The sequence below is a fragment of the Puma concolor genome, chromosome C1, assembly GCF_028749965.1.
Source record: "Puma concolor isolate L17-30 chromosome C1, mPumCon1.1.hap2, whole genome shotgun sequence".
Classification (NCBI taxonomy): Eukaryota; Metazoa; Chordata; class Mammalia; order Carnivora; family Felidae; genus Puma; species Puma concolor.
Window position 1 is genome coordinate 77,421,597 of NC_141674.1, and position 121,896 is coordinate 77,543,492.

The window sequence follows — 121,896 nt, forward strand, 5'->3', positions numbered from 1 at the left end:
CAAAATAGTTGTTTTTAGAGGCACCTGGGTGGCTGAATCGGTTAAGTATCTGACTTGATTTTGGCTCAGGTCATGATCTCACAGTTCGTGGGTTTGGGCCCTGCATGGGGCTCTGTGCTGACAGTGCAGAGCCTGCTTGGGATTTTCTCTCTTTCTCTTTCCCTCTGCCTCTCTTCCACTTGTGCTCCCTCTCTCACTCTCTCAAAAATAAACATTAAAAAAATAAAACAAAATCGTTAATTTTACCTCAATTAAAAAAATTTCCATGAAAACAGTAACAAGTCTACCTTGGAAATGAAACAATTACATACAAGTGTTTTACTTTGGTACACCGTGCTTTATGTATTCTTCACACAGACTATAAAAAGATGTGTACTGAAGAATAGAAATTTAATATAATTAATCAAATTTAATAAATATGGAAGCCAAATTTCAGGGGATCGAAAAAATAGGCTGCTGAATGGGAAATAAAACATGCCAAGGTTCTTGTGGTATTGGAGGGAGAGACGCAGATACTGATGATAGTAGATGCTAATTAAAAATTAAGTTAATAATTGTTAAAAGTTTTCAGGGTGAGGAAATTATGGGAATAGGTGTGATTTTTTATTTTTTTATTTTTATTTTATTTTATTTTATTTATTTATTTTTAACGTTTATTTATTTTTGAGACAGAGAGAGACAGAACATGAACAGGGGAGGAGCAGAGAGAGAGGGAGACACAGAATCCGAAACAGGCTCCAGGCTCCGAGCTGTCAGCACAGAGCCCAACGCGGGGCTCGAACTCACGGACCGTGAGATCATGACCTGAGCCGAAGTCGGACGATTAACCGACCAAGCCACCCAGGCGCCCCTAGGTGTGATTTTTTAAAAGTTATGTATGTATGTATGTATGTATGTATGTATGTATGTATGTATTTGTTTATTGGGGGGCTGGGGAGCAGAGAGAGTAGGAGAGAATCCCAAGCAAGACTCCTTGTCAGCACAGAGCCTCATGTGGGGCTGGAACCCACGAACTATGAGATCATGATCTGAGCTGAAACCAAGACTTGGACGCTTAACCAACTGAGCCACTTAGGTGCCCCAAGGAACAGGTGTGACTTTAACAAATTCCTTTCCTCTACTTTCAATACGACTAAGCTTTTAGCTTTTTATAAGCCAAATGACTGCTGAGACTAAGAGGTAACTGGTGTAAATATAAGTGAGGCATGGGGCTCTCTTAGGGTCCTGAGAGAAAAGGGAACTGATATGGAACTTTCTTTTCCAGGTGGTGAAGCTCAGGGGTGAGGACGAGAGGGTGGTGGATCCTAGAAGGAACTTGACAATCAGAGATATCTGGCCCCAACGTAAGCATATTACATCTTTTTTAAGCCCCAAAGGAACGAAATGGGTAGACTGAATCCTCCCTGCCCTACACACTGAGAGATTACAGAGGCCTGAGAGATATCAGGGATGTCCTTCAGGTACCTCAGCAAGGGACTGTCACTTCACTTTTCACTACTTGGAAGACTATTAACATGTAGGATATCCCAATATCTCAACAAACAGATCTGAATCCAACGAGCTGAAAAAGAAAAATAACTCCTTTAAGGCATTTCAGCAACTAGAGAGGAAATCAGCAAAATAATTAAATACATACTCAGTAAAACAGAAATACTAGAGAAGATGAAAACATGAATGAAAATAAATCATATCATTTGAGATTCAACTGCAGTGCACACACACACATTTCTGAAAGCTTAGTAACATTTTTGAAACAAAATTTTATTTTATTATTGAAATAAAATTTTCAATGAATTGAAGAGGAGGTTGGTCACTGTAAGTGCAAGAAATATTTCAAAGTACAAAGCAAACACATAAATGGAAATCATGAGGGAGAAGATTTGAAAAATAGGTCAAGGAAATACAAAATGCAGATAATAGGAATTCTGAAAGGAGGAAAAAAAAATGGAAAAGATAAAACTATTCAACAGAGAATAGTAAAAAATTTTACCTGAGTTATAGAAAGCCTGAATTCTGCTATGTTCCAGGTTGTACCAATGAGAAAAGCACAAATTTGGGTATACTTGGCAAGTTCCTGAACTCTAAGGATAAAGAGACAATATTATAAACAGAAAGAACAAGTTACTTAAAAGGAAAAAACTCAGACTGGCAATGAAATAGCTGGTCTATGCACCCTGAGACAAATAGCACCTACCACCCTGAAAGGAGAGGACTGTCTTCGAGGATCCTTTGCTCAGTAAACTTATTATTCACCTTTCAGAGCAAAAGTAAAAAAACAAACTAGAAAAGAGACCTCAAGATGGAATAAGAGAAACAGAAACACTGGTTAGCCATGTGAAATTAAATATAAATGGATGAGGATAGAGTCCTCAGTGTTGTGAAAACAGAGAATTTTCTGAAACCTAAGAGAAAGGTAGTAAAATCACTCTAAAGATCTTACAGTAAAGAAAGCTAAGTACAGTTTATTCTAAAGAGGGACAGGGAATTTTTCTCTGCCAGTTACCAGAACCTAGCCTTAAAAAAGACACCCTCCCCCACCCCCACCCGCCGACAAAAAGTGAAACAGAACAGAGATTCCAGATGCAGATTGCAGAATACCTGAAATTTGATATATGACAAAAGTAGTATTCAGTTCTGTTGGACAAAGTACAGAATAATAAATTGGTGTTGGTATAACTGGCTATCCACTCTGGAAGAAGAGAGACACAGACTCCTACACTATAACATAAGCAAAAACAAATTTCAAGTGGATTAAAGATTTAATTAAATTGAAGTCTTAGCCCATTCCACAAAAAGTACCGCAGACTGGGTAGCTTATAAACTAACATTTATTGTTCATGGGTCTGGAGGCTAGAAGTCCAAGATCAGGATGCCAACCAACATGGTCAGATTGGAGTGGGGGGGCCTCTCACACGTCACAGATATTTCACGCTGTGGAAGGGGCTAGAGATCTTTTTGCAAAAGCACTAATCCTGTTCACGAGGGCTCCATCCTCATGACCTAATCAGCCCCAAAGGTCTCACCTACTCACACCATCGCCATTGGACGTTAGGATTTCAAAGTAAGAATTTGGTGGCAGGGGAGAGGAGGGGTACACAAAATAGAGACCATAGCAAAGACTTAATTTGAAAAAAATATATATTCCAAGAAAATCTAGAAAACTACCTGTATTAAAGGAAAGAGAGATTTTTCTTTGTCCTATATGACCTCAATACAAATATATATGTATAAAAAAATGAACAAAGTGGGGCGCCTGGGTAGCTTGGGCAGGTAAGCCTCCTCCTCTTGATTTTGGTTCAGGTCATCTCACAGTGGTGAGAATGAGCCCCAAGTTGGGCTTTGAGCTGGCAGCACAGAATGTGTTTCGGATTCTCTCTCTTCCTCTCTCTCTGCCCCTTCTGGACTTATGTGTTCTCTTTCTCTCAAAATAAATAAGTAAACTTAAAAAAATTAACAAAGAAAACTCAATTCAATAAAAGATAGGAAAGGAAAAGAAACATCAAGAAAGCACAATACATAGAAAGCGTAAGATAATATGGCAAGAATAAGTATAAATATATACATAAGCACAAAAATATGAATGGTTATATTCACCTATTCATCTCAAACTAGGTGTATTAGATAAGAAAATCCAGCTATATGTCATTGACGAGAGGAAAATCTAAAATAAAATGACATTAGAAAGGAGGGGGAAAATGCCTATCAGGTAAATAACAGAAATTAAAAATAGGGCTTTTTTCGTGCTTCTATTGAATCCAAGTAGATTCAGTAGTCATCGTGAACCTTCATATACTTAAGAACAATGACTGGAAACACAGGAAGCAAAAACTGAGGGTGAAGAGAAACAGGCACTGTGGCAACCATACTGGGATGCTAACATATCTTTCAGAGAATATGAAAGGTGAAGTACATATGAGTAAGATATAACTTAAATAGCATCATTTAAATCCTGAATATATATTTATATATATAATTTATGTACATAGCATGTTTAATATATGATTTATATCACAAATATATCTATCTATAAAATTCTGTACCCCAAAACTCAGATTACACAATGTTTTTTCACACTTGAGACATTGCCAACAAGTAACCATGTATCTCAGGCCACACAAAATTTCAACAAATTCCCAAAAGGTAGAAATTGGCTAAAAAGGAAATCAAAGTTGGAATGTAAGGTAATAAACAAACAACGATAGCTCTATATATCTAAATCTATGGGAAATGGTCAAATGTGATATACATGTAAAAACATGTAGTCTTATATGTAGTTATTAGAAAACCAAAAGGCTGAAAATAAGCCTTAAGTTGTGGAAGGTAGAAAAGTAGAGTTGATGAAAAAAATACCAAGTGCAAGTTCCTGAAAAGACTAACAAAAACATAAAACCTTCAGTAAGTTTAAGGAAAAAAGCTAATACAAGCTTGAAGTAAACATTAGTAATGAGGAAATAATAACTTGAAGGGAATAGTATGTACAAATTTTTCCAAAATTTTAGAAAATCTAGGAGAAACACGTACTCTTGTAAGAGAATAAACTAAAATTGGTTCAGAGAGGGGGAAAAAAAATCTAACAACCTACGATTATAAAATAAATAGTGAAAGTAGTCAAAAGATGTGTCTCTCCAAGGCAACAGGCTCCTGAGTTTATGGATGAGGACTACCAAATCTTTAAGAAAGCAAAACTGTCCATGTTATGAAAACTCTTTCAGAGCACAGGTAAATTTAAACTTCCCAAATCATTTTATGAGGTTAACATAATTTGGATACCAAATCCAGAGAGATATAGAAGAAAAGTCCATGATCACTAATAGGCATACATGAAAAAATTCTTTAATGAAATAAAAGCAAATTAAGTTCACAGTATGAAGAATCCATCAAGACTAAGGAAAAATTTAAGGATGGTTCAATGTTTAAAAGTCTATTAATGTTTTTTATTAACATCAACAGATTAAATGAGAAAAAGCACATTCAAATCTCAACAGAGGCTGGAGAAATGTGCTAATATTGAGAGTCTATTTTTTATTTAAAAGAAAATAAAGGGGCACCTGGGTGGCTCAGTTGTTAAAGCATCCAACTTCGGCTCAGGTCATGATTTCACAGTTCATGAATTCGAGCCCAGCGTGGAACTCTGTGCTGACAGCTCAGAGCCTGGAGCTTGCTTTGGATTCTGTGTCTCCCTCTTTCTCTGCCCCTCCCCTGCTCATGCTATCTCTCTCAAAAAAAAAAAAACGTTGAAAAAAAATTTTTAAAGAAAATGAAAAACCCTTATCCAATAAGAAACAAACTCTTTTTAATTCAATAAACTGTGTCTGCAAGTAACTCCCAGCAAATTATATTTAATGATGAAACAAAAGTTTCCATTATATGATCAGGAGCAGGAGAGCAATGCAAGCTATCACCATTAATATTCAATACTGTACTGGAGATTCTTGATAATATAAGAACACAAGAAAAAGACTAGGAATAAGTATTGGAGAGCAAGAGACAAATATCACAATTTGCAGAGGATATGACTGGCTACATAAATTTCAAAAAATTAACCAAAAAAAGTATTAAAATAAGAGAGTTCAGCAATGTGACAGGATATAAATGACTGCTACACAGAGAATCCGTAATTTCCCTTTATATCAGTAACGTTCAACTAAAAATTCTGGGAAAAATCTGTTCACAACAGCAGCAAAACTAAAATACAGAGAAATAAATTTTAAATGTGCAATTCTTCATAAAGAAAACTATAAGACTTACCTGTAAGACATGAAGATAAATGGAAAAACATACCATATCCCTAAAAGAGAAGACTCATATTTCCCATTTTCCACAATTTATAAATTCAGTGAAGTTCTAAAAACAAGATCTCAGAGTTCAAAGAGATTTTGACAAAGTAATCCTAAAATAGATCAGGAAGAGCAAAACACAAGAATACCATATGATTTCTCTCCTATGTGGAATTTAAGAAACAAAACAAATGAGGAAAGGGAAAAATAGAGAGGCAAACCAAGAAACAGACTTTTAACTATAGAGAACAAACTGATGGTTACCAGAGAGAAGGTGGGGGGCGGGGGAGGATGGGTTAAGTAGGTGGTGGGGATTAAGGAAGCACTCCGAGTGTTATATGGAAGTGTTGAAGCACTCTACTGTACATCTGAACCTAATATTACACTGTATGTTAACTAACTAGAATTTAAATAGAAACTAAAAAAAAGAACAACCACAATTTATTTTTAAGAAGAAAAACAAGGGGCACATATCCCATAAAGTATTTAAATAAGCTTTAAAATAATAGCTTATTCACTTAATCATTCAGTGAATATTGACTAGATGCATACTATATAACAGAACTCTTATAGGAAAATAGAACTGAACAAAACATATAAAATCCCCTCTCTCGAAAATTTATGTAAGGACTTTGGATTCTGATAATGGTGGACTACATAATCTCAATAATTTCTCTCACTGTGGTCAAATAAAAAGGTTGGGTTAATAAAAACAAAAACATCATATAAGCAGCAAAGAAATAACAAGATAGTAAAGAATTATCTGGTGAAACTCTTAAGAGAAGACAAGAAACCTTATGGGGTCACCCTGTAATAAAACCTTTTACTTTTGCAGAGGACACAGCATATCTGGAAGAAATAGCTATGAAACTAAGTTGCAATTTCAATGGTCGCAGGGAACTTGTAAAAAAAAAACTACATTCACAGGGTAAAACATGAACTAGGGGTGTATGAACCTTCCCATGATGTAGCTTTTATAGCCTGATTTGGGTCATCTGGTAGACCAGGAAAATATAAATCTTGAATTTGGAATTACAGTGTTACTGGTAGAACCCCTACTCATCTGGCAGAAGTAAATACTATGATACTATGATACCCTACTCTCTGGCAGAGAAAGATACTATGATACTATCCTAGGCTTCAAAATAGTTCTATTAACAGCTTCCAAATATAATATCTAGCATATTGTTAGACGTCTAGGCATGTAAGAAAACAAGATACCATGAACAAGATGCAGGGAAAACATCAGTAAGCTCAGACACGTAATTATTTGGAATTATCAGAAGAATATATAAATAACTATACAGACCATATTCAAAGAAATAACAGCCACATAGGCTACTAGAAACAATAAAAAGTGTATCCAAAAAAAGAACCAATGTAAATTCTAGATCTGAAAAATATTACAACCAAAATTAAGACTTCAGTAAATGGGATTTAGTATACTGTAGCTTAGAAAATTAGTAAACTGGAAGATGGGTCAAAAGAAATTATTTGAAATGTAGCAAACACCAACAGAGAAAACTGAGAAGAAATGGTAAAAAACCTAGAGGACACAGTGAGAAGGATTTAAAACAGATTTGATTGGGAGTTACAAAGGAAAGAGAGAATGAGGCAGAAGAAACAGCTGGTAGACAACAGCTAGGAAATTTCCAAAAGCCCATCAGAGATCCCAAACTTGACAATAATAAAAAAGAAATTCCCATCTAGAAATATGATAGTAAAACTTTAGAAAACTAGAGATAAAATTAAATATGTTAAAAAGGAGCCAGAACTACAGAACAGCTTATTTTAAAAGGAGCAACAGCTAAACTTGCAGGAATAATGAGATGAAACGGTGGCTTGGGACCCCTAAATAGCTTCAGGATGGGTACTGGTCACTGGAAAACCCAAAGCATGATTAAAGGATTGGAACTTTCAGCACCCCTTCTGACCCCGACCCCACCCTGGTCCCACCAACTCCTCCAGGGATGGGGAAAAGAGCTGGAGATTGAGCTAATCATCAGCATCCAATGATTAAAACAACCATACCTATGTAATGAAACTTCTATAATAACTTCTAAGCAATGGAGTTCAAAAAGCCTCCAGGTTGGTGAACACATCAAGATGTTGGGAGGCTGGTGCGCTCAGAGAGGACATGGAAGTTCCATGCCACCCTCTTCCATGCATACCTTGCCCTATGCATCCCTTTCCATTTGTCTGTTTCTGAGTTACATCCTTTAAAATGAACTGGCAAAGTCAAGTATTTTCCTGAGTTCTATAAGGTTCTTCTAGCAAATCACTGAACTTGAACAGGATGTTGCAGGAACCCCAATTTATAGCCAGATTGTGAGAAGTACAAGTGAGCTGATACTTGTGACTGGCATCTGAAGTGTGGGTGTTGTGGGACTGAGCCTAAGGAGTCTGATGCTAACTCTAGGTAGTTAATGTTAGAATTGCATCAAATTCTTGGATACCCAGTTGATGTCTCAAGAATCAGAGAACTGGTTGTTTGTACTAGAAAATGCTCCAGATCTAATATTCAAAGGTTAGTCTACACAATGCACCACTCAAATTTAAAACTGAGAAAACATGGGGTGCCTGTGTGGTTCACTCAGTTAAGGGTCTGACTTGATTTCGGCTCAGGTCATGATTTCACTTTTGGGCCCACGTGGGGCTCTGTGCTGACAGCAGGAGTCTGCTCGGGATTCTATCTCTCGCAAAATAAGTAAATAAATAATAAGTAAATAAACATTTGAAAAAATTTGGAAAACAGTATACATTATATAATACATACAATCACAAGCTCACTGAAACAGTAAGAAAGAAATATAACAAGCTGTAAAAGTAAATGTCTTTGAGTGATTATACCAAGGTTATTTCCCCTTTTTACTGTTGCATTTTCATAATATTTCTAAAATGAGCATATATTACACTTTCTTAGTGAGGGGGAAAAAAAATCAAAGCTATTGTTTTTTGTTTTTTTTTTTAAATTTTTTTTCAACATTTATTTATTTTTGAGACAGAGAGAGACAGAGCATGAACAGGGGAGGGGCAGAGACAGAGGGAGACACAGCATCGGAAACAGGCTGCAGGCTCTGAGCGGTCAGCACAGAGCCCAACGCGGGGCTCGAACTCACGGACCGCGAGGTTGTGACCTGGCTGAAGTCGGACGCTTAACCGACCAAGCCACCCAGGCGCCCCCAAAGCTATTGTTTAGACTAATATGTTTTAACTGTATAGTTCCTGAGAGGTTATATGTATGTCCATAAGAAAAGTCTATCTATTAAATCACTACTGATGGGGCATCTGGGCGGCTTAGTTGGTTGAGAGTCTGACTTTGGCTCAGGTCATGATCTCGCAGTTTATGAGTTCGAGCCCCACACTGGGCTTGCTGCTGTCAGTGCAGAGCCGGCTTCAGATCCTCTGTCCCTCTCTCTCTGCCCCTCCCCCACTTTTACTTTCAAAAATAAACAACACATTTAATAAATAAGTAAATTATTACTGAAAAACTATCATCTCCTTAACCCATAATTAAATACATGAAATCCAAAATAGAGATATTAGCTACACCATGGTTCTAATATAGTCTAAAGAAGCATAGTAGAAGGTACTACTTTTAGAGAAGTTAACTTTTTTGTCTTGATGCTGTTAAATAAACACTTTTAACCAGATTTTTAAAAAAAGAAAGTAAAGCTCTAATACTAAAGAAGCTCAAATATTTTAGGTAACAACAACAACAACAAAAAGAGTTAAAAGAAAATAGGCAATACTCAATATTGAATCAGGCTATACTGTGATACCATAATTTGAGACAATATGAATTTTTTTTCTAGTAGAAGCCAAATGAAAATTATGTCTTAATTTCCTAGTTGTCAAATAACGGATAAACTTGGCTTCCTAAAGAATTTTTCAAATTTTGAAACCCAAATATCTTTACCATGAAAAATATTTTTTGTTTAATTTACTTTTTAGGAATCCCTATAGTTTACTGTTTTTAATTTGAATTACTCTACTTAGATTGAATTCTATGTACATTAAGAAAAAGAAATATTTATTTTAAATATAGCTTAACATAAAAATTATAATCCAGGTTTGCTTATAAAATTTGTGGTCAAACTACTTGTATTCTTACATCTTGACAGTTTGCTTAATAAGATAAAATCAGAGAACTATAAAAATGAGAGCTGAAAGGGACTCAACTCTAGTGATGCTAGTCTTCCCTTGAGGAATCCTCATTTTTTTTAATTTGTGAATTCTGCAGGCTGTGTAATATGTCTTCCAATTTAAAAAATATATTCATTTATAACTATCAATGAAACATGCTCAGTAAGAGTTGTCTCTCAGTAAGAGACAACTGGTATACACAGACTTGGTATATTTTGAGTCAGAAGTAAAGGAATCTGAAATTTTAGCTAGCCTCATCTTTACAGAGAAATACACAGTTTCTATCAGGGATTTCAAAAAACAAAAATAACTTGAAAGTACTTTCCCTCTATCTAGTACCCCAGAGATAAGGAGACCCTTGGTTGAAAATGTTCCACCTAATCCCACTTCCTAATTTCACATATAAGGTATGTGAATAAAATAGCCTGCTCAGTATAAACAATTTAAACAACATAAAACACAACCTCAAGTGGACTATTTCCACCAGTGATAAAAATAAGAAATGCTTCACAATATAGACGTTATAATTTTCTTTAAGTCTTTTTTTATTTAGAGATTTTTCTGGTAAGGAGATATACCATAGGAAAGCAATTCACTGGCAGTGAGGTATGTATATACTCTACCAAAATACTCCTTATTTTAACTGTTTTTAACTTTATTTACATACGAAGAAAATTATCAATGCATATCCTCGTTTCAACTATAGTATTAGCCATACTACATGAAATAAAATGAAATGGTGCTTGCATACAAAAACTGTTATTTGTAAAGGAATCTGATTGCAGGTTAAAAGAACTAATTTGTTTTTGGAAAGAGTTTAAAAGAATCACAATTTATCATGACCAAGACATCTGCACCATATTTTCCATTCCTCACAGCACATTTATTTCAGTAATTCCGTTATGTCGGTTCTTAGCATGAGCATAGTGTTACACGATTTTCGTACATATAGTCACATCCAAAACAAGTTCTAAAATTTAAATTGTAAACATTCTCATCATATGTAGAAATATTTCAATTGGTGTATTAAGTTTTGCTAACTGATCAAATTTGGAATATAAATGAGAAAGCCTATTCTAAATTGTGTAGTGAGCATTGTTCATTAATTACATTTCTACAATGTTAAATAAAGTAAGAGGCAAACCTGTCCTGTAAGCATGTCAAAATTTAAGTAAAACATTAAAAAGAAACAAATCTGTTAACAAAAGGGATGTCTTGCAATAAAGAACATTAGATTTTTTAAATCTATTATGATACAAAAATGTAAAGGGTAAATAGCATCTTTGTTGACAAAGTAGGAGGTAGCATGGATGCACCACTTTATTGTCTGAGAAATGCAACTGGAGTAAAGAATATTTCCTTACCACAAATAATTTCCAGGACTATGTACATATTTCTTTTAGAAATACTTGTTTAAACAAATCTCCCTCCACTTTTTAGTATAAAAAAAACCGTTCCATGTGATTTTAAAAAAACACTTACACATCTAGATAGAATAGTACTCTGCCCTATTTGAGTGAACAGTCTCAAACTATGAAGTACATGATATTTAATGCCCTAAGTTGAGTAAATTTAGTTTAGCAGTTCCTGGTATTATACAAAACACTAAATACATACAAACAAAATATAATATCTTATTTTTCAATGCAAGTCTTGTGGGGAATAAACAGAACTTTGATTCTGGTAACACTGCAGAAAATGTAATTTTCCAGTAAGTCTGTCTTTAAGTTATTCATGTGCAACAGTTTATTAATGACTGCTTACATGTACTGATCTTTCATCGAGTGAACACCATTAACTGACAAAACTTAGTAAACCTTAAAAACACAGCTTCCGTCCTATATAAAATATATAGACTACTTACTGTTTGAAGTACTCAGTTTGCTCTGATGTCACTGTAATTCACTTTTCCCCATATTCCTGCTTTAGTATTTATAAACGGATAATTTAACGTGGCTTTAAAAAAAAAAGACAAAGAATTTCAAATGTACATCCAATTTAAATTTGCTATTTAAAAGGTTTCCTTGTTCTATGAAGCTGCTTCTGCCATTAGTAGAGAAAATGAAGTTTCTGTAATGGAGGCAGGCTTTTTAAGTAGTGACGTGACTTCCACCATGCCAGCTCCAGTCCGTGGAAGATTAGCGTTTACAATGTGTCGTTGTAAGTGCTTAATCCAGTCTTCCTGAACAGACAATGGTCCACGAAAGACTAGGCCACAAAACCTATAGAAGAAGTTGATAACAGTTCTCTTAACATGACCAATTCCCTTTATTTAAAACCAAGTCACATAAAATCCATACACATAAGAGGTAGAGTTTACCATAGCCTGGAGATGCTACCATATACTGGAGCACTTGACAACAGTTTTTAAATACATACAAAGTCAAAATGATTTAATACAATATAAAACTGGCAATTCATAGGTTTAACAGCTATATTACCTCTAGTAATATTTGCAGAGGTGGGAACATTACTATTAAATTAAATTAATTAAAAGGTCTTAATGCCTATACATCTCAATACATTTAAAACAACTATAATTCCAAAATGTACCACTGTTTTCAAAAGACCCTTCCCCAATTCAGAACTCCTTAAACTGCATGAGGATGAGTATAGAAGGAGGTGGGAATGAGTTTGTATAGCTATACTTAGTTAGAAGTATGAGTGGAGAGAAAACGCATTCCCAAGAAGCAGAAACTCAAGACAATTAAGGAGAAAAAAAATCAAACCAAATCAAATTAAACCCAACAAAGCAAATAAATACCACAACAAAAAAAGGCTACTTTCATAAATCAACAGTATCACTGAGACTCTGAGATAAATATAAAAAATTTATTCATCAGTTGTTGAAATATAGTGTATTATGAGAAATACAGTGTATTATTAAGCCTGTCTCCAAAAGTTCATTTAGAACTTGATTGTTGAGAATGCACCTTCTGCCACAAATTAAAAATCCCAAATAAGTCAGCTAACATGTCTCAAAGCAAGTCTGAAGAAACTGAGCAGACTTGGCAAAATAGGCATATACCTGCATCGGAGAATGTAAACCTCGTCAGCACCATGAGGTAACGTTAGCATTTTCTTCTTACTTCCAGATCTTGACCTTGATTTCTTTTGCTTACAGTCTAAGGCTAAAAAAGGGAAGAGAAAGACTTAACGTTTCTTATATATTCCAAAACATAAATACATACTTCTAGAAAGGTCAAGACCATGTAAATCAAGTTAGAAAAAGTCTACATTCTTTTGTGTACCCTGAAGCATGCACTAACTTGCAGTGGGGTCTTTAATTACAGTGATATTACCTGCATACATTCTTCTTGTACTATTTTTTCAAATAATGCTTTATCATATCAAACTAGAACTGAGAAAATGTAACTAAACTTAAAATTACTGAATTGGTCAATTATTACAATAGTAATCTTTCCTCTTATGGCCATAAGTCCATTACTTTAATATCTCATTAATCTTCCTTATTTCCAGGAAAATTATAATCTTTTACTTAATTAAGATCATGATATTAAATTTCCATTTGATTATTATTCCATTAAGTAGGTCTCACATGCTTTGAAAACCTAGTAAAAGATCATCACCAACAAATAAAAAGCTCAATGAGAAATCAATTTTAGGGCAAATACACTTTGAATTCTATTAATAGCAAATAGCTCTTAAAATTATATGCTGGCCCTATACATGAAAGGGCAAAAAAAGCTCAACTCTCAAATTTTAACTCAACCTGTATTGTATGTACAATAATATGTTTAATTTTACTAAGAAATATAAATCCAGATTATCTCACAAAAGTTTACAAATGGACCAGAAATGTAATGCTAACTATTCTTCACATGTTTTTTCAATTTACATTATCTCCTATCTATATTTTTAAAATGTGACTAAAATGGGAAAAAAGATTTTTATATTAAAATCGATCAAAATTGTAGTGCTGTTTTAAAAATTTTTCAATTACTTGACTTCTCCTTCAATCACTTATTCTATAAAATCTAACTTAATAAGGGGAAAAAGGTATTTTTTATAGGGGGAATAGACAGAACATAACATTTTATTGGTCTTTGAATACAACTACACCATTCCTTTGGACAAAGGGATGACAGTATTCCAGGGTGCTGCTGGTCAATTAGCAGGAAGAGAAGGTAAGAGTTATCTCTAGGGATCCAAGGGGAAGGGAAATAAATGTAACAGAAGAGTTACACAAATGGCTTTTCTTCTGTTAACCTGCCATGTGAAATCCCCTGGAAAAATTCTAGGTAAGAAAGAATAGGAACTGCCTATCCAATGACTCTGTGAAATGAGTTGTTCAAAGTCCAGATTCCAAAAGAATAGATGCTACTATTACAAAACCAGTAAACACAGTTCCTTACAGTCAAGTAGCAATGCTAACAGAAATGTCATATAGAAAATTAAAATCCATGAGAAGCCTAGACAAATCTCATTCAAGCCACTGGTTTCTGCTTCTTGTCACCTGCCTTTTAAAAAGTAAAATCCTGCTTGGGCCCAGAGTCTTCCTTTGCTTATGCTCAGAAGAAGAATCTAGTAAGTAAAGAACTGTAGGAAATCAAGTTAAGTATTAAAGAATGGCTAATTCAAAGCTAAACAACCAAAATCTGGAATAGAAAAATCTCATTAGTTTTCTCAGTCAAGAGCCTGGCACATAGTAGAAACCCAACAAATACTCAAAGGAAAACCCAATAATTGAACCTTTGACATTTAAGACAGCATATGAATGGAAATTTGTTCTACCATGCCATACAGATAGCATCCGGTAGCACACCTCTGCATCATTTGTTTAAATGAATATGTTGCTAGCAGTCATATTCTTCATTGATCAGTCTAGTTTATATGTTGAAACTAAGTTCTTCACAACCAGCAGAAAGAGTGAGGTATCAAGTGCTTTGCAAGTAGCACCTTTTTCCCCCTAGTTGCATTGGTGAACAATCTGAATTTAAATGGATTTTAAAGCAATTCATACACTAGACAGAAGTAAAGAGTTTAGGGAACTCAAAGGGCTAAGTGTTACTAGATGTCAGCTTTTCTTTCCCTATCTATAAGGTAAACCACACACAATCCCTGTCTTTGTTATGTGCAACAGAGTAAGCATTTGGTTTATCATGAGATTATAGGTAGAATCTTACTTTGATGAGCTTGCTGGTTGTCAAAATTGCCACACTGTATTCAAATTCCTTTTAAAATGTAAATAAATTACTGTAGGATACAAACAGAATGCATTATAACAATCCTTTAAAAATTTGTTCACAGAATGCTAACGTTAAGGGTGTAAAGCAAATTGAGGGATAAGGGCAGAGGGTGATAGGCAAGTATGCAGTACAATGTTTTATTATATATTTAGATGCTGTGGTTCTTTAAAAATGGAACTGGACATGTTTGCTTTGAGGTGTATAAAGAATTTTGACTTTAATACAGGAAAGAGAATTTTTCTGACTTTTGATGTTATGTGGACTCTAGAAACTGAGGTTCAGGCTATTTTATGAATGATCAGATCTAAATTTTAAATGAAAATGCCATAGTTTTTATAGTAATTAATATTTAAAGGAATTATGACTTCAGAAAGGACAACTCTCCCAGCATATGACAGAATCTCCATTACCCAGTGTTCCAAGTAAGTTCAGAGAACACATGCACTGAGCATCCCTTGGAAAACTTGTCCATAAAGTAAGTATATTAAAAAACCTAGGGCCTTTGGTAATTATACCTAAATACCTTGGTGTCTTAATATCTCCATGATCACTTTTACTCTTGTTTTTTAAAAAATTTATATTTGAGAGGGAGACAGCGCGAGTGGGAGAGGGGCAGAGAGAGAGGGAGACACAGAATCCAAAGCAGGCTCCAGGCTCGAGTTGTCAGCACAGAGCTGGACTCAAGGCTCAAACTCACAAACCATGAGATCATGACCTGAGCCAAAATCAGATGCTTAACCAAATGAGCCACCCAGGTGCCCCTCCATGATCACTTTTAAATTTCTTATCCCTTGAAATGTCACTTATTTATCTTAGATGATAAAACATGAATACATTTTACAGGAATAGTTTTTTCTAAACCAACATCCAAACTTCACACCTGCATTACAGCCCAAACATTTTAGAAAAATCTGCAAAAAAAAAAAAAAAAAAATGAGTATTTAACATATTAATATGCACACAAAAGGGACACCCATATGGTATTCTCTACATGAAAAAGATGATTTACACAAAATGTTCCACTAAATGAAATAGATGATGTACAAACATATCTATTACACAAATGTTCTCATTTAACAGTTTTTATTATATCTAGAGGGAAAAGCAGTTTTATTCTGGACTGTACCAGGAGTCACTGGAACATTAAAACACAACACTAACACATTCAGTTTTAGTATAATGGGGCTTATCAATATTTGTGATAGTCAAAAGTTTAACAAAGTTATTTACATTAATAATCTGCCAAATACATAAATTTACACAAAGTTTTTCTTTGTAATAGGATTTAAAAATTTTTTAATGTTTATTTATTATTGAGAGACAGAGAGAGACAGAGTATGAGCATGGGAGGGGCAGAGAGAGGGGAGACACAGAATCTGAAGCAGGCTCCAGGCTCTGAACTGTCTGCACAGAGCCCGACATGGGGCTCGAACCCACAAACCATGAGATTATAACCTGAGTCAAAGTCAGATGCCCAACCGACTGAGCCACCCAGGCACCCCTGTAATAGGATTTTATGTGTGCACTTATTTGTTAGTGTCAAAAAATAAAAACACAAACACTTTTATCTCTTCCAAAGTATTTTAAATCTAACATTGTTTCTGTACTTGAAATGTATTTACACAAAATACTACATTGGTTTTAGAAATTCTTAATTTTCTTCTCTTGAGTAAAACTGCATCTTCAGAAAGGAACAAATTCAGTCATTCAAACCTTCCTAAGGTTCCTATTCAGGGTGGTAAAAAATGTTTAAGTGATTGATTTTAACCAGAAAACTGTTAAAAACACCTTTGCAGTTATCTGATTTATAAAGGATCTAATTTGCTACTGGGAGTATTTAACTTACTTGTAAAGAGAGTGAATTATACTGTAAGGCTGTATACAAAGTTTTAGAATATACCTTTCAGTATATAACAGAACAGCTGTTTGATCAAATAGGAATGAAAGAGAAATACAATAGATTTATGAACCCTCAAAAAGAACACCAAACTGCTATGCTACAAAATATAACAACAACAGCAACAATAGCAACAACAGCAGCAACAACAACAACAGTGTGTCTAAATCACTAAACCAGATCAGTGAGAAACAAATTAATAAATAACACAAGAGATACAAATTCAAATTTGTTTTTTTGAGCATTATTTAGTTTTATACCCAGGAGAAAAAGAATTTACTTTAGGCTCTAACATTAAGGCTCTGACATTATTAAGTAAGTACTTTTGCCCTTTCTACCTTACTGCCCATTAAATACAATTGTTTCAATGAATTTCATGTTCTTTTTAGTTCACTACACAAATGATCTAAAAAAATGAGGATTTATTTCTTAGAAAGATCTGAAGTTCAGTGTGGTAAAGGAGCACATTATAACTAAACTAAATTAACATTCACCTCCAAAATATTTTCATTTGCAATCATCCTCCCCTGCCTTCATTTCATCAGTTTTGCTCCTAACTGGTTGTTGGTATCTCTGGGGTAAAGTGAAACTTAATATAATGACCAGGCTATACCTATCCAAAATAAGAGGTATGGTATAGCCCTACTAGAGGGAAGAAAAATTTCTTCTCCATCTAGTTGGTCTGTATAAGATGGGTAGGCAATAGCAGCTATGAGCTCATTCAGGAAGACAGGAGGGATAAAAAAAGACATAAACAGGTTAAATCATCATTCTACCACCATTAACACACTGGTAGTGGAGGAGGTAGGTAACGGCAGTGGAGAGGTGGGAGGAGAATGCTTATGCCTGTCCCAAGGGATACACAAGTGTGAGCTGATAAACTCAATGCTAGTTGCCGTCATTAATCTTTCACAGTTCGTAAGTCCCAAGCACATAACAGACTGTGCAAAGAACATTTTCTTTCCCTCAGTCCCAACTGAAAAAGGAACATGGCATTTTGGGGGGGGGGGGGGAAGAATCGGGGAAGAAACCTGTTACCTTGGATAAAGTAGGGATGGGGGATAGAGAGAGCCAAATTCTTATTTCTTCAGTGTACACTCTTATCTTTGCATAAAGTACCTACAAAACAGCCTTCATGGGTATATGACTTGAGCAGTCACAAAGCAACCCACACTCAGTTTAACGCTCTTGTCGTACACAGTCTTAAAATTCTTAATTTTTTAACACAAGGCGCTACATCTGCATTTTGCACGGGACCCTACAAATTGTGTAACCAGTTCTGGGTCCTGAGTACCTACCACTCTAAATGAGAAAGGCACCCTCAGCTCCACTTCTTAATCTCTTGGCTCATAAAAAAAAAAAAAGCTATTAAGAGAAGAATTGTTAAATCTTACTCTCTACAACCCGTTAAAATGGAAAAGGACTTCCCTACTCCCAATACCAATTTTTTTGTTTTTAGGTATACTGCCATCATCAAACCAATCATTATTCCCAAGATACATATAAAGCAGTTTAAGTGGTCTATTTTTATGAAAAGCAATGTTCCCCTTCTAATCAGAATTAAGCATATAGATAAGATATACAATTAGCAACCTCTGAAGTGTATTTTCACCATTATTTTCTCCTGACATTTTCCCTCCAAAATTGGATATTTTTTCAGTACTCTAAGTTACTTTCACCAATTTTTAGAGTTTCCATTCTCAATGACTAAAAACAGTAACTAACATAGAATCACAGAACAATCATAGCAAAGTTAATTAGATCCTGCATGATTTAACATTTTGCCTAGAAGAGGATGGAATGCAAAAATACTTGAAAAGCAGATTTCCTTTGCTTTAAGTATGAGGTTTATTGCTTAAAGTATTAGTCTAGAAAAGGCAGGTACCTTGAGTTTGCCCTACAAATTAAGAGTTATATTAAGGGCAGCAACAGCCAGGCATCTATGTTTGGCCTAGAGAATGAGTTCAAGCAAATGGAAGATAGCCTTTATTTAAACTTGGGTCTACTTGGAAGAAAAAAAGTATATTCAACTTGTAGAAGTCTCTGCTATTTCAAAGTAGAGGGGATATTAGTAAAAGAATATTTTGAGTACTATGTCCCTAAAACATAAAGGGAAAAGCTATACCTAAGTATGATACTTTATCACAGATTTCTATAAATAGAGAAACTGGAGGCATACAAGTTTTTCTAGCTTGTCAAAAGTTACACACTAACAATACTCTGGCTACGAGTAGCTTACTAGTCAGTTAGGAGTTAAAGATAGCAAATTTATTATTTCTCTGTGGCAACAGGTAAAGAAAAAAACATTTAAAATTCCTCCTTAACGTGGGTTGAACTTGCATGCTGTTTTACTAAAGCCAAATAGGCACTTACCAATACTGACCACTTTCCTAAGACTAAGACACACCTGAAATTGGAATAGACATTAAAATACATAACTAATCTGCTATAAATCACTTTTGTTTAGAATTATTTGAATATAATCACACTCCCTGACATCTGAAAGTCTCAGTATTTCCAAAATATCATTTCATATTTAGTAGGAGTAATTAACTGCTTCTGACTATAAAGTAAATTAGGTAAGGAATCTACCTTACTTTAATATTGCCATTAAATTATTTTCAACATAATCATGTTCAACTTACATAGGGTGCACAATAATTATAATGGTAAATCTAAAGGTCACAAACGCACAAACCCCAACAGATCTCTGATTCAATTTTCTTACAATTTTCACATGTTTACACATTCCAGCCAAAATCCAAACTAAAATCATACATGGTGCTGACCAGGTATCCTCTACTTTGAGTTAACTTCCAGCTAAGGCCACAATTAAACAGACGCTCTAAACACTGCAGAGCAAGAATTAACCTTGTCCCTTACATCCCAGACACAACAAAGAAATAGTGAGACCTATTTTTTCCAGTTCTTAGACACATGAGTGACCAGCAGAGTCTCCACAAGTCATCCTCTCACCTTAACCTCCAAAAGAGAGAGTCTGTGTATTGTTTTACTATTTCTATAAAGCCATTTAATGCTGATTACCTACATTCAGCTCTGCCTAGAACATGCCCTGTTACTCTAAGGTCTAACTATATCTTAACCCAGATTATAAACAGCATTAAAAAATTCATGTTAGAATGGAAATAATAATGAACACAAAAGATTATAACAAAGTTATGATATAAAGATATTAGACATGTTAAAAAATCCCAAAACATAACAGTCCAGGTTAGTTCAATTGTTAAAAAGATCAAAACAAGATATAAAAAGCAAAACTCAGAAAATTAGTAACAGGGACCAATAGGAATGGTAGGGGACTCGTTAGGATTTTTATGAAAAACAAGTGGCTGGTCAAAAAAGATTATCAATCAAAGAGAATCCCTAAAATTTATAACTAATGACATCTAAAGAGGGCATCGTAAAATGTAAATATTTCGTGCTACAAGGGTACAACATTTTTCGGGGTTCCATTTTCCTAACCACAAACTTAACCGATTCAGTACGTGTGGTTATTTGCTTTATTACAGTGGATAGCTGGATGATTAGGTGTTGCTGGATAAGTAATGAAGCCTAACCTTTTAGGAAACCCCACCGCAGCAGATTCATTAACTGTTTTAGTACAACCATCCTCCTAGTAACAAGATTTAAAACCTAAGCCATTTCTGTCTCTGTCCTCTTCTACTTCTAATTAATCTGCCAAGTTCTGCTTACTTTACTTCCGTAGTATTATCTGTGCATCTATTATCTTTCCTTTACATTCCTATTGTCATTGTCCTGGTTCAAGACTCCTAAAATGACCTCACTTAGAATTTCTCCACCTCCCCACCAAATCCTTTAACGTTTCTCAAATTCTTAAAAAAAAAAAAAAAAAAGAACAAAAACAAAAACAAAAAAATCCTCCCTTGTTCCTCACTACAAAGCTAATTCCATCACCATAAGATTGGCATTCCATGTCCTTTACCTGTTCACCTCTACTCCTGTTATCTCCTACTTCCTAAGTATTTGCAATAAACTTCCACACTGTCCCAAGCTGCTCCCTCCTATAGGTATGCTCCTTCCCTACCCCTAACCCCATTTCCATTTCAATTAGCTATCCTCAGGGTCCAAATCAAATGTGACTTCCTAAAACCTTGCTGAGTCTTGGTCTAGCCAAAAGTACCAATGGCACTTACGATTTGCCTTGTATTAAAGTTATATATTATGTGGTTCTACTCTAAGATGCAATTTATCTCTGCAGTACTTACCACAATGCATAAACCACAGCATGAGCTAAAAGAACTGCTTGTTGAATTACTGAATCAATCAATTTTTCGTATTGTGGGCAAATGGCCAATCAATTTTTCGTATTGTGGGCAAATAGCCCATTTCTTGCTGGCATAATAAAACACTTAGTATCCATAAGGATGACACTTATGTACTCAAATGGTTAAATTATACTCAGTCTACAGTTTCACAAGGCAGAAATAAGAACAACATTTTAGAAACATAACCATCAAAATGGTTAGGGTAAAATCAAGTTTGATACTAGTCTTCAATTACCTGGAATATTTACTCAACTTGAACAATTTATTACTGTGCTAATCCCAAATAATGATACATTACTGTGCACATAAATATGTACAGATATAGACTTTTAATGAAGAATGGTACTACAGAGATAAGTTATAACCAAGAAAACACAGAAACCCATCTGTCTGACCACATTATTCCATTATTTAAAAAAATTCTTCAATGATTTCCTAAATTTTTTAGCAAGCATCCAAAAGTATCAACCTTACCTTTCTGACATTACCATGTTCCCAAACACCCGCAACTGAATCTTTCAGTACCTCTTGAACTCGAAATTTCATCCCTTCGTGCCTAAACTACATTCTTTTCTCTACCGAGAAGGTTCCACTTTGTCTCTTCTTCCTAAAACTACCCATCCTTCAAGCTCAGGATCTAGCTGAAACCTTATAAAGTTTTTCCACCATAATAGTACCTTTGTACCTATCCCACAGGATCCTAAGTATGTTTATGCAGCTGAAGCGCAGTCTTTACAGCCTCTAGCACCATCCTGGTATGATAAAAGAACTAAAAATTTTGTTGAATGAATGAAAATTTTCTTTGACTACTAGGTTTTACTTTCTCTCACTTCAAACATAATGACAAGAAACATATGTGCATGAACTATTCTCATTTTTTCCTTTTTCCTTCTTTTTGAGGCTCTATTTAGTAACGAGACAAATTATAATGGCAGCAGGAAAAAAGGACCCAACTTAATTCCCAGCTCCCCTCAAAAGAAGGTCTAGACTAAAATAAACACCTTTATCTCCTACAGCACTTAATACTTTATTTCCATTTACTTGTATACTATCTCGCATAGGTCTCTAACTTTGATAGTTTTGTATGTGTTGCAATAATGCTTTCCTAAGTTCTTTGATGACAGGGACATGTTTCATGCTTCCCAGGTATCTTCCAGATAGCCTACTCTGGAGTAATTATCAAGGTATTTGCTTTAACTAGAAGCTAGTTTGCTCCTTTAGAGTTTAATCATAATAAGAAGATACAAATGTTCTCTTTGTACTCTTTCAGGCTGAATGCATCACTATAAGAGCATGCAATTTCCTCAAGATGCAACATTACAAAAATGTTTTAAAAGACACTGCAGAGACACTCATGAAAAGACAAGTAATTTAATGCATCTCGAGAAGCTTTCACAATACTATTTTTTTCTTTCCACCGCAGGAGCAAAGTGTTCCTATAGCACATTCCACAATATAAGAATTACTTTTCTGGTGGCTTATACACCCGCTCAGCACCTGGCACTGTGTTACACATTCATTAGCACTTGTTGTTGCAGGCCTCTGTGGCCAATTAGATCATTAAAGCTGAAAACAGGCAAAAGATCCTATTAAGTAACACGCAATCTACTATTCTATTTAAAAGTGGGTGGTATGAAAAATAAAACACTGACTTTACTAAAAAAAGAATGTAGACATATTGCACTGGTAGTATTGACTGAAAGACTCTAGTGCCAAGTTTTTAAGTTCTCTTTTTCTCACTGGAAAAGTTATGCATTAATTATGATGGTGGTGAGTCTGTTGGTGTAGAATAGTAATAATCCTGCTTTACTTCTAAAATGCTTCACGGAAGTGTTCTGAAGATAATGAAATGAAACCCCTTCCCCAAATACATTTGCATATAAAAATGTTTTTCTTGCATTACTTTTTTAAATAACTAGGAATCTCTAATTTACTTTAAATATTACAGGTCATCATTTTATTTAAAAAATATGATCTACCGATAAACACCTGAATACAATGAGTAAAATAATTTTACATGCTGCCACAGAAGTAGTATTATGATTTCTAACATGTTACTATTGTTGATTCTGGTCAATACCAGTCCCTAAGCAAAAGAGTCACTTGAGGGGAGTGTTTCCAATCTGTGGGAAGTAACTTCTTGGTAAGTAGTAAATCAATTTACTGGGTCATGACCAGCATTATTTTTAATGAAAAAGAATAAAATAGAAATTATTAAAGTACATCACAATCACTTCAGGTGCGTAATGAGTGAGACCAAGTGAGTATGTGTATTAATGTGCATTTGTATTACAGGGTCAAGATGTAAAATGGAATTCCAATAAAAATGCTGAACACCACTGTTATTCTTTCTGCTTTTTAAGAGATAACATGGCTCTGCACCACTGTGCACCATTGTGCAAACATGCTTTCCTCTTAACTGATCCATTTCCTTTCACAACAACCTACTCGGACTTTAATTATTTCCCCTTTCTTCACCTGTTGGAATTCACTTGCTTTGACCTCAAAATATTTTTCTTTTTTGGTTCCTAACTGCAGATTAAGTTGATAGAATATACTCTGCCTTAAATAATTTTAAATATTTTAGAAATTTTAATAACCAAGGTACCATATAACTTATCGTCCAATCCAGGACACCTATGAAAGAGGCACTTGTCTATTACTCGGCCGCTACAAAAGGGCTAACCCAGTCAGTACAGTTGCTCTATTAATAACTTAGTGATACTGTGTTTTTAATACTGCCAGTATAAAAAGGGCATCACTTAATTTAAATATTATTAAACACAAAAAAGTCAATAGTAAAATTAGAAGTCCAAAAGCATTTAATACGAACTACATGAAATTTCTGATTTTTAATGAAAATTATGCAATGTTCTTATTATTAGACTATATAAAGAATTACCCAGGAAAAGTCTGTATGACCACATAAAAAGTTAACCTAAAGAGAATAAAGCTTGAAAAAGAAGTCTACCAATAGTGCAGTCTATGTTAACTGTAATAAATTCTTAATAGGTATACCTTAAAAAAAAATAAGTATGCCTTGAATTTACAATACAGAATATAAAGTAAACCCTTTGGCACTAGCCTCTTTAGACAAAAATTCATTTTAAAAAAGGTAAAAAAAAAAAAAGTTTCATAAATGAGCATCTACCATGGAAGGCACACGGAAATTATTAAACAATTATTGGAACCTGCCCAACGGAGGACAAACTGGGTCAGTTCTGGGCAAAATTTTAATCTGTGAAGTTTATTCTTTTTTGTCAACTGAACTCTGTCCCAGGTATGGCTACCCTTCTATGTCTTTAATTCCAAGCTTTCCTACTTTATTATTCATCATTTCCTTTTACTAAAGTTAGGAAGCATGTTGTTTAATTAATTAATTAATTAATTAATTTATGTTTGTGACCATATACATTAGTTTTGGTGTTACACAGTTCTGGCATATTAAGCATTTTCTAACTCTTAGGGCTTAGATTTCTTAGATTTCCTGATTCCCAGCTCTGTCTGCTTCATTTTTATTTTGTCATCTCCCCTTTCTCAGCTTTCTGCTAGAGGAAGCGTCCACAGATGATAACCTTTAGGGGATATACCTAAATACAGAAACATATATATAGAAAACTTTTTATCTGTGGATGAAATAAGTGCATGTTTCTGGGATGGGGTCCACAGCTTTCATAAGACAGCTATTTGGGGAAGTAGAGGAGCATTCTTTTGGGTCTATTCAGGCTAGCTAGACTATTTCTCTCCCTCCAAAGACCACTAGTTCCCACAGAAGAGGCCAGGAGCCGGTGTCTTCTAAGGAAGCTTTGGGGTTTATTTGGGGTTTATCATAACCAAGCCGGCCTTTAGCATACTGTAGGGATACCTACGCTTTTTCTTCAAGAGCAGGCCACATAAATAAAATCCACATGAATGAAGACTACTTGAATTAAGAACATGGGTACCAGACATTCTTATGGAGGCTTTAGTCCTACCTATTTTCCTTTTACATTGCTTCAGTCTTGTGATATACTTAGATTAAGGGAAAGATTTTTTCAGATGATTCTGTACTTTTTTCATGAAAACAACAACTACCTATTTTTGAGAAGTAATGCTTGTTACTCATATGAACTGATGAATCTCTTACAATGACCTGGTGGAACCCTCCAGAAACTACAGGTTGGGACCACTGACTTACACCACTGCAACTGATACGGAGGAAGAAAACAGGCATGTGGACTTTATAAATATAATACAGAATGTTTCATTTGGAAAACAAAAAATAAGAAAGCTTATTAAAAAAAACTTTGTAGTTGGCATGAACAAGCAGCAAAGACATCTTCTGTATAGCTCTACTGGTCAAGAAGCTTTCAAAAACGCGGGGGGACGTTTCAGAATTTCTAAGAAAAGGTGCATGAGTTTTTTATTTTTGTTAAAAGTGGTTATGTGCTGTGGAAAATACCACCCTAAGACTTTCTTCAGCTTTTCATTTCCCTTCTCTTTGCCTTAGGACTGCCAAACACACACCTTTTATTTTCTAACTCTTCTGACATTTTGGTTAGTATTTAATGATATTTAAAAAGTAATGTTCTCTTTTTTTTCTTGATGACCAAAGAAATCTATCCCCATTCATCCTATATTAACTTTTTCTTTAATAATGAAATTGTTTAGACAATAAAGTGTTCATTAGAATGCACCCCTGGTCAGTGGAGGGCTACAATCAGTTATTTATAAAGAATTAATCCTATGTTTTAAAAGATTTTCAGACGAAATAAAAGCATTTTTTAATGGCCTACAAAACCTGTACTGGAGAGATGCGCCTCACTGAATATTTGCAATTATCTGTCTGAATTGTCAGACTGAAATATTTTTTAAAGTCCTCGAAAATCTAATCCAGGCCTGTTTCTTGGGTCCTTGGCTCTTTGTAAGGCTCATTTATTCAGTCTTCACCAGAATGCTCCCCACTTTAAACCTAACCTCTTTTAGGATTTTCAACGGCTTTTGTTCTGTATGTGGCAGACCATCGTGATTGAAAACAAAAGTCTAGGATAAGAAATCCTTGATTTTTCCACTCTGCTATTAATAACTACATAAATCTGGGTACCTTCACCTTAAGTCTTGACTTGTCTAAGACCTAGTGTTCTGTAAAACTGAGAGAATTACTGCACTTACAACTCATATGGCGGTGTGAAGGTTAAATGTTACGCAATTCGGCTGCACAGCACAGAGCCTGACACATAGTAAGTGTACAGTGAAAGTCAGTGACTGTGGTAGCAATAATTATGAAGTTCTGTTTCTACAGTCTTTTATTTTCACTGCCTCCCTGCCTCTAATGTCTGCAATCCCCTTTCAAGCCTGATGAAGGTAGGAGTAATATTATAAAAACTAAAACCTCACCGTAGGAGGTTACTAATCCAGTAAAGTAAAACTCACTCTATTCTTCTTTTAATGCAGTCAACAGTCATCCCTGGTCATTTGTATATCAAGTCAAAGGATAAAGCAAAGAAGCAGAAGAAAGACATTAGTATGAATACAAGTGTGTCTTTGGTAGCAAGAACATATTGGATGTAAGCCAAGGGAAGACATGAGGAAGAACAAAAAAGTTGGGAAAACAGCAACTAGAAGGAAGCAGAAGGCAGTGATCTAAAAGAGCAAGAGAAATAAAAAGACTGGAAGGAGAGTTTTAGGCAAAAGGATTTAGGTAGATATATTTAGAAAAGAGTATATTTTAAGACATGAGAGAAATGGGATTTGCTAAAGCAGGGTAGCTTGAAAGGCTACAAATGAAAAGAGCAAGGCGTTTTGTAGGGTAAGAAGCAGTATTACATATGAGTAAGCTAATACAATTTTTCACAGGCTGGCAATATGAAGAGTATCTGCAAGGCTGGGCTAACCAACCAAAAATAACACAGAAATGTGCATGTTGAGATTTATGTGTTGGCTGTATTTATTAATCCTAAACATAGTTTAGGAGTATTAAAAGAAAAATCTATTCAGTTGTCAACATGGGCCATTTTTAAGGCTTATCCCTTTAAAGATGTGATCTACAGACTAATGAAAACTCCTTAGTTTTAAGGTACATATTTGAAATTTCATAATAATTTTCTTTCCTAATAAAGCATTTCGTTAGGCTAGAACTACAATCCTTTTTACTAAAGAGAGGTTGCCTTACTGGAATCTACTCACAAAAATAAATTTAAAAATCAAAAAATAGTGTAATTTAAAAATCAATGGGAATTAGGCAGACTCAAAAGTCCCACACTTCTATTGGGTTATTTATTTATTTTTCCCAAATCAAGTCAATAGAAGCCAAATGAAAAAGAACTTGCTTAAAATGATATCTAACAGTTTACAAGTTGCTGAAATTTAATGTATATTCAGACTCAACTGTGCTTACCAAAGAAAGCTATAAATATCATCTGAATTAGCACCAGTCTGGTGGGAAAAAAAGTGTACTGAATCAAGCAGACTTGCTGTGTTATCTGTTCAAACATACCTGTACCAGTCAAAAGTCCAGCACTCTTCTTTCGTGCATAAGCGCGTAAGTGGTTGGACAGGCTAACAGCACTTGTAAACGTCGTATTGCAATGCACACATGTTCTAAGCTTCACAGGCATACCTATCATTCAAAAGAAAACTATAATCCAGTTCTCACTTCAAAAAGTGAAATTTTCTTAGCTAAAAGCGTGAAGAAAAGTACCACAATAAAGATGGTTTAAAAAACGTTCATTGAATTAGCTTAACTTAAAATAAGGAGCAGGGGGGGGGGGGGGGGCGGGTTAAGTTAAATGTTATTAGTTTGTAGTTAGTATTTAGAGCCAACCCATGCTCTTTGGAAAGGTGGAAGAGGAGTGCCTTGAACCTCTAAGCTCCTCTGGATTTAACACCTGTTATCACTTTCTTGCAGATTTCTGTGTTACGCAGATCATTTCCTAAACCTAAAATACAATCCTGTGATTTGAAGAGCACTGTTCAGTTGAGAAGTTTCAAAGCTTGCAACTTACCAATACAAAGAATTAAAAAGTCTAGTTGACAAAGTGGTAATTAAAGTGTTTTACCCACAAAACCGTAAAAGGCTCAATACTAAATTAGGCTTTCTGATGAAGGCTGGGAGAAAAGGTGGTAAAACACACCACTGAGCAGCTGTTAGACACAACATTTTATTCAGGGCATTTTATGTTCATTACTCTGAATGCGCAATCAATAATGAAAGTTAATGATTTGAAGTTTTTTGCTAAAATCTTTGTGCTAAATAAATGATCAACAAGCTAACATCTTAATCATCACAGGAAAGAAAACATGTTGAAAACAATAAGAAACTCCTAACTTCTAAGACAATTCTCACTCCCCCAACTCGTTTCAGTTGGTTTCTTCAACATGAGCTATGAGAGCCACAAATACGGTTTCCATCTCTCAAGTGTACTACACCTCAGTCAACACAGCTGACACACCTTTCTTACATTTTCTTCTTCTGAAAAATGTTCAAAATTTGATTTTGAAAGACTCTCTTCGTACAAAAGAACCGTATTAACCAGAAATTCATACAGGACCATTTTTCAGACCACTTACAACACAAGGTAATCTTTCCTTAAATCAAAACTGCAAACAAATATCTGGGCTGTCCCAAGTAAACAAATCAACATTATAGTAATTGTATTCATTATTAACCCACTGACCAGTTACTTTTACCTCAGACACGTTCAACTCAGGGCTAAAATTACGAGACCACAAAGTTAATCAATCATCGACATTCTTAACCTCCAAAAGAAACCGACAAAGACACTTAAAATTTTTCTAATCTAAAAGTATAAACCAGACTTAGCAATAACAAATATAGTTAGGCTATTTTATCTGCTACATCATTTGCCAATACAAACTGTTCTTTTGAAAAGGAAAAACTATTGGTGCACAAGCACTAACCTCAACATCTGTTCTGTTCCATTAGACCACCGCTGCAAAACCCCAAACAAATATTTTATACTCACAACAGTTCTCCAAAACCGAACTATCCCACAATACAACGAGGAACTGGAGAAGGAGAAGTTTCTTTGGGTTAATCACAACACACAACAGACACCAATCCATTTTTGTTTGTTTGTTTGACCTAAGCAGAAGGAAAACCAATAGCTAAATCTTGAAACCATTATCATCTTGGAGCACTGGCAAACAGAGAACAGGTTTGCCATTCCAGTAATGCTATGCTTCTGAACAACGTCAACCTCCCATCCATAGGACCATTCCCCAGCCATAGCAGATTTTATTTTTACAGATCAGCTTTTTGGTTTTTATTTTGTTTTTTGTTCTCACCTTACATTCTGACCAAGAAATGAGGCACAGAGAATTCAGTGCTGATGAGCATCAACTGATGATTTATATAGAAATGACAGTATAACCAATCTCTGCTCTGCAAAAAAAGCAGCTTAAGTAAAAACATTCTAAGAAGTATTTCCTACAAATATTCCATAAAAGTAAGCATAATTAAACTGTTTAAATTATACACAATAGTCATAAACATCCTCTTACCTGAGTGCATAGTCAAGTCCATTCTTTGTGGCTGATACATCAACGGACTGTCTTCACTTAATGGAAGAACACACTTCTGAACAAATCTCTTTCTTGCAGTTTGATTATGAATTTTTTGAGGAGAAATAGCAGAATTCCTTTCTTCTCCCATCCTTTTATTTTTAAGCAGTTCTATCAGTGTAAGAGACTGATTCTTTTTTCCACTGGGCAGTTCTGGTTTTGTTTCATCATATTCATTTAAGAAACTCAGCCCTTCCTCTTCTGATGCAGACACTGATAAAGCTTCAGTCTTTAGGCCATTACGGTATGCTTCAAGAGGTATAACATTTTGAGATAGAAAGTCATCACTTGATGCAAGTTTTTGAGCTACAAATGGTCTGGGAATAATACGACGACTGTTCAATGCTTTTAAGATTTTTTCATATTTTTCTTCATTTTGCATCATTTCATTCAAAACACAGATTGGAGATTTATGAGCATCCCATTTGGTCTTTCCAAGTCTTTTCAGATGGCCTCTAACATGATTCGATAATCCAATTTTAGTATCAAACCAACCACCACAGAGCTGACAAGTGTGTTCAGAAGTGGTTTCAGACTTCTCTATAGCTAAAAAAAAATTTTTTAAGAGTAACATCAGAATTTTTTGTAAAGTGATCATCTTAAAGCCAATTAACTCTGAAAAATAAAATTATTTTTTCTTTTTTCTAATAAAGACCAAATTTGAACAAAACCTTCAAATTCTTTCAATCTGAATAGACATAGTAACCCAAATTATCCACGTGGAAACTTACCTTTTCTAACTCGCTTAACAGGTGTCCCTGTGCCAGTTCTTTTGAAATGCTGCATTTTGTCGCTTGTGGCTATTTGTTCCGGTGATACAACATGACGGGCTTCATAACTTAATCCAGCTCTGTGAAGATGTCCTCGAACATGATTTGATAACCCAACACCTGTTTCAAATGTTGCTGGGCAGTAAGGACATGATTTCTTCTCAAGAGACAGATCAGTCCAGTGAAAAACAGAACTATGCTTTGACAATGAAGTTTCTGCATTTTCTAAATGCTGAGGATCATGTATCTCATGCAAAAAGTTATTAGTTCCAGCATCTTCATAATATTCAAAATAAAAGCCATCATTCTGGTCATAACTAAGAGTAGCATTTTCTCCAGGCTCTTGACCTTCTACCTTGCTTTTAAAAAGCGGGAATAAGTTTACATGTTCTTGATTAATATCATTATAGGTTTCATCTTCTATGGCCTGTGTAGTGTAGTCACCTAGCTCAACATTATCCCAGGAACTTTCATCTTCTGTTTCATAGCTATCTTTCTTTTCAGCAGAATTAAGTTTTTGCAAAACAACAACAGTCATTTTATGCAAGAAATCTGGATAGCTATCCAAGTCTTCTCCTCCAACAGAACTTTCCTTCTTGGATTCCTTAACTACTCTCTTTACAGCTACACGCCTGTGTTCTCTGAAGCTTTCTGGCCTTTTCGTGTCAGAGTTTTGAGGGTCTGAAATAAAACTATTGTTGTGAGAATTACTTGATGATGAGAACAGATGTAAAGAGTTTAGTGAACTGGCTTCTTCTTTTTTGAAATGTAGAGGATATGATTCACCTGATTTTTTGATCATTCTGTAGTTTTCATATTTGTGTCTATATAAATAGTTGCTATTCGCCTTGGCATTAGATTTTTCTTTTGCTGCTTGATGGAAATACCTAGGTTTTTGGTCAGTGCTGCTTTTAATCATAACAGTCTTGTGAGAATTGTTTTGATTGCACACATTTACACCTGACTGGGCAATGCTTTTCCGAGCTTTTTGTACTCTGTGTGGCCGCTTATGGAATTTGGAAAAATTACCTGATTGTGAGGATGATCCAAATGTTCGCTTTACATCTTGTTTTAAAGCAGAGTTCTTTGGAAATGTGGTTGACTGTTGTTTAATTAAAGGTTTAGTGCTATCAATATCTATAGGTTCTTCAAGAATGTCACTTTTTCTTTTATCAAGTCCAAGTGGACTACCATATGAATCAACACATGATGATGAATGCAAGTACTCCATGTGTTTTTTTAAAATACTTCTGGCTGAAGTCGTAAAAGGACACATCTTACATATGTAGGTAGCTGATTTTTTGGATGATCCTATAACAGAGTCTTTCATGAAAGTCTTTTTTTGCGTTTTTCTCTGGGCTATATCAGAACTGACAATAGGGCATTTTACCACCGCTCCATGGGCAATGCCTCGATGGCATTCTAATTCATTTTCTGTCACTGCCATGAAGTTACACTCTTCACAGCAGTAGTACCTTTTATCTTTTTCATGGGTTTTAGCATGCTGCACAAATGTTTTAGGGCAATTGGTACCAAACACACACTGAGGGCACTGTAATCGTGCACTTCTTCCTTCATCCTGAAGTTCTTTCAATTCGCGAATTTCCTCCATCAACTTCTGTCTTCTTTCTTGGTGAATAATCATATGCTTTAGAAGTGAGTTACGATCTCGAAATGTCCGTCCACATTCTCTACAAGCATATGGCCTTGGGACATTAAGATGACGAAAGTGGCTATTCCCATCTAAATGATACATCATATGCCTGTGGAGGTGCTTCTTCTCCCTAAAATTCACATTGCACTTTGTACAGGGGTAAAATGATGGCTCTTCGGTGCTGAAAGTAGCAGGTGACTCGGAATCACTTTCTTCACATTTCTTTTTTAAGGTATTAGAAAGAAAAGTGCTAGTATGAACGGGTGAACTGTCTTCGCCACACTTATCTGGGTTATAAATTAGATGCTGAAAAGCATCCACAGATTCCAAGTCTTCATCAGTTGATTCAGGCTTCACTTTTGATAATGCATATTTCTGTGAGTCTATTGCTTGTAGTTCTTCATTCTGTTCTAGAAAGTCTACTTCTAGCATTTTTGACTTATTGGGTACACAATTTGAATCACTAAAGCAATCTTCAGTGTAACGAGTTATCTTGCTTACATCCATTTTCCGCTTTCTCTTTTTTTCTAGACCTACTTTGGAGTGAACTGGAGCTTTATCCGCTGTGTCTTCATTAGTCATAAGAAACTGAATGAACTCTTTTTGGGGATCCCAGTTTGTCTCATTTTCTGACCTAAATTCATCTGTACCTGAGGAGATTCCTGTTAATGTATCGACACAATCATCTTTTACCAATAAATCATCACTATCCTCACCCACCTCTACTTGGTTTATTAAAGTGCTATCTGACTTTATACTACTCCCTACTGAATTCTGAATGTCACAACCAACGGAAGCAGAGGTAGGTAGTTTTTTAATGGAATGGGTTGGATTCTTAGCATGTGCTACATCTGATAACAAAAATAAAACTTGGTGTTGATTTGCTTTCTGTGGTGTAGATAGCTGAAGATCAGGTGCCACCTTCAAAGCTGAACAAGATTCTGTTGTTGGCTGATCCACAGGTTGTCCAGTGGTTAATGAAACACTGCCTTTATTCATACTGGAAGTCTTAGCTAAGGAGGAGTGTGAAACTGGTCCATTAACAGCAGCTCCTTTAGGCAAGATAAAGTTTTCACTAGAAACAGTAGGAGCACCAGCATGTATAAATAGAGTAGACTGGCCTCCACTTAAGGCTTTTTCAGATTTGTCCTTTGACAGTTCTTCAGGCAGAGTGAGTGTATTATTTTTCTGAAATGATGTCTGACAATCTTTTGGTTTATGAACTCCACTCTCTTTGTCTGAGATAAAACTGTTGTTATCTAGGAGTTCTTCTTTAGCACCAGTAATATCGGTGTTTATCTTCAAATCATCCATATTGTTGGCAAGCCCATTTAACACATTTAGTCTAGAAAATGGAAGAAAAAAAATTTAGATTTGCATGAAAAAAAATTCTAGTAGAATGTATGGAGAGTTCAAAGTACACATTTTTATTAGCATAATTCCATTCTTTTTATGTGGAGGTCCTAATAATTTTCCAAGAATGAAGAAAAACTTTAAAAAAGGTTAGGTTGATTTTTTTCTTTGTGCTAAGCAACAACAACCAATATTGAATATATACAAAACATCTAGAGAAGAGCAATATTAGAAATGGGCACATTATACTGGAACTACCTGTCTCCCTGGTAGGGAGGATGTAAACTCTTTGAGGGCAGGGACTATGCCTAGTCACCTTCATATCTTTAGAAGCTAGCACAGTGCTTGGCAAAGGTGCTCAGGCAGTATTTGGTGAATAAAGGACTAACATGTTGAGTGAATAAAAACATAGCTGTAAAATCAAAGCAAAAGTGTGTAAGAGGAGACAATTTTCTTCCCATGAAACTTAGATACCCCATTCAACTAATGCAAATTCCACCATGGTTCTGACTTCTTGACTCAGCAATTATAGCAAGGCCTTCAAAATATCCAATAATCCTCAAGTACAATTTAAAGAATCTGAAATTTGGCAACCCTAGGTATGAACTATCTGAAGTACTGGCATAAAATTCCATTATTTCTTTTCCTTTTGCACATGGTAGTAAGTACAGTTTATTCATTCTCCAAATATTTATTGAGCCTTTACCATGTGCCAGGAACTGCTCTATTATTCGGAAAACCGCAAACAAGACATGCTAGGTTTCTGCTCTCTTCTTCTCCTTCATAGTACTTAAATTTGTACTTGTATATTACTTGAATGACAAGTAATAATACTATTTTAAGACAGCATGAACTTAATCTGATATTTAGAAATTAAAACATTTTCAATACAGTTCATTATTTTTTTTTTTAATTTTTTTTTTCAACGTTTATTTATTTTTGGGACAGAGAGAGACAGAGCATGAACGGGGGAGGGGCAGAGACAGAGGGAGACACAGAATCGGAAACAGGCTCCAGGCTCTGAGCCATCAGCCCAGAGCCCGACGCGGGGCTCAAACTCACGGACCGCGAGATCGTGACCTGGCTGAAGTCGGACGCTTAACCGACTGCGCCACCCAGGCGCCCCATACAGTTCATTATTTCTAATCTCTTATGGTACCAACTACATGTGCTGTAAAACATTAAGTCTAGTTAAAGAATAAAAGAATTATTTCTAATTACTTTCGTATTTCACAACTGAGAACAAGCGCTTATAACGAGCTTATTCTTTCCACAAGATGTGTTCTTTAATACAACAAATATTATAAATAATACTGCAAATATCTTTTCTTTGGCATTATTATGTATACCAACAATTTTTCTGCCCCTCATAGGTCTCAGAATTCTGTTCTGAGATTGGCAGACATCCACAGCAATAAAAATAGACTTCCAATAAGATCATATTCAATGCTATCACCCCAAAATGGTGCTAATGCAGCACCCAGCAGGAGTCTCTACATCACATACACAGAAGTTAAAAATGGGCAGCACATAAACATGTGTTAGGGAAGAGTGTGTAAATGTCAATGAAAAGAAAAGCAAATCTTGATGCTATACTATTACCCATTCCTGACATTTCTCATTAAACTACATAAAAAGGTAAAATGTCCAAATAGGAACGATCTCATAAATCTGAAATGGACAACAGAATTTTTAAAAAACTAGCCTGAAAGACACTTAGTGTTCCTACTTATTATAATCACAGGGGTAGACAAATATATGCTCAGTCAATTTGAAAGCCTATATTAGCTTTTCTCAACAGGAAGCAATGTTGCTAACGAAGTGGTAAATTCAGTGTTAATGAGTGGCTTCACTGTTACCACCTCAGAGGTACAACCTTCTATGTTCCATGTTCCACCCATCTGTTCTGGTGTTAGAGGTTCAGAGATGGAACAGACGCTTCCCATTTAAAGCAACTTCATTGGTACCCCCTGAACAGCAGGGTGACAAACTATGAGAATATCATGTCTGCTTGGAGACTGCATTCTCATTACCAGAATGGCCTTAATATGAGCCTTCCATAAGTTCACATTCTAAAGATACCAAACTGTTTTGCCACAAAAACACAGGAAGAATATATGTATGTGATATATCTTCTATCTCTAAACACATCTAGTGGAAGGAAAAAAACCAAAAGATCAGATATTGTTAAAATATAAAATGAAGACTTTAACAAAGTTTTCCTTTACACCTAAAGAAATATGCCTAACGTGTCCCCAAATTAATGATCTCTCTACTCAAAAACAGAGGTTGTTCTTTTTTCAGAAAATTTCTTTTTAGCACATTGATATTAAAAAATCTACTCCATCAGTTTAAAAAATACGCTATAAGAAACTGTTTCAGTAAGCTAGTGTTTTAGCAATAATAAAAAAATTTTCCTGGTTTAATTTTCAGAATATATCTTAACCAAAACATGTTCCAAGTACATTTTTTCTTAACAATATTCTAAAATCATAGCTGTTGCATTGAGATATAATGTAGAACGCTGAATCATCAAAATCTGTTACAGTGAATAATGGATCTAGAATTTTGACACCAAAATTTATTTCCCTACATTCACGGATGGTTATGTGGCATCTAGGCAAGAAAGCATTTGACCAATAACCTAATTTCACACTGTTTCAAAGTTCTTCCAACTATCTTTATATAGTCAAATATATGTAACAGAGCCATCAACACCAGTTTATGTTAATGTAACTAAGTAGGGGACACATTTGAAGGTAGACATCATTCATAAAGTTCAAAAAAGGGAAGCTAATAAATTAAAATAATCAAACTAATGTTATATTGTTTGGACTCCTCAAATTTCAGTGAATTTGCTATTATCAAATAGGATATTTTAATAAAATGCTTAGACACTATTACTATGTCCTCCTCCATGTCATCATATAACCACAGAATTTTTCTTTTAAATGAATTTTAAAATGTTCTTGAAAAAAATTCACACACTTATAAAAAGCTGCAAATGGAACTTTAAATCTACATAAAACATATTTCGGTTTCTAGAAAATCATAATGAGTTCTACAGCTATAACTGCCTGTAGTTATACACTGTGAGCATTAAAAAAAAAAACAGTACAAAGGTCAGATCTGTCTTCAAGATGACAGATCATCACTTTTATGCCTCAAGCTAGACTTATTGTCTTAGAAATTTCAAACATCAGTATTTTTGCAAACTATCAGCACTTGCTATAACACCCTCACTACACTACATCTTGAGGTTACTACAGAAGAAATGAGGTGATAATTGCATATTAACATAATTATTCTGTAATCCCTCTAAGCAAGCTTCCTAGGTCACTCAGTAATTCAGATTAGATACAACCTTCCTGTCATCAAATCTATGCTGTCCACTTTCTGTTCATGAATAATTTTTGATAAAATTAGCTTAATTTCATTCTTTTATGTACATTATTAATTGTATTTATTGCAAATAGGTTAATACTTTGTGGGTACTTATTACATAATACCAACCTTTGTCATGTAGTATAATTTCATACAAAGATATAATACGATTTGCCCTCATTCTACATTAGCTCATTAATAGCTATATTACACAGCTATAAATACATTATAATGTTGCCCACTAGCTGAGTTATAGTTAAGATCTGTCAGATTTTCACAAACCCCATGTTCATTTAAATTATCCTTGAGAACACATGACAACTTCAGTTAGTCATATAGGAGACTGGGTCAAGAAGAAAAAAACATTCACAACTGCCATTCTAATTGCAAAAACAAATCTTAATTAACTGAAATACTACATCTACAATTACTGTGATAGTTAAGTCTATATATACCGTACACAATGTTCAAACATATATATATACATCCAAGCCTCACCTAGTATACGATGCAAGTGAAGACAGAGTATACTGTATAACCATACCACCCCAGTAGTATCCTACTCTGGATGTCACTGAGAGGAAACACTAAAAAAATACAGAAATTCATAAGGGTATCCAGCACACCATGCAATGAAATAAAGAGAAAATTTGGTATGCTTAGTCTAATAATTAGTCAATACAATTAATAGTCTTCTAATGTTTGAAGGCATGCCATACAAAAGATGGTATGTTTGAATTATAAAGATACGGATTTCAACTCAAGATTAAGAAAAAACTAAAAACAGGAACCACTCAACAATGCAAAGGGTTGTCTCACACAACAGTGAACTGAATGGCTCAGCAGGTTGGACTATTGTCAAGAACACAGTAGAAGGAACTATGGCACTGGAGATTGGGTAAGATGTTTTCTAACATCCTCTCTGATATCTACTCTATATGTTAAATGCTTGGTTATTATATTATTAACATTTAATGTTATTTGAAATAATGAGCTGAAAATGGGAGTGAAAATTATACTACTGGGACTTTAATTTAAAAAAGATTCTCTAAATCAAAAATTACTTCAAATAATCCTTTGGTTGGGGCTCCTGGGTGGCTCAGTTGGTTAAGCATCTGACTTTGGCTCAGGTCATGATCTCACAGCTCCTGAGTCTGAGCCCCTCGTCAGGCTCTGTGCTGACAACTCCAGAGCCTGGAGCCTATTTTGGATTCTGCCTCCCTCTCTCTCTGCTCTTCCCTTGCGTGCACTTTTGATCCCTCTCAAAAATAAACAAACATTTAAAAAAATTAAAAAAGAATAGAAATAATCCTTTAGTTAACTTGTAGTATGTTGATAAGCTGATTCTTGAACAATGAAAATATGGCACTAAATGACTAACACACAGGCCACAGAGCTATCTGCATCATGAAAACTACATACAAAGGTTTTTTGTATGGGTAATATCCCCCTCAAAAATTTTCAATGAGTTCAAACAAACAGAAAATACATAAATAATGAGCAGAAAAATAAAACAAGAATAAGATACATTCGGCACATAATGCTTTCTTCCAGCAGCATGTGGCCCTGTCATTACTGTCATTACAAACCAAGATCTATATGTGATTTTACCACCTACCATAAAATTATATTGAATTTGTCCAGTAGTTTTATTCCTGATGCCATATATGATCCTCATTATTTAATAGGAAGATGTTACAAATAGTAAGATCATAAACACCTAATAACACAGTGATTCTTACTGCCGGATATACTAAATAGTAAACATAATCTAACCTACCTCAAGAGGCAGGTAACTACAAGAAGGACAAAAGGTGGTGGGGAAGTTATAAAGGCCTAACTTTAACAACATGGCAAAATTATAAAATAATGAACACCAACAGTAGTAGAAAAACAAATGGATATTCACTAATCAAAGGCTAATTTCCTAATGAAGAGTTTGTAACAGAAGAGGCAATGCAATAAATTACAGTTGCAACCAAACGAGAATGCTAAATCCTACTCAGCTACGGAATGACTGCTTGCTGCATTGTTTACACGTTCATATAGTGAGAACAAGATAAGAGTGACCATCACAGCTTTGAAAGGATATATGATGTGCATATGCACATAGCTCCAACAAGAACAATTCATGTTTTTTTAAAAAAAAAAATTAAAATGAGTGATAACCTCTTTATATATTTTTTCAAACAGACCAAATTTTTGACCACAATTGTATAATTAACATGAACATAGATGTGTCAGCTCTACACTCCAAAGGTAGTGTGTCAACTCTGCTCTCAACCAATTAACTGCCATTAATCGTTATTTTACTTTGGCTTTTCTAGTGTTCTTCAGTCTATGATGAATTTACTCTTTGTGCTTAGTTTTTAGTTATTTTATAAACATTAACCCATCGTGTCCAATAAATGCAAAAGAAGTGCAAGTGTTAAAAGTCCTAGGAAGACAAAACACAATTATATTAGAAGTGAAGATAGATAATAAAAACACCTAAAGTGGTAATATAAATATTATATATGCATATGGAATGAACTGCTTGAGAGCTGACATAATTCTGAAGAGCAAAGAAATTTTGCCATTAAGAAATTACTGTGCTTACACATTTAACAAAAATCAGCAAGAGATACAAAGAAATGTGACAAAGGAAGTTTTTAAGTACAAAATCAGCATCAATGTCTACTTGCCTAATGGTTTTCAGAAAAGGCTAGGAATTTGTTCAAGCACTTAAAAGATAAGAATGTTCAAAGTGCTGTGGATAAAACTTCTGCCCCAAACACATGACGATTCCACAGGACCAAGGTCCAGTAGAATACGCACATCAAAGTAAGTGAAAGGACAGCAAATGCAAACAACTGGGCTTTGAAGGAATTCCTTACAACAGTTGAAGAGATAATCTGGCCTTAGAAGACTGCGTGAAACATAATAAATGTTTCCTTCTAATACTCACACAATTTTGCTCTTTCAAATTCAAAACTTTACATACTGAATTGTATGTACATTTATTTTAATATTTAAAAATGTTTATTTTTGAGAGAGAGACAGGCAGACAGAATGTGAGCAGGGGAGAGGCAGAGAGAGAAGGAGACACAGAATCTGAAGCAGGCTCCAGGCTCCGAGCTGTCAGCACAAAGCCCGACGTAGGGCCAGGACTCACAAACCATGAGATCATGACCTGAGCCAAAGTTGGTCGTTTAACCGACTAAGCCACTCAGGTGCCCTGAAACTATGTACATTAAAAAAAAATTTGGTAGATTTTATAGTTAAAGTAAAACTCTTATTATAAAGGTGCCATTAATTCATTTGGTAGTCATATTATTAGTCATATTTTGAAAATACGAAATTGTCTATAGTCTAATGAGAAATAAACTTGAACATTATGACATCAAGAGAACAAATTATTTCACTGAGCTATAATTTTATTGAAAACGGCTCAGATTGTAGAAAGAAAAATTCTGTAATTCTACAATAATCTGTAACAAGTACTTAACCATTTACCTGTATTATGTACATTTAAACTGTAGTATGTAAGTTTAAACTTCTATATATTTAGATGGATAAGTTTGATACTCATTGAGAACTAGAAAACTGAAACAAAACCAGTTTTATTTTCTGTAAAATATTTTCATTATATGTGAACTCTCTTACTGCTATCATTTACTCAACTTACCTTTTTTCTTTCTCTAAAATCAGCCCCCCAAATACAATTATCTCCTAAGACAAATATTCCGAAGTAATCACTATTCTACAATTATCTTCATTCAGGAAGGTAAAAATTCAAATACAAGAAATCTGCTCTCCTTGAAGCAAATTACACAGGAATATGCATCTCTCTTGCACCAATGTCTTAAAAACAACAACAACAATAACAGCAACAAAAAGGAACATATTTTTGTGATGGAAAATCACAAACCAGCCACTACTTTTTTCTGATTTAACAAATTTTCCTTATTAAATATTCAATTCTGCAGTTTCATTTATAAAACCAAAGATATTTATCTGTTGTGAATTTAAATAATTACAAAACTTCACCAAAATGTTAAACACTATGTAATATTTAGAAAATGCAAATACTTATTAATAATCAAATGTACACAGCTCTATTCAAACAAGTGTCATTTAAAAGTAGCAATTTTGAACCATAAGAGACTTATAGAACACATGCTTTACAATTTACCCAATATCTGTAAAACCAAATTGTTATGAATATTATACTATTGTTTTATAAAAGGAGACTAAAGCTATTTAAAACTGAGATCATTTCAGGGAAAATTTTAATTATTCTTAAGATTAATAAAATGGTATTGCTGGTAGTTTTTTTTTTTTTAATTGTATTTCTACCTAAAATACAGGACACATATGTATAAAAAACTGCTATCAATAAAAAGCAATACATAATGTCCCAAGTGAGTAATATGGATTATACATTCTATAGTTCAGAGGAAGTAGAAGGTCCTATAAAATACCATGGATAAGAAAAGCCTCAGAAAAGTGAGGGTTTTAGCTAAATTTTATAGTGCACTATGCCAAGATAATCACTTTTTGGTCGCACACATGCCTGGGTTTGAAAAATGGTTCCACACCTTCCACCTGGGGGCAAAGTTATTCCAACTTTCCTTAAATTTCAGTTGCTTCATCAATAAAACATGTATGAAACCTACTAAGAGGATTGTGTGGATTAAATAAGACAACATAAAACATATAGCACAGGGCCTAGCATTTAGTAATTACTCATGAAATGTTAATTCTTTATGATGCTTGCCATTAACTTGTTTCATTTATGGAATGATGATGCTGAGTTTGTATACTGCTCTGACTGAATGAAGCAGGAGACCCTTACAAGCAGAAATTTATTCTGGTACCTGGTACCTTACTACCACTCCTAAGGTATAAACAGGATAAACAGGCAGAAGCTAAAGAGTCAGAAAGAAGCAGTATGTCTTAAGAGTTGCTGGGGCTTTAAGAATAACACTCTTGCAGGGATAAAGCAGGGTTTCAGTAAAACAATATTAAATGAGCAATAAAGAGGGGAATCACAGTGCTTGACCCAGTGCGGCAAGGAAAAAGGACATGAAGTGGCCACTCAGGATTTAAGAGTTTCTGATTCCTTAGGGTCTATCAGGGACATGCATTTATTTTTCCTCTCTCATAAAATGCCAATGAAATGAAAAGAGATGAACAAGAACAGAAAGGCATACCAAGGTGGATAGAACCATAAATGAGAACGGTAATAGAGGTGAGGACTGCTGGAAAGAATGGAGATGACAATCCCCCCCCCCCCCAAAAAAAACAACATCAAAAAAAAAAAAGAAAAAAAAAATACCACCAAAGACTAAAAATAGGTTTTATGCCAAAAAATATGAATCAGAAAAGCAACAGACTTTTTAGTGTCAAGACTTAAATGTTCAGTCAAAGGTGGTATAACGTCAAAGTTTGGGGTTAAAATTATTTTGACTGTAGAATCTTATACAAAGACAGATAACATAGTATTCAAGAGTAAAGGCATACAGTCCATAAGTTTACCACTTACTCACCACTCAGAAAAGTTTTTCCAAAGGCTGAATGTGGAGGGGAGGTATGTCCTAAAAATGGCTAAAATTGGTGTGTTAAGTGTGTTTTTTATTATTTTATACAAGTGATTGAAATATATAAATTTAAATGTATTATAAGGTTAATCACTAGAATAAAAAGAAGTAAATATTCATAATATCTTCAACTTCTATAAACTATTGCGGCTTCTTTTTACGATTTTAAGTAATCTCTACATCCAACGTGGGGCTCAAACTCACAACCCCAACATCAAGAGTTGTGCGCTCCACCAAACTGAGCCAGCCAGGTGCCCCTAAACTATTGTGTGTGAAGTATAGAAGTACAATATGCTCTAAGTGAAAGGGTGACAAAGAACTCTGAAATAAAAAAAAATACTAAGAAAAACAACTATTAACAACAAAACAACTCTCAATAGAGGAGTTGAAGAGCAGAGTGAATATGGCTGATGAAATGAGAGGTATTCTTTTTTAAAATTTTTTTTTTTTTTTTTTCAACGTTTATTTATTTTTGGGACAGAGAGAGACAGAGCATGAACGGGGGAGGGGCAGAGAGAGAGGGAGACACAGAATCGGAAGCAGGCTCCAGGCTCTGAGCCATCAGCCCAGAGCCCGACGCGGGGCTCGAACTCACGGACCGCGAGATCGTGACCTGGCTGAAGTCGGACGCTTAACCGACTGCGCCACCCAGGCGCCCCAGAAATGAGAGGTATTCTTAAAGAAGAAAGACTTCTTAAAAAGAGAGCAAGAAGAGAAAATAAATATGAAACCTACATCCATAAATTATATCATGTAGGAACTATAGAAAAGCACCTCAGGGGAATGAAGAAGAGGACACAATAGAAAAAAAAAAATGTCAGAGCTCAAGAAATGCAGTAATCTTCAGATTAACAGGGCTCAATCAGTGCTCAGCGGATGAAGAAAAAGACATGCTTCTTGACAAGTCCTGGGGAAATTTCAGATCTCTAGGAATAAGAGGTAGAACTCTGCTCATTTTCAGAAAACAAGACAAAAACTAGACTATCTACAAAAACAAGAATACACAATTCCTCATCAATGTCATCAGATTTTTGAGGAAAAATGGTATTTTAAAATCAAATCTGTCTGAAAATATTGTCTCCTCTATGTTTCCCACTCTCTCCCACTTCAGTTACCAATGTAAGAGTCTGGTATATCCTTCCACACCTTTTTCTTATTCATACAAGCATACACATATATGTATTTGTTTTGTGATTATCTTTATAGAAATGGGATCATACAATATACATGTTACAGTAAATAACCTTGAATAGACAGCCTTATAGTACTGTTTTTATCTCAATAGTATAGATTTTTCAAAGCTGCATGTGTATTTTGGCTTAATACACATTTCTAGATCATTTCCCTAAATTTCTATCAATATGCATATCTACTTCTAGTCTGTAAGAATGCCTATTTCCTTACAGTCTTACCATTTTTGCCAGCATCATGGTGAAAGATGTGAAAATACTTTTCAACCCAGAATTCTATAGCTACCACTCAAGCATAACAACAACAAAAAAGACATTTTGGACAAACAAGGATTCCAAAAGTTTACCATGCACAGATTACTCATAGAGTAATTCTCAGGCATAGAGACTCAAGAACATATAAAAAGAAAGAGCTAAGAATCAATAAGCATTAATGAGCAACCAAACCACTGAAAATGGCAACTAAATGTCTTAACTGTTGATAATTGTTCAAAAAGGATTCCTAAGAAAAGAGGGTTATATGGTATTTAATAATATGGGAACAAAGAAGCCTAAAAGAGTTCAAACTGGTAGATACTGATTCAAAGAAAACCTTTTTTTTTTTTTTTTTTTAATGTTTATTTACTTTTGAGAGAGAGAGAGAGAGAGTGCAAGCAGGGGAGGGGCAGAGAGAGAGGGGAACAGAGGATCCGAAGTGGGCTCTGTGCTGACAGCAGAGAGCCCAATGTGGGGCTCGAACTCACAAACCATGAGATCATGACCTAAGCTGAAGTCAGATGCTTAATTGAGCTACCCAGGTGCCCCTCAAAGAAAAAAATTTTTTAAATGTATTAAAATGTTAAGGGTAACCAAGTAAAATGGTGAAATAAGATATATAATTTCAAATCTGGAATTGTAAAGAAAATTTGACTGATTAAATTAAAAAGTAACAATAAAAGATAGCAAAGAGAAAGTAACAAGAAAGCAGAATGAAGTCCAAACACATCAATCCTCTTAATAAATATAAAAAGTTTATGGGGCACCTGGGTGGCTCAGTCAGTTAAGTGTCTGACTTTGGCTCAGGTCATGATCTTGCAGTCCATGAGTTCGAGACCCGCGCTGGGCTCTGTGCTGACAGTTTGGGAGCCTGGAACCTGCTTCAGAGCCTGTCTCTCTCTTTCTGCTCCTCTCCCGCTCGCACTCTGTCTCTCTCTCAAAAATAAACATTAAAAAAAATTCTTAAATACTTTGTTTAAAAAGAAAGTTTGTAAGTTAAGAAAAAGGTATTTGTATTTGTTTTGTTTTAAAGTATGCTATATGTTGTTTATAAAGGAAATGTTAAGGTTAAAAATAAGATGATGAAAAGATAAACTAAGCAAATGTTAATAATAAGAAAATAGATGTCTTCACTATCAGAAAAATCAAATGGAATTTAAGGCAAAAAAGCACTACACCTGCTAAATATGAATACTGTATATAATAAAGTATACAAGTCACCAAGAAGATATAATGTTCACAAACCCCTTTGCACACAACAAAATGGCTACAAAATACATAAATTGTGAACATCTACAAGTATTAAGAGAAACTGACCGTCACAGAGGGAGGCTTGAAACACTGCTCCCCAAAAGTCAACACACCGAGAATATTCCAGTTTTCTTTGCCCGTCTCCTCTTTCAAGATCACCCTTCTCTCGCTTTACAAAACAAAGGTTACCAAATACAAATCTGCAACCTTCCCCACCTCCATCACTTGTTCAGCTCAATAACCTTGGGTCAATCTTCCTTATTCATTTATGCATACTTCATATCAAAACCATCAAGAAATCCTACTGCCACCATCTTTAAATTACATCCAGAATCCAATCACTTCTCACTACTGCTACATGCAGCTCCACTATTATCTCTCCCCTATACTCATTCAACAGCCTCCTAATCTGGTCTTAGGGCATCTACCCTTGCCCAGCTACTGTCTATTCTCAACACCACAACCAGAGGGATCGTTTTAAAACTTAAGACAGATAATGCTCCTCAAAATCCTTCAATGGCTCCCTGTCTTTCCCTCTTAGAGAAAAAACCAATGTCATTATAATAGCCTGTAATGCCCTACGAAGATCCTTTTCAGCAACATTTTGACCTCATTTCTTACTCCCCTCCCCAATTCACTCAGTTCTAGTCACGTTGGCTTCCTTACTATTTCCTGAACACATTCTCTCCCATGCTAAGGTCTTAGTATTATTAACCACCCAGCTAGAATACTCTGTCTCCCAGATACTCATGACAAATTCCTTAACTCAAGCCTTTGATCAACCATTTTCTTTTGAATAATGCCTACCTGGACCACTTTGATTAAGATTACATCCCAAACTCCCTCACTTTCTCTATTCTGCTGGCACTCTCAAGTAAACTTACACTGGTTCACCCCTTTTTACTCCAAAACACTTACACCTTCTAACATACTGTGTAATATATTTATTTATTATGGTTATCGTTTGTGTATCCCTCCTGTAGAACTAAGTCACAAGGGCATAGATCATTGTATTTATTAACTGAATCTCTCAAAGGTCTAGAAGAATGCCATCATCCAGAACCTTGGTATTGTACACTGCTCTGGTAATACTCTGTGTAAAAGCCTCTGGCAACCAAATAAAAGGAAGTTTGGGAAATACAAATTTCCTTGCTATGGCAGCAAAGCAAACAATATAGAAAGGCTACATAGTCTTAGTTCATTGAAAAACAACTCAAGATTCCAGTGTCTTGTCTCTCTCACTATGCCTTCAACCTCTCTATACCTACTTTCCTTTCTCTCATACCCCTCTCATTCCATTTCTCAGTTTTAGAATTAAAATTCAGAAATGAAAAGGCTGTCAACAGTGGCAGGTCTGATAGTTAAATCTAAAAAAGTAAAGCCACCTTGTTACTGACACTTTGATTTAGCCATGAAGACTTGGCTTCGTTAAATTGTTATATGGCCAACATTTTCTGTAAGCTAATGAATTAAATCAACAGTACAAAGGTTTTGAAGAAATTAGATTTACAGCATGTACACACATATAAATGCTGATAATTATTTTCACTCATGACAAAAAATCCAAATGCCAACTTAAAAATGCCAGTTTTCCAAAATTCTCTTAGGAGATACAAAAGATAAATGTCTGTAAAGACAATGATCAAATAGCCCTATACAACAAGAAATAGACATTCTTATTTTATAATGTAAGTGGAACATTATATAAAGTCTGACTATATATTATAATGACCATGGAGAAATTTCCAACAGAGACAGAAATCATGTAGACCATATTCTCTGGTCACCATGCAATAAAACTAAAAATTAGATACAATTAAAGAGTTAAAATGTCAATTATATCTCAGTAAAACTGGGAGAAAAAGAGTATCTACAAAAACAAAACAAAGAGTGAACTGGAAAGGGTCAGAACAAAGAAAGAATGAAGAAAGGAGATACAAAAGGATAGAAAATGGAGGAAAGAACAGAGCCAAAAGAGGACCCAGGAAAAAGATCTAGCATGTATTTAATGGGAATCCCAGAAGTAAAGGAGAGAGAAAACAGGACAGAAACAATACTAGAAGAGATAATGGCTGAGAATTTTCTAAAACTGACAAAAAACATCGAACCACAGTTTCTGGAAGCACCAGGAACTCTTAAGATGGATATAATAAAAAGAAAAATACACTTAGATACATCACAGTAAAAGTGACGACAATGCAAAACAATGAGAAAATCTTAAAAGTTGCAGCAGCAAAAAGGATACAAAAAGACAATAATTAGACTGGGGGGAAAAAAAAAGCAGCTAGCTCCTGAAGTCCAAGAACTACTCTGATGCTTTCAGCTAAATCATACTGTTCTCTTGTTGAACATAAAAATATCTCAGAATAATCACTTCAGACAAGGTTACTGTGTAACACAAAGTAATCAAATATGACCTTCTGCCACTAAATGAATTGACTGCTATTATCAATTCTTTACCAATTATAAGTTTATCCCAGCTTCAATGTGCCTTCCCTATTAATTAATAATTAATTTATTAAGATGGCAATCCTGAGATGAATGAAAACAAAACACAACATACAAAAACATGGAATGCAGCAAAAGCATACTGAGAAGGAAATTTATAGCTATAAATGCTTACATTAAAAAGGACAGCAAATCAATAACCTAATTTTACACCTTAAGGAACTAGAAAAATGAAGAGCAAACTAAACCCAAAGCCAGCAGAAGGAAGGAATAAGTATTAGAGCACAGATAAGCAAATATAAAAATAGAATAAAACAAATAAAAAGTTGATTCTTTTAAAAGATCAACAAAATTAACAAGTTGACTAAGAAGAAAAAAAGAGACGATGCAAATAATTACAATCAGAAACAAAGGTAAGGACATTAATACAGACCTTAGAGAAATTAAAAGGATTTTAAGAGAATACCATGAACAACTAGATATCAACAAATCAGATAATCTAGATGAAATGGACAAATTCCTAGAAACACAAACCTGACTCAAAAATAAATAGAAAATCTGAACATACCTGTAACAGGTAAAGAAACTGAATCAGTAATCAAAAACCTCTCAAAAAGGAAAAGTCCAGGATCAGATGGTTTCACTAATAAATTCTACCATGTGGAGAATTAACACAAATCCTTCACAAACTTCCAAATGTGGAAGAGGAGACACTTCTTTTTTTTTTCTTTAATGTTTATTTATTTTTTGAGACAGACAGAATGTGAGCTGGGAGGGGCAAAGTGGGAGACAAAGAATCTGAAGTGGGCTCTGCATCGACAGCAGACAGTCCAGTGTGGGGCTCGAACTCATAGAACCATGAGATCGTGACCTGAGCTAAAGTCACTCAACTGACTGAGCCACCTAGGTGCCCCGTGGAAGAGGAAACACTTTTTAACACATTTTATAAGTCAGCATTACCCTAAAATCAAAACCAGACAAAGAATACAGATGTAAAAATTTCAACAAAATGCTACCAAACTGAATCCAATGGCACATTAAAGGGATTATATATTATAACCAAGTGGGATTTATCCCAGGAATGCAAAGACAGTTCAATATAAGAAAAGCAACCAATGTAATACATCATATTAACAGGCCAAAGGAAAAAAAAAATACATGAATATTTCAACAGACACAGACCGCTTACTAAAATCCAACACTGTTTCATGACAAAATCACTCAGCAAACTAGGAAAAGAAAGGAGTTTCCCTAAATAATAAAAGGCATCCATGAAAAACCCAGAGTTAACATCACAGTCATCAAAGGTGAAAACCAAGCTTTCACTCCAAGTAAAAGACTGCCTGTTTTCACCACTGCTATTTAACACTGTACTGGAAGTCCCAGCCACAGCAATTATACATGAAAAATAAATAAAAAGCATCCAAATTGGAAAGGGAGAAATAAAACTATCTCTATTTACAGATGACATGATTTTATATATTTGGAAAATACCACAGACTCCACATACACACACAAAAAAACCCTACCAGAGATAATATAATAAACAAAATCAAGCAAATTTGCAGTTGGAAGATCAACACACAAAAATCCGTTGTGTTTCTCTAAGCCATCAATGAATGATCTGATGAATGATCTCAAAAGAAACTAAAATCCTGTCTACAAAAGCATCCAAAATAAAATACCTAAAAATAAATGTAACTATGGAGGTAAAAGGCTTACATACTTAAAACGACAAAACAATGGTGAAAGAAATTAAAGGAGGTATAAATAAATGAAAAGACATCCCATGTTCATGGATTTGAAGATGAAATATTGTTAAAATGACAAAACTTCCCAAAGTGATCTACAGATTCAGTACAATCACTATGAAAATTCTAATGGCCTTTTTTTTCTTTCAGAAATGGATAAGCTGATACTCAAATCCATATGGAACTGCAAAGGTTTCTGAAAAGCAAAGGCAATATTGAAAAGAAATAAAGTAGGGGTACTCCCTCTGATTTAAAAACTTATTACAAAGCTATAGTAACCAGTGTGGTACTGGTATTAGGGTAGACATAGAGACCAATGGAATAGATTTGAGAATCCAGAAATAAACCCAAACAGCTGTGGCCAACCGATTTTCAACAAAGGTGCCAACACCATTCAATGGGGAAAGAACAGTCTTTTCAACAAATGGTGCTGGGACAAATGGGACAATCACATGCAAAATAATGAAGTTGGATCCCTGCCTCATATCACATACAAATACAAAAACTAAATCAAAATCGATCAACACTATATATATAACAGCTGAAAACAATAAAGCTCTTTGAAGAAGGCCTAGGGATGGATCTTCATGATGTTGGATTTGGCAATAAATTCTTAGATTTCACACCAAAAGCATGATGAACAAAAGAAAAAATAGATAATCTGGACTCATTAAAATAAAAGTTTTGTCCATCAAAGGACATCATTGAGATATATTTAATAAGGGTTTAGAATACAGAATATATAAACAACCGGACAACAAAAAGACAACCCAGTTTTAAAAATGGACAAAGGCTCAGCCAAGAACTAAGGTGTTAAGATGGCAAAGGAGGAGGATCCTAGGGTCACTGTGTCCAATGCATACAACTAGATAACACCCACATCAGTGTAGATAACCCAAAAAATTATCCGAAGACTAGCAGAACAGACTCTCTACAGCTAAATATAGAGAAGACGGTAGGTAGGGTGGAGACACAATTGGGAGCCAAATTGACCAATCTGAGGGATCCATGCATGGGAGGGATGTTGCAGGCATGAGGAAAAGACCCTATGCCAAGCACTCCAGACATTGGGGGACTTGTACTGGAAAGATGAATCCCTGTAACATTTGGCTTTGAAAACCAGAAGGACTGGAACTTTAAAACTCAGCAGGCTTGGTGCTGACAGAGCTGGAGGACAAAAGGGAACTGAGTCCCTTCCCTAAAAGAGACAGCACAACAAACAGTCCTGATGAGATACAACATAGAACCAGCAGTTTGAAAAATGCCTAGGGCATACAGGAAAGAGATTTGTTTACTAATCTCAAAGAATGTGTTGGAGGAGCAGGGATCTTTGGGAGACTTCTCCAGCAACAAAAGAGCTGGCAGGCACCATTTCCCTCTTCCCTCCCCCGACTCCCAGCCTGGAAAGTAAACCTGTGGGAACCAGTGTAGCACAAATACTCTCAACCTAAGCTTGCTAACAGGGTGCCTTACCCCTGCATTCTTCTCTAGACTCGGCCCCTCCATCCCAGCCTGGACAAGTGTTTTCCTTGGCAGCTGTTAAGTTCTCTCCTGCAGTAGACTGGCATGGACCTGGCTGGCACCCCTGTCCCCACGCTCTCCTGCAGACCTGAAGGAGTCCATCCAAAGCAATACCACAAGGGTGGCAGTGTGCAAGCAGCCTCGCCAGGGACAAGCACCACTCTAAAATGACTCATGCCCCAGGGAGAGGGGAAGATAAACCACACATACCAGTCTGTCTGTGGCCCCAGCATGGGCTGCCAGCAGACATCTGGTCTGACTGTAGGCTCCTCCCACCAATGAAAGCTTCTCAGGGGCAACACAGGGAAACCCTGCAGATTGGTGCTACCACAGCTCTGGCAAACACCTGGTCGGACTCAACTCAAGTGCAAGGTGGCCGAGACGGGCCCACTAACACCACAGGGACCAAACCCTGCCCAAAACAGGCAAAGAGCAATATTGCAGATGACTGGACTGAAGGCAAACGTGGCTCAGCCACAGTAGGATGCAAGCAACACACACAGGAGACATTCCTCAAGTGTCAGCTTCTGGTGAAGTGGGGACACTGCACTGCAGGACACAAGACCTCTTCTTCATAATGCCACTACTTTTAACAGCAGAAGATATAGATCACTTTCCTAACACACAGAAACATATACAGAAGTTAGTCAAAATGAGGAGACAGAGGACTATGACCCAAATGAAAAAAACAGGACAAAATCCCAGCAAGAGAGATAAACAAAAGAGAGATAATATGCTTGATAGAGAATTTAAAGTAATGGTCATAAAGACAGTCACTGGACTTGAGAAAAGAGTGGAAGGCCTCAGTGAAAGCTTCAACAAACAGAAAACATAAAGAACAATCAGAGATGACTAACTCCATTAGCTGAAATTCAAAATACCCTAGAGGGAATAAATAGACTAAAAAAAGCAGAAGAATAGATCAGCAATCTGAAGAAGAGAGTAAGGGAAAGCAATCAAGTGGAAAAATGTGACGAGATTAAGGGAACTCCACAACACCCAGTGTAAGAACATTCATATTATAGGGATCCCAGAAGGACAGAGAGAAAAGGAGGCAGAAAATTTATATGAAGAAATAATAAACCTTCATGAATCTAGGGAAGGATACAGAAATACAGACCCAGGAAGCACAGAGTCCCCAACAAAATCAACCCAAGGAGGTCCGTACCAAGAAAAAGCATAGTAATTAAAATGGCAGAATGATAAAGAGAGAATTTTAAAAGAAGCAAGAGAAAAGTAAACAGTTACATACAAGGGAAACCCCAAAAAGCTATCAGTGGATTCTTCAGCACAAATTTTGCAGACCAGAAGGGAGAGGCAGGATCTATTCAAAATGCTGAAAGAAAAAAACTCTGCAACCAAGAATACTCTATCCAGCAATCCATCATTCACAACAGAAGGAGAGTTATGCAAAAGTTCCCTGACACGCAAAAGTTAAAGCAATTTATAACCACTACACCAGCCTTACAAAAAATGTTAAAGGGGACCCTTTGAGTGGAAAGGAAAGAATATAAGCAAGAGTAAGAAAAGTAAGAAGCATAAGAAAATGGACAAACAATGTGAACAGACAGTTCTCAAAAGATATACAAAGGGCCAACAAATCTGTGAGAAGATGTTCAACATCTTGGTCATTAAGAAAATACAAATGCAAACCACGAACAGATACCACTTCACACCCATTAGGATTTTTTTTTTTTTTTAAAGTAGGCTTCACACCCAGTATGGAGCCCAACGTGGGGCTTGAACTCATGACCCTGAGATTAAGAACTGAGACGAGATTAAGAGTCAGATGGTTAACTGACTGAGTCACCAGGCACCCCCATTAAGATATTTTTAATTAAAAAAAGAAAAACATGAAAAATAACAAGTGTTGATGAGAATATGGAAAAATAGAGACCCTTATCAATTGTGGTAAGACTGTAAAATGGTGCATCCACTATGGAAAACCAGTTTGGTGTTTCCTAAAAATAGGTAACAGAGAATGACCAATCGACCCAGCTACTCAACTTCTAGATATATACACGGGAAAAATGAAAACTTATGTATACACAGAAACTGGTACATGAGTGTTTACAGCATCATTATTCATAATAGCAAAAAAGAAACAAAGTACATGCTACAACTTGGATGAACCTTGAAAACATTATGCTCAGTAAAAGAAGTCAGACATGAAGGTCATGTATTGCATGATTCCTTTCATATGAAATATCCAGAATAGGCAAACTGATGCAGATAGTAAGTAAAGAGTACCAGGTGATAGTGGAAGGAGAAAATAGGAAATATTACATAATAGCTACAGGATACTGAAAAAGTTCTGAAACAAGAGAGCTGGAGGTTATGTAATATTATGAATATAATACCATTGAACTGTGCATTTAAAATGATTGTGTGCTACATAAATTTCACCTGAATTTAAAAAAAGATAGCAATATTAAAATGTTCCCATGTTCTGACAACAATCAATTCACAGCAAACCTCTACTTCCTTAGACTCTCTCTAAAATTACCCAACCAAAGTCCAAATCCTATAACAGGTTCTTTCTAATACCCTCTTAAAAAAACACAGAAAGGTTTCCTATAAATACGTGTAGAATCCTTCACTGCAACAAGTATAAAAAACTGTGTTCTTACTGGTCTTTTTGGCTGGAAGGCATTGACAGGAGTAACAACCAATTTCTCAACAGAAATAAAAGAAGCCCAAACACAAAGGGATAATATTGTAGTTAGAAGAAAACAACTGCCTACCCTGAATTCTAACTAGTAAAAAAACTATCATTCAAAAGTGAAGGTGAAATACAGAACATGACAAGACAACAAAAACTGACAATTTCTCAGTACAAGTGTTCTTCAAAAAAAGGAAGTGATTATAGATGGGAGAACTGAAGATGCAGGAAAGAATAAAAAGCAACAAAAATGGTTACTACGTGGGTAAATCTAAAATAATGGCATAAAACAATGATGATTTTTTATGGGGCTTAAAACACATATGCAGTCAAAAATACGTATTCTAGGAAATAAACTAAGAAGGGGAGGAAGTTAATGGAATCTTTAATGTTTTAGTTTCCTTGTATTGTCTAAAAAATATAAAATAACTTAATTAGACTTACAGGTCAACAGTGCATGTTGAAAACTCTAGGGCAGCTGTTCCCAAAAGTGCAATCTACAGGCCTGTAGGGATCCCTGGGACCTTATTAGGGGATCTTTAAAATCACAATTATTTTCATAATAACACGAAGACCTTATCTGCCTTTTTCACTCCCATTCTCTCAAAATTGTAAAATGGAGTTGTCCAGAGTCTACAGGACTCGTGCTATTCCAACAGATTAAAGCAGAAGCACATGTAAGAATCCAGCTGTTTTCTATTAAGTGAGATATTAAAGAAATGTGCAAAAATGTAAAAACAATGCTACTCTTCCCACTAAGTTTTGTTTTGGAAAGTATGCTCTTCACAAAATTATGTTATTTATAATGGCATTTAATGGGAAACTCTTCCTCCAAACAATAAATTATCTGACCCAAAGTGTCAACTGTGCTAAGGCTGAGAAACACTGATATAACCAAATAAAGTTCTTTTTAAGAGTTTAAATGGGGGGCGCCTGGGTGGCTCAGTCGGCTAAGCGTCCGACTTCAGCCAGGTCACGATCTCGCGGTCCGTGAGTTCGAGCCCCACGTCGGGCTCTGGGCTGATGGCTCGGAGCCTGGAGCCTGCTTCCGATTCTGTGTCTCCCTCTCTCTCTGCCCCTCCCCCGTTCATGCTCTGTCTCTCTCTGTCTCAAAAATAAATAAACGTTAAAAAAAATTAAAAAAAAAAAAAGAGTATAAATGGGTCTTGAGAATGCAGAATTTGAGACTCCTGACCTAAATAAATGAAAGGATAATATGACATTCATGGACTGGAAGACATTACCATAAAGATGTCAACTCTATCTCAAATTAATGAATAAATTCAATTTTTGTAAAACTGACCACGTGACTACAAAAATTTATATGGAAGCGCAAAGAGTCAAGAAGAACAAGGTGGAAAGATCTGTCTTACTAAATACAAAGACTTGCTATAATGCCACATAAATTAAAGCAGCATGATTTTGGTGTAAGGGTAGATACAGTAAACCAACAAAATAAAATAGAGCCCCAAAGCAGACCCATGTATATATGGTCACCTGATTTATGACAAAGGTGATCCTGTAGAGCAGAGGCAAGACAATCTTTTCAATAAATGCTGCCTCATAAAATGTGTACCCCTAAGAAAAAAAAAAGGTGACCTCTATACTTTACATTTAGTTGGCCCCTGAACAACATGGGTTTGAATGGCAAAGAGGTCCACTCATTACATGGATTTTTTTCAGTAAATATACTACGGTACTATGAATGTATTTTTCTTATGATTTTCTTATTAACATTTTCTTTTCTCTAGCTAACTTTTAATGTAAGAATGCAGTATATAATACATATATAAAATGTGTGTTAATTGACTATCTTATTTTATTAAGGCTTCCAATCAACAGTAGGCTATTAGTAGCTAAGTTTTTTGGGAGTCAAAAGTTATATAGCAATTTTCGACAATGCAGGGGTCAGTGCCCCAAACTCCCATGTTGTTCAAGGGTCAAGTGTATACAGAATCAGTTTTAGGTAATAAAGTCTCTAGCACAGTATCTTAACAACCTCAGCACTAGTGACACTCTGGGCTAGGTAACTGTTTTGTGCATTGCTGGACATTTAGCATTCTGCGCACTGTAAGATGTTTAGTAAGCATCCCTAGCCAACCCACTAGACACCAGGAATACCCCAGTCACCTAGCTGTGAAAACTAAAAATGTGAACGTTACCAAATTTCCTGCACAGGTAGGGAAGGTGTGGGGTGAGGGAAGGGAGAATTGCCTTAGTTAAGAACCACTGTTCTAGAAGGTAACATAAGAGATGTCTTCACCTCCTTGCATCAGGGAAAGATTTCTTAAACAGAACGCAAGAAACATTTGACTATAAAGGAAAACAATGATAAACTGAACTACATTAAAATTTAGACCTTCCTTTCATCAAAAGATATTAACAGTAGGGTAAAGATCAAGCCAAAGTGGGTATATATTTTTCTAACAAACCTAACTAAATGAAGGTCTTATATCTACCACATATGAAAACAGGGGTGTGCCTAGGTGGCTCAGTTGGTTATGTGTCTGACTTTGGCTCAGGCCACGATCTCACAGTTCGCTGAGTTCAGGCCCCACGTCACGCTCTGTGCTGACAGCTCAGAGCCTAGAGCCTGCTTCAAATTCTGTGTCTCCCTCTCTCTCTGTCCCTCTTCCACTTGTGCTTGCTCTCTCTCTCTCTTTCTCTCAAAAATAAACATTAATAAAATTTTTAAATTAAAAAAAAACTCTTAAGGACAGAAACTCCAAAAGGAAAAAAGAAAAGGGCTCATATCCATAAACTATGTAACTCGTATAAATTAGGAATATATTAGGAATATAATAATAATAATTATAGTAATAATAAAAAGATGGGGAAAGAAGAAGCCTCACAACAAAGGATATACGAACAGCCAAAAAAATTGTGGAAAAGTACTCAATCTTATTTGAAATCAGGGAAATACACCCACCAGAAGGGCTAAAATTAAAGAGGCTATTGATACCAGATGCTGGTGAAAATTCAGAGCAACATGAACACTCATATCCTACTAACAGGACAGGTACAACTATGTTGAAAACAATTCTCATGTTATCTTCTAAATTTAAACACATATACACCAATCACCCAGCTAATCTACCCCTGGTATGTACTCAACATAAATGTACATGTGCCCCAAGAAACACATACAAGAATGTTATGACAGTATTATTCAAGCCAAATGTCCAAAAGTAAAAAAGATACTGATGAAATACAAATGAGCTATAACTACATCTGATAATGAAAACATCCATGAACCTCCCAAATGTAATGTTAAGCAAAATAAGCAAAAACAAAATAATACTATTATATAATTCTATTTATATAAAAGTACAAAGGCGGGGTTAAAAAAACAAAAACACAAACATATTCTTTGAAGTCAAGCCAGTGGTTACTCCAAGTAAGAGTGATCGGGAAAGGAAACACAGGGGCTGCTGGGTTGCTGGCAGTATTCTACTTCTTGATCTCTGGTGGCTGTGGGGTGTTTACTTTGTGGTGATTCACTGAGCTGTATACTTACACTTTGTGCACTTTCTTGATGTATCATATTTGAATTTTAAAGACCTGGATCACCATCTTTTACATGCTGTATATGCAACTTAGAACACAATAATTACACAAATATTTTAGCTACTATGATATTAGGTATCAATTGCTTAGGAGAAAAGTCATGTCTGGGGTGTAATAACTTTCCACATCTTACATTTCTAGATCCTCTGCATATTGGCTGCAGAAAGACATAATGAAACACCTTTATATTTTCTGTTTTCCTATACATTTAATTTACCTTGATCACCTGAAAAAAATCCAATTTCATAGCTTTATATAAGACAAAATAAAATACACATCTTAGAAAATGCTAACACTAGGGGCACCTGGGTGGCTCAGTCGGTTAAGCGGCCGACTTCGGCTCAGGTCATGATCTCACAGTCCGTGAGTTCGAGCCCCGCGTCGGGCTCTGTGCTGACAGCTCAGAGTCTGGAGCCTGTTTCAGATTCTGTGTCTCCCTCTCTCTGCCCCTCCCCTGTTCAAGCTTTGTCTCTCTCTGTCTCAAAAATAAATAAATGTTAAAAAAAAAAAAAAGAAAAAAAATGCTAACACTAAAGAAAAGTTGAAGATGTTTGTTTCTAATATTAAAAATATTTTTCTGACATTTAGACACAAAGATGATTAAGGCAAAAAATAAAGATGATGCCTGAACTAAAAGACAATCCTATCAAAAATTCGTAGGCTTCCCTCTCTACCAAACTAAGCCTTGGTTTATATTTTTATATTCCATATGACATTTTAATACAATTCAATTTTACAACACCTATTATTATTTTGTTTACAAAATAAGAATCAAATATTTATAATATTAAGTTGCTTAATATCAAGCTGCTCCCCTCTGAATTTAATGATTTATGCAGAACAGCAGTTAATAGCAGAAGCAGACCATCTGATTCATTTTTAAGCCAAGTAGTGCCACCAAGTGGTGGCAATTTTTTTTCATAAAACACCACTCTGAAGCAACAGAAAGTTACACTGAAATACATTATTAGAATAGAAAAAGAAAATCTGAGAATAAATTTTAAGCAAATAAGTTTGTGAAATATTTTGGTACAAAGTCTGAAAACAAACCGAAAAGGTCAATCTTTTTGGAAAACAGCTGTATGTATTACCCTGAAGAAACCTACAGTTTCAAAGTTAAGTTTTTTTTAGAAAGCAAACAATGAATATAATGCCACATTGTTTACTTTTCGTTGCTTGTTTTTTAGTCATTTTCTTAAAAAGACTTACATTGCTTTAGAAATTAGTGAAACACATGCAGGGGAGGCACCTGAGTTTTACAACAGTATTACCCTCATTAAAGACAGGGAGACAGTAAGGAGAGTAGTAAATGATCTGTTTCAGGCCTCTCCTTGGCTTGTGGATCATCTTCCTATGTCTCTTCAAACTGTCTTCCTCTATATGCATGTCTGCGTCCAAATATCCCTTTTTTAATAAGGACATCAGTTATAAGTGGATTTGCGCCATCCTCCTTAGTGACCTACCTTTAACTTGATTCCCCCTGTAAATACCCTATCACCAAATAAGGTTTACTCTGAGGTATTCCGAGATACCTACCTCAGGTCCTACTCTGCGGTGATGGGGATTAGGACTTCAAAAGTGAACTGGGGATTGGGAGAGCAGTAACACTAACCCTTTGTATTTGAATATTTTTGATGACTATTTGTCTTATTTAAAAAGAAGAAAAGGGGCGCCTGGGTGGCGCAGTCGGTTAAGCGTCCGACTTCAGCCAGGTCACGATCTCGCGGTCCGGGAGTTCGAGCCCCGCGTCGGGCTCTGGGCTGATGGCTCAGAGCCTGGAGCCTGTTTCCGATTCTGTGTCTCCCTCTCTCTCTGCCCCTCCCCCGTTCATGCTCTGTCTCTCTCTGTCCCAAATAAATAAATAAACGTTGAAAAAAAAATTAAAAAAAATAAAATAAAATAAAATAAAAAGAAGAAAAATAGCTTTTAGGAATTATTAAATGATGAATACTTGTGATATATGAGAAACATTTGGTCTTCCTCCCAGTTTCTGGCACTCCTAAAACCCTTAGGAATTTCCTAAGTATAAGGAGTTATAAAAAAATTCTTTTGTTATGTTAATGAGGTGACTTTTGGAAATCACCTAAGACTGGGGACTGCTTGCCAGAGGTTGCCATGCTAACCATGTGTAGTTAGCACATGGTCAGGTGGCTACCTGACCTCTGGAGGGGAGAAGGGTTAGAGGTTAGATCAATTGCTGATGATTTAATGAATCCTGTAAATATCATGAAGCTGTCATAAAACCTCAAAAGGATGGGGCTCAGAGAGTTTGTGGGTTCGTGAACACAGGGATGTGCTGCGAGGGTGTGTGCCTGGAGAGGACAATGGAAACTGCACACTTCTTCCTGAGTTATATCCTTTTATAATAAACCGGAAATCTAGTAAGTAAACTGGTTTCCTGAGTTCTGTGAGCTGCTCTAGCAAATTAATCAACCCCAAAGAGGGGATCATGGGAACTTGTGATTTAGAGCCAGTAGGTTTGAAGTACAAGTAATAAACTAATAACCCAGACTTGTAACTTGCATCCTAAATTCAAGAAGAGGGTCATGGGAACCTCTAACTGGTAACCAGTTGATCAGAAGCAGACCACAACCTGGGCTTGCAACTGGCATCTGAAGTTTAGGGGTGGGGGGAGTCTTAGAGAGCTGTAACATTAACCTGTGAAATAGTATCAGAATTGAGCTGAATTGTTTTTTTAATGTTTATTATTTTTTAGAGAGAGAGAGAGAAGGTGGGAGAGAAAAAGAAAGAGAGAGAGAGCACGCGTGAGCAGGCAGGGGAGGGGCAGAAGGAGAGAAAGAATTGCCAAGCATGCTCCATGCTGTCAGTGCAGAGCCTGACACAGGGCCCTATCTCACAAACCATGAGGTCATGCATGACCTGAGCTGAAATCAAGTCTATCTAATGCTTAACCAACTGAACCACCCAGGCGCCCCAGAATGAGCTGAATTGTAGGACACGAAGCTGATATCTGGAGAACTGCATGGTGGTGTGCATAGAAATCAACCCTCCATATACTGGAAATGGTTCCAGAACCTAATAATACTATTTTACTTTGGTAAACTATTACCAGCAAAATAAATGGCTAAATTTTAGTAGAAAGCTATACACACGCGCGCACGCGCGCGCACACACACACACTCTTTGATATTAGTAGTGTCATTTGGTTAACGTACAACCCAATTATAATGTACACAGTCCTAGGCCTCATCTCCTAACACTCTTCTTATCACTGTACCCCAGCCATGCTGGCCTCCTTGCTATTTCTTGACCAGGCCCCACATACTTTGTATTTAATGTTTTCTGCCTGGAGTTCTTCCTCCACAGATTCTTCAGTTCCAGTGATCTTCTCAGTTCCTAAATAAAACAGCACCCTTAGTCACTCTTCATCCCCCTCTCTGGTCTTATTTGTCTTCACATTACTTATTAGTAGCTGACAGATTATATAGTTATATGATTATCTGTTTCCTCTCCCCTACCACAAAGTAAGCTTGAGAGCATAGACTAACGTTTCGTTCACTGATGCACCTCTAGCACCTAATACAGTACCAGTGTGACTGCTTTTTTGTGTATGATCATAAGCAGAAATAATTTTTAAAAATTAATCCATCTGCTTTCTCATTGGATCTGTTGGTTTCTTTCTAATCACTTCTTCATGCCTAGAGGCAGAGTGACCTTTTCAAGCTTACCCTCCTCTATGTAACACAACATTTTGCTCTATTTCAGGACAAAGTCCCAAATCTTTATCACAGCTGAAAAGGCTTTTTTTTTTTAAATGTTTTTATTTATTTTTGAAGGAGAGAGAGACAGAGCATGAGCTAGGGAGGAGCAGAGAGAGAGGGAGACATAGAATTTGAAGCAGGCTCCAGGCTCTGAGCTGCCAGTACAGAGCCCGACGCGGGGCTCGAACTCACGAACCGTGAGATCATGACCTGGGCCGAAGTCGGACGCTCAACCGACTGAGCCACCCAGGCGCCCCTGAAAAGGCTTTTTGCTGGGCCCTGCCTACCTTCCCATCTCTTTACTCCTCACAGTTCTCAGGGAATTCAACTACTCTGGCCCTCTCTCAAATTCCCCATTGTGTTCCTTCTCATCACAGGGACTCTGCACATGCAGTTCTTTTGGTCTGGAATCCTCTGTTCCCCTCCATCACATAAATTAGCTAACCTTAACTCCTAAGCTTCCTTCAGATCACAGCTCTAAATGTCACTTACTCTGGGAAGCCCTCCTTGAAAACTCTGTGTCAAGTTCCTCTGTCATATGCTTTTGTTTCTTTCAGAGCTCTGTCTTTCAAATATTTGATATAATTTTTGAAAAACGTATTTCTCCCAATGAATAGGAACCATGTTTTTGCTGTATATACTGTGTTTTAAGCAACTAGAAGGTGCTTGAATACCTAAATGAAGGGATACAGACAAAGCAGACTAACTATAAGTGAATAATAAAGCCTGCAATTATTATGGGAATTCAACAAAGCAAACTTTCTTTTTTATTAACGTTAACTGTTTCATCCAGACACACTTCTTATTTCTGGGTAACTGCCTCTCCCTAGCCATCAGTGTGTACACAAAAGATAAAAACTTATTTAATATTTCCACTAATTAGAAAGTAAGAGTAATATAAATCTTTGCAACATTTATCATTATATCATTAGCTTTCAGGTGCTTTAAACAACAAAAGAACACACTTTTACTGTTTCTATACTGTTAATTATTAATATCACAGTAATTAAAATGGGTCATAATGAATTTTTCAAACAAATTCATATCATAAATGATATAAAGTAAGGCTACAATATCCTCCCAGATTTATGACAGTTTTTCTAAATACTTTAAAATACCTTCAGATGGCAAAGGTGCACACCTACCTGCCACAGTAAACCAAAAGTTGTTTATTGGACTTGGTTGGTATTGCACTCTAAGGATATGGTAAAATGTTGATTGCAAAAAACAATTCCAAATAATTTCATTCAACTCACTAATTCATTCAGTTACACAGAACATCTTGAACCCACTTAATGTTACAGACTGAATTGTGCCCTCACCCCCATCATATACTGAAGCCCTAACCCCAAGTATTCAGATTGTGACTATATTTAGAGACAAGGCCTTTAAACAGGTAACTAAAATGAGGCAGTTAGGGTAAGTCTTAATCCAAGTTGACTGGTGTCCTTAAAAGGAGGGATTAGGACATACAGAGAGACAACAAGGATGTATGCACACACAGAAAACGCCATGTAAGGACACAGCAAGAAAATGGCCATCTAAAGCCAAGGAGAGAGGCCTCGGGAGAAACCAAACCTGCCTTGGACTTCCAGCCCTCAAAACTGTAAGAAAATAAATTTCTGTTGTTTAAACCACCCAGTCCATGATATGTTCTTATGGCAGCCCTAGTAGACGAATACACTTATACTGTATTTGAAGGATCTATTGTAATATATGTGAATAACTAGTTATTTTTGCCCTATGAATACACCAAACTGAGGTTACCTCCGCCACGCTAAATGTTGGGGCTTAAAAAAAAGAATATCTGTTTGGGCATATGAGCACCCTTGCCTAAGAAAAAATTTGGTCCTGCCTACTCATATTATTGCACCCCATGCAGCAGAGATATATTTCTACCTAGATATCGACAGCAATTTCCTTAATGGTCAGAAGAGAACAACTTAGCTATTATTACCTGATATATTAAACATATGGATCTCTTTTGAGTCCATAATATAAAAAGCTTTACATAAGAAGTCCCTGTAAATGACCTTAATTAAAACAGTTTGCTAACTGTCCTTTTCTGTGGCTGAGAAAATTGTGAACTAGTGGTCAAAACCGTAAACGTGCTTTAGAAAAATTGAGACTTTTCAAAAACAGATTGCCAGAACTTCTTCCCTAGAGTTTCTGATTCAACTTTGCTATAGTTTTCCATTTTCCATAGTAGCTCTAATATGTAGTCAGAATCATCTAAAACAGGTTTCTCAACCACGTCTGCACCTGGAGACCTTTTAAAAACTACTGACACTTAGTCTCCTTCTGAAGAATTTAGGAATGTGGCTCTGGCACTGTTAGTTTTATTTATTTATTTTTTTTTTAAATTTTTTTTTTTAACATTTATTTATTTTTGGGACAGAGAGAGACAGAGCATGAACGGGGGAGGGGCAGAGAGAGAGGGAGACACAGAATCGGAAACAGGCTCCAGGCTCTGAGCCATCAGCCCAGAGCCCGACGCGGGGCTCGAACTCACGGACCGCGAGATCGTGACCTGGCTGAAGTCGGACGCTTAACCGACTGCGCCACCCAGGCGCCCCTGGCACTGTTAGTTTTAAATATATATATTTAAAGAATTATTAAGGGGCGCCTGGGTGGCGCAGTCGGTTAAGCGTCCGACTTCAGCCAGGTCACGATCTCGCGGTCCGTGAGTTCGAGCCCCGCGTCGGGCTCTGGGCTGATGGCTCAGAGCCTGGAGCCTGTTTCCGATTCTGTGTCTCCCTCTCTCTCTGCCCCTCCCCCGTTCATGCTCTGTCTCTCTCTGTCCCAAAAATAAATAAATGTTAAAAAAAAAAATTTTAAAGAATTATTAAAAGAATACACATATATATTAAAGAAACTCCTAGGGAACTAAAGGTGCAACCATGATTGAAAAACATAGTGTGGAATCCAGGTAGCATATGACTATATGTTGTGATTAATGTGAGGCATGTGCAACAGAATATTGGTATGTATGAATGATTATTGAAAGATATATTATCACATTCCACTGAACATATTTTCCTTAGTAGTAAAGACAGAGTAAATAATACTATATACTGTAGCACGTCTTCATTATGAAAGGCAACTGTGTGCCTTCAATTATCTAAGTAGAAAAGGAAATGAGAACATCAACAAAACACAGCAAACAGAATTCAACAATACATTAAAAAGTATACACACCGTGACCACGGGGCGGGGGCAGGGGATGGTTTATTTCTGGAATGCAAGGATAGTTTAACATAAGACAATCAATCAATGTAATATACATTAACAAAAAATAAGGATGAAAACAACATGATCATCTCAGTTGATGCAGAAAAAAACATTTGAAAAAATTCAACATTATTTCATGATAAAAACATTCAATGAACTAGGAATAGAATGAAATCACCTCAACATAATAAAGGCAATATATGGAAAGCCCAGAATTCACATTGCACTCAAGGGCAAAAGACAGAAACCTTTCCTCGAAGATCAGAAACAGGACAAGGATGCCCATTTTTATTGTATCTATTTACACAGTACTGAAATTCGTATCCAGAGCAACTAGGCAAGACACAGAAATAAAAGGCATTCAATTTAGAAAGAAAGGAAGTTATTTTTGTTTGCAGATGACATGATCTTACAGGCAGAAAATTCTAAAGATGCCACAAAAAACCTGTCAGAAATAAATAAATTCAGCAAAGTTGCAGCATTCAAAAATCAACATACCCCCTACCTTACACCACTTAACAACAATTAACTCAAAATGGATTTAAGACTTGAATGTAAGTAAGACCTGAAAACATGAAACTCCTAGAAATAAACATGGTATTGACATGGGTATTGGCAAAGGCTTTTTTTAAAAAAATTTTTTTTAATGTTTATTTATGTTTGACAGAGAGAGAGAGAGAGACAGGGCACGAGTGGGGGAGGGGCAGAGAGAGGGAGACACAGAATCTGAAGTAGGCTCCAGGCTCCGGGCTGTTAGCACAGAGCCCAACGCGGGGCTCGAACCCACAGACTGCGAGATCATGACCTGAGCCGAAGTCAGACGCTCAACCGGCTGAGCCACCCAGGCGCCCCAAGGGCTTTTTGAATATGACACCTTAACAAGCAACAAAATAGTAAGAGGGATTATATCAAATTAAAAGGCTTCTGTAAACCAAAGGAAACAATCAGAAAGTAAAAAGACACCCTACAGAATGGGAAAAAAATATTTCCAAACCATAAATATAAAAAGGGATTAACACCTCAAACGTATAAACGTACAACTGAATAGCTGGAAAACAAATAATACAATTAGAAATGGTGCAAAGGATCTGAATAGACACTTTTCTTAAAAGATGTATAAATGGCCAACAGGTACATGAAAAGATGCTCAATACCACTAGTGAGTAGAGAGGTATGCAAATCAAAACCACAATGAGAGAGGGGTGCCTGGATGGTTCAGTCAGTTACATATCTGACTTCGGCTCAGGTCATGATCTCCTGGTTAGAGGGTTCGAGCCCCATGTCGGGCTCTCTTCTGTCAGCACGAAGCCCACTTTGAATCCTCTGTCTCCCCTTCTCTCTGCCCCTACCCCATGCACACGCATGTGCTCTCTCTCAAAAATAAATGAACATTAAACAAAAATTTTAAAAACCACATGAGGTATCACCTCACTCCTGTTAGGATGGTCATGATCAAAAAGACAAGTAACAAATGCTGATAAAGACATAGAGAAAAGGAACCCCTGTATACTGGTGGTGGAAATGTAACTGGCCTAGCCACTACGGAAAACAGCATTTAGTTCCTCAAAAAATAGACCTACCCTAGGATCCAGCAATTCCTGGGCATTTACCCAAAGAAAACAAAAACACTAACTTGAAAAGATATCTGCTACCTATGTTCATAGCAGATTATTTACAATAACTAAGACATAGAAACAACCTAAGTGTCCAATGACAGACGAACAGATGAAGAAGTTGTGGTAAATATATACAACAGAATATTATTCAGCTGTAAAAAATGAGGAAATCCTGCCATTTACAACATGGGTGGACCCTGAAGGCATTATACTACGTGAAGTAAGTCAGAGAAAGGCAAATAATGTATGACCTCATCTACATGTGGAGTCTAAAAGGAGAAGAAACCCCACAAATTCATGAAGAGACCAAATTTATGGTTACCACAGGTGAGGTGGTGGTGGGAGGAGGGTACTGGAGAAAGGTGGCTAAAAAATACAACTTCCAGTTACAAGATAAATAAGTACTACAGACAGAAGGTACAACATGATGACTATAGTTAACACCACCTTAAGACATACAGGAATGGTGTTAAGAGAGTAAACCCTAAGAGTTCTCATCACAAGGAAAAAAATTCTTTCTCATGTTTTGCTTTTTCTATTTTATCTATATGATGATGGACGCTAACTAAACTAATGGCAGTAATCATTTAACAATGCAGCTGACCCTTGAAAAACACAGGTTTGAACTGTGTGGGCCCAGTTATAAGCAGATTTTTCACAGTACAATACTGTAAATGTATTTTCTCTTCCTCATGATTTTCCTAATAACATTCTCTTTTCTCTAGCTTATTTTATTGCAAGAATGGTACCTAACACATGTCACACAAAATGTGTGTTAATCAACTCTCCATGTTATCGGTAAGTCTTCTGATCAACAGTTGGCTATTAGAATTAAGTTGCTGGGGAGTCAAAAGGTATATACGTGGATTTCTACTGTGGACAGGGTCAGCACCCCTCGCTCCCACGTTATTCAAGGATCAACTGGATATGTAAGTAAAACCATTATGCTGCACACCTTAAGTTTATATAGTGATGCATGCAAATTATATCTCAATAAAACTAAGAAAAAATTAAAAATAACAATAGAGGGGGGAAAAACATGCAAAGGTTGACTGCATTTCTCAAAATAAACAATGACCAATCTGAAAAAAAAAAAAAACACTTAAAATGATACCATTTAAAAAACCATCAAAAAGAATACAGTATTTAGGAATAAACCTAATCAAAGAGGCTAAAGACTTACTACTGAAAAAACTACATTGCCAAAAGAAATTGAAGATGATAAAAGTAAAAGACATCCAATGTTCATGGATTAGGAGACTTAATAACATTAAAATATTAATACTACTCAAGGTAGATTTAATCCAATCCTTATCAATATCCCAATGGCATTTTTGCAGACAAAAAATTTCATTCTAAAACTTACATGCAATTTCAAGGGATCTTAAATAGCAAAAACAATCTTGAAAAAGAAGAACAAAGTTACAAGTCACACTTAACTCATTTTAAAACTTACACAAAGCTACAGTAATCAAAACAGTGTGGTAGTGGTACAGACTACAGACTACACTCCCACATATAAGATCATACGATTTTTTGACAAGGATGTCAAGAACATTCCAAAGGGATAGACAGTCTTCTCAAAAAATAATGCTGAGAAATCTGAATTAACATGAAAAAGAATGAACTCTTGGACTCTTACTTTCAAATGTTCAATCAACATCATATACCTGGAATAAATACCACCTGCTTGTACTATATAATTGTTTTTACACATTATTTGGTTCAATTTGCTAATATTTTCTTGAGAATTTTTTGTGTCTAAGGTTAGAGATGTTAAGTCTACAGTTTTCTTGTTTTTGTACTTTCTCTGCCTAGTTTTGGTATCGGTGTAATACTAGCTTCATAAAATGAAATGGAAAGTGTCCCCTCTTCCATTTTCTGGAAAAGATTAAATATAATTGGTGTTAATTCTTCTTAGATTTGTTTAAAATAATTCTCCAGTTTGGAATTTTCCAGTTAAACTTCCATCTTGGCCTAAAGATTTCTTTTCTGGAAGTTTCACAATTCTAAATTCAATGTCCTTACTAGTTATTGGTCTATTAAACATTAATTGTGTATTGAGTAAGTTGCAGTTGGTTGTGTTTTTAAGATATTGGGCCATTTCATACTAATTGTTAAATTTATGTCTGTAAAATTGTTCATAGTAAGCTCTTATCATCCCTGTAATATCTATAGGGTCTACAGTGATATCCACCATTACATTATTAAATAGGTAATTTTTATCTACTTTCTATCTTTATCAGTCCTGCTAGTTTATCAAGCTTATTGATTTTTCATATAAGTAGCTTTCCATTTCAGTGATTTTTCTCTCTTTAATTTCATTTATTTCTACTCTTAAATTTATTATTTTCATTTTCTGTTTACTTTGGACTTAGTTTGCTTTTCATTCTCTATTATATGAAATCTTTCCCTTTTCAAATGTAACATTTTAACACTATAAATTTCTCAACATTGCTTCAGCTGCATTCCTTGTATTTTGTTATGTCGTATTTTCATTTCCATTAAATTTCTTTTTCTGAGAATTTTTAAGCCATGGATTATTTAGAAGCAGGTTTAATTTTCAATAGACAGATATTCTCCTATTACTGACCTCTAATTTGATTCCATTATGGTCACAGAACACTCTATATGATTTAGATTCTTATACATTTCTTCAGGCTTGTTTCATTGCTGAAAGGGGTTGTCTATCTTCATGAGTGTTTCATGGGCACTTGATTAAAATGTGTATTCCTATGTGGTTAGGTAGAATGTTCTATATGTGTCATTTAGATCCTGTTGGTTTATCGTATTCAGATTTTTTATATTCTTGCTGGTTTTAGGTCTAATAGTTTTATCAGTTGCTGAGAGGAGAATGTTAAAGTGTTCAATTATAACTGTGGATTTATCTCTTCCTTTTTCAACTTTATCTTTTTTATTTTTTTTTAGTGTAGATTAGGGCTCTATCATTTGGTATATACACATAGGATCATTATGTCTTCCTGGTAGATTGATGCTTTTATCATTATTTAATGTACCTCTTGGTCTCTAGTAATTTTTTCTATTCTGAAGTCAACTTAACAGAAATTAATGTAACCATTCTTGCCTCTTTTTTAAGTTAATATTTGCATGGTATATCCTTTTTCATCTTTTTATTTCCAGCCTACTTATGTCATTGAATTTGAAGTAAATTTCTTGTAAGCTACATATAATAGAGTTGTGTCTTTCATCTACTCTGTCATTTTCTTTTTTTTTTTTGATTGATATATTTATACCATTGACATTTAAAGTAATTTCCAACCTGCAAATTAAATGTTCCTATTTACTTGTGGCAGGCATGACAGTGTTAGAAGAGCCACTTAAAAATCAGAAGAATAATGACTCAATATAGAGAACCTCACTAAACAGATACAAAAGGAATCAGACAAAACTTTATAAAACACAACCAAATAAATATTCTGGTGCTGAACAACAATTAAAATGAAAAATTCATTAGTGTATTTCAAAAGGAGATCTGAGCAAGTAGAAGAGACTATCAGTGAACGTGAAAGTAGATCAATTGAAATTATATAGTCTGAGAAGTAGAAAGACTAAAGAATGAAGCAAAATGAGGCTAAGAGACCTGTGGACACCATCAAATGTACCAATCTATTTATAATGAGAGATGAAGAAAGAGAGAAAGAGGTAGAAAGAATATTTCAACAAATAATGGACATATATATCCAAAATCTGATTAAAGACATGAAACTGAACAGCCAACAAATTCAACAAACTCCAAGAAAGATAAACTCCAAATAGATCCAGACTAAGTCACATTAACATAAAATGGTCAAAACACAAACACAATGAATGAATAATTAAAGAAACAGGAGAGAAGTCATATACATTGGGCTGTAAGTAAGATTACAAGCTAATTTCTCAGGGTACCTGGGTGGCTCAGTCAGTTAAGTATTGGACTCTTGATTTCGCCTCAGGTCATGATCTCATTAGATCTCATTAGATCAAACCCTATGTAGGGCTCCACACTGGGCACGGAGCCTGCTTAAGATATTCTCTCTCTCGGGGGCGCCTGGGTGGCTCAGTCGTTTAAGCGTCCGACTTCAGCTCAGGTCATGATCTCACAGTCTGTGAGGTCGAGCCCCGCGTCGGGCTCTGTGCTGACAGCTCAGAGCCTGGAGCCTGCTTCAGATGCTGTGTCTCCCTCTCTCTCTGCCCCTCCCCTGCTCATGCTCTGTCTCTCTCTGTCTCAAAAATAAATAAAAACATTAAAAAATAAATAAATAAAATAAAAAATCATATTATAAAAAAAAAGATATTCTCTCTCTCTCCCCCCCACCCTTGCCGCTCCCCTGCTTGAATATGCTCTCCTCCTCTCTCTCTCGCAAAAAAAAAAAAAAAAAAAAAAAAAAGCTAGTTTCTCATCCTATACCATGGAGGCCACAAAGCACTGACATAATAAAGTAGAGAAAGAAAGAGGGGCACCTGGGTGGCTAGTTGGTTAAGCATCTGACCCTCGATTTTGGCTCAGGTCATAATCTCATGGTTTGTGAGATGGGGCCTCTTGTTGGGCTCTGCACTGACAGAGTGGAGCCTGCTTAGGATTCACTCTCTTCCTCCCTCCCTCTCTGCCTCTCCCCTGCTCACACTCTCCCACTCTCTCAAAATAAATAAACTTAAAAAAAAAAGTGCTGAAAGAAAAAAAATTGACCAAAAATTCTATACCCAGCAAAATTATCCTTAAAAAAAAAAAAAAAAAAAAGGAGGATTACAACAGTCTCAGATAAATAAAAGCTGAAGATAGTTGACCACTAGTAGACCTGCCCCACAAGAAATGTTAAAGGGAATCATTCAGCTACAATGAAAGGACATTATATCATAACTCAAAGCTATCAAAAAAAGTAACAATGATAAAGGCAACTACATGTGTAAACATAAAAGCCAGTACTACTGTATAAAGTAACTTAGGACAGTAACAACAAAACAGAAGAACGATGGAGCTGTATAAGAACAGTTTTTACACTACTGATACAGAGCTGGTATTAATTCAAACTAGAATGTTATAATCTTAAGATATTAATTGAAATTGCCAAAGTAAACACAAGAGAACTAAAAAATACACATAAAAGGAAATGAGAGGAAATGAAAATGATGCACAACACAAAGACCAATTAACACAAAAAAGGCAATAATGGATAGAACTACACAGATTATCAATAAGACGAATTGGACGTACCAGACATATACAGAATAATCTACCCAACAACAGCAGAATATACATTCTTTTCAAGTACATATGGAACATTCTTCAGGACAGACCACGTGTTAGGCCACAAAACAAGTCATAAATATTCAAGAATGAAATGATACAAATACCTTTTCTGACCAAAATGGAATGAAACTAGAAATCAATAGCACAAAGAAAACTGGAAATCCACAAATCTGTGAAAATTTAACAACACACTCGTAAACAACCAAAGGGTCAAAACAAAGAGAAAAAGGGAAATTAGAAAATACCTTGAGACAAAGAAAAATGAAAACACAACATAACAAAACTTGTGGAACACAATGAAAGCAATGCTAACAGGGGAAATGTATAGTTGTAAATAAGTTAAAAAAAAGAAAAAATCTTAAATCAACAACCTCACTTTACAACTGTAGAAATTATAAATGGAAAACATTAACACAAAGTTAGAAGAAAGAAGGAAATAATATACATTACAGCAGAGATAAGTGGATAGAGAACACAAAAACAATAGTAAAAACAATGAAACAAAAGGTCGGCTTTATGAAAAGATCAACAAAATTGACAAGTCCTCAGCGAGCTAATTAAGGAAAAACAGAAGACTCGAATTAAAATCAATTCTCTTAAAACTCTTCCAAAAAATTGAAGAGGAGGAAACATTTCCAATCTCATTCAATGCGGCCAACATTACTTATTCTGGTACCAAAGCTAGACAAAGACACAAGAAAACTACAGACCAGTATCTCTGATGAATACAAAAAATCCTGAACATAATAAAAGCAAACTGATTTCAATAGCACACTGAAAGGATTATTACACCATGACCAAGTGGGATTTATTCCCAGAAGGCAAAGATGATTGAACACATAAAATCAATCAGTGTAATATACATTAACACAATGAACAAACACTACATAACCACTCAATTGATGCAGAAGAAACATTTAACAAAATGCAACACCATTTCATGATATAAAAACATGGTAAAAAACTAGGAATAGAAGAAAACTACCTCAATATAATAAGGCCCATTTATGAAAAGCACACAAGTAAAAATCACACTCAATGGAAAAGAAAGCTTTTCCTCTAACATCAGGAATAAGACAAGGTTGTATGCTCTTGCTACTCCCATCAAACATAGTACTAGAAGTCCTCACAAGAGCAGTTAGGCAAGAAAATAATAAAGCCATTCAAATTGGAAAGGAAAAAATAAAACTATCTCTCTTCATAGACAACCTTATGCAGAAAACCCAAAAGACACCAAAAAAAAAAAAAAAAACAAAAAACCCAAAACTATTATAACTAAATAAACAAATTCACCAATGTTGTAGGATATAAAATTAACACACAAAAATCAGTTGTATTGGGGCGCCTGGGTGGTTCAGTCAGCTAAGTGTCCAACTTCAGCTCAGGTCATGATCTCATGGTTCGTGGGTTCAAGCCCCACATCGGGCTCTGTGCTGACAGCTCAGAGCCTGGAGCCTGCTTCAGATTTTGTGTCTCCCTCTTTTTCTGCCCCTCCCCCACTTATGCTCTGTCTTTCTCTCTCTCTCTTAAAAATAAATAAACGCTAAAAAAAATCAGTTGTGTCTATACATTAACAATAAACAACCTCGAAACAAATTAACAATGTCATTTACAAAAGCATCAATAAAAATAAAAAACAGGAATAAACTTAACCAAGGAGATGAAAGACTTGTGCACTGAAAATCATAATACATTGCCGAAGAAAATTAAGAAAAACATAAACAGAAAAATAACCAGTGTTCAAGGATTGGGAGACTTAATAAGTCCATATTATCCATATTATCCAAAGCAATCAACAGATTCAACATAATGACTATCAAATTCCCAATGGCATTTTTGGGGGGAAAAGTAGATAAATTTACCCTAAATTTCATATGAAATCTCAAGGGATCTCAAAAGTCAAAGCAATTTTGAAAAGGAAGAACAAAATTGCATGTCTTACATTTCTTAATTTCAAAATAAATTTGCAAAGCTATAGTAATCAGAACATTCTGGTACTGGCATAAAGACAAACAGACCAAAGGAACCGAAAAGAGAGTCTGGAAATACACTCACAAAACAGTGAAATGATCTCTGCCAAGGATGCCAAAACCTTTCAACAAAAACTGGATACTCTCTTCAACAAATATGCTGGGAAAATGGGATAAACACATACAAAAGGGTGAAGCTGGATCCTTATTTTATACCATAAACAAAAATTAACTCAAAATGAGCCACAGACCTAAATGTAAGATCTAAAACTATAAAACTCTTAGGAGAAAACATAGAGGAAAAGTCTTCGTGACATTTAACTTGACAATAATTTCTTGAATATGATATCAAAAACACAGACAACAAAAGCAAAAATAGACAAATGGAAGTACATCAAACTTAAAAACTTCCATGCATCAAAAGGCACAATCAGCAGAGTGAACAGGCAGGTAACAGAATGGGAAGAAATATTCAGAATATTTGAATATTTGAATATGAACAGAATGGGAGAAAATATTACCAAATGTAGACATGGTAACTAGTTAATGTCTAAAATATATGTTAAAAATTCTTGCAGAACAAAAAAACAAATAACTCAATTAAAAAATGGGCAAAGGACTTGAAAAGATGTTTCTCTAAATATAATCTACAAATGCCAACAAGCATATGAAAAAAGTGCTCATCATCATTAATCATCAGAGAAAGGCAAATCAAAGCCATAATGAAGTATCACTGCCATCCATTAGGATAGTTCCCTCAAAGAAATGACAGAAAATGACAAATGTTGGTGAAGATGTGGACAACCTAGAACCCTGTGAACTATTTGGGGGACTGTAAAGTGGTGCAAAAACAGGATGGAGGCTCCTAGAAAACTTAGAAATAAAACTATCATATGATCCAGCCATAACAACACTTTGAGGCATATATTCAAAAAAATTTAAGGAAGACTCTTGAAGGATATTTGCATACTCATGTTTATAACAACACTATTCACAATAGCCTAGAGGTGGAAGCAACCCAAACATCTACTGATGGATAAATCAATAAAGGAAATGTGGTATATAAATACAATGAAATACTATACAGCCTTAAACAGGAAGAAAATCCTGTCACAAGCTACCAAATGGATGAAGCTTAAGAACATTATGCTAAGTGAAATAAGTCAGTCACAAAAAGGCAAATATTATATGATTCCATTTATATGAGGTATCTAAAATAGTCAAATTCATGAGAACACAAAGTTGAATGTGGTCACCAGGGGCTGGGAGGAAGGGCAAAATGGGAAGCTGTTGTTTAATCGGTATCGAGTTTCAGATTTACAAAATGAAAAAGTTCTGGATATCTGTTTCACAAAATATACTTCAAAAGTATACTGTGAATATACTTAATACTATTGAACCATAAACTTGAAAATGATTAAGATGTGCATAGTAGCACTATTCACAAGAGCCTGAAGTTTTAAGCAACCCAAATGTCCATCCACAGGTGAATGGATAAAGAAACTATAGCACAGCCATACAACAGAATGTTATTCTTATTCAGGCATAAAAAGAAATGAAGTACTCATATGGTACAACATGGATCAGCCTCAAAAACATTATGCTAAGTGAAAGAAGCCAGACACAAAAGGTTACATACTATACAAGGCATTTCATATGAAATATCCAGGATAAGCAAAGTCATAGAGATAATAAGCAGATTAGTGGTTGCCAAGGGCTGTGGGTAGAGGGAAGAACGAGGACTGACTGCTTACTGGGTACAGGGTTTCCTTGCGTGTGATGAAACATAATGAAACTGATCACAGGTATAACTGCACAATATTGTAAATCTAAAAGGTCACTAAATTTTATACTTTAAAATTAATAATATATTTTAGGTTAATTGTACCTTCAAGAAAAAAAATCAATTGCATTTCCATATACTAACAATGAACATACAAAACCTGAAGTTAAAATCACAATACTATCTCCTTAATGAAACATAAAATACCTGTGTGCTGAAATTCCAAACGCTAATGAAAGAAATAAAGACCTAAATAATGGAGAGACAGATTGGAAGATCAATCAATATAGTATAGACTTATTCTTCCCAAAGTGATCTATAGGTTTATTACAAATCCTATCAAACCCTGGGAATGATTTTGATAGACATAAACAAGCTTATTTTAAACTTTATATGAAAAGGTACAGGCTTAGATTAGCTAAAATAAACTTGAAAAGAATAAAGTGGGAAAATCATTACAGCATATTATATCACAGTATACTACAACATACTATACACTTAAATTACAACACAGTGTACACCTATAATCGTCAAGACAGCATGGTACTGGATAGACATATAGACCAAAGGAACAGAATAGGAACCCAGAAACAGATCCACACAAATATGCCCGACTAATTTTTGACAAAGCTCCAAAAGCAGTTCATAGAGGAAAGATAGCCTTTGCAACAAAATGGTGCTAGAGAAATTAAATGTCCATAGGACAAAGAAGAACCACAAACTGAATCTTACAACTCATAAAAAACTAACTCAGAATGGATCACCACAGACTTGAATGTAAAAAGCAAATCTACAAATTTTTTAGAAAAAAAAAATAAGGAAATCTCTTCAGGATTTAGAGCAAAGAATTCCTAGACCCTGACAACAAGAGCACAATTGAAAAAAAAAAAAAAAAAAAAAAAGATAAACCGAATATCATCAAAATTTGAAATTTTAAAGACCTTGTCAAGAGGATAAAAACACAACTTACAGACTGGGAGAAAGTACTTAGAAACCCCTTATCTGACAAAGGACCAGTAGCTCTAATATATAACTCTCAAAACAACAGTAAAATAAATAAATAAGCAATCCAATTAGAAATTGAGCAAAAGACATGAACAGACATTTCATTTAAGAGGAGATAAAAAATGCAAAAAAATCACTTGAAAAGATGTTGAGCATCATAAGCCATTAGAGAAATCCAAATTAAAAACACAATGAGATATCACTACACACTTTTCAGAATGGCTACAGTAGAAAAAAATTCAAAATTACTTCTAGCACCTAATGCTTGCAAGAATATAGAGAAACTGGATCACTTACTTACTATTGAAAAACAATTTGGCCAGTTGTGATAAAACTAAACATGTAGCTAGCATTTGTACTCAGCAACTGCACTCTGGGGCATTTATTCTAGAGAAATCGTAACTGATGTTTATACACAAACCTGTACACAAATGTTCATATGAGCTTTATTCATAATAGCCCCAAAATGGAAATAATCTAGACTTCTGTTCTTCCATAGGTGAAGAGTTAAACTGTGAAACACTGACACCATGGAATACTACTTAGCAATAAAAACAATGAACTAATCAATGTATATCTACAACTTGGATGAATCTTGAGGGAACTGTCCTGATAGAAAAAAACAACACCAAAATGTTGTACATTTGTATATACATATGATTCCATTTATATAACATTCCTGAAATGAAAAAAATTACAGAAATTGCAAACATTATTGCTTACAAGGGATTAGAGAATGGGGAGAGAGGAAGCAAGTAAGTTATGAAATGGCATCATTAGGCACTGTTGGAAGGGAAGAACATAGAAGGAATGAAGTATAAATATGTATGGTTATAGGGAAATTTAAGGGGGAGAATATTACTTAAATAAAAGTATAACCTTTTATAAGCTAGAAAAACTAACTTGTCTGCCACTCTGTCATCTAACTAAAAATAAAATTTGATTAGATATTAAATATTATAAGTAGTGACATTATTCAACAAATATTTATTGAGTATCTCTGTAAGAAGAACTACTCTAGATGGTGAGTATACAATGGTGAACAAAGCAGGCAAGGTCCTACTCATATATAACTTTTCTCCAAATGATTTTCTCTACCTGCCCCCCCACCCCCCACCTACATCCCCCTCCAAATGATTTTCTGAATCATGAGTAACCTTAAGTCTTCAGGACCGTTTTAACCTAAACTTTGCTACTCAGACTGAAAAATGTCTCCATCACCAAATATTATCAGAATTCATAATTAGCTACTATGTATTAGACAATGTTAATGGAAATCCAAGACTTAACACATTTAACATACTCTTAGTAACTCAAGTATCTTTGGTAAGATTCCTGCCATCAATAGTATGATTATTTATTCATTAATGGTATTAAATCTTGTTTAATTAATAAGGAGAGGCCAGAAACTCTAATAAAAACAGCATCGCATAAATCTATAAGGAGCAAACCATTTTTCAATAATCTTTAAGTCTTTTTATTCCCCCTACCACCACTCTGAAGTCAGGCCAGTATTCTCCTGCTATTAACTGGTCATCCTGAATCCAATCTAGCTTCTCCAATCTGTTCTCCACATGTTTGTTTGTTTTTTAATCTTTATTTATTTTTGAGAAAGAGAGACAGAGCATGAGAGGTGGAGGGGCAGAGACAGAGGGTGACACAGAATTGAAAGCAGGCTCCAGGCTCTGAGCTGTCAGCCCAGAGCCCCACGCATGGCTTGAATTCATGAACCATGAGATCATGACCTGAGGTGAAGTCAGATGCTCAACCGACTGAGCCACCCAGGTATCCCTATTCTCCACATTTTAATTAGGGATGTTTTTCTTTTGTTGCTGTTTTTTTTTTTTTTTAATTTGAGAGAGAGAGTGAGAGAGCGAGAGAGCGAGAGAGAGCGAGCAAGAGAGCACACGTGGGAAAGAGGGGCAGAGGAAGAGAGAGATTCAACACAGAGTTTGGTCTCATAACCCTGGGATCACGACCTGAGCCAAAACCAAGAGTTGGATGCTCAACCAGCTAAGCTACCCAGGTGCCCCAATTAGGGATGTTTTTTCTAAAAAACAGATCTGATCATGTCACTTCTTCACATTTTAACTCCTTAAAATGATGTCTCATTAGAGTTAATCCAACTCCTTTATTTTTTTTTAATGTCTATTTGCATGTCTATTTTTGTCTTTAATGTCTATTTAATGTCTACTGACAGAGAGCAACAGATCATTAGCGGGGAAGGGGCAGAGAGAGAGGGAGACAGAATCTGAAGGAGATTCCAGGCTCTAAGCTGTCAGCACAGAGCTTGATGTGGGGCTTGAATTCACCAACTGTGAGATCATGATCTGAGCCAAAGTTGGATGCTTAACCGACTGAGCCACCCAGGCAACCCAATCCAAACTTCTTAAAATGGTTTATAAAGCCCTCAATAAAATATCTTAAGACTTACTCTCCCTTTTATCTCTTGACACTACCAGCTCCTCCCCCTCACTCCATGTAGAACTCTACACTCAAGATATGCCACATTTTTGGGGTGCCTGGGTGGCTCAGTCAGTTAAGCCTCTGACTTGATTTCAGCTGGGGTCATGATCTCATAGTTTGTGGGATTCTCTCTCCCTCTCTCTTTGCCCCTCCCCCACATGAGCTCCTTCTCTATCAAAATAGACATAAAAATTTTTTTAAAAAAAGATACACATTTTTTTTTCAGTTGCTCCAATCTTCCCTTCTCTTTTCTCTCATCTTTTCCACATGTTATTTCTTTTACTAACAACAGTCCTTCCCCAAATTTTTATCTAGATAAATCATTAACAGTTCTTCGAGGTTTTAGTTTAAATGTCACTTCTTGGCATATTTCCATTCAATCATTCAATAAATCTTTACTAAATGCTTATTGAGAGTCAAGTGCTATACTCCGTGCTTATATATTAGTAAATAAAACAGACGTGGTCCTTGCCATCCAGGAACACAAACTCTAACAACACTAATCACATTTTATTGTAATTACATGTTTCGTCATCTTTCCTCTTCATACTAATAACTAGTATCAGTTACAAGCCAAAACCAATGTAGCTGTAATAACCAACTCAGAAAACAATGAATAAATCAATAAAATCTTAAGTATACTGATAACTGATCATATGACAGATATACCCATAGTTCCCAGCCTTGATAGAAGACCCTAAAATGTTTCAAATATCTCTTCAATGGTCAGTCATCTCAAAAGAACAGAAGATTAGAGGTCAGAAGACTTATGTTCTAATTCTTCTATCTTTGCAATTCTCTATCTGACTTCACACTAGTCTTTTATTATTTACAAATCACATACTCTTAGGTACAACAGTGTAATACGTAAGTGAATGATCAATATGGAGTCTTTCACAGTATAATTTATTTCTTGATTGGTTCAAAATTAGACTTGTTAAAAAAGTTTAGGGGGCAGCTGGGTGGCTCAGTCGGTTAAGCATCTGACTCACGATATCGGCTCAGGTCATGATCTCACAGTTCATGAGTCTGAGCCCCACATCGGGTTCTGTGCTGATGGTGCAGAGTCTGCTTGGGATTCTGTCTCTCCATCTCTCTGTCCCTGCCCTACTTTGTACACGCACACTCTCTCTCTCTCAAAATAAATAAATAAACTTAAAAAAAATTAAAAAATAAAGATAAAGTTTGAAAAACAGAACAAGGAAACCATTTTAAATAATGACTTCCAAAACTATAATAAATTATAAACTTTAGTACACTTAAGAAAATGCCAGTAATTTTGATAACACGGACATCCAGTTAAATGAAACCATTTTATAAAATAATTTCTAGCAACTAAAATAAGACTTTTAGTTCATACTCCCTCTGCCCACATTTTCCCAAGGCCATCCTACAATCAAAATCCTACTCTTTTCTTCAAGGCCCAACTCAAACACCACCTTCCTTCAACAAAGCCCTTCCTGATCTTTCCCTTCAAAATTCCCCTATATATTATGTTCATGAGCTATAATTAGCTATATGGCACTGAGAATTCAAATTACCAATGCACACTTAAACATATAGCAAAGTGCCTAGAACATTATGTTTCAGTTAAGGCTTACTGAATATCTTGTTTTATTTAGCACCTCTATTTATAGTTTAGACCTACCACAGAAGGTTAAACTATAGTAATATCAAAATTCTTTGGTTTGACAGGGCAGTTTTATGGTTCCCTGTCCACACACTGGAATGACATTTGCCACTTTGCCTTTAACTGTCAAGTTGAAAACCACTTCAGATTTGAGGATAAACTTTTATAACAAGTACAGGTCTAGATGAAACTTTCTTTGGAAAAACAGAATGAGAAAATAGTTTCCAAAACAAATCAATGCAGCCTACTTAACCTTTTAGACAAATTAAACAACAAAGTGAAACCAAGGATGAGTTTTCAGAGGTATAGGCAAACAGATATAATCATATCCAGGAGAAAAGGCATCACATTGGAAAATACTACACAAAAAAATACACCCCAAAGAAGGCAATAAAAACAATTCAGAGAAAGCCATCATAATGTTAAGGATTTTCTCAGCTTTTTTTTTTTATCTTAAATTTAGTAATTTCTACAAGCTAGATAAGAGACATTTACAGCTTATCACACATGCTGAGGGTGGTAAACACACACATACACATACACACACACAGTTTTCTAAAGCTTTAGTTACAAGAAACAACAGCTTTTGAGCAGCATGTTATTAATCTAAATTTAATTAACCTAATACTTAGTAATGGTTTTTATTTTTATTTTATTTACAGACTACACTAGCATTAGTTTGGAGCAAATTACAAAGAAATCCATCACAAGGAAATATGTGTTCTAAGTAAACAGTATGAAGGTAACAAGACAAACAATCTGATTATTCAATATTAAATAACTGAATGCAACACATAAAACACAATAATATGTTAATTGGTGGATTTAACAATAAAGGAGAAAAATCTTTGCCAATTATATATTCTTTGATGGAATTAAGTTATGATGAAGGGGACATAGCAAACCTTTGAGGAATCTCACAACTAAAGGAATACACCAGCCTTCTCTAGGCTCAGACCTTGTTTGTGGCAACATAGCTAAGCACGCCGAGAAAGTCGGAATTGTCATAAATACAGGACCCATTATGGTGCCTCTCTCAGGAAAATGGTAAAGAATAATGAAATAAGCCAGCACATCAAGTACACTTGCTCCTTCTGGGGCAAAACCAAGATAAAAAGACAAGCTGTGGGCATCTGGCGTTGGGATTCCTGCGTGAAAATGGTAGTTGGTAGTGCCTGGACCTGCAACACCACCTCCACTGCCACAGTAAAGTCTGCCATCAGAAGAATGAAGGAGCTCAATGACCAGTAGAAACTCTACCATTTGAAACACCGCTATGCTATAATGAGTGGGTTCGTTTTGTAGCAAAATTACTTTGGCTTGTTGTGAAATTTATTAATTTGATGTTCCAATTTGTGTCACATTAATTTTGCTTTCTCAAAAGACCTAGAAATTTAAAATCCTTCTAATTAAAAAAAATGCACCAATAAATACACTTTTCACTGATTAGACTGACATGGATTAAAACACAAGTTAATATTCAGTGGGGTGTGGGGAAAGAGATATTCTCAAACACTGCTAACAAAAATGTTAAGTGATACAATCTTATTGCAATTTTGCAATATATATCAGAAATTAAAATGTACATATACACTCACCTGCAATCCACTGCTACAAATTATCCTACATTCTCACACAATTCCAATAATTTAGTGAAACATATATACAGTGAAGAATATTGATTGCAGCATTATATAAACAGGAAAAAACCCTGAGATTTACCCAAGTATCTCTATCAGTAAGGAAACAATTATATTAAATGTAATACATATATGGAAAAATGTCCAAGATATAATTGGCAACTGGAAAGAGAAAGATGTAGAATATATACCTGTTCTTTCTGATGATTTATGGGGAGTACAGAGCTGGGTGAGAGAGGGAAGTTTTACTTATTGGAAACATTTCTATATTATTTGCTCTTATGCAAATAAGCTTAGGTGACTTTAAAAAATAACATTTCCAAAATCCTAAATGTTACTTGGCAATATATTTGAAAAAGGTAAAATGCACATTGTGCAATCTCATCTAGAATGAAGAACATATTTTTGTTAATTTAAAAGTTTTCTTTTTCACATTACAACAAAGGGCAGCACAACTACACTGCTACTAAAGTGAAGCATAGAGAGATTAATTTGAAAATTAAGGAAATTAGCTAACATAAGATAAATATTCATAAAGAAATTCAAATCCTTGGACTTAGGAACTCTGCGAAATGAAAAAAGCAGCTGCTGACCATATAAAATATTGAAGGGCAAAACGAAGGGGAAGAATCTGAAACTGAGGTATACCTATCAGCTTCTGAGAAGAAAAACTAGTCTAAAATCTTTCAAATACATGTTAAGTCAAACAACCTCAAGGTTAAATTTCTCCGAATACTCAAATTTTATCAACAAGAAAACTAAACACACTTCACATCCATGATAAAATAAAACAAATAACTGAAGTTCTACATTTGATAAGATCTATGTCTATGAAAATCCTTGTAGGGATCAGAAGAAACAGCAGGAGATGGGGTCAATGTCCAACTCTGTGTTCAACCTTTATGGCAGAAGCTGCAGAGAGGAAAAGCAACAAATTGATCCCAGTGGGGAAGAAACTCTCCTTGCTTTGGACTTGCTAGAAGGCATAAAAATCCCCCAGGTGACTACAACAGCCAACCCAACTAGCCAAATTTCAAACATGGAAGAAAAAAAACTAGTATAAAATGCTTTAAAATATTCTAAAAGCTTCATTTCTTAAGAAAGTGTATTTTTTATATATATTATAGACCTACAAAGGTAAAACAAAATTTTTAAAAATATTTTTCATCAAACAGCAAGCTTCCTAAGCTACAGAAATCAAAAATGTTATCATAGTTCCAGACTACGATTCAATTTCCTTCTCTACGCCAATATTTTTTTTTACCCTCAGGAAAATGAGAAAAAGTTTTCTTTATTAGATGTGACCAGTCTTCCTAATCTTCTGCTTGTATTAGTCCAATACATCTTTAAAAATCTTTAAAGAAATAAGTAGCACAAACTCACAAAAAGAATACCATTAGTACTAAACACTCCAATTGCCATAACATGGATTAATACCTTCATTTGAAAAGAATAATCAAAACCAACACGGTTTTCCTTAAGGTCTCAACTAAGAACATTACGAGTCATTTTTTTCAACTGGACTGAAAGAAGACTCGAGGGAGGTTTTATTTCTCCTTCCAAAATGTCTATAATGCTGCTTCTGTATTGCCTCATTGGCTCCTTCATACAGCGCAATAGCAACTGAAGTGCCAATGTCCTCACCCCATTCCAGTCAGTATTCTCAATCCCTACTTGTCCGAGACAGAACTCTATTCAGTGTTCTATGTTTTACAAACATTCATTAAGTACACACAGTACTCTGGCACTGTGCTACTAAGATAAGTAAGACACTGGTGGTGTCTCCCTTCAAAGAGCTCACCAAAGTCCAGTAAAGAAAACATACTACTGCGAAAGTGTTAGGTCTGGCTCAAAGGACAAGATAATGCTTCAGATGGACTATTTCAGGAGATAACCTGACAACGAGGAGGAAGGACAATGGCAGCTGGGGAGACAAGGGGCTGGGGAAGAGTGACAACATTTAATCAGGACTAAAACTAAATATATGAAACATCATACTTATTTTACTCAGATAATTCTAGCATTCTGGAATAGCGGCAGTGAGACCACCGTATGCCATATTACAGAGTCTACATTTTCTTGCGCAGGTGACAGGGGAACAATGAAGGGGACAACTAGAGGGAAAAAAAGCAATGTAGAATGCTGGCAAGTGAGGTCAGAGACTTGGAGAATAAAAACAAATTATAGAGAAAAAAATATGTAGCATGGAATATTACTCAGCAATAAAAAGTAATGAACTTCTGATACAACCACATGGAGAAAACTCAAAAATACTATGTTGAGTGGAAAAAGCCATACAAAAGAGTATAATGTCATAGAATTCTATATACATAAAATTCAAGAACAAGCAAAATTAAGCTATGCTGATAAAATTCAGAAAGATGCTTACCTCAGGGGGAAAGGCATTGGATTGGAAAGGCAAGAGTATGAGGAATTTTCTGGGCAATGAAAATGTTCTGTATCTTGACCTCTATGGTACTTACATGTGTGAACATATAGGTAAAAACCCCATTTAGCTCTATACTTTAAATTTTACCACATATAAATTACAACTTAATCTATGTAAAAATGTACATATTTTACTAAAAAAAGAAAAAATGCATACATAATTGTGGTAGAATAAGGCCAGAATAAATTAAACCAGTGTCATCCCTTAAGCAATATCTGACTTTTAAGAAATCAGAATAAAGGTTCTAACAGACGCTGTATATTCAATTAGCAAACAAAATCCCTATAAGACGTTATGTAAAAAAGTCTAGCTTCTTTTCCCCTACAAGAAGATATACAGGCAAGTATTCTTTATAATAAATGCTGTGAAAACAGTGTACTTTTCCCAAAGAAAAGAAATAGCTCACTATAAACAAAAAAAATAAAAATTTTCTATACAGCAATACCTACCTTACAAGAAGTACTATAAAGATTAATAAGGCATGAGAAGCAGTTAACACAATATAGAGCACAGTAAGAACTCTTCACACTGTCATTACAATTATTATGTAATAGCAATAAAAGTGAAACTCTCCTTCCAATTATGCCTAAACTACTTACTGAGAATACACTGTTTAACTGCATATTACTCAACTACAGCACTTCTCACTCTGGGCTTTTTTTTTCTTTTTTTAACTTTGAAATCAGTTAGTTTCTGACAGCTGAAACATCTGGTTAGATTGGAGAAAGACCAAATTAACTACAATTTATCAAAGTATTCTTTTTAATCTGCTTATATCCTGAAACCATGTTCATTTACCAAAAGACAGCAAATGTATCCTTTTAACATCTCAACAGCTTGTATTATTGAAACCCCATATACCAAACCAAACAAGTACATGATCACAATTCAATTTCCTGAAAATCAACAGTCTTAAAAAATTAAAGCAAAGCACAATGCTAAATTAGAAAGTCATTCAGTACAAATATTCATAAGAAAAATATTATCATTTACAGTTCTGAACATTATACTAACATTAAAAAAACACAATTTGGCAAATTTAATCAATTTGTAGAAGGGCTTCATTAATAGAAACAAAAAAGTAAAATTCACAAAGGCAAAAACTACTCAAGTACTATCATCCACTAAGAAAACATTGAAGCAATCTAGCAAATCTCTTACTGAACTGGTTTCTGAATAGCTAAACCAAATGCCAACTCAATTTTCTATGTTTAATCGTCACTGGAAACTGCATTAAACTCAACATAAAGAAGGAAAATGAAGAATTTAGTTCCACAATTTCATAGCTCTACTGTTACTTCCACCAAATCAACTGGAGCAAGTACATCAAAGTCAGTTCTTCATATTTCAAAATTTTATTGAAAAACTCATTAATTCTGAACTTGAAGACACATTTTTAAAACGTAAGTTTTTTGTATTATTCCTACTTTGATACGTAACACTTAACAAAGTCTTCTACTTACCTAGATTTTGTCTTATTAACATCTCGTTGCAAAAACAATCTCATTCGAAATTAACTCAAACCTGAAAAAATACATGCAAAGACCATCATTTAGTTTTCTGCTTCAGATAGAAATAAGTACATTTCTATGACACACTTATTGTTTTAAATTAAAAACTGCAAATCTAATTATTTTCTTTATGTAACATCTGAAAAAGTCATTCAACTAAAACACGATCATTTTAAACTTTTAGGAAACTTGCTAAATACTACCTTTTTGATGAACTGAGATATATTCAAATGAGAAACTTAATCTTTCTAGTTATCTTTAAAAAAGATTTACAATATGGGGCACCTGGGTGGCTCAGTTGGTTAAGCATCCGACTTCAACTCATGTGATGATCTTGCAATCCGTGAGTTCGAGCCCTGCATGGGGCTCTGGGCTGACAGCTCAGAGCCTGGAGCCTGCTTTGGATTCTGTGTCACCCTCTCTCTCTCTGCCCCTCACCTGCTCACACTCTGTCTGTCTGTCTGTCTCTCTCTCTCTCAAAAATAAATAAATAAAATTTTTTAAAGATTTACAATAACTTATTTTGATTAATTTTAATAGTATAGCAATAATTAAAATCAGTATTTGTTAAAACACACATCTCTATCTAGATGTTTGTCTAACACTATTACATACATGCCAAAAAGTACACCAAAAAGCTGAAGATAAAAATACAGTATGAGATGGCATAAAAGTATACACTAATAACAACTGTAATAATGACTAACAATGATTATTTGCTAAATGCCATGGGCCATTATTCTAGAAGGCAATATATACTGATACTCTCCTACTTCCTCAATTTAACCTACAATCTAGCATAATGTGACCGCCACCCCAACATTCCCTTATACTTGAAAAATTACCTACCTCTAATTTTTCACATTTCACAAATTCTGAAAACTCAGTATGTCTTATTCTGTACTCTACACATCTCCTCTCCTTACCTGAAACAAGCTTGTTACTCTTTTAAATTCTTATTCCCCCAAAATGGCACCACCATACCTACTGCCATTCTCACCTAGATTACTGTAACTGCTCTATTTCCAGACTATCATCTCAAATTCATCCTTCTCAGAATCATAGAAGTCCTCATTTTCAAACAGCTATCCTGAAGATGTCACATCTATGCTTCAAGTCCTTCAACACTACTCATCAATGATCTTATCCTTATCGATTTATCCCCAATCTTTACTCTCCCATTCACTCCAGGTTTCTAATACTAAACCCCTTCAACTCCCAGAACAGCTCCCATGCACACTCAACTTTCATGCTTTTTAACATGGCAAACTACACTTACTGTCTCTAACTTTGCTAACATATTTTTTACTAGTTTTGCAATATTCAAATATTAGTTTGAATATTAGTTATCCTGAAAGATCCTTCTCTAATTTCTTCAGCGATGTTGTGTTTCTCAATTGCTATTAACAACTGGTGATAGCTCTGTATCAATTGTTTACTTGTGTGTTTTTCTGAACTACAGTGTGGACACACTGAGGCCAAGAAGTCATTCAGCTTATTTCAGCATTTTCACTGGATGGTACGTGGTAAAAGTACAACAATGTAGGCTGAATGAAAGATAAGAAATTTTGTGTTGTATCCCAAAATGTACATAGGGAAATAAGTAAAATTCAGGCTAATGAGTTTAATTCACATTTCCAGGACTAGAGAAAAAAAGTTCGTATCACTTCTGAATACAGTAACATTACTTTATGAAATAACTACATCTAAGTAAGATACAACTGACAAAAATCAGACCAATGCAAACTTCTATAGAGTAAATTAATTAATTTCACTGATCATCAGTACCAAGATTTTAGTTCTAAATGTTTGCATCCCTACTGAAAACAAAGTTTGTGGACTATAATTCCCGGACTAATTAAAGTATTGGACTTAAGCAAAAAAGAGTTGGAGAAGAAGGTGAATATGGTTTTAATACTAATAATGTCAATAAACTAGAAAGGTGGTTCACAAACTTTAGCATACATCAGAATCACCTAGAGAGCATGTTATACAGACTGCCAGCCCCCACCCTCAGAGCTCCTGATTCAGTAGTTCTAAGTTGGAGCCTAATAATTTGCATTTCTAGTAAGTTCCTAAGATCATGCTGCTATTTCCAGGGCCACAACTGAGAATCACAGGCCTGGAGTTTTCTACATAATGTCTAGAAGAGACAAGAATATTCTCTCTGCCATCCACTACCACCAATCTTTACCTACCCAGAACTGGATACTGTGACCTATTGCAAACTAAACTATAAATCAAAGTGAGAGGACTAAAAGTCCACTAGGAGTTGCTGAGTGTGAAAGGATGAAAAACAATGGCCCTGTAAAAGAGAATGCACATCCTAATACCTGTGAATATTACCTTGTATGACCACTCCTCCCAAAAGAAAAGTCTTTACAGATGTAATTAGTTAAAAATTTGAGATGGAGAGAATACCCTGGATTATCTGGGTGGGCCCTAAGTACAGTCACATATATTCCTGAAAGAGGGGAGACAGGGAAATGTGACTATACAAAGAGAAGGTGAAGACAGAGTAGAGATTTGAAACACTGGCTTTGAAGATTGCAGCCACAGTCAGGAATGTCAGTAGCCACCAGAACTGAAAGAGAACTTTGTAGAAAGTTTCACCATTTCTTAAAGTGTCAAATATACAACTACTACACGTATGATCCAGTCATTCCACTTCTAGGTATCTACCCAAAGAAATGAAAGCATATGCTCATATAAAAACTTACAAACGTTCACCTTTATTTGTAATAGCCAAAAGTTGAAGGAAAAATTGTCCACCAACATGTGAACCCTTACAGTTTTACAATGGAATAAGTAGGAGTGAACTAATGACACATGCAATGTATATGAATTTGAAAATAATTATGCTGACTGAAAAAAATATACACAAAAAGATTATATACTGCATAAGGGAGGAGCAATAAATATGAAAGGATTAAAAGGGGCACAAGTAAAGTTTGAGGGTAAAGGAGAAGTTTATAATCTTCATTGTGGTGATGATTTCATGGGTATACACAGATACGAAATGTATTCAAATTGTACACATAAAACATGATTTATTACATACCAATTACACTTCAATAAAACGGATTATAAGATCACAATATACAAATATTAATAAACTTGAGAAAACAATGAAATCTCTAATTAAAGAAGTCAGAGTAACAATAATGAATACAAAAAGAATATTGTCATTTATAACCAAAAAAGAGTAGAGGTGAAAATAAATCCTCTTTCAACATCTACAACTGGTACTACAATTTTGGTAATTCAATGCATGAACGATGCTTCCAGAATGTCATTAGATATATCCAATGAAACATACGTATCTAGAATCATCTGGACCTCTGAACAGATTGACATATTTAATTTATACTTGCCTAAACTTCTATATGCAAACACAATTCCTCCTGAAATATAATAAAGGTCAACCTGGAACTAAACAAATATAGAATATTAATTTTACATCATGAATCAAAAATCTGTCTGCAAAAACAGCTCCAATTCTACACTTCCCCATTATTCATGCATTTGACAATGAGGCTTTGCAGTTTCTCCCATCAAGAGGTAGAGTGTTTTCCCCTACCCTTAAATCTAGGCTTCCTTATAAGAAGACCAATAGAATGTAACAGACGTCAGTTCACAAATTCTGAGCTAGACCTCAGGAGACCTTGCATGGTTCTTCTTAGAATCCTGCTACCATCATGAGAACAAGCCTCCTCTACTCTGCTGGAGGATAACAGGACAGCCCAAATGTCCCACCACAGGCCACCCTAGGGAACTCAGTCAAGAGTACCAACACCACCTTCCTGACCTGCTGCTGAATGCAGACTCATAAATGAGTCCAGGCAAGACCAGAAATACTGCCCAGCTGACTTACAGACTTGTTTTAACAATAAAGGTTTGTCTTAAACCACCAAGTTTTACAGTACAAGTAAAACCCTGAATTGCAAGTAACTTGGTCTGTGAGTGTTCCGCAAGACCAGCAAACATTTCTAATAAATTTTAAAACAAGTGATGTCTTGCAATTTGAGTAGTAGGTGACACCGAATGTCACATGATCACAACTGAGCCAACGGTTCTTGAATTTGCTTTGCTATACAAGTGCTTTGGATTATAAGCATTTCCACAACAAATTATACTCACAAACCAAGGTTTTACTGTAGTCTATTACACAGTAACAGCAAACCGATACAACTCAATCCTAAAGAAACCAAATTAAATTATTCTTATCCCTAGAAGGGTTATTTTTATTTTTCTTAAGCATTTAAAAAAATTTTTAATGTTTATTTTGTGGGTGAGGGGCCGAGAGAGAGGAAGACACAGAATCTGAACAGGGGCTTAAACTCACGAACTGTGAGATCATGACTTGAACCGAAGTTGAACACTCAACCAACTGAGCCACCCAGGAGTCGCTAGAAGAGTTATTTTAGATTAACAATTGACCTCAATTTTTGAAGGCAAGGAAAAAAGAGACATAAAAGTCTCTTTTACTCTTTTATTAGCAGTGACTCTACAAAACATCTTGTGAGTTTGTCAATTTCAAGAGACATATAAACTGAGCAAAATCCTTTTTACAAGTAATGTTACCAGTCAACTATTATTTTTTGTGAAATTCTGTTGCTAGACAGCTTTACTAGATATAACCATATAATGAAAATTTTCAGGGTCCTCCAAAATGATCTATGAAAACTATTAACGAGCAATCTGCTATCTTACCTCTTTTTCCGATTTATGTTAATGGCACCCTGACTGCCCATTAATAAAACACTCTTCACTCAACTGTTAAAGTGGCACCATAGGCCTCCGGACTGAGGGATGAACAAGTGGCATCCAGGCTGATGAGAATTCCTCAGGCAGCCACAGCAATTTGTTCATAGATGAGGAGGCAGGCCAGTGTGGGAAAGTGGGAATCCTTCCCAGGATGTTTCCAAGTACTAGGAAAGATACACTCTTCAGTGGAAATAACAGCCATGAGAATTACGTATGTCAGAGCAGCCAGCAGCATCTCTGCCACGTCACAACATACTTAGTAATGAAGCCACCATAGAAAAAAACCCAAGCCAAAAGCTTTAATCATTACCATAATGACACTATATGCACCCATCAATCCAAACATTCTCGAAATAACTGTAGTAATAGCAGAATAGTAAATAACTTATCAATCCTCCTACTGAAGTACCTACTAGAGAAACTGAACAAAATATTTAAAAAACTATCAATTTGAAGGCACCAAAAAGTTAACACAACAGTAAAGAATGACCTGGCCAAGATCCAAGATGGGATGGAAACCTACTGATACAAACCCAGCATCCAAGGATGTTTCTTTGCCTTGGGGGTTTTTACCAATACAGATGAGGCAGCTGAGACACTGATCATAATTTCTGACGTTGTTTTAGAGCTAAGGGGACCAAAACAGGAATGCAGTTCAGAAATGGTGGGAGCCATACTGAATACTGCCCGCTATTAAACTGAGACTCCAAAGGACTAAACTCTAGTGAGCCAGAAGTAAACAAGTCCTTGCATGTACTGCAGCCTTACCTAAAGGCTTTAGCTGAGCAAATTAAAACAAAAACAAACAAACAAAACAAACTCAATCCCTAAAATTTAAATAAAGTAACCCCAGATTGCTGGTCACTCCAGGTGAGGCACAAGCAAACAAAAATTATCTCTGGAAAAAGATAATACAGAATTATTATCAGATTTTAGGCCTGGAGAAGCAGCTGAAAATAGAAATAGAAATTTAAGTGAGAGAACTAGCAGTGAGAGAACCAGAGAAGTAGTGAAAAAATTATCAGTATAAACTTTGCTCAAATCACCAGATGACTGATGAAGGAAGTATGCAAAGAGAACTGCAGGGGTCAAGGGAAAAAAATCTGGCAGAGGCCAGTATTTTTACACATGAAAAACAGAGCTGTACTACTGCTGCTTTTTCAACAGAGTGCATTTCTCAAGTGTGCACCATTTGGGCAACAAGAAGGTGAAGCCTTACAAGGCTGAAGTGCCAGAGGACAGAACCATAGCTCAGGAGAACAGATGAAAACTAGTGGAATCCCTAGAAGAAAACCACAGGGCAAGCATCAAAATCAGACTATAAACCTCACCCAACAAATCTCAGAAAAACACTAACAGAAACCGGAGTCACTAAAACATGTTAATATAATGTCCAGTTTTCAAGCAAAATTATATCCTACACAAAGAAAGAGGAGATTGTGATCCATACTCAGGAAAAAAAGGGGAGTCAATTGATACATTTGGAAACTGGCAAATGGGAACTAAAACCACTACACACTCTCTAAAATGACTAAAATTAAAGATTAACAATATAAAGTGTTGGTAAAATTGAAATGCAGAAGTGTTGATGAGATTGTAAATTGTTACAAAACACTTTGGAAAAAAATTTAGTATCTTCTGACATTAAACATAAATGTACCCTAAAACCAAGCTATTAAACTCCTGGATATTTACTCAATATAAATGTGTGCATGAGTACACGAGGAGACATGCACAAGTAAATACATAGCAGCATTATCCATAAAAGCCTAAAAAGCCTAAAAAGTAGAAACAATCCAAGTTTCCACAAATAACAAAATGGATAAATTGTAGGATATTCATATAATGTACTGTACTATACAGGCATACCTGACAAACAAGCAGCATGGGTTCAGTTCCAGACCATCACAATAAAGCAAAATAGTAAAGTGAGTAAAATGATTTTTTGGTTTCCCAGTACATATAAAAGTTATGTATACACTATAGTATAGTCTATTAAGTGTGCAATAGCATTATGTCTAAAAAAAGTACATACCTTAATTTTATATTATATTATTATATTTTTAATATTTTATTGCTAAAAAATACTAACCATTTTCTGAGTTATCAATGAGTCATAATCTTTTTGCTGGTCTTGCCTCAGAGTTGATAGATGCTGACTGATTAGGGTGGTGGCTACTGAAGGTTGGGTGGCTGCGGCAATTTCTTAAAATAAGACAAGTTTGCCACATCAAATGAGTCTTCCTTTCATGAACTATTTCTCTGTAGCAAGTGATGCTGTTTGAAAACAATTTAGCCACAGTAAAATTTCTTTGAAAATTGGAGCCAGTCCTCTCAAACCCTGCTGTTGCTTTATCAAGTTTATATAATATGTAAATCCTTTGTTGTCATTTCAACAATCTGCACAGCATCTTCACCAGGACTGGAGTGCATCTTTAAAAAGCACTTTCTTTGCTCATCCTTATGAAGCAACTCTTCACCTGTTCAAGCTTTATCATGAGATTGCAGCCATTCAGTCACACCTTCAGGCTCCACTTCTAGTTGTCTTGCTATTTCCACCACACCTGAAGTTACTTCCTCCACTGAAGTCATGAACCTCTCTCCAAGTCATCCATGAGGGTTGAATTCAGCTTCTTCCAAATTGCTGTCCATGTTGTTATTATGACCGCTTCTCATGAATTATGAATGTTCTTAATGGCATCTAAAATGGTGAATCCAGGTTTTATTTTTTTATTTTAAAGACAGGTAAGAGAGAGTACACACACAAGCAGGGGAGAGGTGCAGAGGGAGAGAAAGAATCTTAAGCAGGCTACAGGCTCAGTGCAGAGCCCAATGCAGGGCCCGATTCCATGACCCATGACAGGGATCATGACCTGTGCTGAAATCAAGAGTCGTATGCTCAATTGACTGAGCTACCCCGGCGCCCCTGAATCTAGGTTTTCAATTTACTTTGTTCATATCTATCTTTGGAATCACTATGGCATCTACAGTCTTACAAAATGTACTTTTTAAATAAGACTTGAAATTACTCCTTGATCCATGGGCTGCAGAATGGATGCTGTGTTAACAAACATGAAAACAACATTCACCTCATTACACATCTTTGTCAGAGCTCTTGACCAGGTGTATTGTCAGTAATATTTACAAAGGAATCTTTTTTCCTAGGAGTAGGTCAAACAGTAGGCTTAACATAGTCAATGAAACATGTTATAAAAAGATGTGCTGTCAACCATGCTTTGTTATTGCATTTATAGAGCACAGGCAGAGTAGATGTAGTGTAATTCTTAAGGGCCTTAGGATTTTTAGAATGATAAATGAGCACTGGTTTCACCAGCTGCATTAGCCCCCAACAAGAGTCAACCAGTTCTTTGACGTTTGAAGCCAGGCAATGGCTTTTCCTCTCTAGCTATGCAAGCCCTAGATGGCATCTTCTTCCACTAGAAGGCTGCTTTGTCAATAATGACAATCTGTTGTTTAGTGTAGCCACCTTTGTTAATTATCTTACCTAGATATCTTCTGAATAACTTGCTGCAGCTTCTATATCAGCGCTTGCTGCTTCACCTTGCACTTTCATGTTCTAAAGAAGGCTTCTTTCTTTAAACCTCACAAACCAAAATCTGCTAGCTCCAAACAGTTTTTCTGCAGCCTTTCACCTCTCAGCCTTCCCAGAATTGAAGAGAGGGATTTGCTCTGTAATTAAATGCTCTATCCCTGAGCTATCTCCCCTGAAGGGCCTTGCTCTGGATAAGGCTTTGGCTTAAGGGAATGTTGTGGCTGATTTGATCTTCTATCCAAACCACTAAAACTTTCAACCATATCAGCAATAAGGCTGTTTCATTTTCTCATTATTCATGTGTTCACTGATGTAGCACTTTTAATTTCTTTCAAGAACTTTTCCTGTGCATTCACACATTAACTGACACAAGAGGCCTAGCTTTCAGTCTATCTCAGCTTTTGACATGCCTTCCTTACTAAGCCTAATCATTTCCAGGTTCTGAGTTAAAGTGAGAGACGTGCAACTCTTCCTTTCACTTAAAAACTTAGAAGCCATTGTAGGATTATTAATTGGCCTATTTTCAATATTGTGTCTCAGGGAACAGGGAGGCTCAAATAAAGGGAGAGAAACGGGAACAGCCAGCCAGTCAGTGGAGCAATCAGAACACAACCAACATTTATTAAGTTTACCAGGCCATCGTGGTTTCTGGCACCCCAAAGCAATTATAGTAGTGACATCAACAATAACTGGTCACAGATCATCGTAAGAAATATAGCAATAAAATGCGTGAAATGTTGTGAGAATTACCAAAACGTGACACAAAAACATGACGTAAAGCAAATGCTGTTGGAAAACTGGTGCCGACAGACTTGCAGATACAGGGTTGCCACAAACCTGAAATTTGTAAAATAAATAAATAAAAAAAATGCACTTGCATGGCTCAACAAAGTGTGATAAAATGAGGTATGCCTGTAGAGCAACGAAACTGAATGAACTACAATTTTATGTGAAAATATAAATGACTCTCACAAATAATGCTGAAAAAAGCCAAGATCCAATTATGCAAATTTCATTAATAAGAAAAAATATATACCTCAAAAATGTATTTTTAAGTAATAAAAATATAAAACAAAAAAGTGACTACCATAAAAGGTGGGATGGTAGCCTCCCAAAGACAAGGGGGGAGGCTGATTGGGAGGGAACAGAGTGGAAGGAGTGGCAATGTGTTAAATTCTTGACTAGGGGTTAAGAAGGTATGCACTTCTGAATTCTAAAGTTGCACATTTTTACCATGTGTTATTCTGAGTATTTTTTTCCACATTAAAAACATTACACTATTAAAAATATAGACATTTAAGGCTTTGAATTTTCCCGAGTAAAGCATTGGCATTATACTATTTTGTTTTTACTTTAATTAAAATTATTCAAATACATTATTTTAAGATTTCAATTAAAGCTTGTTATGAAAATCAAGACTACCCACCACCCCTTCTCTAACCATCCCTCCCCTACCCCTGAGTTCTAAACAATGTAGTTATACTTGTATGTGGATTTTTCACTTTGGATCTGACTGAACCCTACATGAGAAAATGAATTAACTCCTTGTATTCCTTCTATATTTTCTAAAACCTCCTCAAAGCCCTACTGAGGATGGCTAGCTGAATTTTTCACGAAAGTGTAAAAGCAATTCAATGGAGAAAAAATGTCTTTTCAACAGTTGGTGCTACAGCAATTGAATATACAGACAGAAGAAAAAGAGGATACCAACTTAAATCTTACACTCTATACCAACATTAACTCAAAATGGATTATAGATTTAAACATAAAATGTAAAACTATTAATCCTGTAGAAGACAGAAAAATCATCAGGATCTAGACCTAGAAAAAGAGTTCTTAGAAATAACACCAAAAGCATGATCCACAAAAGAAAAAACTTGATAAGCTGGACTTCATCAAAACAAAAATCTTTTACCCTTTGAAAGATCCTGTTAAGATGATTAAAAAGTGACAGAGTTGGAGAAAGTATTTGTAAACTACATTAACAAAAGACTGCCATCTAAAACAGAATATAGAACTCTCAAAACTCAACAGTAAGACATAAGCAAAAATATCAAAATAAGGACATTTGAAAAGCATCATCTCCATTAAACCAAGAAGAACACTGGCAAAAATAGTGTCAACATTTTCCAAACTAGAAATTAACCAAAGGCTCGCAGCAATCTGGGGAGAATTTATTCAAGAAAGACAGCTATATTTTAGTAAGACGAGCAAACTGTGGCATTTTTATTTTGCCCTATTCCCAGCCTCCCACTCCAGCTTTATAGTAGCTTTGAAAGTCAACAGTCCACAAACCTGGTGAAAACTAACAGCCTGGCAGTTCTATCAGGGGGGCAGAAGAAGGTGGACTGCCTCTACTACTACATTCCCAGAGGACTGTCATTATTTGACATGTCTGGTGGTTTCCTGGAAGACCCCACTCCCAAAGCTATCTTAATTTGACCTCAGAGCTCCCTCCATGCAAAACAAAACAAAACAAAACAAAACAAAACAAAACAAAACAAAACTCTTTGCCCCAAGGGTATTTGTCAAAAACTATCAGAGGCAATTGTTTCATATTGCAGCTGACCAAGGCAGTGGATAACACTTGAGACAAACAATAGGCTAACCAAAAGAGCTTAAAAAGAAAAACTGGGTGCTTCAAAAAGTTCCAAAATATTCCTGAGAATCTAGATGGTCATATGTAAGCACAGGTATGTGCACATGCTCAGGAAAAAACTGAGAAGGCCCTAAGCACTCACCTCTGGCTAACGTGAAGCTCTACACAAGCAGCAAGTTAAGAGTAAGGCAAAGTTACAAAATTCTCTTCTGAATGCTGAAGGCTCCAACACACACAGACCTTCTAAACAAAAACTGGGAGACTCACTGATTACAGGTATTTAAGGACACCTCTGTTGAATTATTAGTTGAACACTAAGCTCAATGAGTAGAGACTTCAGTAGTCACCCATGTTAAAGAAAGCAGATTTTACTCAATTCAATTTTGTTTATTAGTTCAGAATAAACAAACAGAAACAAACAGTAACAACAACAAACACTGGGGAGGGGAGAATATCTGATTATCAAAGCTTCCACATTATTAATAATTTAGTTTTCAACAAAAAAACAGTAACACTTAAAAAAAAAAGACTTAAAAGAAAATCGTTCATATACATGGGAAAACAAAGACAGTCAATATAAAGTGTCCAAGGAAACACAGACATTAAACTTAACCACATTCACAAATCGCTTATTTTAAACATGTTCAAAGAACTAAAGGAAATCTATGTCTAACAAACCAAAGGAAAGTTATGAGATAGATGTCCCACAAATAGAAAATATAAATAGATATAAATCATGATAAAGAATAAAAAAATTCTGGAGTTGAAATGTAAAAAATTTTAGTGAAATTAAAACTTCACTAGAAATTTTCACCAGATTTGAACAGGCAGAAAAAGAAATCAGTGAATCTGAAGATAAGTCAATTGTGATTAACTTCTCTGAAAACAGAAAGAAAAATCAAAGATTAAAAAAAAAAAAAAAAAGAGGAGTCTAAGATACCTGGGGGACACCATTAAGCATGTCAACATACACATAATGGGAGTCCCAGAGAGAGGGGAAGGGAGGGGGAGAGAGAGAGAGAGAGAGAGAGAGAGAGAGAGAGAAGTGAAAAGGGCAGAAAAAATATCTGGGGTGCCTGAATGGCTCAGTTAGTTAAGTGTCTGACTTTTCATTTTGGCTCAGGTCATGATCTCATGGTTTGTGGGTTCGAGCCCATGTTGTGCTCAGTACTGACAGTGTGGAGCCTGCTTGGAATTTTCTCTCCCTCTCTCTCTGCTCCTCCCCTACTTGCTATCTCTCTCTCTCTAAATAAACATTAAAAAAAAACACCAATATCTAAATAAATGACTGAAAAGTTCCCTAAATATAAACCTTACATCCAAAAAACTCAATGAACTACTATAAATAAACTAAAAAACCAGAGAATCCTGAAATAACCAAGAGATAAGTGACTTGTCATGTATAGAGATCCTCCATAAAATTAATAATTTCTCACCAGAAACCATGGAAGCCAGAAAGGCAAAGGGAAGACATATTCAAAGTACTGAAAAAGTAATACTATCAACCAAGAATTCTTTAACTACTTTTCAAAAAATGAAGGCGAAATTAAGACATTCCCAGATAAACAAAAACTGACAGAACTGGTTGCCAGGAGACCTAATATACAAGAAATACTGAAAGGCGTCCTTAAGGCTGAAATGAAAGGACGCTACACCATAACTTGAATCCACCTGAAGAATAATGAGCACAGTAAAGGTAGCTAGATAAGTAAATATTAAAGATACAATATAAAATATACATAAAATATATTATATAAAATATAGAACATTAAATAACTTTTAATTTTGTAACTTTTTTCTTCTGATTTAAGAGACATATAGAGACATAATTTGCATGAGAATAATTACACAAAGGACAGAGAAGAAATGGAGCTATACAGGAGAAAAATTTTTGTATATTATTGAAATTAAGTTGCTATTAATCTGAACTAGATTGAAGTAAAGTTATTAATTGCAATTCCCAGGACAACCACAATGAAAAAATATATAGTGAAAAAAAACTAATAAGGGATTTAAATGGTACTACCAAATAATCTATTTAGAACAAAGGAAGGTAACAGTAGAGGAAAAAAGAACAACAGAAAAAAACCTTAAGACAAACACAAAACAAGTAACAAAATAGTGGACATAAATCCTCCCTTATCAGTAACTATATTAAATGCAAATAAACTTGACGTTCCAATCAAAAAGAAGTGACTGACAGAATGTGTAAAAAAAAGACAACCCAATTATACATTATCTAAAAGAGATGATACACCGTAGGTTCAAAGACACTTTTGATTCAAATAAACTGCAAGTAAAAGGATGGAAAAAGATATACCAAGCAATCTATAACCAAGAAAAAGAGCTGGAATGGCTATACTCTTTTTTTTTTTTTTTTTTTTTTAGAGAGACAGAAGGGAAGGGGCAGAATCTTAAGCAAGCTCCACGCTCAGCACAGAACCTGAGACAAGGCTCAATCCCATGATACTGGGATCATGACTGAGCCCAAATCAAGAGTTGGACACTCAACTGATTGAGCTACCCAGGTACCCCAGGAATGGCTGTACTCTTATCACACAAAATAGACATTAAAAAAAATGTTACTAGAGACGACAAAGAAAGACATTTTATAATGATAAAAGGGTCAATTAATCAAAAATTACAGATCAGCTATAAACATATATACTCCTAAGAATAAAGACTCAAACATATGAAACAGAAACATAAAACTGAAAGGAAAAATAGACAACAGACAAAAACAAACAAAAATAGTTGGGAGACTTATTTAACTCACTTCCAATAATGGATAGAGCCAGACCAAAAAAAAAAAAAAAGCAAACAAACACAAGGAAACAGAAGACTTTAACACTATAAACTAACTAGACTTGACAGGTACAGGATTCTCCGCTCAAAACAGCAGAACACTTCCTTCTCAAGTGTACATGAACATTCTCCAGTATAAGCTATATGTTAGGCAATAATACAAGTCTCAAGAACTTTAAAGGAATAAAATAATACAAAGTATGTTCTCCAAACACCAGGGAATGAAACTAGAAAGCAGTTACAGAAGGAAATTTGGGAAATTAATATGTGGAAATTAAGCAACAAACTCCTAAAAAACAAGAAGTCAAGGAAATCACACAGGAAAATTATAAAATACGTTAAGATTAAAACAAAAGCACAACACACCAAAATTTAAATGATGAAGTGAAAGCAGTGTTTAAAGGGAAATTTATAGCTATATATGCTTACATTTAAAAAGATGTCAATTCAAAAACCTAAACTTTGACCTTAAAAAAAACAGAAAAAGAACAAACTAAACCCAAAACAGGCAGACGAAGAAAATAAAGATTACAGCATAAATAAATGAAACAGAGAACAGAAAAATAATACAGAACAATCAATGAAACCAAAAGTTGGTTCTTTGAAAACATCAATGAAGTTTACAAGCCTTCAGCTAGGCTGCCAAGAAAAAAAAAAGACAAATTATTATAATCAAGAATGATAAAGGGATCATTACTACTGGTGTTATAATAATAAAAATGATTATATGGGAACATTAGGAACAACTGTATAGCAACACATTAAATAACCTAGATAAAATGGACAAATTTTTAGGGGGAAAAACTACTGAAACTGATTCAAGAAGGGGTAGAAAATCCAAATAGCATTATAAATTAAAGAGATTAAATAAGGAAAAAATTTACCAAAAGTAAACCAGGATTAGATGGATTCTCTGGTACAATCTACCTTTAAACCAAACGTTTAAAGAATTGACACCAATCCTCCACAAACTCTTCCTCAAAAAAGAAGAGGAAGGAACATTTCCTAATTCATTTTATGAAGCCATTATTACCTTCATACCAAAACCAAGACATCACAGGAAAAGAAAACTACATATAAACGTCCCTTTTGAATAAAAATCACAAAAATCCCCTCTATTTTGTGTGCATGCACACACACGTTTCTAAAGACATACCATCTAGATCCCCTTGGCTTCTTGTTCCAATCTAAATTAATAACTCTCAGACCTGCTGCACAGCCACACTCCTTGGATCTCCCTTCACCATTATTTTAGGTATGCATTCTTTTTACTTATCTCCTGTACTGGATCCTATTTCCTGGATAATCCCTCTTTTTGATTTACCTCATCATTTTGATAAAGTCCACGTCCTCTAGTAACTTCCTGAGATACAGTGCAATTGAAATAAATATTCCAACGACCTCATGTTTCATAACTTTAGCCTACTCCCACACTTGACAGCTTGGCAAGGTATAGAATTAGTTTGGAAATACCTTTCCTTCAAATGCTTTGAAGGCATTATTCCATTAACAATTACTTTCCATTGTTACTGATTCCTAATCCCTTTTATATGCTTCAAACGGGAAAGCTCTTAGGAACTTCCTTTTATTTCTAATGTCTGAAATTTCACCATGATGTACTTTGACGTGGGTTCTTCCCCCCTAGTCACTATGCGGAGCATTCCGTGCACCCTGTCAGTGTGAAAACCCAAGTTTTTTGTTCAATTATTAATTTCCTCCACACATTTTTTCCCCATTCTGTAATTCTCATTTTTTACATGTTGAATTCACCAAGTATGATCCTCTCATATTCTTACCTTCTACTTTGTATCTCTTTTTGTCCTGCTTTCTGGAAGATTTCCTCAACTTTATCTTCCAACCTTCTACTAAGTATTTAACATTCTAAATTTCTAGCTTTTTTATTAATGTCATATCCTGTACTTCCAATCCTTCTATTATTTCATATTCTAAATGTCTAAGAGCTTTTCTTTGTTTTCTGAGGATTCTTTTTAAAGCAAGCATCCTTTCTTGCTTCAAAGATAGAATTTATCTTACTTCCAAACATATTCCAGTAACTTTTTTTCTTCTTGAACTGTTTCTATTTCTTTCTCTTTCATACTGAGGTTATCTTCAAATGATCCTTAATGTCATATTTGAAAATGAAACATTTAAAGGCTGTCTTTAAATTGCATTAATGGGTAGGTGTCATTGTAGGATGTGGACCAGTCTGGGCCATTTCTCTGGGTGAATCCACATCTGTTATTATCTGTTGGCCTTTTTTCCTGATCATTAGTTTGCTATAACAGGATTAATCTTCCAACCTCACATCTGGGGTTATAAGCCTAACACCCAGTATTCTCAGGACCAGTAGAGAAAAAGAGGCTGGGGAGGATTCCTGGATGTAGATTTCTAGTCAATACTATTTAGTATGACACCCTTAACCCAAGCTGTGTGTAGAGTTCTCCAGTACAGAGAAGAAACTTGAGGGTAAGAAACCCTCTCCTGGTACCATGAGTGTTGCTTACTTTTTATCATAGACTTTTGGACAATTCTTTCAAAAGTACCTGAAGCTACCAATTTCTGAAGAACCCCAGGATCTACGGCACCAATTCTAGGCCTTCCCCAAAAATAAGCGGAAAATTCAGTTTTCTCAGATCTACAAAATTAGTTACTACGTGTTGCTTTTCAGCCTCCAGAGTTTTCCGTGATCAACTTTTCAGTTTTCTTTGTCCCTGACACCCTATGCCTTTAAAAAAACAAACGAAAACCACTATTCCAATTCTAGTAGGGATAGCAAAGTAAATGAAAGTTTTTTAACCCATCATGTTTAAATGAATATTAATCTCATCTGTTTTTTCATGTCGTATACTCATTGTTGTTCATTTCTAAATAGTACGAAATTGAAGCTTAAATCCCAACAGGACACAGTTTTCATCATCCAAGCAAGTAGTTAACATCATTTTGGCTTTAATATCTAGTTTTATTGTTTAATCAAAAAAAAAAAAATACTGGCCTACGCCATTCCTCTTATTAGAACCCCAAATTCTCTTTGAAACTCAAAACACGATTTTTTAAAAAATTCACAGGAATTTGAAAAGAATGTTGTATTCTCTGTTTGGAACAAAGGTTGACATACATCTTTTAAATAAAATCTATTGCTATTCAAATCTTCATATCTTAAATTTGTTTATTTGATCTATTAATTTCTGAGAGGTAAATTAAACTCTCTTAAAAAGACTGGTGTTACTAATTTCTCTAAAGAAACATTACTTACTCTACTTCATGTTTCAATACTGTTTATCACACACAATTTCAAACTGATAGAGTTTAGTTCTAACTTTTTATTAATTAAAAAATTTTTTTCACTCATTTTACTCTAGAAAAGGTTTTATCCTTTGCTTGATATTGATGAACTTGTTTTAGTATTTTTGCCATTCCTTTGTTTTTTTTTTTTTAACTTTATTTGTTTTCAGAGAGAGAGCGTGTGCACACTACAGCACGCAAGCTGGGGAGGGGCAGATGAGAGAGGGAGAGAGAATTCCAAGCAGGGTCTGCACTGGTAGTACAGAGTCTGATATGGGGCTCTAACTTGTGAACTGTGACACCATGATTTGAGCCAAAATGCAGAGTCGAACGCTTAACAGACTGAGCTACCCAGGCACCAGGCCTGCCATTCCTTTATTTTTAATGATTTAGATTTCCTACTATGTCTTAGATACAACTCATAAAACTACACACCAAAAATTTTTAATCCAATCTGCAAAGGCAGGGAGTGAGGAGGACCAATTCCTGTTAAATTAAGAAAAAGCTGCTGGAAGGCTATCAGTTAATCAAACTTGACAGGGAGTTGGTAAGTCTTGGAAAATAAGATGAACCAGGAGGAAGGCGGACAAGCAATTATCACACTAAAGGACATCTTCTTAGGATGCCATTTCTACCACTCTTAATGGCAGAGTCACCATTAAGGCATTCAATGCCATAGCACAAGATTTTTGATCCCATCATAGCCACAAATTATCTCTATCTCCTCCACCTCTTTTCTGTATGAGCTTTAGTAGACTCAATGTATACGGAATAGTCAATCTGGCCTTTCAAACTGCAGCCTGTCCTCAAGCATGTGATGATTTTTCATTGCTTCTCAGCTTACGTAGACCCAAGCAGTGCACAAAGGTGGAAATAGGTCTATTTCTAAGAAGTTTCCAGGCACAAATGGGTAGAGACAGGGAAATAGGGTAAATGATGTTACAACAGGTAAATGACACAGTCAAATGTACTTGTCTATTTTATCATGTTGCCAGAAATCTCACTAACTTCTTTACTGAAATTAAGTCTTTATTAACTGTGAGAACAGTTAAAATGTAAACTTGTTAAACTAAGACTAACATATTACCTTAAGTTCCTAGGCTCTATAAACTCCCAAATTCTGTTCTATTTAATAACTCTAAAAAAGGGAGATAAAAAATTTTAATTATTTTACTTCTAAACTTTTTCATATTTTTCTAATTCTTTTCTTTTAAGAATAATCTTGGGGCACCTGGGTGGCTCAGGCGGTTGAGTGTCTGACTTCGGCTCAGGTCACGATCTCGCGGTTTGTGGGTTAGAGTCCTGCGTCGGGCTCTGTGCTGACAGCTCAGAGCCTGGAGCCTGCTTCAGAGTCTGTGTCTCCCTCTCTCTCTCTGCACCCCCCCTCCCCCACCTCACACTCTGTCTCTCTCATTCAAAAATAAACAAACATAAAAAAATTTTTTTTAATAAAAAAACAAGAATCTTACTATAAGACACAGTATCCATTCCATTTAAACACCCTTAAAAACCCCAATAAAGACAAACATCTTACATCTTAAATATCAAAAAATGCTACTGCTCAGAGGGAACTATAAGGATTATTTTTTCCCCTACCAACACACTGTGTTCTCAACTATTCCTAAATTTTGAAATAAGTATTTATTTTAAAACAAATTTAAACACTGGTATTCCAGATTATTAATTTTATTATCTGTTTTCCCACCAACTCCTATACCAATCAGAATGTCTCTTAAACCATGTCTAAAATATACTATTATAACTCAGAATACAACATTACAAATACAAGCTCTTCTTAATATTCAAGTAATTTTTTTTTAGTTCAAAGTACTAGCAATTCAGAAAATACCACTACAGCATAACTTCCTTGGGTGTTACTTCGTTTTCAAACCAAACTTAAAAGCTCATCAGTTTTTTAATAGAACAAGGTGAATGTATCCCAGTTAGTGTTAATAATTTATTTGCAAATTGTGTGTCCAAGTAAATTTATTTTCAATGAGACGATAAAAGTGTTCCATTCTTATTTTAACTTTGCATGACAAACAGGAGGCACATAATTCACTTGCTTGATTTTAAAACTACCCATCCTTACTCTTCCCTCTCACCCACCAAGATAATAACCTCCAACTGGCCTTCCTCACTTCAATCTCTTCTCAAATCATGTTCTATCTGGCTGCTAATCTTTCTTTATTTTTATTCATTTATTTCTGTTCAGTGGCCTTAAGGAGTATCCCTTATCTCTAATTTCTAATCCAAACTTCTTTAGATTCCCCCAGCTTGGGCCACATCTTATCAAATTTATTCTTCATTACATTCATTTAAAATAGACTCTATTTTGAGTAAGGGAAACGCTTACATTCCACAATTTCCATCTCTGTGCTTTTTTAACATAACTTTTCCCCTACCTCTCCACCAATATTCCTTCCCTCTCCACCAATCTTCATACCACTTCTTCAAAACCTAGATTAGAAAAATATTTTTGCCAAGGAGCTTAATTAATTAGCCCAGTCTTACTAGACACCATTCATTTTATTTTCTGTCAACTCAGTAATTCAAATGCTTCATTATTAAGTGCTCTTCAAGTTGTGTCTTAAATCATAAGTTCTTCAGAGCAGGAACCATATCCTTTATTCCATATATTAGCATTCTTACCCTAATAAGATACTAAGTGAATTCTGTATAATAACTACCCCAGTGAAAACAAGCAAAGGTTGAAGAACATACAACCACAAAAATAAGGTTTTTCTGCATACAAAAAAAATCCAATCTCCCAAAACTAAATACAAATATAACATTCATTTTCATCAAAACAACACAAAAACATAGAACATACCCTTAAAAATATTTTTTTCTATCTGGAGAAGTCAGCTCTTAAAGCTCTTAAGGCTGTTAATTAATAACATTCTAGTTGTTTTTGTTTGTGGTTTTCTAAATCTGGCCCAAAAGATATTATATAAAGTCTTAATATTTTGTAGATAATAACCACACTTTTTCAATGTCTAATCTAACCAATTTGCTTTAGCCTTCTGTACTTCATAAATGCAAAACCTACATAAGAGAAGTTGATATATAAGGTTTTATTTCAAGACAACTATAAAATTCTTAGGGCTACAGTATATTAAGCAAACTTACTACATATTTAAAAAAAACAAAACTTTATATATTCTCATTCATAAGTTCAAAAGCATTCATAATCCAAATGTTAATGAGAAAGTATTTTCATGTCCACTTCTGTACAAATTTATGAAACGTATCTATTCTTCAAAACTAGGCATACTAGGATGTAAAGATACGTATTTTCATTGTTAGGTACTGTTTCAACTTTATAAAATACATATTTGAGAAATAAAAATATTTCTCCCAAAAGCACCAATTGTTGCAGCAGTAAACAAGGCTTCTGCTGCTCAGTATTTATAAAAAACAATGTTGTAACCATTAATTCCGTTTGAAAAACAGAATTGATTCAAGCAGTAGAAGTCAAAATCATGATGAATAATTCCACTTCAGTTTTCATTTTGTAAAGTGTCTCTCATGGATTTTAACCATTCAAATGTTTGTGTAACTGTCCTTAAGGTAATATTCTAGGTTCTTTACACATAAATAAATGTCAAAATCTTTCAGGTGAAGAATGCATACTTAGCTGTAAACAGAAGTACACCAATTTACTCTTATCCCTACAATCACAATCAGAAACACTCAAATACCTTATTAAGTAACCTGCAATGCCTGAAAGCTAACTTACATAATGCCTAGAAGCTACTATTAAAATGGTTCCAAAAGACCTCTATATTAGGAGGCAATCCAAGACCTCCTCTACCTACTTCTTGGCTATATGCCTAGAGAATACTGTAATGAAAGCAAGCCAGATAACTATGTTATCTGCAGAAGCAATTCAAATCTCTGCATTCTAAACAAATTTCTAGTCATAAAACTACCTTCTGAAGAATCAATATTAATGAAAACTAAGAAACACCTCTCTGATCATGGTATAAACCACACTGGAAAAAAAAAGTAGAGCTATGGTAACAACCACCTATCAACTGATTACCTCCAAATTCACATAATGCCAAACAAGGACAGAAAAGACAGAGATTCAAGCCATCAACTCTCACTACCCTTGGAAAGGAGGACAAATATGCCATAATCAAGTTCAAATATAAGCTAAACTTAGTTATGGTTATAGAGACCAAAACAGTAGTCACTTTTGGAGGGGGAATTGGAAATTTTTTCCATATAGAAAATGTTTACTGTCTTTATCTGAGAAGTCGTGTGTGTATGCTTCTATGAAAAATTTCACTGAGGTGTTGTCATAAGAAGTGTGCACTTCACTGTATGTAAGTTATACCTAAATAAAACATATAAAAATAACTTCAAAAAATGGTCAAATCTAAAAACCTTTTCTCAATTCAATTCCTTTTTGATCATTCTCCGTCATACGGCTAATCAGAGAATACCAATATTCCCTAAGCACACTTTTTTCCCCTTAGGAGACCTACAAGACTTTGTGAGTACTCTTCTGCATTTTTCCTGTTCTGCCTCATGTGTGTGTGTGTGTGCGCACGCATATTTGAGAGAGAGAGAGAGAGAGAGAGAGAGAGAGAACGTAAGCAGGGTTGAGAAGGGCAGGGGGAGGGGGGTGGGAATCCCAAGCAGGCTCCACACACAGCATGGAGTCCACCAGGAGGCTTGATCCCATGACCTTAGAGTCATCACCTGAGCCAAAATCAAGTCAGAAGCTCAACCAACTGAGCCACCCAAGTGCCCTTTGTTCTGCCTCATATTAACTCACTTAAATATTATTTTGATATTAACTGCTCATGTACAAGACATGATTAGGCACCCTCCAACATACAATATCTCATACACACACATCCCCCATACTAAACAAATTCCTTAAACTAAATTCAAGTCACTCTATTATCTGATTTCAAATTATGTCTCCTATTTTAATTCCCATCACTTTACAGATTTGTTCTCCAGCAGACTCTTTTCTTAGCTACCCTTTAAGGCTCATTTCAATTCCTACTTTATCCTTTCTCCATACGTGTACAGAACTAACTATATCTGCACTGTCCAATACAAAAGCCACGTCGCTACTAAGCACTTGTAGTCCGGCTAGTCTGAATTGAGATGTGCTTTAATTACAGAACACACACTTCTGATTCTGAGACCTGACGTGAAAAAAATGAATGCAGAATAGCTCAGTTATTGGAATAATGTTTTGAATATACTGCGTTAAATAAAATACATTAATAAATTTAATTTTACCTATTTCTTTTCATTAAAAATTTTTTTTTAATGTTTATTTATTTTTGAAAGAAAGAGAGACACAGAGTGTGAGTGGAGGAGGGACAGAGAGGGACACACAGAATCTGAAGCAGGCTCCAGGCTCTGAGCTGTCAGCAGAGCCCGAACTCAAGAACCATAGGATCATGGCCTGAGCCCAAGTCCGACACTTAACTGACTGAGCCACCCAGGCACCCCTCTTTTCATTTTTTAACATAGCTACAGAAAAATTTAAATCACATTTATAGCACAACAACATATTCCTATTGGTCAGTGCTGCCCTGTACAATTTATGTATAAAAGCCCCACAAATTATCTTTAAATATATGTCATCCACCCAATTAAAGTATAAGAATTCAGTATTTTCCCTTTTATAAAGGTTATTACATTAGGAATTACAAATAGTAACCAAACAAAATTAAGTGCCTATTTAATTTTAATATCACTTTTTAAATATTTCTAACAGGGAAACTTACAGCATTTCAAAGTATAAAAATATAGGAAAAGTTGTTTTCACATGCCTAAACTGAAAACGTCATCTACATTTTACATATACCCAATTTTGAGTTAAATGTCTCACCAGGTAGGTATTATTAAACCTGTAGCATTTCTAATCCCAGAGAGTATTAGTTCTGATTAACCTTCATTATTTTTCTTCTTGGTCACTCAGTAAAGAAAAAAGGCAGTCTCCACTTTGACCAATATCACTGTACCAATATCCAGCAGCCAAGACAAAGAGCCTTTATATGGTGGTATGAATAAACAATGTGGGCAATATGACACCGCTTAAAATAAGAGTAGGCAGAAAAATGCTTTTATAATGTTTTATAAGTAGGAAATAAAACTTACAAATTGTATAATTAGGTTAAAGTACAGATAGAAAGGAGGGGAAAGCAGAGTAGAAAGATTTCATCTATAGAATCAAGATATACCTAAGATTCAAACTTGGCTGCTGTACTAATTACTGTCTACATGTCCTGAGTTTGAGTTTGTTTCCTTGCATATAAAACGGGAATATATACATCAAACATTATTATAAGGAATACAGAGTAGATGCTTAATGTTGGTCTCATCTCCCTTTAAAAAAAATTTTTTTTAATATTTTTGAGAGAGAGAGAGAGAGAGAGAAAGAGAGCGAGCATGAGCAGGCGAGGAGCAGAGAAAACAGGAGACACAGAATCCAAAGCAGGCTCCAGGCTCCAAGCTGACAGCAGAGAGCCAGCAGAGAGCCCGATGTAGGGCTCGAACCCACAAACCACAAGATCATGACCTGAGCCGAAGTCAGATGCTTAACTGACTGCGCCACCCAGGCGCCCCTCATCTCCCTTTCCTTTAATACAAATGATTATATAATGGTGATAAGAAATGGGTGACTTTTCTCTCCTTCATTTTCCAAACTGCTGAAAATATTAAGCATATCTGAAACAGAATTCTAACTTTTCATGCTCACACCTCTCTGCCACATTACTTTTACTAGCTTTTAAATAAAAAGCTTAAAATCTATGTTGGTGGTGGGGGACATAAATGGTAGAAGAAAAATTAAAGATACAAGTAAGTTTAAGACCATACCAGCCCAAATACAAAACAAAGAAAAGTATGGAGAGGAAAACAGCAAAAGGAAATGCTGTTTGAGGAAATTCTCCTGACTCAGACAAAGCAGCAAAATGACAACATACCTCTCCTCAATCTAGCTGCAGTTGAAGCTATTCTCTCTTAGCTGGGGTTTAAAAGTATATTATATACAAATACATACAGCCACGCACCCTCTTCCCGCCACTAATGGTCAAAAATTTAAAGGACAGTAAAGAAATTCAGGATGTTTTAACCAAGATAAATCAACACATTGGCTGGGAAACAACTTCACATTAAAATGCACTCATTCCCAAGTGCATTTATTCATCAGCTGACAGTACTAAAAGGGAATGTGTTCCTGAAATACTGAACCTGGTTAATAGCTTCTGCTGCTAGAACTGGAGAAGGCACACTTTGATGCCTGCATCTAACTTCCTTTATCAACAGCCCTCCCTTTGTAGACATGGGTCTAAAAAAGGAACACTAGCAAAAGTATGTAATTCCAAATCACTCGCAGGTGAAAATTTCAAGTTATTATAAAAAAATTAAACAATAGTAACTATTACTATTATTATAAAAGCTAACATTTGCTCAGCACCCATTGTGTACCAGAAAGCTAAGGACTTTACATGAATTATGTAATGTAAACTTTAAGCCTCTATGAAGATTATTATTGTTAAATCCTCTTGCCTAATGCTCACAGAGCTAGATTTTTTAAAGCGATCTCTATGCCCAGCGTGGGCCTGAACTCACAACCCTGAGAGCGAGTCTCAAGAGTCACATGCACATGCTCTACTGACTGAGCCAGCCAGGTACCCACCCCCCCCAGCTAGATTTTAACTTCATCAGTTTTACTTCAAAGCTTACACTTTTAAACCTTAGCTCATCTTATCTCTTTATTCATATACAATTATAAATGCAACTATGATTTCCTGTGTGTGTATATATACACATTTGTCTGTGTGTGTATGCGTGTAATACTCAGCAAATCAACAGTAAGCAACAGGCAAGGCTTTTATCCACCTTCACAAACCATTCAACAAACAAATGGCCATCATTCTCTTTCCAATAAATGGTGTTTTGAAAATACTAGTTATATCATCATCTTCCTCAAGAAACTGATGAAAAAAATATGCATTCAGCTTTCAAATAAAAGGATAAACACCATAGAAGAAAGGATAAAAGTGTTAATCTTTTATAAAAGATATATAACTGATAGAATACAGATAAACATGCTTTGTAAACTGTAAAGTACTTTCATCCTAACGCTTCATTACATTTTTTTTATTTTAAATTATTCGTTTCACTCCTGACTTAAGTTTCTGGACTTTGTACAAAAAGTCTTTTAAAAGCTTTTAAAAGCTGTATTTTCAACTTCAATGAAAGATATACATACTAAAGGCTTAATACCTAAAATCACATTTATCACTCCAACCAACTTCAACTGTACCACATTCTAGACTAACAGAATTAAATTACAAGGAAAAAACCACTTATCTATACTTTTCACAAAGTTACTTACAAGATCACAGTTCCAAGAATCCCAAATGAAATGGGAAGGCTACAGCTTGCAAACAGAAGAAGTAAAGCAAAGATTAGTAGAGGGAGAGTATAAAGGAAATATCTTAGAAACACTAATCTTAATCCAGCCTCACTTTCCTCCATCCAGAAGTGTGCACCGCTGCTTCTGTCCTGGCATGCTTCTTTTCTTCCCCCTGAGATCCTCTGCTTTTCTCCTCCTGGAAAGTTATGTCACAGGACTTTTTGTTTTTCTTGCTAACATTTCTCAATTGTCAAAGGATGTCCTATCTTGAATCTTGTCCTTGAAAAGGACAAAAACATAGTATCTCCCCATAATTAAGAGTTCCTCCTAAATTCAAAGATAGTAACTCCATAGTTCAAATTTGGCAGATCTTAGAAAAAAATTAACAGTAGAGCAACTACGACCCTAGAGATGAGAAACACCCTTGTCATGGAGACCCCCACCTTCCTGAAGAAAGACCATGAATTTAATTTGCTATTCTACCTTCTAGGTCTCAAGTGATCTTTACACTTGTTTTTAAGAGAAGAACAGAAATACTTCAGCCAACCAGCAGGGTGAGCTAGTGCTAGAATCAGATTGATTACTGTCAATTTTCTGAAAATTCAAAGATGTAAATGGTCTGTAATATTAAAAGCAACTATTTCTCTCTATTAACAGACAATACATCTAGAACTGCCTTAATCGTTGCTGTATCTCATAACTTTGTAAACATTTACAGATTCCATCTACAAAACAGTCTTTATAGGGATTAATGATAATAAGTGTAAAAAACTAGAGCTCATTTGAATGCCTACCCAAAATATCATAATTGCTACTCTTTATTCTCATGTTTTATTGTATACAGCTATCAATTAAATTAAAAACACTTTTTTAAAAGGACTGGTATAAAATTAGGACTGGATAATTCAGCATACCTATTTCTGAATTCAGGGCAAACTGCTGCCTTCAAGGCTGCCTGAAAAGCAATCATGAGAAAAGCATTCCTACAAAAATAAGATCCACTCTTTTCCTTTGGTCCCACACCCTGAGAAGAGTCTAAATAGGTAACCCTAACACTAACAGTGTATCTGGGATAAACCTGATCTTTTCTGACTACCAATCTGTCTAAATTTTAGGTATCCTCACCACTTCTAGTGACTGTCCTTGAGTCTCTCCTCTTCTCATGCTACCCAATACAGTCTCAATTCAACCACACCAAAACTCTTCCTCATATAACTTGAATAACAAATTAAAACTGCAAAATATTTAAGGTTTGCAGATAACAGACTCACTTTGTAATTACTAATAATCTGAGAATAATCCGATTTATCACATGACTAAAATGTAATTAAATCTACTCAGTGTTGAAAATTAAGAAGTAGTTCTTAGAAAAATCAATGATTTAAATGTACCCTAAATGACCAATAAAAGCTTTAAAACCTCAATATGATTTAATAGTTTTTGTTATATTTGATATCCAAAGAAGTTAAAGAACTGAGGGATCCCACCATAAGTGATTTTGCTACTTTTGAATTTCCTAACAGATCTTACAGATCTACTACTATTCAGTAGTAGTAAATCTTAAAAAGTTGCTTTTAACAAGGGCTAATCTAAGTGTCATGTCCATTCACCCAATAAAAAAGCTACCATTACAAAATGAAGGCACTAGCATTACTGTTTTCAGCATCGCATTTCTTATGTAATAATTTGTAGTAATGGCAATTACTTCAAATCTTCCAAGAAGTTCATCAAGCTGTTTTTTTTTTGTTGTTGTTTTTTTTTTAATTTCTGGGTCAAGACTGCTTTTTGAAAACCTCACAATTCAAAAGCAACATTGGCCCCAAATTATCTGAAATGTCTGTATTTTGTATCTGAAATTATTTCACTGAAAGTCACTTTCACAACTGTATCACCATATCATGTTAATTGAAACTTTTTAACTTCTTGTCACAGAAGTTCTCATTAATATAATAGTATCTAATAAGTGTTTTCAAGCACACTTATTTAAATGTTTTATTTTAACCATTAGCTGCAGTCACCTTTTCATCCCACCAACGTGATCAACGAAAAGAGCAATGAGGTAGAAGTTGAAAAGACAATTTTCCATTATTCACTAACTTAATCATACTTGGTCATTAATATATTATAAAACAGTGGGTAAAACGAGGTGTTCCCTGAGATTCCTTCCACTCCAAAACCACATGATTCAGTAACACATTTGCCAATGTTGATGTATCTCCTATTCGTTAATACAGTAAGAGTGTTCTCTATTAAAAGATGAAAAGTTAAAGGGGGAAAATCTGTATCTGAAAGAAGCAAGGAAAATGAAAGTTTTAAGTTATATTAAAAAATTCAAATTTTAATTTGAACAGAGATCTAAAGTTAACAATCCAAATGTGCTTTAACCCTGCAATCACATAACTTACTCTTGTTAACGTGACCTGGCCAAAACATTAGTTGTTTCCAAATTCTGTACGTCAAACATTAGTTAATACCAATATACAAAGTATGAGGTAGCCGTAAGTGCAGTGTAACTTTACAATTCTAAAATCCACACTACAGAGGTTTTAACAGGGATATACATATCACTGCATCAACAGTGGTCAAGCCTTCATGTTTCACCTATTAAAATGTCGAAATTCTAACTTCCTCATAAAAACTAATTTTTTCTCACCAAAGCTACCAAAGCAGTATTACTGCCATCAACTTCCCTGGATACTTACACATGACACTGAAGGCAAACAGCAGGTTTCCTTTGAGTAACTTGAGTTGTCTATTTTTTGAAATGCTTTCCTTCTTCTTGGACCAAAGAAATGTAACTAAACTACTGCAGAGAGGCAATATACTATTAAGGCAAATCTAATCTATCATCCAGATGCAACAAGCCTGGCATTAGTCAGAACTGGCCAGAAGAGATGATGGTGTTTTGGTACTCCTGTTGTAATTATTGACTTGTATACAAAACAGGACCATTATTTAGGCCCCCATTGTGTTTACCCCCTTGTTGAGTACTTCTCAATGACCACACAAAATTTGAAGTCTAGACATGAAAGTTTTATACAACTAAATTTATGTCAATATTACTTAGGCAGTTCAAGGAAAGTTTTCCACTAATGCTGCTAAACCATGGATGGATCCCAACACGAGAGTCGTCTGTGGAAGTCTCGTAACAAGAAACCTTTAGCTCCACCACCTAAGTTTCCAATCACTGAGAAGGGTCTGGGACAACTCATCTTCAGGTTCACGGGAGAAGTGGAGCACACCTGCTTTCCTCTGGCAGAGATTAAGCTCCCAGGGACACAAAGGCCAGGGAATCAGACCTGGAGAAGCAAAAAGCTTTAGCTGGACACCCACCAAGCCCCTGGCAACCCAAACACTTTGGGCGATTTACCTCTTGCTGTTACTTCCCAGGCACCTAGCGGCATAAGATCTTGCAGAACAGGGGGAGGGGAGGTCTATGCGGTCCCGGTCCCACGTAAGGGGAGGGGTGTGTGCAGTTAATGCCAGAGCTGGCGCTTCTGGCCCAAACCGAGCAGCCCCGGAGAGGGGTTGGTGACTGCTCTCGGACCGCCCCGTTACTCAGTGCGTTGCAATGGCGACCGCCAGGCTCCCCAAGCCGCCGGATCTCGGCCCCTTCCCCCTACTGCTCACTGGCTGCTCGGCTTCATGTGACTAAACAAAACCCCCAAGTCTAGTGCCCAGCTCAGCCCCTTTGTGTCCGCTACCGGATCCTCCGACGCCGCCGCGGAAAGGTTCCCCCCCCACCCACCCACTCTCCGCCGAGTCCCGCCCCGCGGCGGCGGCCGCCGCTCACCTCAGGCTCCGCCGCCCCCCGCGGCCGCCGCGGCCGCCGCCTCCCCGAACCCGGGGCCCGGGCTCCTTGTGTAGCACCAACTCCGCCTCCTCGGCCGCCGCCGCCATCTTAGCCTGTGCGGCAAAACGCGTCCTTTTGGATGGCTGGGACCCAGCCTAGGGCGTAGCTCCCCGGGCCCGAGCGCCGAAGGTCGGGTCCCCCAAGTTCTTCCGCCACCCTCAATCCCGCCGCCGCCACAGCCCAGAGGCCCGAAACCCACTCGAGTCCCGGAGAATCCGACCAAATAACCCCTGAAACTCACAGTTTGGTGCCGTGTGCGTCAAACCGGGGCGACGTTGGGAGCGCGCGGCGTCCCCGCGTCACACGCCGCTCTGTACGCTACTCGGCTCCAACGGCCCCCCTCCGCTCCCCGCTTTTCGCCTCCGGCCCCGGTTCCCACGGCGCAGGCGCGCTGCTTTCCCGCCTCTACCGAGCTGCGAGCCGCGGGGGCGGCCAGCGAGGAGTTCTAGGGCGGCTTTGCTCTGGTGGAGCGCCTGGGCCAATTAGGCAAACGGGGGCAGCAGAAACAGTGCACCACTGTTCTCGGGTGCCAGAAACCAAACAAGGTCACCTCCCCCAGCGCTGACCTAATCACTCTCAAGGAGGTTCCCGCCCCAAAGTAGGCACGCTCCAAATATGGTGGTGCCCAAACTCTGCAAGACCCAAGCACTTAGGCAAGCCTAGGCCCTTTAAGGTGGAACAGGCCCGTATTTGATTTCCATAATCACTAGAGTGCCAAAATTCCTTTTCTTGTCCTACTGTTGATGAAAAGAGCAAAGGAACTCAAGATTGCCAGTCACAACTGTAATGGCAGAGGAAGGTTTGGATCTTAAGGGAGCCAATTGTTGGGAGATGCTTGATGGCCAGGCGAAGCATCAAATGTGGCAACTCAATTAGCGGAGCAGGCTGCCCTAAAAGGTGCCCTGGGTTTGGCCCAATTTGATTCTTTCAAATCTCAAGTGCAGGGAGGATACTTTGTCCCTGTGTTACTCATTATGCCCGAAGTCTCCAAATTAAGGTTATATAAGAAGCACTTGAGATACTGGTTAACCCTTCAAAGAATCAGTAGGTCCCAAAAGAGTTCTGGAAATCATCCTTTTTAACAAGCATCCACCCCAAGAGTCTGAGGACAGAGTTTCACACACTACACTTTGAGAAAACTGACTTGGGGCTATTCTCTTGCTTTCGAACTGAGCAAACAAGAAGTTGCTAACATGTTTGACATGAACCAAAAGTTCCCAAGGAATCTACTAGTCCTGTCTTAATAAATTTTTCATCTTTTCTGAATCTGTTTTCTTCTTTAAAAAACAACAACAACAACAAAAAACCTTTCATTAGCTTAGCAACCATCATAAACTGTGCTTCTCCAAACCCTCAAGATGTTATTGGCATTCAGAGAAATACACCATATTTGTGTTTATTTGACAAGAATGAGGGACATTCTCTTTCCTGTATGATCATGACTATCAGCAGCAGCAGACATAGATCCCCAAGAACAGATATTTACACTTGCTGCATTAGTTAATAATAAAAATGGCTAACACTTTTGAGTGCTTACTAGGTACCAAACATTGCTCCAACTCATTTAATTTCATTACAACCTAATGAGGCAAAGGGAGGCTAGGTAATTTTCTCAAAGTCACGAAGCTCTTTAGACTCTTTAAAATGTGAATTTTCCTTCTTTATTTACACAAATGGGTAAATACTACTATATAAATGAAATTTTTTTTTCAGCCAATTGAGAGGGGTGCCCTCTGGGTCATTTCATCTGCGGAATCATTAAAATCAGACATTCTCCATTTACTATTAGACTTACAATCAATAAAAATCCTATGTACTATGAAAATTTTCATGACATTGTATCCGTACAGAAGCAGTTACCATAAAAACAAAAAAAACAAAAACAAAAACAAAAAAGCCAACAAACTCTGTTGCTTCCGTTGTGAACATACACTATCAATTAACTGATGGGCAGGCGGATCTTGCCACAAGCAAACAGAACCACTTAGAAGTCTACCATGATCAGGAACTTGTCTCACTAACGATGCTGTTTGTTGATACTAGAATCCAGCAACTAAATTGTAATGCTATAGAAATGGTAGTACAAGTAATAGTGGTAATTATAATAGTAAAAGTAGCACTAGTTGATGAAATTATTTACAAAATAGATGTCAAAAAGCTTGATAAGGGTGGAAAGCTTGAATAAGGTAATGCAAAAAGAAAACAAATATGTAAGCAACTGGAAAAATCCAAGGACGAGGTATGTAGTACAGTGCCAAAATAGTTAAAGACATTGAAAGGAAATGGCAGTTGAGAATAAACATCAAGATGTTGTAAACAGTTTGACCCTGGGAGAAAATTCACAAAGCACCTCCACTCACTGTAATAAAATAATGCTCTGATAAGTGCATCTGACTAAGAATCTTTTAAAAGAAAGGAAGAGGAAAGTTATTCCAGTGAATGGAATTACCCAAGAAAAGATCCGAAGTAAGCTGTAGTCTCAAATGATACAGGTGAGAAGAAAATGCAGTTTGATGTTGGATAAAAGCAGGTAGTTCTCCACATTCTAGTACTTCCAAATTCCAGGCAAAAAGAGAAAGTAAAAACCTTGATTAATCTACTATCGTAGGAGTAAAGTCAAGGTTTGGATTTATCTTAGGGCCTCACTAGTTCTGGACTCCCCTCTGAGTACCGAGACTATAAGGCAGTCTTATTTGTAGAACTGCAAATATTAGAATGTTTGTCAATTGGGGTAGAAGTAGAAGGATGTTTGGCATAGAGAAAGATGAAGTCAATAGAAATCAAGTCTTATATTTAATTTTGTCTCACATTAACATCAGCACAGAGCCTTATACAGAGCAAGCATGAAATAAATAATTGTGCTCAACCAACACTCACCAATTGCTTACTCCATGAAAAGCACCGTACGGGCACTGCAGCGAAAAGAAGAAGACCATTTGTCATACATATTTAATAAACAGTAGTTGAATGCAGGAGGAGTTTTTACGGTCCAATAAAAGAACTAGACAGAAAATATAATCAACTCTCAACTTACCAGGGAGGGGGAAGCTGAGGTAATAGATAACAAAGATTTCAAAATCATAGTTATAACAAAACCTTGTAAAACATGGTACAATAGACAGATAGATAGTATACATGTATTTTTTAATATTTAGTAAAAATTACATCTAATATTGAGGAACACATTTACTACTCTATCTCATCAACATATTAGAAGTAGACCATGAAAGTATATAAGCTTGTTCACAGAACACATGTAGAGAAAGAAAACAGTGGACCATGGAAACTTAAATAAAAAATATTTAAGGAATAAGTAGAGAAGTCCAAGAAACAAGAAATGGAGGGAGAGGGGTGCCTGGGTGGCTCAGATGGTTAAGTGTCCAACTCTAGATTTCAGCTCAGGTCATGATCTCACGGCTCATGAGATAGAGCCTTGTGTGGGGCTCTGTGGAGACAGCACGGAGCCTGCTTAAGATTCTTTCTCTCCCTCTCTTTCTGCCCCTACCCCACCTCTCTCAAAGGAAAAAAAAAAAAAAAGAAATGGAGGGACAGAGGCATGAAAGGAGATTCAGGCACAAGTGTAACATCACCAAAGCCAAGGAAATATTGGTAACGGCTTACCACCATTACAAATAACCTCAATGGCTTCACACAGTAAAGTTTCATTATTATTCAGGTCACACTCCACTGCAGTGAGTGGGAAGGAGAGGGGAGGCCTCAAAGCAGTTATTCTGGCACCTAAGTTCCTTCCACCATTTGGCTTTGCCATCCGCGAAGGTCTTAGAGTCTCCTACTAGATCCTCTGCAAAGAGACAGAGAGTACACATGGAGAATCATGAGTGCAGTAAGTTGAAGTGGCCAAGCCCAGAAGTGGCACAAATCACTTCTCACTTTCCACTAGTCAGCAATTTAATCACATGGTCCCACTTAACTGCAGGCGGAGCCTAGGAAATGTAGTTAGGCAGTGTGCCCTGGAGGAAAAGGAAATGGGACTGGCGAACACAAAGCAGAGGCTCTGCACATCCTGCAAAGATGTAGCAAAGAGGTTATGAAAGATAAGTGGTGTCCACTGGGTATACAAGATCATTGGTGACCTTGGTAAGAGCAAGGTCAGTGGAGTGACTCAGCCACGGCAGTGGGTTCAGTAACAAACGAAAAGGAAAGAAGGGGAAATCGCAACTGAGCCACTGGATTCATAAGGCTGACAGACTAATGTGAGGCGATAGGTAAATGCCACTGTTCAAGGATTCTTGGCAACAAACCAGCCAGCTTTCTCCTGGTTAGAAGAAAGCCCTCAGTAGGACTTCATCAAATTTCCACACACATTAAATTTGAGAAATGCCTTTATTGTTTATTTTTTCCACAGTGAAAGATTCCAGATGTTCTGGAATATTTGGTTGAGATCCATCCAAGGAAAAAGGGCATCTGCAATTTCAGCCATCCCATGTGCTTTACTATAGAAAATGAACATAAAATAGTAAGCCAATATGTTGCATTACACGTGTTGATTTCTTTAGTAATCAATAATTAGGAGATATAACTGTATAAATCTGTTCCTTTTTACTATATTCTAATAATTAGAACTTTGACTCTGATATCTCTAGCTCAATTTGTAAATGAAATTAAATATCTTCAAAATAAACCTTAAAATCTCTATCGTATATTACTTAAATTTTATAAGTATATTGAAGAAGGAAAAGAACAGTAGTTACAACCTTTATTTAATTTTTAAAATATTATTTATTTTTGACAGGTTGGGGGGAAGGAGCAGAGAGAGAGGGAGACAGAGGAGCAGAAGCAGGCTCTGAGCAGAGAGCCTGATGCAGGGCTCAAACTCAGGAACTGTGAGATCATGACCTGAGCTAAAGTCAGACGCTTAACTAACTGGGCCACCCAGGCACCCCAGTAGTTACAACCTTTAAAATTTTTTTTTAATGTTTTACTTATTTTTGAAAGAGAGACAGAGTGCGAGTGGGGGAGGGGCAGCGAGAGAGGGAGACACAGAATTGGCAGCAGGCTCCAGGCTCTGAGCTGTCAGCACAGAGCCTGACGCAGGGCTCAAACTCACGAACCGAAGTTGGACGCTTAACTGACTGAGCCACCCAGGTGCCTCCAGTACCTATCTATCTTTAAAATATCTTGGGGCGCCTGGGTGGCGCAGTCGGTTAAGCGTCCGACTTCAGCCAGGTCACGATCTCGCGGTCCGTGAGTTCGAGCCCCGCGTCGGGCTCTGGGCTGATGGCTCAGAGCCTGGAGCCTGTTTCCGATTCTGTGTCTCCCTCTCTCTCTGCCCCTCCCCCGTTCATGCTCTGTCTCTCTCTGTCCCAAAAAAAATAAATAAAAACGTTGAAAAAAAAATTTTTTTTAAATATCTTTAATCTATCTTTAAAAAATAGATTTAGGAAAAATTTAGTCTGAAATTAAAATACAGGTTAAAAATATGACACAATAATGTCATCTTCATTTTTCTTATCCATTTCTCTTTTTATTCCAGAACATTAAATTTTTTCTTACAAATTCTGTCAGATGCATTCCTGATTGACATACCTCACTTCAACATAGAAGAATGGTTTTGGTCTCCAGGTAGCTAATGAATTTAATCCTTTTCTACTAGGACCTGAATGGTGTATTGAAAATATAGAGCCATTCTCTTTTCTAATATTCACATGGTGCCTACAATGTTCCAGGTATGTACTGGGCTCCTTGGAAGATATGACAGTAAACAGAACACTCTCGACTCTCAAAAATGCCTTATGGTCAAACAGATCAAAAGTCACATGCTCAAAGTGCTGCTTGCATGTTAAAGTTGACAAAGAAAGAGGTCAGCTTATTGTTCAACTAGTGCCTCATGTGATAACGATAATGCCATGGAGTCATTTTCCTCTAGGGTTTGGCTCTTAGCTTTGCAGGTTGGGAATCAATTAGACCATAATTGATCAAGCTCAGGTCCATGAAATATATGAGACAAGTGCATAAATCACATGTTAATATATTAATTTACAGTAGAAGTTTTGACTGCCAACCATAATAGAATTCTCAGACAGATTGATCAACACATTCCCTCCCCTGTAGAGAAGGGTGCCAGGAACACCAAATTACTTGCTCAGTGAGCATGGAATGATATGAAAATGATCTTAACAGATGGTGTCATGAAACTTTGATAGCAAACTGCACTCTGCCATGAAGATGTACCTGTCAAGGGAACTTGAACTGTTAGTCTGTTCTCACCAAGAAAATCACTTATTTTCCTTAAAGATACATAACAATATATTAAAACAAAACAAAACAAAGATGGATGGGCACCTGGCTGGTTCAGTCAGTGGAGCATACAACTTTTGATCTTGGGGTTGTAAGTTTGAGGCCCATGTTGGATATAGAGACTACTTAAAAATAAAATCTTAAAAAAAAAAAAAAAAAGATGGAGGGGCAACTGGGTGGCTCAGTCAGTTGAGCGTCCAACTTCGGCTCAGGTCACAGTCTCACAGTTCATGAATCCAAGCCCCCATTCAGGCTCTGTGCTGACAGCTCAGAGTCTGGAGACCGCTTCAGATTCTGTGTCTCCCTCTCCCTACCCTCCGTTGCTCACGTGCACACACAGACACACACACTCTCTCTCTCAAAAAAAAAAATATATATATATAACATGAAAAAAAAATTTTAATAAAAAATAAAAAAAATTTTAAAAGATGAAGTGTTTTGTAATCCATATTCCATCAGTTCTATAGCACTTTCTTTTAAATATTGTAACAGCTCTGAAATCAAAATGTTTTACAAATCTTAGATTGTAAGTGGCATTTTTTTTCTTTTTTAGGGGTTCATAAAATAATGGCATACCTTTCAACTGGCAATGCCTTAGAATAACTGACATTTTTAGAAACTCCTCAAATTCTGTTTTGGTAAGGTGACTTTCATAAACTCAGTTGCCCTAGTATATCATTACTTACTAAGTTTAAAACCTATGTCAAGCTTTTGTCTTCTCAATTCATTTGATCAGTTTTAATTGGGCTATGTTCCCAAAAGATACAGAATATTGAAGGATAGTTCATACACAAGCACTTTCTTTGCTACTAAAGTAACC

At 35.7% G+C, this 121,896-nt stretch overlaps 1 protein-coding gene and 1 pseudogene across 30 annotated transcripts; one reads left to right on the forward strand and one right to left on the reverse strand.

Moving 5' to 3' along the window:
• Nucleotides 1-10,440: 10,440 nt before the first annotated feature.
• ZNF644 (zinc finger protein 644) lies at nucleotides 10,441-115,363 on the reverse strand. Of its 30 annotated transcripts, none has more exons than XM_086717491.1 (11): nucleotides 115,060-115,363; nucleotides 113,668-114,264; nucleotides 92,418-93,026; nucleotides 90,336-90,489; nucleotides 85,511-85,571; nucleotides 64,208-64,243; nucleotides 30,631-33,668; nucleotides 29,840-30,445; nucleotides 27,813-27,935; nucleotides 12,952-13,054; nucleotides 10,441-12,145 (listed from the first exon to the last, which is right to left on the reverse strand). In XM_086717491.1, exons 5-11 carry the CDS (start codon nucleotides 85,552-85,554, stop codon nucleotides 11,953-11,955), a joined length of 4,143 nt encoding a protein of 1,380 aa, XP_086573617.1. In that variant the 5' UTR covers nucleotides 85,555-85,571; nucleotides 90,336-90,489; nucleotides 92,418-93,026; nucleotides 113,668-114,264; nucleotides 115,060-115,363; the 3' UTR covers nucleotides 10,441-11,952. The 30 variants fall into 30 exon arrangements, with proteins under 30 accessions (XP_086573617.1, XP_086573621.1, XP_086573619.1 ...); XM_086717495.1 differs by having other exon boundaries at nucleotides 90,336-90,505; XM_086717493.1 differs by lacking the exon at nucleotides 115,060-115,363 and adding an exon at nucleotides 114,759-115,053.
• LOC112872190 (large ribosomal subunit protein eL43 pseudogene) lies at nucleotides 66,099-81,209 on the forward strand (annotated as a pseudogene).
• Nucleotides 115,364-121,896: the final 6,533 nt, after the last annotated feature.

What these genes read in the sequence shown, in the direction of transcription:
- ZNF644 (XM_086717502.1), bottom strand. Translation starts at nt 85,554, where the DNA reads ATGAGATTGTTTTTGCAACGAGATGTTAATAAGACAAAATCTAG. An exon ending in GGACTTGACTATGCACTCAG is followed by an intron (nt 27,936 to 29,839) that starts GTAAGAGGATGT and finishes TTTGAATGATAG; the next exon opens with GTATGCCTGTGAAGCTTAGA. An exon ending in GTTTACATTCTCCGATGCAG is followed by an intron (nt 12,146 to 12,951) that starts GTATATGCCTAT and finishes CTTCTTCTATAG; the next exon opens with GTTTTGTGGCCTAGTCTTTC.